The sequence below is a fragment of the Malaclemys terrapin genome, chromosome 2 (assembly GCF_027887155.1).
Source record: "Malaclemys terrapin pileata isolate rMalTer1 chromosome 2, rMalTer1.hap1, whole genome shotgun sequence".
NCBI classification, from domain to species: domain Eukaryota; kingdom Metazoa; phylum Chordata; order Testudines; family Emydidae; genus Malaclemys; species Malaclemys terrapin.
Window position 1 is genome coordinate 103,817,023 of NC_071506.1, and position 143,266 is coordinate 103,960,288.

The 143,266-nt window shown below is 44.0% G+C and overlaps 5 protein-coding genes across 14 annotated transcripts in view; 4 read left to right on the plus strand and 1 right to left on the minus strand.

Moving 5' to 3' along the window:
* The first annotated feature begins 2,953 nt into the window (after positions 1–2,953).
* LOC128833170 (probable 2-ketogluconate reductase) lies at positions 2,954–18,695 on the plus strand. Of its 4 annotated transcripts, none has more exons than XM_054021161.1 (7): positions 3,033–3,119; positions 5,484–5,569; positions 11,788–12,172; positions 13,702–13,873; positions 16,587–16,765; positions 17,955–18,051; positions 18,476–18,695. In XM_054021161.1, the coding sequence occupies exons 3-7, from the start codon at positions 11,791–11,793 to the stop codon at positions 18,627–18,629; spliced, it is 984 nt and encodes a 327-aa protein (XP_053877136.1). In that variant the 5' UTR covers positions 3,033–3,119; positions 5,484–5,569; positions 11,788–11,790; the 3' UTR covers positions 18,630–18,695. The 4 variants fall into 4 exon arrangements, with proteins under 4 accessions (XP_053877134.1, XP_053877136.1, XP_053877135.1 ...); XM_054021160.1 differs by having other exon boundaries at positions 3,037–3,119; positions 5,412–5,569; XM_054021159.1 differs by lacking the exon at positions 5,484–5,569 and having other exon boundaries at positions 2,954–3,119.
* Positions 18,696–19,877: 1,182 nt separating this feature from the next.
* On the plus strand, positions 19,878–43,754 carry RBFA (ribosome binding factor A). Of its 3 annotated transcripts, none has more exons than XM_054018836.1 (7): positions 19,878–20,203; positions 25,479–25,521; positions 28,712–28,888; positions 34,942–35,054; positions 36,046–36,130; positions 38,487–38,560; positions 42,829–43,754. In XM_054018836.1, the coding sequence occupies exons 1-7, from the start codon at positions 19,902–19,904 to the stop codon at positions 43,223–43,225; spliced, it is 1,191 nt and encodes a 396-aa protein (XP_053874811.1). In that variant the 5' UTR covers positions 19,878–19,901; the 3' UTR covers positions 43,226–43,754. The 3 variants fall into 3 exon arrangements, with proteins under 3 accessions (XP_053874811.1, XP_053874812.1, XP_053874813.1); XM_054018837.1 differs by having other exon boundaries at positions 19,923–20,203; positions 25,483–25,521; XM_054018838.1 differs by lacking the exon at positions 25,479–25,521 and having other exon boundaries at positions 19,923–20,203.
* Positions 43,755–47,495: 3,741 nt separating this feature from the next.
* On the plus strand, positions 47,496–63,183 carry LOC128831924 (nuclear transport factor 2-like). Of its 3 annotated transcripts, none has more exons than XM_054018841.1 (5): positions 47,496–48,958; positions 59,869–59,986; positions 60,925–60,996; positions 62,580–62,678; positions 62,989–63,183. In XM_054018841.1, exons 2-5 carry the CDS (start codon positions 59,888–59,890, stop codon positions 63,100–63,102), a joined length of 384 nt encoding a protein of 127 aa, XP_053874816.1. In that variant the 5' UTR covers positions 47,496–48,958; positions 59,869–59,887; the 3' UTR covers positions 63,103–63,183. The 3 variants fall into 3 exon arrangements, with proteins under 3 accessions (XP_053874816.1, XP_053874815.1, XP_053874814.1); XM_054018840.1 differs by lacking the exon at positions 47,496–48,958 and adding an exon at positions 56,962–57,024; XM_054018839.1 differs by lacking the exon at positions 47,496–48,958 and adding an exon at positions 57,343–57,430.
* A 36,378-nt stretch (positions 63,184–99,561) lies between these two features.
* On the plus strand, positions 99,562–131,073 carry ADNP2 (ADNP homeobox 2). 2 transcript variants are annotated; one of them, XM_054017437.1, is made up of 5 exons: positions 99,638–99,728; positions 100,825–100,970; positions 106,469–106,588; positions 112,298–112,387; positions 125,635–131,073. In XM_054017437.1, the coding sequence occupies exons 3-5, from the start codon at positions 106,481–106,483 to the stop codon at positions 128,581–128,583; spliced, it is 3,147 nt and encodes a 1,048-aa protein (XP_053873412.1). In that variant the 5' UTR covers positions 99,638–99,728; positions 100,825–100,970; positions 106,469–106,480; the 3' UTR covers positions 128,584–131,073. The 2 variants fall into 2 exon arrangements, with proteins under 2 accessions (XP_053873413.1, XP_053873412.1); XM_054017438.1 differs by lacking the exon at positions 100,825–100,970 and having other exon boundaries at positions 99,562–99,728.
* Positions 131,074–140,954: 9,881 nt separating this feature from the next.
* The window catches only part of BLOC1S4 (biogenesis of lysosomal organelles complex 1 subunit 4), an 18,171-nt gene continuing 15,859 nt past the window's right edge, over positions 140,955–143,266 (minus strand). For both annotated transcript variants that reach the window (XM_054017442.1, XM_054017441.1), the window contains one exon: positions 140,955–141,784. In XM_054017442.1, coding sequence (XP_053873417.1) covers positions 141,683–141,784 — 102 coding nt within the window. In that variant the 3' untranslated portion in view covers positions 140,955–141,682. The remainder of the gene's footprint in view (positions 141,785–143,266) is intronic.

A 143,266-nucleotide genomic window follows, 5' to 3' on the forward strand; every position in this document is an offset into this window, starting at 1 on the left:
CGGCCCCCGGCCCAGCACCGCCCCCGGCCCCACCGGCCCCGCACCGCCAGCCCCAGCAGCCCCTGCCGAGCACTGCCGGCCCCCGGCCCCAGCACCGCGCCGGCCCCCGGCCCCAGCACCGAGCACCACGCCCCCAGCCCCAGCACCGAGCACCACGCCCCCAGCCCCGCACCACCAGCCCCAGCCCCAGCAGCCCCTGCCGAGCACTGCTGGCCCCGCACCGCTGGCCCCAGCCCCAGCGGCCCCGGCCGAGCACCGCCGGGCCCTCCCTCCCTATTTTCCCGGACATGTCCGGCTTTTTGGGATTTCCCCCTGGACGGGGATTTGAGGCCCAAAAAGCCGGACATGTCCGGGAAAATCCGGACGAATAGTAACCCTAAGTAACAAGGGCAAGGCGAGTGAGGCACTTGCCTCGGGCGCACAAAGCCGAGGGGCGCAAAAAGTGGTGGAGAAAAAAAAAGCCGCTGGCAGGCACAGAGATATTTATAACCGGGGTGATCTCCTGCTGCCCCCCCCCACCCACGCGCCTCCCCCGAGTGTCCCCCGGCCCTGACTTGCTTCTCCCCCCTTCCCTGATCCAGAGCAGAGCAGCTCCATGCTGCCTCCCTGCAGCAACTGCTGCCGCAGGGTCCTAGTGCCTCCCATCTCACTGCCAGGGCAGACTGACTGAGCCTGCCCTTCCCCTTTCATTTTAAAATGGGACCCTCCAGCAGCACAGGGGACCCCCCTGCCCGCAGTTACTGCTCCTGCCCCATGCTGGACAAAGAGGCAGCCCCATCCCTCATCCCCAGTGAGACTATAGTCAGGGGCAACAGCAGGGCAGGAGGCGCACGCAGCACCCCCGGCACCCACCACGGGGGAGGCGAGGGAGATTCCTGGACCTGAGAGAGGCCCTAGGAGCACATGCAGTGACAGTGGTGGGGGTGAGTGTGCTGCTGGGGGGGCAGGAAAGGAGGGCTCCTCCCCTAGAGCTTGCTGCTGCCGGCAGGGAAAGGGCTAGGGGGGAGTCCTCCTCTCTGTCCCCTGTCCCGGAGCAGCCTGCCTGCACCCCAAACTCATCCCCAGCCCTGCCCCACCCCAGAGCCCACACCCCCAGCCAGAGCTTTCACCCCCCCACCGCACCCTCAATCCTCTGCCTTAGCCCTGAGCCCCTCCAGCACCCCAAACACCTTATCCCCGTCCCACTCAGAGCCCTCACCCCCCACACTCCTATCCTCCCTGAGCACCTCCTACACTCCAAACCCCTCATCCCCAGCCCGAGCCCTCATCCCCCCACACCCCAAACCTCCCATTCCCAGCCCCAGACAGAGTCCTCACCCCGACTCTCACCCTGAGCCCCCCACACTCCAAACCCCTCATCTGCAGCCACAACCCACAGCCCTCACCCCTGCACCCCATCCCTCCGCACCTCTCCCATCCCCAAACTCCCTCCCAGAACCTGCACCCCAATCCCCTGCCCCAGCCTAGGGCCTGCACCCCAGACCTCCTCCCTCACAAACTCCCTCCCAGAGCCTTGGGCGGGTGGGGTGGCAGAGTTTGGGTTGGGACGGATTCTGGGCACCACCAAAATTTCTACAAACCTGCCACCCCTGATCCTGCCCTGCAAACCTGAACTCCCAGCATTCTCAGGACACACGCTGATTCCTAGTGGCCACTGCTGATATCCAGCACCTCCCTCCTCTCTTAACCTGTGAGTCCCTCTCTGGATTGGAACTGGACTGGAACCAAAGACCATCTTGGAAGCAACATTACCAGCCCAAGCAGTCAAAAATCATGAGTTGACCCCCCCAAATCACAGGCTCTACCACCGCCCCTTCATTCATTCTTCGGCGGCAGGCCCTTCCCTCCGAGAGGAACTGAGGGACCCGCCACTGAATTGCTGCCGAAGAGCCGGCCCTGGGGGAGGGTGCAATTTTATATTCTTACCTCAGGCACAAAAATACCTAGTTACAGCTCTGCTTCAATGGGTATAGGAAGTGTGGTAACAACCTGTTTACTTGCAAAAGTTGCAAGTGTTTGAGGATCTAGGATCCTTAACATGGATAATACTAATTGTTGCCCCAGTATCTATAATAAAATTTCTGTGGCAGCCCCCTACCACTGCAGATACTGTGGGTCTTCCGCTTGCATCCCTGCCTAAAGGGGCTATGATTACACTCGAGGCCGATTGGCATCATGCAAAGTAATTTGTAGAGTATACAGACAAATAATCTATGGGATCTCTTTCTTTGTCTCCGGAGGTTGTCCACCAGAGAGAAGGAAACGAGTTAACAAAGGCCATTGGACAGTTTGAGGGTGCCGGGCCTTGGTCTTCCATTATCAATCAGCTCATTCATGTGGGCTCAGAGTTTCCAGATATCCCATCGTGGAGCCTCAAGTGTCTGCTTAAACATCATTACAACTGAGTCCTCATCTTTCTACAGGCGTGAATTGTTCTGTGCGGCATCTGAAAAGAAAGGAACATGATCCCAGGGTCCTACATGGGATTCAAATGCATAACCCTGTCGAGGGGCATGCCCACTCGAAGGTCTAGGGTTACTACGTGGGTTAGGGTTATTTTGCCAACGCTGATACCTAGGCAGTTTAGGAACACCTTGGCCTAACCCTGGGGGTTCCTCAATCCTCACAGTGGGATTAGCTCATGGTTCCTGAAGTACAACAACAGGAATACCCTGGGGGTGTAGAGCGTCCATGAAATTCTAGGGACCTAGGCAATGTGGATGATTGCCTAATTGCAATACCAGATTTATAGTGGCGCCATGGCGCTGGGCCCACAGTCGAAAGGGGCCCCAGCGCGCTTTCCTCCGCCCCCCCTCTCCTGTGGGGTCAGAGCTTGATGCTGCGGGCGGCTGCAGCTCCGTGGCAGCCTCTGCCGGCCTCTTTCCCCAGCGTGCTACATACGTCTTGCCGGGGGGAGGAGGGAGCCGCAGCACGCCGCTCCGAGTCCGGGGGGAGGAGGAGAAGAAGAGGCGGGGATGAGGCCTCTCCCCCGCCTCTTTCCTCCGTATGCTATGTTCCTCCCACCCACGCTGGTCAGTTGGATCTGCCTTGCAGGCAAGAGGGGGGCAAGGAGCGAGCCGCAGCACACTACTCCGGGGAGGAGGAGAAGACAAGCCGGGGTGAGGCCTAGGGGAAGGAGCTGGAATTGGGGCATACTCCCTCCAGCCCCCTGCCCACCTTAATCCCTGCACCCCCCAGCCCCTGCCCTGACCCTGCACTCCCCTCACACCTCCTCAGCACCCCCACACACCCCTGGGAGCACGGGGGGCAGTGACAGCGGGACTTGTCAGTGCTGGCTGCCACAACCCCTGCCAGTGGGAATGCCCAGAAACTACCTCCCTGCACTCCAGGGAGGGGGCACAGCCCAGTTTTGGGGGAAAGGGGCCGTTGTGGGGCAAGTCCGGGTGCGATGGGGGAGCTGGTGGTGACTCCGTGTGGGGGGTGTAGGAGAAGCTGGGTGTTAAGGTGGGGGTTGGTGTGGCAGGGGGAGGGAGGGGAGAGTCTGGGTTGAAGGGGGGGTTGGCTCAGTGTGTGTGTGTGTGTGTGTGTGTGTGTGTGTGGGGAGGGGGTAGTAGAAGAGAGGGAGGTGACAGCCCTGGGGTGAAAGTGTGTAGGGAGTGGGTGGTAGCAGGGAGATTGAGGAGAGCCTTTGTTAGGGGGTTAGTTGTGTGGGATGGGGACAGTAGGAGGGATGGGAGGAGAGCCCAGGTGTGAAGATTGGGGTAGGAATTTGAGGCTGGATTGTGGTAGCCTTTGTGGTAAAGTGTGTGTGTTTCAGTGTCCCTTTCTCCCTGCAAAAAATGGGCACCAGCAATTTTTCTCCCCACACCCCGGCCCAAAGTTTTGTAAACATTATTGCACCAAAGTAGAAAATGCAGCTTTCAAAAAATGTATTTAAGAAACATAACTTTGGGTGGAGGAAGTGGTGGTGGGGAGATGCAGGTGCGACACCACTGACTGCTGCAGCCGGGCTTAATATGGCTCATAAGTGTGCTAATTAAGCACTTGTGTTCAGGGCCCTAAGCAGGCCCTGAGTGCAGGGCCAGCTTTAAGCTGATTCGGCTGAATTGGGCCCCGCAGCTGTCCACTCCGCCCCAAGCTCACTTCCCCCTCCTCCCCTCCCCTGAATGCTCCGCCCCCTGTTCCTCCCCCTCCCCTGCTTCCCGCGAATCAGATATTCGCAGGAAGTCTGAAAAGGGGCAGGCGGCAGCAGCAACAGGTAAGGGGGGGGCGCGAGGAGGGCTCCCGGGAGGCACGGCGCGGCCCAGTCCAGCCCTGGCCGAGCGGCCCCGGCAGCTCTGGCTCCAGCCCGGCACGGGCCCCAGGGCAACAGCCCCAGCCGAGCACGCCGGCCCGGCCCACGGCTCCGGCCCGCCCTGGCGCCGGCCGAGCACCGGCGGCCCCGGCCGAGCGGCTCTGGCTCCGGCCCGGCTCGGGCCCCGGGGCAGCAGCCTGAGTTCCGGCCGAGCACCCCCAGCACGGCCCCACGGCTCCGGCCGAGCACCCCCGGCCCCAGCCCGAACACCTCAGGCCCCAGCCCTGGCAGCTCTGGTTCAGGCCCTGGGGCCCCGGCCCCAGCCAAGCGGTGCCGGCCAAGCACCCCGGCCTGGCTCGGGCCCTGGCCCGAGCGACCCTGGCCCGAGCCCCTCGGGCCCCAGCGGCTCTGGCTTGGGCCCCGGCGCGCTGGCTCGGGCTCCTGCCGAGTGGCTCCAGCCCGGACCCAAACCCCGCGACCCCAGCCCAAGCGGGGCCCGATTCCTGGGGGCGGGGCTTGCCACCGGCAAGCCCCGCCCCCAGGAATCGGGCCCCACTCTTGCTAAGGCCGGCCCTGCCTGAGTGTTTAAAGAAAAAAGACAAAACTAACAACCCCCCTCCCACACAAACCAAATTCAGTGTTCTGAGTACATTGATGTTAGCCCAGTTTGTTCTCTATGGGCTGAGTGGAGGTCGCAGTTTTATTCAAAAACAAAATAAGATATTTGAAGCCAATGTTTTCATCCACATCCCAGCAATACCACATTTACTATGGCATCAATGGTGCGGTCACTCTAGGACCATATCTGGAAGGGGTTCATCACAACCACATGGGGGCCCACCAATATGTTTGGCGCTGGGCCCACAAAGTTAATCCGACCCTGCCCAAATGCCAATAAATGTCCACGCAAAGGGGCTGGATCTCCTGATCTATATGGTGCCAATGCATCCCTTGGTTGTTGCATCTCTGTCGTAACCTAGAGATTACTACATCACAGGCACTAGCTACTTGTGTCACTTGTGACACTGCATCTTTTAGTCCCTGAACAATTACATTTTCTAAAGGCACTCCGTTTTTACTATCAGGGCGGACACTAACAGAGGGGAGGATATTTCCTCCCCCTTTGCTCTGCTCATGTTATCCTTTACATCACTAGTCACTTCCTCTATGATGACACTCAACTCCGCCTTCTGTGGTGACACCCTGAGACTTCCTTTCCTACCTGCAGGCTGCTGGTAGCTTCTGCACTGACAACTTCCTCTTCTGACTCTCCTCGTGACTCTTCAGACTCAATCTCCAACTCTGCTCCTAAAGGTACTGAATCAGCCTGAGCTAATTCTCTTGCCCTACTTCTAGTAATTGGCCCTGCAGATTTTTCTGTCTCCGTTGGTTCCACCATGCCAATAGGGATGGGAACCGATTCTTTATCCTCCTCTAACACATCTTTTTCAACTCTAATTCCTTTTAACAGCCGACCATGGTCTGATTTATAGCCATCCAGCGATTTTAAGCTGGCATCCAAAGTTTGCTGGGCTTTCCTGAGTAAATAATTTTTTATTCAATTTCTTTCCCAGCGAACTACAAGCTATGAGCAGATATTTAACAGCTATTTTCTTCATCAGTTTAGCCCAGGGGTGGGTAAACTACGGCCTGCGGGCTAGATCTGGCCCCTCATGGCTTTGGATCCAGCCCATGGCGCCACGTCTCTGCGACTCCTGGGCGGGGGGCGCAGAGGGCTCCATGCACTTGCCTTTGCTTCCGGGCACCACTCCCCACAGCTCCCATTGGCCAGGAATGGGGAACCACGGCCAATGGGAGCTTCGGGGGAGGTACCTGGAGGTGTGGCAAGGGCAGAGTGCAGAGCCCTGTGCGCCCCCACCTTCCCCAGGGGCTGTGCAGGGACGTGGTTCCAGCTGCTTCCTGGAGCGGCGCGCACCGGGGCCAGGGCAGGCATGCAGGCAGGGCTGGCTCTAGGCACCAGCAAAGCAAGCAGGTGCTTGGGGCGGCACATTTGCAGGGGCAGCATTCGGGCCATCCTTTTTTTTTTTTTTTTTTTTTTTTTTGCGCTTGAGGGCTGGCCATAGTGCTCCATAACACTCACTTCCTCCCCTCTCACAAGGCTGCAGAAGCGGAGCCACCGAGCAGCAGGGATCCAGCATGGGAGCTGAGAACCCATGGGACCCTTGGAGCTGTAGTTTCTTGGTTAGCTCCCTGCCTATAGAGCCAGTCCTGGAGCAGGGAAAGAACTACATTTCCCAGCAATCCCTTGGCAGTTATCAACAGGAAAGGGAGGGGACAGGGGAGGAAGTGAGGTAGCTGAGACCTCATGCTACAGCTTGCTGTGAATAGAGAGCTGCCGGCTAGACGTGGTGGCCCTGTTAATGGGGGACAAGTATGCCCCAGATATCCCCTTCAGAAGACTTCCCCAGACTTGATTAGGGATACTGGTGTGACCTTTGGTAGGGTTACCATATTCAAACATTTAAAAAAGAGGACACTCCATGGGGCCCCGGTCCCGCCCCCGGCCCTGCCCCAACTCCGCCCCTGGCCCTGCCCCAACCCCGCCCCTTCTCCAACCCCTTCCCCAAAGTCCCTGCCCCAACTCTGCCCCCTCCTCTGAGCACCCCGCATTCCCCCTCTTCCCTCCCGCTCTGATCTTGGTTGGGGGTTGCTAAGTGTTTCCCTGCTCCCCACTCGCCCTGCAGTCCCTGCACCCCCCTGCCCCTGCAGCCTCTGTGACCCCTACTCCCCACTCACCCTGCAGTCCCTGCACCCCCCCGCCTGCCCTGCACCTCCCTGCAGCCTCTGCGCCTCCTGCCTGCCCTGCCCCTGCAGCCTCTATGCCCCTGCCTGCCCTGCTCCTCCTCGCCCTGCAGCCTCTGCTCCCCCACTCACCTGGCAGAAGGAGAGCTGGGGGCTCCACATGGACTCAAACACTGTTCTGTGCTGCTCTGCGGGGGAGGAGGGAGCGGGGGGGACTGTGTCTGCTAGAGGCCCCAGTGGCTGCGAGCGGCTTTCAATCAGGCCGCACCATCCAGTCAGCCGAGCCGCACTCTGCATGAGGGGAAGGGGGAAATCCCGGACATTTCTACTTGATTAGAAATCCCCCCCGGATGGCCATTTAATGCTGAAAAAGCCAGACATGTCCGGGGAAACCCGGACGGATGGTAACCCTATATAAATTTATAAACCTATTACAATATACCAAATACTTAAACTATAAGAAAAGATATATATATACACACACACACGTAAGCAAACAGGTTAGTCCTATAGGCTACACTTTGTGGTCCCTGTTGTTGACTCCCTTCAACCAATGAGATTGTAGTATACAAATATCACAATCCCATTCCATTTTAAAGGGAAAAAAATCAATTCCTCCACCCACCTACTAAGCCAGAGGTGGGCAAACTACGGCCTTCAGGCTACATCCAACCCACGGGACCATCCTGCCCGGCCCTTGAGCTCTCGGCCAGGGAGGCTACCCTCGGACCTTCCCCTGCTGTTCCCCCTCCCCCACAGCTTCAGCTCACCATGCTGCCAGCACTCTGGGCAGCAGGGCTGTGAGCTTCTGCCAGGCAGCACAGCTGCGAGAGCTGCCGGCCTGTCCCGATGCTCTAGACTGCATGGTTGCGTGGCTGGCTGTGGCTGGGTGGTGGGCTGCCAGCCCTGGTGCATGTTTAGGGGGTGGATGGGGGTTGTATAAGGGGCAGGGGGTTCTGGGCAGCAGCCAGGGGACAGGGGGCCTGTAGTAGTTCCGGGGTGGGGCTTGTCCCTTCCTGGGGCACCTGGGAGCCAGGCCGCCCCGCTACACAGCTAATAACAGTTCAGGGCTCAGGCCCTTAGGCAGGGCGGGGCAGCAAACCAATAGTCAGTCAGCGGCCCAGGCCCCGTAGCAGGGGCTGGGTCAGTCTGGGTTAGCCCAGGCCCTAGGTCGGGGGCAGCAGCAAACAAATAGTCTGTCAGCGGCCCAGGCCCCTTGGACAAGGAGGAGGAGAGACTGCCACCCGGCGCGGGATGGCAGGGGGAACACAGGCCCACCCACTCCACTGTGTTCCAGCCCAGGGCCCTATCCGCAGCAGTCCGTCTGCCGCGCAGTCAGTGGGGATCCTGACCGCAACACACTGACATGGGTTCGGGGTCTGCTATTCCCGGGCCACTTCCCAACTCCTCCTCCATGGGTACCTGTTGCTCCTGAGTTTCGTCTGCCGTGTCCCAGATCATGGGCTCCTCCAGGCCCCGAGCACCAGGTAGGTTTGTCACTCCCTCTGGGCCCTCAGTGGGGGAAAGCTCAGACCGCTCCTCAGGATACCGGGCCCTCGGCAGACTCGGCCAGTCCTCCTCAGGGTACCGGGCTCTCGGCAGGCTCGGCCAGTCCTCCTCAGGATACCGGGCTCTCGGCAGGCTCGGCCAGTCCTCCTCAGGATACCGGGCCCTCGGCAGGCTCAGGCCCGCAGGAGCTCGGGCACCAGCATCTGTCCTCTCCCGCTGCCGGCCAGCTACTGAGCACTGTGGCTTGGCCTTTATACTTCCTGTCCCGCCCCTTGACTTCCAGGGGGCGGGGACAGGCGGCGGTGGCTTCTCCCACTCTGGCAGCTGTTCTGGCTCGTCCCTTCCAGGGGCGCCTGGGAGCCAGGCCGCCCCGCTACAGGGCCATTGGATGGGGTGGAGGTTCTGGGGGGGCAGTCGGGACGGGGGGGTTAGATAGGCATGAGAGTCCTGGGGGGCCTGTCAGGCGTGTGTGGATAGGGGTCAGGGGAGCAGGGGGGCTGGATAGGAGGTTGGGTCCCAGGGGGCGGTTAGGGGCAGGGGACCCCAGGAGGGCAGCAGTCAGGGGACAAGGAGCAGGGGGGGTTGGATGGGTGGGGGGTTCTGAGGTGGGCAGTAAGTGGGAGGGGGCGGATAGGGGCCGGAGGCCAGGCTGTTTGGAGAGGCACAGCCTTCCCTACCCAACCCTCCATACAGTTTTGGAACCCCAATGTGGCCCGCAGGCCAAAAAGTTTGCCCACCCCTGTACTAAGTACTAGTCCTCCCAATTTCTCCCAAATAATCTTGTCTCCCTCCTCAGGAGTGCTGAAATAATTTAACAAGAGTTGGAGGAGTGAATAAAGCCCTTGTAGTGGGGATCTAGGGTATTGAATGGGGAACATTTCTGGAGAATACTAGAGAGAGGACTCCATCCGGTGAAGTTCACATATCCCAGTACTGGGCATGAGAGGGTTCACATTCTGAGTTCTTGGTGTGAGCTCATCTCTAGAAAATACCTGCCACCTGGTGCATTCCTGAGCAAAAATATTACTGGCAGAAATAGTTCATCAGGCCCTCCCCCACCTCAAGATCTACTTCCTAATCTCTCCCTCCTCTGAGCCCAATGAGACTCCTTTCTGACCCCAGTGAACATTAAAAGACCATCTCTGAATCTGAACTGGCCAGCTCTCAGTGTTAGCACTTACCCCTGGCCCCAGTTTCCAACTGCTATGGACTCCATGCAGTGTTGTCTGCACTTGGCCCACAAAAAGCCTGAGATCAGTTTTGCATAAACACGTGTATTCTTGCAAACTTCTTGAAAACCAAAGTACTGTTTAATTTCCCCATAGTCAAGTCCAGACTGGGTTAATTAAAGAAAACAAGTAGAGCACCAAACTTCACTGTGATTCTATGGGTCATTGGTTTTGGCATACTCCTTTGGAGAAATGGCAGAGCCTTTGGCCAGAAATTAAATTCATTAAGTCAAAAAGACTTGGGCAATTATAGTAATAGAGGCACTTGTGGAGATAACTGTGCAAGAAACAGATAAATAACTCCTGGGGCCTGATCCAAAGCTCAGTGACATCAACGGGAGTTTCCCCATTGATTTCAATGGGTTTTGGATCAGGCCCCTATAGAAATGGCCATTTTTCAACTGGCTAAAACCTGGGAAGTGGCTGTTTACTAATAGTTCCGGAATGAAGAAGAGGGTGGCTTGGGACTTCTGCCAGGAGTGAGACTCAGCTCCCATTTTCCAACTGCTGGAAACCATTCCCAAACCCCAGACTGCGTCCAGACATAACCTGCCACCGCTGTTCGGTCACAATTTTCTCCTTAAACCCGGGACTGGTAAGGGTAGATGGGTCACTTCAGGAGCCTGGTGGTTGGCAGGAGGAGAGGAGTCAGTTAAGGAACTAGCATGAATCAGAGAGGCCTGAGGGAATCTGCTCGAGCAGGCAAGTGACCGAGGCATTGCAGGAAGAGTGGGGCAGAGTAAGGCAGGATTTTTGGGACTGAGCTCCAGAAGATCTGTGGAATTTGGGGGATGCAAGTTTTTGTTCTCTAAGGGGCAAATCAGTCAGCACTCCTTCCCACACAGTGTACACCCACACACTCCTGTTGAAACAAAATAAAAGGAAGGGAGTTTGTTGGTATTTATTCCCAACCTCAAAGGAATAAAAAGTGTGAACTAAGGGAAGTTCTATACTTTGTGTGTTTTAATCTCTCCAGCCCTACCTACTGGCTGGTTGGGAAAATTCAAGTGCTTTTAAAATTCATTTTCCAAAGTGATAAAACTACCCATGCCAGAAAAAGCTAGTAATTAAAGCTTGAAGTATACTTTTCAGGAAGCTATGGGTTTTGGGTGGAGATGGTTGGGTTTTTGGTGTTTGTTTCATGTTTTGTTTGTTGCAGCAGTTGTAAATGCAAGATACTTTTGTTTTGAAATGCTCAGGAGCAGTTATTCTTATTTATGTGTTTCACCAACCTGGAATTTTTTTTAAACTAATCTCAGTAAAAATATATGAAGTCTACAAAATGTTAAGTGAATATGGTGGTGGGTTTTGTTTTTTTCCTGGAACATAATCCCTTTTTACTCCCTATATCAGCAGGGGTTAAATTCTGTTCTCTTTCTTTAATAAGATAGTAATTGGGCTTAAAGTTCAAATGATGGATCTGATTTTTCTAAAGTCAGCAGAGTGCATGAACATCAAAATCTTGCAATTTTTTTCCCATTCAGCAAACAAAGTTAGTGAACTAAGTTACAAAGTAAATTAGAGACAGCAGTGCACCTAGTCCATAAATAACTCTCATTGTGTTAGATGAAATCATGTCCTCAAATACCCTCATGAAAATTCACTGACTTCAGTGGGGCTGCGTAAATGGAAGTGAATGCAGAATTTGGGCCCGTGAGCATGGAGATGTCCTTTGGCCCACAAAGCTTTGAACTGTATAGACTTTGACCCTTGAATTTATATTGTTTTACTTAATTATTTCTGTTAAATTTTATTTTGTATCTTTTCACCTATAGGTGTTAGGACAACTATGCCATGCTATAACAATGCATTCTTGCCAAAGTAACAATTGCTTCCAAACTGGACTATTCTCTGAATAGCGCAGCAGCAGTTTTTCAAAATAAATAAGACAGGGAAACTTTGGACATGAGTTTACTGTCTCTTTCTGCCGTAACAGGGCAAGTGAAGTAAAGCCCTGCTGAACTGTTTAAAACATGGAGGGAAGGGGAAATGTTACTCAGGGAAACACTTTGGTTTTGTTCCCTTTTGTAGGGCATGGAAGAGCAAGAGCTTCCTTATGTGTTAATAGACACTATAGGAGGGACATACGGAGTGTATGAGGATCATGTCGAGTTTCTGAAGAAACATTTTAACCTTATCACCATGAAGGAATTTCTTGAAAACAAAAACCGTCTTAATGAAAAGATCAAAGCTATTTATATGTGGTGGCACAAACCAGCTGCTAACCAAGAGCTTCTCCATAGTCTGCCTAACTTAAAGGTGATTGCAACCTCTGGGGCAGGAGTAGATCATTTGGACTTGAAACTGATCTCCAGCTTTGGAGTGAAAGTCGCCAACACTCCCTTTGCTGTTTGCAATGTCACTGCAGATCTGGGGATGGCTTTAATGTTGGCATCTGCCAGGAGACTAGTGGAAGGTAACCATTTAATTTTTTTCAGGATCTGCATTTCAAAATATGCTATGTTAAAATGTATGTGGATGCATAGTTAAAAATATAAATACATGACAATAAATGTCTCATGGTAACATTAGTTTGCCCACAGGGCACATATAATTTCCAAACAAAAATGTCAGTAAAATAGATATGTCTCCCCAGATACCTCTAGTGTTAGAGCTTCCCTCCCTTACCCCAGCTCATAACCACCACCCCATACTGCTTGTTCCCTCTGCCCCTGCTTTTCCAGGCCCAACAAGAGGGAGCACTGTGCTCTGCCTTTTTGAGGCTGATTTGAATTAGCCCCATAAAAACCTTTATTCACACTTCTGTGCCTCATCTCTCTGCCTGCAACATATGTGCAGGAAATACAATGGCAACCAGGTATCCTGCAGCCTCCTGGGGCTGGCGTAGATCTAGCCCCACTGAAAGTCACCTGGTGATGGTACTGCAACCTGTAGCACATCAGCTACATTATCCAGAGTCTAGAGTGTAGGTGATACAGCTATGGCATTGTTGGTGGGACTTAGCTCCATTAGCTCCTAATGACTAGCCACCCCAAGACAGAAGGCTCAGACACTGGTTGAAGAGCTGACAATTTCTACTGCTTCCAGAGCCAAAGACAAGAGCAGGTTTGTGATGGAAATAAAACTGAGGTTAAGAGTCTCATCCCACTCTCCCCCAAAGAGAGTTGGGGGGGGGGAAGGGGAGGGTGAAAGGAGACATTTACTGCTATGAGCAAGAAATCAAATCAAGAGCTCTGGTTGCCAGTGTCAACATTACCCATCATGTGTTTGATTAAAAGGTAAAAGTAAATATTGATGCTCCATTGTCATGTTGGCTTGTGAGCCAAAGGAAAAAGATGGTGTGACAGTTTATGCCCTGAGGTGCAGGGCAGCATGGCCTAGCAGCCAGAGCCTACTGAGATTGGGGTGGGGCACCCACCAAGAGGTGTGGTGGCCCCGGTAGGGGGGCCTAGGCCCACCCAACTCCACCAGGCCCCAACCCAGGGCCCTAACAGTGGCATAGCAACTGGCCACTGACTCAGCAGGGGGGATCCTACCAAAACACGTTGAGGTTTCCCAGGCGGGAGGTAACACTCCATCACCCTCCCTGGGCCACTTCCTACCAGCGTCTGTGTTGGGGACTCCCATGAGACATTGGATTCGCTGTGGTTAGCTGGGCCGGTCACCTCCAGTGGCTACTCCAGTCACTGGGGTTCAGGCAGGCCCAAGGGGGCTCTGATTCCCAGTGTGGACTGGGGCCTGCAGGCACTTCCCAGACAGGTCATTCCCTTGCAGCCTTCAGCTCAGAATGAGCTGGGCTTCCTCCCTTTATACTACTAGAGCATCTGGAGCATGCCCAGTCCCACTGGGGAGGCGGGACTTCCGCTGTCAATAATATGGGCTTAACCCTGGCTGGGCTGATGTGGGGGTAAACAGACCCTGTCACAGATGGGTATCTGAATGCCTGGCATCATTCCATTCCTCATGCTATTTTTCTTTTTTCAGGTTGTCAGATTGCCATTTCCCCAAACACTGAGCATTTTGCTGATGACTTGCTGGGAGATGAAGTCACCGGGGCTACCCTTGGTATCATTGGAATGGGCAGTATTGGATATATGGTAGCCAAGAGGGCCAAAGCTTTTGAAATGAAAATTCTTTATCACAACAGGAACCAGAGGTAAAAGTATGTCTGATCCCAGTTAGAAAATCAATTTTGTAACTGCTTGTAAAGATTACTTGTAGCTGTCATTGTCTCAAACATGTCATATTTGTTTATTCAGCTCAGAGATTCATAGACTCTAGGACTGGAAGGGACCTCGAGAGGTCATCGAGTCCAGTTCCCTGCCCTCATGGTAGGGCCAAATACTGTCTAGACCATCCCTGATAGACATTTATCTAACCTACTCTTAAATATCTCCAGAGATGGAGAATCCACAACCTCCCTAGGCAATTTAACCACCCTGACAGGAACTTTTTCCTAACGTCCAACCTAAACCTTCCTTGCTGCAGTTTAAGCCCATTACTTCTTGTTCTATCCTTAGAGCCTAAGATGAACAAGTTTTCTCCCACCTCCTTATGACACCCTTTTAGATACCTGAAGACTGCTATCATGTCCCCTCTTAGTCTTCATTTTTCCAAACTAAATAAACCCAATTCTTTCAGCCTTCCTTCATAGGTCATGTTCTCTAGACCTTTAATCATTCTTATTGCTCTTCTCTGGACCCTCTCCAATTTCTCCACATCTTTCTTGAAATGCGGTGCCCAGAACTGGACACAATACTCCAGTTGAGGCCTAACCAGTGCAGAGTAGAGCGGAAGAATGACTTCTCGTGTCTTGCTCACAACACACCTGTTAATGCATCCCAGAATCACGTTTGCTTTTTTTGCAACAGCATCATACTTTTGACTCATATTTAGCTTGTGGTCCACTATAACCCCTAGATCCCTTTCTGCCATACTCCTTCCTAGACAGTCTCTTCCCATTCTGTATGTATGAAACTGATTGTTCCTTCCTAAGTGAAGTACTTTGCATTTGTCTTTATTAAACTTCATCTGTTTACCTCAGACCATTTCTCCAATTTGTCCAGATCATTTTGAATTTTGACCCTATCCTCCAAAGCAGGTGCAATCCCTCCCAGTTTGGTATCATCTGCAAACTTAATAAGCGTACTTTCTATGCCAATATCTAAGTCGTTGATGAAGATATTGAACAGAGCCAGTCCCAAAACAGACCCCTGCAGAACCCCACTCGTTATACCTTTCCAGCAGGATTGGGAACCATTAATAACTACCCTCTGAGTACGGTTATCCAGCCAGTTATACACCCACCTTATAGTAGCCCCATCTAAGTTATATTTGTCTAGTTTATCGATAAGAATATCATGCAAGACCGTATCAAATGCCTTACTGAAGTCTAGGTATACCACATCCACCGCTTCTACCTTATCCACAAGACTCGTCATCCTATCAAAGAAAGCTATCAGATTGGTTTGACATGATTTGTTCTTTACAAATCCATGCTGGCTATTCCCTATCACCTTACCACCTTCCAAGTGTCATCTCAATTTCAGGATGAGGCATAGGGACATAATGGTGTGATACCTGCAGCCATATTCTTAAGTGCCTTTTTTATTATTGCTATTCTATTTTTAAATGATGAAATACATAGAACTGTTGTGAGGTTTGTTCAAAAATGTGCAGGAAGGATTAGAAATTTGCCTGCCATGTCGGTGGTCTTAGACATCAGTAGTCATCCTCCAACCTTTTGATAGTATGGACCACATCTTAATAGATAGTGGAAATAAAAGATAGTCCAATCAAACAATATTACTGTAGCAATTATGTAGCAGTGGCCTCAAACAGAAGTAGCTAGTCTGGCTCCTTCACCTCCTCTTAGAAGCAGTGGAATATAAAGAGAGTTACACCATGTGAACTGCCAGCTCTCTGTGGACCAACACTAGTCCACAGAATAATTTCTCTCCTTGCATCATGTCTGCTGCCATGTTGCAGACACAGAAAGCAAGTGAAAATCATGTGGGTTAGGAGGGAATCCATGTTAGGACCAGAAAGCATGATCATCAACATCATTATTTTTACATTTTAATATTGTGGCATTGGGGCCCCATTGGGCTAGGCCCTATACAAACATATAGTAAATATATCCTAGCTGAGAAACTTTACCAAGAAGATGGGACCATAAGACCTCAGACAGACCAACTATTGATGGTCTGAGAACAGCATCACTTGCTATGGATCAAGCACAAATTCCACTGATTGACAAATGCAGGAGCCTTAAGAGATATTTGTAACTGAGCTTAGTTATAGAACATCCCAATAGGAGGAAAAACAGTCCAATAAATATATTTAATATTTGTTCTCATTTATATTTGTTCTTTCTGCTCTTGCTCCCCTGACTCCTTTGGCACTTGAGTCTGCATTATTCTGCTTCATGACACCAACTTTCTCATTAAAGAGCCCTCCAATAGGTTTCCCTCGGTTCTTCTTTCTGTGCCACTGTTTCCTGTGGTGTATGTCTGAACCTCTTTCCCTCCTGTTATTTAAATGGCAGCTGTCCCTATTTCCAGCTTGATGTAAGAAGGAAAGTAAACAGTCTCCTCCAAAACAGGCAGCAATGCTATTCCCTAAATAGGCTAGCAGTAAGACTCTTGCAGACTTGACATTCCACTCTGCAGTGGATGCCAAACTAATCATCTCTGCATGGTGTACCTGATGCTTCCTCCTGGGAAGCAGATACCCTGCATAGTCATACACTGAGCTGCAAATGGATGGGGCAGCAGGGGGAGTGAGAGGGTGAAATCCATTTCTGTAATAGAGATTTGAACCTCCAATATTTTCTACTTACAAGAGCAGCTGAACTTTTTTTCCTTCAGAAAAGAGGAAGAGGAACGGGCTGTCGGTGCCATTTATTGTAAAAAGATAGAAGACTTGCTCCAGCAGTCAGATTTTGTGATGCTGGTTGTGAAGCTGACGCCTCAGACAGACAAACTGTTTGGGAAGAAGGAGTTAGAACTGATGAAACCCACTGCTACTCTCATTAACATCAGCAGAGGTAGGGTACAGAATGACTGCTTACCAACCACAATGCAATTTACCTTCAATGCAAGGGTCTCTGGAAAAAAAAAATCAACTCCTGATACTAGTGCCCACACTGAAATTTTCTGTGGGAACTGTGATAGCAGGGTTGTCAAGATTCTAAATGTCTGTGGACCTGTTTCAGCAAAACTCTTAAACACATGCATAACTTTAAAAATGTGAGTAGTCCTATTAAACTTCAATGGACACTCACATGCTTAAAATTAAGTACATGTGTAAATGCTTTGCTGAATAGATATGGGATTAACCCAAGTGTCTAAAGTTCTGCAGGTACTCAAGTGCTCTGTTGAATCAGGGACAATAGCAGGAGATTGTCTCCTGTGAGTTTAGATTTAACTCTCCTGTTGCCTTTGCACAAACATAAAAAATTTGACCCCTCACAACCTAATCTTCTAAGGGCAGGAAATTTAAAACAAAATTTGCCTATAGCTCAAGGGTGGCCAAGCTGTGGCTCCGGAGGCACATGTGGCTCTTCAGAAGTTAATATGTGGCTCCTTGTATAGGCACCGACTCCGGGGCTTGAGCTACAGGCGCCAACTTTCCAATGTGCCAGGGGGTGCTCACTGCTCAACCCCTGGCTCTGCCACAGGCCCTGCCCCCACTCCTCTCCATCCCTTCCCGCTCCCTCCCCTGCAGTGCCCTCGCTTCTCCCCTCTCCCCCCCAGAGCCTCCTGCATGCCACAAAACAACTGATCGGGAGGTGCGAGGGGAGGAGGGAGGGGGAGGTGCTGATTGGCGGGGCTGCCAGTGGGTGAGATGCGCTGGGAGCAGGGTTGGGGAGCTGATGGGGGGCTGCCAATGTATTACTGTGGCTCTTTGGCAATGTACATTGTTAAATTCTGTCTCCTTCTCAGGCTCAGGTTGGCCACCCCTGCTATAGCCCATGTAGATTGTCTAGCATTCTGGCACCAAATTCATCAAACAGGCAAAACTTTGAATATAGCATCAATACAATGCACATTTTAAAAATCTAGATCAGTAATACTTTATAATAAAACCCTTGCTGGTAAATTTGCTGTTAAACACCAGAATCAGCATTCATGTTTAGAGTTGGAAATCCATTTCCACTTTAAAATTATAGCACAGAGACAAGTTTTTCTTGATTTAGTGGGGATGGCAATAAGAATATTGTTGTTCTAACCCAGGTCCAGTGGTTGATCAAGATGCATTGGTGGAAGCACTTCAAAATGGGGTTATTAAGGCTGCTGCTTTAGATGTGACATACCCTGAACCTCTGCCAAGGTAAAAAATGGTTAAAAGTTAAATATAAAAGAGAGGGAGTGTGTGTGTACATATATAGCGTAAACTAAGTGTGTGTGTGTGTGTGAATATATGAATGAGAATAGTTGCATTATGTTTTATGTATATTCCTATTGAAATCAATGGGGCTACTAAGGTGTGTAAATATTAAGCAGGACAGAGGCCTTAGAACCCAATCATGCAGTCCTTAGACAAATAAAACTCACACTGACTTCTTGGGGAGTTTTGCTGTATAAAAACTGCATGCAGCAGCTTTAATTCCACTCCGTATATGCTTGACTCAAGCAATTATTTCAAATCCATATTAACACTCTTGTTTCCCCTTAGATCTTTATAATAAAAAGAATCAATAAAATAGCTCTGAACCTCATCTCTACTTTTTCTGTTTTTTCTGCCCTGCCTCCAGGCACCATCCTTTGTTAAAATTAAAGAACATTATTATAACTCCTCACATTGGAAGTGCTACTACAAGTTCTCGTCGCCTCATGATGAAGAATATGGTTGAAAGCATATTGGCTGCTCTTAATGGTCTCCCTATCCCTAATGAAGTGATTCCCTAAAATGACTTGCATTTGGCAAAACTTTAATGTTTATGATAACAAGAATAAACTGTCATTTGACACCTATTTACGCTATGTAATTATTTCAAATCTGTCACATAGACACGATGTAGAAGTAACATGTTTGGTTTACATTTATTTTGACTTAATCACAACAGAAATTCTGCTTGAAAAATTATGGAGTATTTCATCCTGAGCCCTAAAGCAAAAATGAGTAATTTCAGAAGTAGGCACAGGCTGAGTCTAGCTTTGGGTGTGCTTTATTTTGATTGCGTCCTTAAAGTTGTTCTACAGCGCCGTGCCCCAGCAGAGAAATGAAAACTTCAATAAAGTGACACTGTATTCTAGTGTCTTTTACAAGACAAACTACACTCCAAAGCAAAATGTAGACAATATATGTTTAATAAAGGGCCAGACTGAATGTTGCCTGTAGGTCATAATAAGGGACAGCACTTGTGATGTGCCACCCCAGGAGCAGCGCACAGGAGGTATGACAGAGGCAGGGCTTCTTCCCAACCAATTTCTCCCTTGCTACAGTAACATTTTGTTTCCTCTCTGCATTGGCTGAGCTCCACTGGTTGATGAGTTTAGGGAAGTCCAGGAAAGGCTTTACTATTTCACATGCCTCCCTGTCCATCATCAGCACAGCAGTCAAGGAGTAGCAGACTTTCAGTGCCTACTGTCCCTGACCCACAGAGTGCCTGCATAGGCAGGGGCATAAGGGGCACCTGATGCCCTTATCCCCCTTTATTCCCATGCATGTGTGTGTGTAGGGAAAGGGACAGATGGATAGGTACATTTTTAGCACTTTATAAATCTAATTAGATATAAGGATGATTCCTCCATCGCCTACAGAAATGCATCCAGCTCTGGGGTGGAATTCAGTGCAGTGTGACCAGTGAACAGATTGCTCAGCAGTCCAGCTCTCTCCAGGGTCATCTTTTGTTTTGAACTCTACTGACTGGGCCAAAGTGGAGCATGGGCTGAGCCCGCCAGTCCCTGGGCCCCTTTCTGAGGGGTGGAGAGTAGCTGGGGCAGAGGCCAGGCCCGCTGGGGGAACTCGGGACCCGCCTCGGGGTGACGACTCCTGCGAGGAGAGGCACGTCCCGCACTAAGGGCCCTGGGCGAGTGCAGCTGAATCTCTAGCAGCGGCAGTAGGTGGCCTAAGCGGTAAGCGCCTCCCCCGGCGGCTTTCCCACAGCGGCTAACGCGGGGGAGCGCGCAGCTCCCCGGCTCCAGCGTCTCAGAGGCAGGGCCCGTGCGGTGCCGCCCATGCCCGCTAGGGGCGCGGCGCAGCGCAGGGAGGCCCGGCTGCTGCTCCCTCCCCCGGGCCCGGAGCGGCGCGCGGCTCGCTGCAGCATGTGGGGCTCGCGGGCCGGCCGGGGGCCCCGATGGCGCCAGCTCCGAGCGATCGCACCCGGCGGGGCCCAGCGGTGGAGCGCTGCGAGCGGCGGCGGGGTGGAGGCCGGCGCGGGCGCTCTGCTGCCGGGCGGCTCCCGGGGCCGGGCCCTGCACGGGTCCGCCGCCCTCTGCGGCTCCAAGAACCTGCTCAAGAAATTCGCCTCGAAAACCAAGTAAGTGCCCGGCCCGGGCTGGCCACCTCCCGGGAGCTCCCTTCCCCCAGGGCCGCAGAGCACGGGCCTCCCCGGGCAGCAACCTCCCCGCGGCTGGGGAGCGCCTGCCTTGCCCCGAAAACTGCTGCCACGGTTTGCAGCAACAGCAGCCTCCGAGCCTATGGCTGAGCGCTGGTGTCTACACTGGCGCCCCCTTCCAGCTGTGTGGAGAGACGCTTCTTGGTTAATATGAAGCCGTTTTATGAATTATCTCCCCTCTGCTGCGGAAGAAACCGCTTTATGTTGTTTACACTTGAGCCGTTTTGCAATGAAACTTAAAAGAAAATCTTCCTCGTGCAGATTGTCCTGGCTTGAGCACACTGCCCCAGGGGGCTGGCTGGTTCCTGTATGTTGTGTCTTTCAAAACTTCAATAGAGAATGAAGTGCTGACTTCCTCCTAGCCCTAGGTATTTGCAGTAAAAGTCACTTAATCTATAGTATGTATACTGCTAAACTCCCAGACTATAAGTATTCTCCAAAAACGATATTAAAGGGGAGTAAAGATTGAGGCGATTGGTAATTTAGGGCAAAATACATTATAGGGATGTTTTGTAATTATCCCCAAACGAAGTGCATGGAAATGCACATGGAGGTAAGTCAAACCACCTTAAATCTAACGATCCTGCAGGAGCCATAATAAGACATTTTAATAGTTGTGGTCCCAGATTAAATTTATTTGTAAAGATACTTTAGGTTCCTTCCGTTCCCCTCTCCTTCCTGCCCCACCTCCCCCCCCGGGTCTCTACATATATTGTTGCTATTTGCTTGCCTCACTAAGGGTATGTCTACTCTACGAAATTAGGTTGATTTTATAGAAGTCGAACTTTACAAATGGATTTTATACAGTCGACTGCGTATGTCCCCACTAAGCGCATTAAGTCGGCGGAATGCGTCCTCACTACCGTGGCAAGCATCGACTCACGGAGCGGTAGGGTGACCAGATGTCCCGATTTTATTGGGACAGTCCTGATTTTTGGGTCTTTTTCTTATATAGGCTCCTGTTACCCCCACCCCCGTCCCGATTTTTCATACTTGCTGTCTGGTCACCCTGTGGAGCAGTGCACTGTGGGCAGCTTTCCCGCAGTCTCCGCTGCCCATTGGAATTCTGGGTTAAGCTCCCAGTGCCTGATGGGGCAAAAACATTGTCGTGGGTGGTTTTGGGTACATGTCGTCAGTCGCCCCTCCCTCTGTGAAAGCAACGGCAGGCAATCATTTTGTGCCTTGTTTCCTGGGCTACCCGTGCAGACGCCATACCACAGCAAGCATGGAGCCCGCTCAGCTCACCATCACCGCTGCTGTTGTGAGCATTGTAAACACCCTCTTACATTATCCTGGAGTATATGCAGAACTGGGCTAAGAGATGCCAGCATGAGGAGGTTTTTGATGAGGACATGGACACAGACGTTTCTGAAAGCACGGGATGTGGCAATTGGGACATCATGGCGGCAGTGGGGCTGATTGATACAGCGGAACGCCGATTATGGGCCTGGCAAACAAGCACAGACTGGTGGGACCGCATAGTGTTGCAGGTATGGGATGATTCCCAGTGGCTGCGAAACTTTCGCATGCGTAAGGCCACTTTCCTGGAACTCTGTGAGTTGCTTTCCCCTGCCCTGAAGCACGGGAATACCAAGATGAGAGCTGCCCTGACAGTTGAGAAGCGAATGGCAATAGCCCTGTGGAAGCTTGCAACGCCTGACTGCTACTGGTCAGTCGGGAATCAATGTAGAGTGGGCAAATCTACTGTGGGGACTGCTGTGGTTCAAGTAGCCAATGCAATCACTGACGTTCTGCTATCAAGGGTAGTGACTCTGGGAAATGTGCAGGTCATAGTGGATGGCTTTGCTGCAAAGGGGTTCCCTAACTGTGGTGGGGCGATAGACGGAACGCGTATCCCTGTCTTGGCACTGGACCACCTTGCCAACCAGTATGTAAACCACAAAGGGTACTTCTCAATGGTGCTGCAAGCACTGGTGGATCACAAGGGACGTTTCACCGACATCAACGTGGAATGGCCGGGAAAAGTGCATGAAGCACGCATCTTAAGGAACTCTGGGCTGTTTGAACAGCTGAAAGAAGGGACTTACTTCCCAGACAAGAAAATTACTGTGGGGGATGTTGAAATGCCAATAGTTATCCTTGGAGACCCAGCCTACCCTTTTCTCCCATGGCTCATGAAGCCAGACACAGGCAGCCTGGACAGTAGTAAGGAGCAGTTCAATATAGGCTGAGCAAGTGCAGAATGGTGGTAGAATGTGCCTTTGGACGTTTAAAAGCTTGCTGGCGCTGTTTGCTGACTAAGTTAGACCTCAGCACAACCAATATTCCCATTGTTATTTCTGCTTGCTGTGTGCTCCATAATATCTGAGAGAGTAAGGGGGAGACATTTATGGCAGGGTGGGAGGTTGAGGCAAATCGCCTGGTGGCCGATTTTGAGCAGCTAGACACCAGAGCGATTAGAAGAGAACAGCGGGGCGCGCTGCACATCAGAGAGGCTTTGAAAACCAGTTTCATGACTGGCCAGGCTACCGTGTGAGAGTTGTGTGTGTTTCTCCATGATGCAAACCTGCCCCCTTTGTTGATTTTAATTCCCTGTAAGCCAACCACCCTCCCCCCTTCGATCACAGCTGGCAAAGGAAATAAAGTCACTATTGTTTTGAAACCATGCATTCTTTCTTTATTAATTACAAAAAAAAGTGAGATAACTGACAAGGTAGCCCGGGTGGGGGAGGTGGGAAGGACAAGGCCACATTGCTTATTGTAGTGACACTACAAATCAAAACTGTTCGAATGATAGCCTTCTGTTGCTTAGCCATCCTCGGGAGTGGAGTGGCTGAGTGCCCGGGGCCTCCTCCGCGGACCCCCCCCCCTGCATGTTTTTGGGCATCTGGGTGAGGAGGATCTGGAACTTGGGGAGGAGGGCAGGCGGTTATACAGTGGATGCAGTGACGGTGTGTGCTCTTGTTGGCTTTCCTGCAGCTCCACCAGACGCCTGAGCATGTCCGTTTGCTCCCCCATTAGCCTCAGCATCGCATCCCGCCTCTTCTCATCGCGCTTACTTAATGCTTTCCTGGACTCTGCCACTGAATGCCTCCATGCATTCAGCTGTGCCCTATCAGTGCAGGAGGACTGCATGAGCTCGGAAAATATGTCATCGCGAGTGCAGTTTTTTCACCTTCTAATCTTCAATAACCTCAGGGATGGAGATGATACGGGGAGCATAGAAACATTTGCACCTGCAGGGTGATAAAAAGGGAGAGAAAAATTTAAGATGATACATTTCTGAGAACAAAAGGGAGACTCTTTCACAGTGAATCAGGCAATTCACAGCAGACAGCACGTGGGCTTTAGGTACAAGGTCGTATTTTGCCTTTTATATTGAGCGCCTTTCGGTATGGTGATACATCACACGCGGCTGGGCAACAGAATTCGGTTTTCAGGCAGCCATGGTAAGCCAAAGGGTACATGGGATTGGCTTCTAATGCCTTCATAACATGTGGGAATGGTTTCAAACTGCAGTGCCCTCCTTTCCCATAGCAAGCAATGCCGGTTGGGTTTGCCATTTAAAAAGAGGGGCTGCGGTTTTCGGGTGGATGTGCAGCACCCACCTCCCCCCCACCCCACCACATGGCTATTCTCTGGGACGATCCCTTCACCCCTCCCCCTGACGCATGGCTATTCTCCGGGATGATCCTTTTTAGCCAAGTGCAAACAGCCCAGCATGACCTTTTACTGTTCTCTTACAAAAATTCCCCTATTTCAACCAGGTGACCATGAATGATATCATTCTCCTGAGGCTAATACAGAAAGATATAAACCGAATGTTGCTTGAATGCAACCAAAATCCAGGACCATTCACTGCCATGCTTTGTACTGTAATGATTCCAGACTACTTGCTACTGGCTTGACGTGGGGAAGTGTCCTACCGTGGAGGACGAAATAAGGCAGCCCTCCCCAGAAACCTTCTGCAAAGGCTTTCAGAGTATCTCCAGGAGAGCTTTATGGAGATATCCCTGGAGGATTCCCCCTCCATCCCCAGACCCGTTAACAGACTTTTCCAGTAGCTGTACTGGCCACGAATGCATCCCAAGTCTTATGGGCAAATCAAACATTAAACACTATGCTTTTAAACCCTGTACTGTAGTTACAAATGTGCACCAGAGGGGCCTTCTCCACCTTCAGGGTTGGGGATCCCGCCTTGGGAGGATATTGGCTCCAGGGTGATGAAAAGTTCCTGGCTGCTGGGGAGAACGGATTCACCGCTTGCCTGCTGCGCATTCTCCTCCTCCTCCACAAAATCCTCCTCCCTGTTGCATGAAACTCTCCCCTTGCAGGTGTCCACGGACAATGGCGGGGTAGTGGTAGGGTCCCGTCCCCCCCAGAATGCCATGCAGCTGATCATAGAAGCGGCATTATGGGGCTCTGACCCGGAGCGACCGTTTGCCTCCTTTTGTCTTTTGGTAGGCTTGCCTTGAGCTCCTTAACTTTCATGCAGCACTGCTGTGTGTCCCTGTTGTAGCCTCTGTCCATCATGCCCTGTGTGATTTTGGCATATATATTAGCATTTCTTCTTTTTGATCGGAGTTCTGCCTGCACAGATTCTTCTCCCCATACAGCAAGCAGATCCAGTGTCTCCCGTTTGCTCCATGCCGGAGTTCATTTGCGATTCTTGGGGGACTGCATGGTCACCTGTGCTGCTGAGCTCGCCACGCTGACCGAACAGGAAATGAAATTCAAAAGTTCCTGGGGCTTTTCCTGTGTACCTGGCTAGTGCATCGGAATTGAAAGTGCTGTCCAGAACGGTCACATTGGAGCACTCTGGGATAGCTCCTGGAGGCCAATAACGTTGAATTGCGTCTGCACTACCCCAAATTCAACCCAGCAAGGTTGATTTTAGCGCTATTCCCCTTGCTGGAAAGAAGTACAGAAGTTGATTTTAAGAGCCCTTTAGGTCGATGGAATAGGGTTGCTTGTGTAGACACATTCATTATAAAATCGACCTAACGTGGCTAAATTCAACCTAACCCCATAGAGTAGACCAGGGCTTTCTAAAGTAAAACAATTTGTACACTGAGCACACTTGATGCAATGTCATTGAGAAACTAAGATTCCTTTAATGCCATTTTACTTATGAAGGTGATTTTTCAGAGTAGAATGGCACTTTCATACACACGTATGCCTAATATTTCTCTATAGTTTTTAAAAAGTAATTTTTTTTCTTTTCTCTTTTGAAAAGAAAGAAGTTTTGGTATGACAGTCCTACAGTGGGGTCTCATCTGGTAAGTGCAAATTTTCAGTGCATTTATTTACTACCAAGAAATATCAGAATTTTAAAAATGAAGACTAGCAATCTAGTTATCTATAGAATACATAGAGCAGTATTGTTTTAACACCGTAAATGTGCCTGATCCTCTACAGACCTAGGAAGACAAATTTCTGTCCTAAGGAGTTTAGTCTTAGGTTCCGATCCTGCAAACACTTATGCACATGAGTAATTTTACACACACAAATAATGCCATTGAATTGCAGCTCTGACAGCAGAAACTGGGACCTAAATTAGGCATAATATAAGAATAGAGGAAAGGATGCTGCAGTAAAAGTTGGTTTGGTTTAAGTTTAGCACACTTTTTGTTAGTTTCAAGTTTTTGGTGTTTATCGTCCTGTTTGTTTTGTTTTTTATAATGCTAACCACAGTATCTGCAAGCATTTTCACCAAGTTGCTTGGTGAGTGAGGCTCACTGAAAAATTTCACTTTTTAGCCTGGTAGTCACTAAAAGTTTTGTTGTATGTAACTGTTATACTAATAAAATAATACCAACAGGATCTTCTAAGAGGGATAAGGCAAAATGCCGCGTTTATTATAAATACAAAGAAAGAGCCGGAAATCAGGATATGCAATTCAATATTATTTCATTACCATTCCTTATTCATTCACACACTCATTCATACAAGTTCTGCAGAGTTGTTATAGTTACCAGCCTAGAGGTTGCTCATGGCAGAGTACTGGCCAGGTAGCCTGCACACGAGGGTGGAGCCAAGTCCTTGTCAGATGCGCATCTGATGCTCCTGGAGGGTGGTTGCAGAACGAGACTCAAAGTCCCTGAGTACTTGGTTCTGTTCTTATAGGATTTTGTCCTTATACAAGTCTATGGGAATCGCTTCATCATGCTGATGTTTGTTTGAAGTGATAATCAATCAGCAGATGGCACATCCCTGACGGCTGAGTGTTATCTTGTTCTTCGAGTCTTCAGCCCTCCATCTGGGGGGGCGCTTGGGTGGATTCTGGCTTGCCCTGTGGGGTCATCTGGTTATCTCTGTGCTATGCATTCTTCGGCCATGGGATATCACAGTTATAATTCTTAGGCTGGCACCTTTGATTTGCTAATTATTTATTTGCATCACATGCATTCATTCACATTCATTCTGTATCTTTAAGTCACATCTTGCACTTATGTTGTACTACCTCCTCTTCCTGACATCCTTATTTTACAATTCTCTTCTCCAGATATGACAGACTTCCATCAATCTATTTAACTTCTTTGATACAATAGTAGAAAACAAGCAGGATAATAAACAAAGGGGGTAAGGGATTTCTGCAAGACCAATTCCAGAGCACAGTTGTTTTTACAACAACTCTTATCACCTCCTCGAACAGACTCTTTGTCCATGGATGTGCTAGTACAATTAGCAAGTTTCAGAGTAACAGCCGTGTTAGTCTGTATCCGCAAAAAGAAGAACAGGAGTACTTGTGGCACCTTAGAGACTAACTAATTTATTAGAGCATAAGCTTTCGTGGACTACAGCCCACTTCTTCGGATGCATATAGAATGGAACATATAATGAGGAGATATATATACACACATACAGAGAGCATAAACAGGTGGGAGTTGTCGTACTCGGCTAGCTTGATTATCACTTCAAAAGGTTTTTTTTTTTTTTTTTTTTTTTTTTTTTTTTCCCCTCTTAATTAATTGGCCTCTCAGAGTTGGTAAGACTACTCCCACCTGTTTATGCTCTCTGTATGTGTGTATATATATCTCCTCATTATATGTTCCATTCTATATGCATCCGAAGAAGTGGGCTGTAGTCCACGAAAGCTTATGCTCTAATAAATTAGTTAGTCTCTAAGGTGCCACAAGTACTCCTGTTCTTCTTTTTACAATTAGCAAGTTGTCCTTGTAACTTTTTACATAGAGATACAGGGAGGATAGTTTTAATTAGCTTGTCCTTGGTGCTCAAGCTTCTATATTCCTTTCTGTTGGCTTGATTTGGTTTGGGGCCTAAAAGGGGATATATCTATACCTATGAAATTACAAAACCATATATATAAAACTATCAATATCTCAACATAACCTCCTGTTCTGCCTGTAAGGTGGAGCTATCCTCACTAGACTTTCCTGCCTTATCTCCAGACATATTCAGTCCTGGGCTGTAATCTTGCAAATGTGTATGAGTAGTCTTATTTAAATCAGTGGGGACTTTTCAAATTGCATAAAGTTAAGCATGTGAAGAGTTTGCTGGATTTGTGGCCCTGGTCTTCAGCGCATAGGCTTATAAACGTAGTTCAAACACTCCACTCTTCTTCAGGTCTGGGTAAGGAAGCACTGTGTAGCTCAAAAGCTTCCACCAACAGAAGTTGGTCCAATAAAAGATATTACCTCACCTACCCTGTCTCCCTTACAAACAAGGACGAGTTTGCCATCTGGGCTCTTGATATCCACAAGAAAGTGACCTGTGATATTCATTCTGTAGCAGCCTTCAGATTGTAATTACCGTATATACTCGTTCATTAGCCCATTTGTTTATAAGCCGACCCCCTAAAATGGATAGGTAAAAATAGCAAAAACTGTATGACCCTTTCATAAGCCGACCCTATATTTCAGGGGTTGGAAAACTTTGGCTTCTGGCCCGTCAGGGTAAGCCACTGGCAGGTTGGGACGTTTGTTTACTTGGAGCGTCAGCAGGCATGAAGCCCCTCAGCTCCCTGTGGCCACGGTTCACCATTCCCAGCCAATGGGAGCTGCAGGAAGTGATGTCTTTGTCCCTGTCCCTCCCCCACCCCCCTGTTCAAAATACTCTACTTTTGATTTTTCATAATCTAGTTCTGTTTACATTTAAAGTTCATAGACAGCATGTTCCATGCTTAAAGTTTTCCTAAGGCATGCCATATTGCAAAATCTGACCCTTTAGGTTTTATCCAAAGTACAATTTGAAAAGCAAACTAAAATAAATTAGTTTTTGTTAAAAATAATTTTCCTGATTATGTCCACTCCATTTTAGAACGCAGATTTACTGAGCTTTATAGACGGCTAAATTAAAGATGCTACAAAATAAATGAGAAAATAAATCTTGAATATAATACTTTAAGATCACACTTCTTTGCTGATAAAATTGAAAAGTAGTAGAATTACAAAAAACTGTTGTACATTTGTCTAGACTATTTCTTAGTTAATGTTTTTGTTTTTAAAGGTGTACAAGCCATCCAAGTTGGCCACTATACTAAAGGCTACTCAGCAGAAAACTAGGAAAGAAGACAGCATACGCAAAAAGGTCCTAAATATCCTCTTGTATAAAGCTGTGACAGACTTGATGTGCACCTGTGAAGTAAGTCAAGAGGTTTGTGACCTCAAGCTGGAACTCACCAAGGCAAGTACAAAAGCCATAGTTCATGTGAAGTCACTTTGACTAAGTTGTGGAACAAGATAATGCGATATTCAAAAACAACTTTTAGGCGCCAGCCTTCTATTCTGATCTATGCAGGTGGACTGCTGTACCATGCAGCACCTCACAGTCTTCCATGGGGCTCAGTGGGGGCACAGCAGTTTGCCTGCAAAGATCACAATGCACGATCAGGGCCTTAGGCCATGTCTATATTAGGAATACTTGCCAGTGTAGCTATGCCCATGTATGATGCCTGTCCCAGTAGGACACAGTTTATACCGGCTGTGACTGGGGTTCCAGGGGGGCCCACACTGAGGTTACTCAATTAGGGCAAACTGCAAAGAATGGGGCAGACAATCCCCAAAGCTGGTGGATATTCCAATACTTAGATTTACCAAGCCAGCACAAAACAGCTTCTACAATACCTTATTGGTTGCACAGAAGCCAAAACACAGTTCCCTTATAGCAACCCAGCCTTGGGCTTCCACACAGACACCCAAGTCAAATATGATGAGGATTACTTAAAATCTTAATCATATAAGAAAGTTCTACCAATCCCAAAGGATCAGACACATTACCTCCCAAGTTAATGAATATTTCAGATCTTATCCAAATACACGCTTACAGCTGATTCTTAACTAAACTAAAATGTATTTTTAAAAAAAGAGAGAGAATTGGTTAAAAGATCAATGTACATACAGACATGAGTACAGTTCTGAGATCAGTTTCATAGTAGAGATGGCGAGCTTTGGAGTTGCAAAGAGTACTTAGAATTAGTCCATAGATTCAGTCCAATGTTCTTATCCAGGGTGATCCAAGTGGGACTGGAGATCTCAGTCTTATGACTTAAGCTTCCCCTGCATAAAGCATCAAGCAGATCTGAGATGAAAGGATCAGGTCCCAAGGGTTTTTATACAGTTTTCTGGCAGCCTTTTGACCATACAGTCCTGGGTGAACAATAGGCATTTGAAGTAACCTTCTATTTCCTAAGCATCACCGGTAATTAGCTACATGGATTAACATAAGGTAATTATCCATTGAGCAGTTCATGTACAATTTTTGACAAACTTCAAAGAGACATAGACAATGACATTATTTCACCCAAGATCCATCTAACTGTTAATATTCCCTTTTGATCTCTAAATCAGTAGCTATAGTAATAGACAGGAATTGTCTGTTTACATGGCTAACATCTAACAAGATATAAGTAAACATATACAATTAGTATCTCCTCTAATTCTCTAACAATATAGGTTTTCTAATGACCATTTATCTACTTTTCTAACATGTTTCTAAGGGTTAAATCTGGGTCATTTATCCTGCGAGTTGCTTAACCCTTTCTGGCCATGTCACACCAGCAAAAGCAGAGTTTTGTTGGTATAACTGCATGTATACTAGAGGCTTTTGTTGTCACAGATGTGTCAATCAGGGATCACACCTCTTCACGCCCCTGACTGACATAGAATTCTGTAATGTAGACACGGCCCTAGTTCAAAAAGGCCAAGCTAATAACATTACTTTGATGCTAAGCAAGATTAAAAAAGGGGTTGGACCTGTATACGGAGAACAACAATATAGTTGTCATAATTAATGATCAAAACTAATTTGGAAGGGGATTGAACCTCATGTGTCAGGGCTTAAACCAACCTCTAACTATTAGAGATCAGGATGAGACCTAGTGGGGACTATCCCACATCTGTGTATTCTGCGATTTTTTTAATACACCTTTCTCTGAAGCATCTCATACTGGCCAGTGTCGGAGACAAGATACTAGACTAGATCGGCCTTAGGTCTGCTCTAGTGTGGGAATTTCTGTGTTCCTAAATGGTTTTCTGAATCTCTGGGGGGTTTTGCAGTTAGTCTTTAACACAATACAAAATTTGAGAGAGAGGCTCTCATAACATGCTTCTTCTCCTGATATAACTATAAGTAATTACTGATATTAGCACATTACAGCAAGTCTCATGCTGATTCTGTCTTCCTCAGGGATGGGGCGGGGTGTGTGTGTAAAAGAGTGATCTCTGAAAAATCTTAACATTTGCCCTTGATTCATATTTGAGGGTTCTGTGTTTATCACCACGCTTCATTGCAGCTCTCGTGGTTCTGTACTATGGCCATCAGATTTCTAGTTAGGAAAACAGGATGGATCCTATCAGTACTAGTCCATAATTCACTATAGGCAGTTGAGCTCTCTGACACTGCACCCCATAGTCTTTATTGTGGTATTATTATGATATGATTGACATAATTATGATGTATTTTATGCAAGATAAGTCATGTGAAGTGTCACTGGAAAAGTTATGATTTTCTGAATATGATTATCCTGTTTGTATGCATAGATAATTTTTGTATCTGAAGTTATGAATATTCACTATAACTATTTCAAAAGTAGTTACACCTGGGTAACGCCCACTAGACAAGATGCTTTCAGTCTAGATAGTGAGTGGGGAAGGGCCTATTCAGGGCAATGGGCTATTAGGAAAAATCTATAGGCCGTAGGAGAAGCTGATCTCTCACTGGTGATGAGCCTTCCTGAGAAACTCCAAAGGCCTGTGAGTAATGGCTGCTATGACTCTACAAGGACACGTGATCAGGCCACATGATGCTGGACTCCATCTTGGGATGTCAGTATTTTTCCACAGACTGGTCTGGAAACCAAGCTTTGAAACAAAGGGTTTCTATCATATGCAAAAGCTATATAAGGCAGGGAGAGACATCATCTGGTGTTCTTCACTCCCCACATAAAAAGACTCATGGAAACACCTGAGGCACAAAGACTGAACAGGGAGAAGTGCTGGATCTAGGCTAAAGGGATTTCTACCCTGTGAATGAAACACCTGGGGATCCCAAGCTGTAAAGCAAGTGCAGCTTGCCCCTTAAGAATCTGCAGCCTGCTTGTATCATCTCTTAGGGTGAGAATCAGCTAATTCATATCCAATCTAATCTAGTATATTAGGCTTAGTTTGCGTTTTTTGTTTATTTGCTAATCTGCACTGATCTCTTTGCTATCCCTTATAATCACATAAAATCTATCTTTTGTAGTTAATAAATGTGATTTTGCTTTTTCTAAACCAGTGAGTTGGAGTAAGTATGGGAATCTTAGCTCAAGGGGCAAAGGCTGTTGCATATTGAGGGAGGGGGCAAACTTTAAGAGCTTACTCTATACAGTTCCCTGTGCAGCGCAAGACAATATAACTTTGGATTTATACTCCAGAGGGGGGTGCGGGCCTGGGGAGCTGCCTTAGCTGTAGCCTTTCTATTGTTGGTTCATTGCAGGGGCTGGACAGAGAGCCTGCATGTAACTGCAGCTGGGTGTGGCCTTATCTGTATGAAGGCTGGTGAAAGTACAGGCTGAAGGGCTTTGCAGCTTGTCATAGCAATACAGTGTTACAGGGAGCCCATGCTGGTGGGTCAGAGGGCTCAGTGATACCCCAGTTCCAGGTGGCACCCCAGGGGGGGAACCCATCACACTCTCCCTTTCCTTAAGAGATTTATGCAGAGACTAAAAACACTCACCCCCAGCCCACAAATACATTCTTTATAGTGCTTGCCCAGTAAAACGTCATAATATCTTAGAAGCTTAAGGTTTGTGTGTGCAGTCTTTATTTATTTATTTTTTTAAAGAGAACTACACTTAAGTTGGCCACAATAGTGCTTCCTAGTGCCAGATGAAGAATTGGAGTTTGACTCTTGAACTCATGTTTTGTTCCCCGAGTCAGCTGAAGATGTGTGCACATTGCAGAGATACCATCCGCTGTGGACTTGATGAAATGTATTGTGGTTCCTTCTGGCCAGTTTGGATGGGCCTTCTCTTTCCTGGAGGATGCTCCCCCTGCTCTTGTGTAATGAAGGAAGAGACCATTGTGCTCTTATTGCCGACTGGGCTCTCACACAGATAGGAACTGTAGGGGAGAGACTTCAATATTGATATAATAATTTTATTTTGCAAGTTTTTTTTATTAGGCCATTACAAACTTGTGTTATTGAATATTAAGATATAACTACAAATGTGTTGTAGTCAGGATGCTTGGAAATGCAACAATTAGAGCTGTTGAGCGATTTAAAAAATTGCAATTAATCAAGTGATTAATCCCTGTTAAATAATAATAAAATACCATTTTAAAAAATTTGGATGTTTTTCATATTTTCAAATATTGATTTCAATACAACACAGAATACGGTGTACGGTGCTCACTTTATATTTTTATTACAAATATTTGCACTGTAAAATAAATAAAAGAAATAGAATTTGCTCGTACGTTTATTGAATGATTTTGTTCCTAGATCTTTGGGGTCACCGTCTTCCTCTACCCTTGCTCTCAGTTTTGGATCATTGAATAATTGCTTTTTCCTCAAGTCTGAATGCTTTACTACATGCATTTATAAAAATTAGGGCTGTCAAGCGATTAAACAGATTAACCGCGCGGTTAAACAGTAAGAGAATATCATCTATTTAAATATTTTTGGATGTTTTCTATATTTTCAAATATATTGATTTCAATTACAACACAGAATACAAACTGTACAATGCTCACTTTATATTTATTTTTGATTACAAGTATTTGCACTGTAAAAAAAGAAGAAATAGTATTTTTCAGTTCACCTAATACAAGTACTGTAGTGCAATCTCTTTATCATGGAAGTTGCACTTAGGTACAAAAAACTGCATTAAAAAATAAAACAATGTAAAATTTTAGAGCCTGCAAGTCCACTCAGTCCTACTTCTTGTTCAGCCAATTGCTCAGGTAAACAAACTTGTTTGTATTTGCAGGAGATAATGCTGCCCACTTCTTTTTTACAATGTCACCTGAAAGAGAGAACAAGAGTTCTCATGGCACTGCTGTAGCCAGTGTTGCAAGATATTTACAGGCCAGATGCGCTAAAGATTCATATGTCCCTTTATGCTTCAACCACCATTCCAGGGGACATGTGTCCAGGCTGATGACGAGTTCTGCTCAATAACAATCCAAAGCAGTGCGGACCAACGCATGTTCATTTTCATTATCTGAGTCAGAGGCCACCAGCAGAAGGCTGATGTTCTTTTTTGGTGGTTCGGGTTTTGTAGTTTACGCGCTGGAGTGTTGCTCTTTTAAGACTTCGGAAAGCATGCTCCACACCTCGTCCCTCTCAGATTTTGGAAGGCACTTCAGATTCTTAGACCTTGGGTTGAGTGCTATAGCTATCTTTAGAAATTTCACATTGGTACCTCCTTTGCGTTTGTCAAATCTGCAGTGAAAGTGTTCTTAAAATAAACAACATGTGCTGGGTCATCATCCGAGATGGCTATAACATGAAATATATGGCAGAATGCAGATAAAACAGAGCAGGGGAAATACAATTCTCCCCCAAGGAGTTCAGTCATGAATTTAATTAATGCATTATTTTTTTAATGAGTGTCATCAGCATGAAAGCATGTCCTGTGGAATGGTGGCTGAAGCATGAAGGGGCATATGAATGTCTAGCATATCTAGCATGTAAATACCGTGCAATGCCGGCTACAAAAGTGCCATGCAAATGCCTGTTCTTGCTTTCTGGTGACATTGTAAATAAGAAGCAGGCAGCATTATCTCCAGTAAATGTAAACAAACTTGTTTGTCTTAGTGATTGGCTGAACATGAAGTAGGACTGAGTGGACTTGTAGGCTCTGAAGTTTTACATTGTTTTGTTTTTGAGGGCAGTTATGCAACAACAACAAAATCTACATTTGTAAGTTGCACTTTTACAACAAAGATTGCACTACAGTACTTGTATGAGGTCAATTGAAAAATACTATTTCTTTTATTTTTACAATGCAAATATTTGTAATAAAAAATAATATACACTGATTTCAATTACAACACAGACTACAATATATTTGAAAATGTAGAAAAACATCCAAGATACTTAATAAATTTCAATTGGTATTCTATTGTTTAACAGTGCAATTAAACCTGCGATTAATCACGATTAATTTTTTAATCACGATTTTTTTTTTAGTTAATCACATAAGTTAACTGCAGTTAATCGACAGCCCTAATAAAAATCTTTGCATTTTACAGGTATCCCTGTCACCAGACTTTTCAGCATGTCGTGTGTACTGGAACCCTGCTGAAAGTGCAGAGGAGGATGATCGTATTGAAAGTATTTTACAGAAAAGTGCCCCACGTATAAGGTACTGTTGTGTGCTGTAAAGTTTTGTAAACAATCACTCTGCTTCATAAATAGTCACTTTGTCTATTAAGAATTTCTGAAGGGAAATTTCTAAGGTATTTTTACAAATCATGAATGTGACTTTCATTAAAATACTTTGGATCAGGATGTTGGACATCTGCACTTCTAGATATTTTGGGCCAGATTATCTCCCTTGATGAGGCACACAGATGGGCCGCATACTAGCCATATCTGGCAGCTGAAAATTCCCCTCGTGGGGTGCTTTCAACCCATGTATAGCTAGCATATGCAGCTCTACCACCCAGGTCTGCTGAGTAGGGTGTGGCTGGAGTGCCATTTCACTTTGCTAATTGTTAGCTTGTAAAAGGTAGTAGCTTGGGGCTGCTATAAACTACAGTGCAGCCAGAGCTGGAATTGTGCAAGACAGAAAATCAGGGAGCTGCAACTGCCTGCCTGTCCTTTTCTCATTCACTGAGTGTTTTCTGTAAGTCAAATGTATTATTTCTGTATATTCCTGTAAACCTTTTAGCTGTAAAGAAAGGGATTAATTTTCTCAAGTTTAAAAAAAGTAATTTAGACTGCGTAACTTTTTTGTATATAGAGAAAATCCTATGTATGTAGGAGCCCTAGAAAATACTGCAGCTGCCCTACTATGTCACATCTTCGTGTACACACACACACTTCACTGAGTTATTCATAACATCACTGTAGTCTTTGCTTCAGTAGATGTCCTATAGTTTACATCCTTATCCAACAAACTAGACCTAACTTGGACTTGAGAAATTCCTAGTAGCAGAATGCTACAGAGCATTAATCTATAGTATAGGCCTTTGAAATACTAGAATTTGTCATCTGAACTGATACCATATAAACTTTGCAAACAGTACCCATGCTTCACAATGTGTTTGTTGCATTTTTATTTAACAAATATTGCATCTGTCTTAAAGATGCTGTACGATTACTCATAGCTGGGGACATTTTATTTTTTCCAGACATCTTTTGATTACCAATCAGGTCCTGAGAACTGTTCCTCCAGTCGTGTTTGTTAAAGACAAAGAAGCTGCAGCTATAAAAGAGGTAAGATACAATCGCTGACTCAGCGTGTAAATAACATATGTTCCAGTATGTTTTGGAACAGACATGTAAGAAGAACATGGAAGGCTTAATAGGTGTAATGTTTAAGTAGACACATAGTTGCTCACTAGATCTGGAAAACAATTTAAATTGAAAACCAATTCCTCGTCTCTGACAACAAGCTTTTCAATGTTTTGATAAGGGTCCCCAATTATTTTGATACTTTGGGGACAGTGGAAAGTAGAGCTATCTTTTTAATTAGTTTTGTTGACTTCATCTATAAAAACTTCTGAAGAGAAGAACACTGTCTAAAGATGCTTCCGGAAGATAGATAGGTTAATCCAGGAGAGAGATACATTAAATAACCTCAAATGAAAGACAGGAAACTACGGTCTTTATAACCTTATGCCAAAAAGGAAGCAGAGCAGTGATGATGGTGACCAGCTGGCTAACTGCATTGCAGCTGGTTCAACTGTTATTTTTTTGTAAAAGGCGCTGGAATCTAATGGAGAGAAACAGGGATATTGTATATGGAGGATAATATCTAGCTAAAGGTAGCAGGCTTGCATACTAGTGGAAGTACTTTTAGAATAGTAATGTCTTCTAGGAATTCATTATTATTGAGCATGAGGAGGTAATATTAGGATTGTGAGATTCCCACGAATTAGAGAGCACAGTGATACTCTGGAGTCCTTTGAAGAATGAATTGAACTAGAGGATAACAACATTAAAAATTGAGCTAATTCATGAGGTCCTGTGACCTAAATTAGCAGACTGTTAGACAAAGACCTGTTACTATCCGGTTACATAATTATGAGTATCAGAGTCACAAGAGCATCCACTGCACAACTAGCAACCTTGGAAGAGGCAGCGAGTGTTTCATTTCTCACCAATGCACTAGAAATACGAAGTGAACAGCTGAATTTCCTTTGGTCAGTGAGGCGATCTACATTGCAACTGCAATTGTGCCTCCCAGCCCAGGTAGACAGACTTGCACTAGCTTAACTTGAGCTAGCACGCTAAAAATAAATGTGAACATGGCTGCATAGGCAGCAGCTCGGACTAGCCACCTGAGCTCAGACCCAATGGGCTGGGTAGGCTTGGTGGACTCAGGTGGCTAGCCTGACCCACCACCCATGGCACAACTTCCACACTGCTGTTTTTAGCATTCTCACTTGAGTCTGTCTACCTGAACTGGAAGGACAAAGCCAGCTGCAGTGCAGACATACCCAAAGGTAGTGATAAATCCAGAAAATGTTTTTTGTTAGCATACGCCACCACAGTGAAAGTGCCTTTCTACCCCACCACCAACAGGCAAAGTTTAGGCACATTAATACTCAATTTAGGGTTGCTTAGTCCTCTGTCCCAGCCTGCAGATATAATTCCTTCATCTTTCCAGAAGTAACACAAGGATTTCTCAGAAACCTAACAGTGATTATCAGAACACCCAGAAGAAGCTTTAAATCTCTACTACAGGACCCAACTTTCAAGTCAATTTTTATATGCAATCTGTACTTCAAATAAACTAAAAACCAGACACCAACCCCCAGTAGAGGAAACTTTAAATCTTATAAGAGGGGAGAGAGACTGTTACTTTCACCTCCTAATACAAGGAAAAAACAAAAGGAATAAAAGACTGATGAGGAAAAAAATTCACAGAAAAGGATTATTACAAAACCTTACATTTGGTAAAACTTTCACAACTATAACACATTAGAGATTTACAGTCCTGGACAGACTGATCTCTTTTAAGTAGTTGTGGGGTGGTGGTGGTGGTATTTTTTTCTTTTTAAATTAAATCTCTTACATACAAGATTGGGACAGAAAATTTGAAGTATATGTACATTGGTAAAGGAAAAAATGTACAAGAATAAAATGAAATCTAACCTAAAATGAGGAATTATTAATTAACCAAAAACTAAATTCTCTCTCCAGTCCACATCAAATGTATGCCAAACCCTTGAAAGTCACAGTAGTCCACTAATTAATTATTCAATTTGGTGTAAAGATCCCAATAAGGTATGTACTTCCTGGCAATTCCATAGACTGATAAGTTAGTTCTTCACTATCTCTGTTAGAACATCTACTCCATTCCAAGTCTAGTGGCAGATTATTACCTACAGTACATTCCATAGTATTTATTGAGAAGCCTTGTAAATTAAGTGGATGACTTTTATTGAAAATACAGACTATTTTGAAATGGATACTTTCCAGAAACCCAGAGGGAAGCAGCTATGTTACTCATATGTAAAAGAAACAGACCTGTTCACTGTCTCATTCTGACTTGTTTCCTTTATGAATGTAAACAGAATAGATTTAATAGTGGATATATGTTTTCTATTTTTTCAATTGTTTACAGATTGATAGGTTATTGGCAATTGCTGATTTTGGACCTGAGGGAGAAAAAGACACTTTGGCTGAAAACGACTTTAGGTAGGTTTTTTGTTTTTTGTTGTTTATTAAATGAAATTTTGCAACAAGTATTTTCATTTATGGATATCTGATTAAAAATGGAAAGAATATTTATTTAAAGATACAGAAAATAATTATGCTGTGTGTCTATTTTGTATTTATCTCTAGCCCCTATTGTGGTATATAATTGTTAGCATCTTAAGAATTTAGTATAATGGAGTTATGAAAAAAGACAAAGGAAAAGTTAGCGCAGTTTAAAGAAGTCCTTATGTAGACATCTTGCCTTTCAAAAGAGTGACTGACTACCATATATAAAGGTAAAGGGATATTGAGTAGTCAGTTATAACAAAAACCCACCCATAAGACAAACAAAATGTAGGGGACAGTGTTTTACTGTGTATTTACAGTGTCTAGCACAATGAGCCCCACCTACTGATTGGAGCCGCCACGTGATACCAAAATACCACAGATATTCTGTAAAGAGCCATCCTTACCTCTCTTACCCCTTAGATTGTTAACACCGAAAACAATTTAAAAATTTACATTTACATCTTGCTCTTTATGTTTTGGATTCCTTGTGCATTTCACTCCATGTGGACATTTATTTCAAAGTCTCTTTTGCCTTCTGGTTCTTGTGTGCTAGCACGGTGCTCCAGTGCATAGGTCACAAGTACTGCAAGGGAAAATGTATTTAATTTAGATGTATGGACCTTAGTGTGGCAGTGGAAAATGATTGGAGTAGTATATGGGACAGAGTCACATGTAGGACCATGAAGAGCAACATGCAGCTCACTATTTTGGGGTTAACTGCGTGGATTTAAAAACCAGCAACTTTCTGCTCAGTTGGTGATCTCGGCATTTTCTGTTATCCCAATCTACAATATGCTCTTCTGCAGAGCATGGTGCTTCTGAAGGCAATATCTATGTGCAGAAAGTCAGTAACCATAAGTCAAATGTTTTTGTTTCAGTAATTTACAGGCTGTAGGTTCGAGCCATAGGTGCTGACTTGCCCTCTGCTCTATGGGTGCTTGACCCTGGCCCCGTTCCAATTCCACCTTCTTTCCCCAAGTCCCCACCCCTGTCCTGCCTCTTTACTGCCTCCTCTCCTAAGCGTGCCACATTCCCACTCCTTCCCCTCCCTCCTGGAAAGTCCTAAATGCCACCAAACAGCTCTTAGGTGGCTGTCCAGAAGTGCTGGGAGGGGGAGGAGTGGGGACACAACGCGCTCGGGGGAGGAGGAGGCTAGGAGGGGGTGGAGGCCGGGGAAGCTTGGCTGCTAGTGGGTGCAGAGCACCCGCTAATTTTTCCCCGTGGGTGCTCCAGCCCCGCAGCACCCACGGAGTCTGCGCCTATGCTTCGAGTTTCCTGGATGATAGTTTCTATGGAAGTGCAGTCTTAGCCCATTGGCTCATGACCTATGTCTTAGACTAGGGCAGGGGTCGGCAACCTTTCAGAAGTGGTGTGCTGAGTCTTCATTTATTCATTTTAATTTTAGGTTTCACATGCCAGTAATACATTTTAACGTTTTTTAGAAGGGGTCTCTCTATAAGTCTATATATAATATAACTAAACTACTGTTGTACGTAAAGTAAACAAGGTTTTCAAAATGTTTAAGAAGCTTCATTTAAAATTAAATTAAAATGCTGATCTTAAGCCGCCAGCCCACTCAGCCCATTGCCAGCCTGGGGTTCTGTTCACCTAGGCCGGCAGCGGGGTCCCAGCCGCCGGCCCCGCTCAGCCCACTGCCAACCTGGTGCTCGGGGTGGGGATGTGGGAGGTGCAAGAGTCAGGGTAGGGAGTGTGGGGAGTGCAGGAGTCAGGGCAGGGGATATGGGAAGTGCAGGAGTCAGGGCAGGAGTGTGGGGGGGCTGGATATGTGTGGAGGGTGCAGGAGTCAGGGCAGAGGGCTGGGAGTGTGTGAGGGGGTGCAGGAATCAGGGATGGGGTTGTGGGGGGGATGCTGGGATGCAAGGGGGTGCAGGGATCAGGGCAGAGGGCTGGGGGTGGGTGGGCTGGGATCAGGGGGGTGCTCCGAGCCCCCTGAGCGGCTCACGGCAGGGGGCTGGAGGGATACACCCCGCTCCTACCCTCCTTTCCCCAGCCTCTTCTCCGCCTCCTTACTGGTCTGAGGAGCGAGGGCGCTGGGGCTGCTCTTCTCCCCTCCCTCGCAAGGGCCATCGGTGGCAGGGAGAGAGAGGAGGCGGGGCTCGACGCAGCACGTTGGGGGAAGAGGCGGGGGAGGGGGAAGCTTGGCTGCTGGCGGAGCCTGCCCTACAGCAGCAGCCAGCAGGACCAAACTTGCTTCTGCCCCTGCCAGAGAGAGCAGAAGGCAGGTAGTGGAGAAGAGCAGGCTGGGTCGGGCAGGATTTTTAATGCCACGCTGCTGCCTGCTGGGGTCCGGCTCAGCCCGCTGCCGGGGTTCGGCAGCGGGCTGAGTGGGACCCCAGCAGGCAGCAGCGTGCCATTAAAAATCAGCTCACGTGCCATCTTTGGCACGCGTGCCATAGGTTGCCGACCCCTGGACTAGGGAGACTTCTGTACTAAATTTTACAGTATATTGAAGGACATGTCACTTTAGATCCCAAAATTTTAAGTATTTATAACATGCTAATTTCCATAATACTTGAAGCCCTAAAAAGTTCTAAAGTAAGTGATATCTGCATCACTCTTTCCCCTTCACAGTAGGATTTGTTTTATATAGCGGTAATGCTAAGTCAGAGGGCTCATCTACCAAGTTTACTGATATAATTATATTGCTCTAGTTATACCAGTATAACTGCCCCTGTGGACAGTCTTATTCTGGAATAAGCAGTATAGTTGTACCAGTATATTTCCTCATGTAGACAAGCCCTGAGTCTTGAATCTTTCTCTGAAGATGGTAAAAATATAAATAAATTCTAATCCCTTGAGGAACTGAACTGAACAAACTGTTTAGAATGATGGTGATACCAGGCTGAGTGCTATTGAAACCGTATTTTCAGACTGGAAATAAGGTGTAAATTTTTAATGATGAGAGCAATTAACCATTGAACAATTAACCAAGGGTCATGGTGGATTCTCTATAACTAGGGCCTTATCAAATTCACAGTCCATTTTGGTCAATTTCATGGTCATAGGAATTTTAAAATCATCAATTTCATGATTTCAGCTATTTAAAGCTGCAATTTCATGGTGTTGTAATTGTAGGGGTTCTGACCCAAAATGGGGTGGAGGGGGTCGTAAGGGGGGTTGTGGTACTTCTACCCATACTTCTGCGATGCTGCTGGCAGCGGCACTGCCTTCAGAGTGGCTGCTGGCCAGGAACCCAGCTCTGAAGGCAGAGCCACGACCAACAGCAGCACAGAAGTAAGGATGGCATGGTATGGTATGGCCACCCTTACTTCTGTGCTGCTGCTGGTGGGTTGCTGCCTTCAGAGATGTTGCTCAGCCAATAGCTGCCACTGTCTGGCTGCTCAACTCTGAAGTCAGCACAGAATAAGGGTGGCAATATTGTGATCCCCCCTAAAATAACCTTGTAACCTCCCTGCAATTCCCTTTTGGGTCAGGACCCCCATTTGAGAAACACTGATCTCGCCTGTGAAATCTAAAAGTGCACAAAAGACCAGCTTTCACAGTCCATGATGTATTTTTCATGGCCATGAATTTGGTAAAGCCCTATCTATAACTGACAATTTTCAGATCAAGTTTGGATGTTTTTCTAAAAGATCTGCTCTAGGAATTATTTTGGGGAAGTCCTGTGGCCTGTATTATACAGGTCAGACTAGATCAGGGTTCTCAAACTATGGTTTGGGACCCCAAAGTGGGTTGCGACCCCATTTTAATGGGTTTGCCAAGACTGGTGTTAGACTTGCTGGGACCCAGGGCTGAAGCCAAAGCCTGAGCCCAACTGCTTGGGGCTTAAGCTAAAGCCAGAGGGCTTGAGCCCTGGGCAGCGGGGCTCAGGTTACAGGCCCCCCACCCAGAGCTGAAGCCCTTGGGCTTTGGCCTCCACTGCCCGGTGCGGCAGGGCTTGAGTGGGCTCAGGCTTCGGTCCCCCCTCCTGGGGTAGTGTAGTAATTTTTGTTATCAGAAGGGGGTCGTGGTGTACTGATGTTTGAGAACTGCTGGACAAGATAATCACAATGGTCCCTTTTGGGCTTGGAATCTGAGAGTTTAAAAAGGCTTCTCTGTTTCCCTCTGATTTCACACGATGATCTCTTGATAAAGAAGCTTAGTAAAGGTCATTGTGCCTTAAAGTTTTATAGTACAGTTTACCATGTGCCTCTTAAAACATACTTTTTTTTTCGCAGTGAATCAAAGCCTTCTGCATCATCTTCTGACATGGCAGCTTCGTCCATCCCAGCTAATCTTTTTGGGATCGATCATGAAGTGCTCAATAAGCAAATAATGGAGTACAAAAAAATGAAAAAGGTGAAGGACACAGAAGGCATTGGGTGGGCAGAACAGCAGCAGATACAGCTGGCTGAGATACAAAAGCAAAAGAAAATGAAAAAGAAGAAAATAAGGAATCCCTTTGAGAATGATATCACACCACAGAAATATCTGCTGGACAAATATAGTGAAGATTCTTTGGATGGTGACATTGCACCTTCTCAAGATAGTGACCTGGAGTATGAATTACAGGAAGTGGTAGATGAACTAGAGGTAGATGATGACAGAAATCCATCTACTACCAAACTTAAGTGAAATTAAAAAGCTTTTACCAAAAAAAAAAAAAAACTGTTGGTAATGAATTATATTAGAGTAACCACTGAATTACAACTTCTGTGCTGCTTATTTACCACCTCCTTTCCATCTTCTCCAAAATATGTGGAAATGAATCAAGTACTACAAGTTTTCATGGGAAAATAATTTTTAAAATCCTGTTTATAATAAATCTGAGAAGATGAGCTCTTCTGAACTAAAATAATTAAGAAATATTATGGTTGTCAAAAGAAAAATACCCTTATCAGCTTTAGACTGAGATGAAACTTCTTGTAAATACATTATGTACCACCCAAAAAGCTTATTACCTATGCCTTTATATAAGTGCAAGGAACTGTCAAAAATGAAAATATTTCAAAAAACTTGATTATAGTAGAAACATGCTAAACTACATTTCAGTATCCTGCAAACTTTGTATATGCACAAAAATGTGCTTTCCTTACTTCTCAAAGATTTAATAGAGTGCTTTGTGCTGTGATCTCATATTACTAAAGCTTATTTTTACAAACTATGTATAAGTATTGAAGTATTACATCTAAAACTACTAAAATAGACAAATTACCATAATAGTATGACTTCCATGCAGTCAGGCAAGATTCAGGCTCCAAGAGAGACATTTTTTTGCTGGGAGTAGAATGAGTGGTCATGGCCTATGTACTTATTTCCTTGGCTACATTTTTTTACAATATGCACATGTTTCCTGTTTCTACCTTTGAGCAGGGGCAGACACTAAACAGCTCACAATTTGCAGAACTTTAGAAAGCAACTGATATTCAAACCTTCAGCTAACCAGCAGTTTCTCTTGTAACTCTCCTTCCCCTTGGAGCCTTGTTTTCACTGAGAAAAAGGGTGTGTTTTGATAAGTGGTACTAGCCCTGGTCTACATTACAAACTTATGTCGTATAATTACATTGCTCAGGAGTGACACAGTCATACCAACCTAACTCATAGTTTAGACAGCACTATGTTGAAGGGTGGGCGTCTCCCATCAATGTACCTACTGCCTCTCGGGTAGGTGGAGTGCCTACATCAAAGAGGAAGTTCTCCCATCTGCATAGGTAGCATCTTCATTAAGGGCTACAGCTGCAGCTAACGGATTAGCTGGTGAAGGTAAACCCTAGGCTTCCCCAGGGATGACCTTAGCCATCTAACATGTTAAAACTACAACCTGCCTTGTCTCCACTAGGATATTAACACATTACAGTAGGAAAAAAGGTAGAGTAGTTAGATATGGTCTGTATCTCTAACTCCTCTCCAAAACATTAAAAATTCTTTAAGGGCATGTAACTTGAATGACAGTTGAGGCATCTCTTTACTAGGGAAAAAATGGTGTGCTCTTAACTTGAGTTAGCTAACACAACAGCCTAATCCTGAGAGATGCTCAGCACTTACCAATTTTACAGAATTCAATGGGTGCGCCCCAAATCAGTAAAGGTCCGAATCAGCTCCCATTGACTCCAAAAGGAGCTAAGATCAAAATCTAAATGCCCAAGACTTCACCTATGCAATGCCAGCATTAAGATTTTAAACACACAAAGGACAAGAATTGCAGAGTTAAGGTTCCCAGAACAATTTTACTTCTACTCCCTTACCTGAACGTCTTGATGGTCTTTCATTAGGTTAGCAAGTAACATAAAACACAGCAAGGTGCTCAGCAAATAGTTCGCTCATTTTATCATGTCCACCAATCCAAACCAATGGATTTTTACTCTGAATTTCTGGCTTTAGAAATAAAAATGTTTTTTTATGCGTGACTAGGATTCTGTGGCAGATATGCCTTTCCTAAAAATAAATCCAACTGCTGTGAAGCCCATATGCCAATTCTATAACTTCCACTAGTGTAACTCCAATAATGTAAATGGAGTTATTCCTTATATACACCAGTGTAAGTGAGTGGAGAATATAGCCCTCTAGTTGGTTGTAATGTCTTGAGTGGAGTGAGTAATATTCTTGCTGGATCAGGTTCTTTCAAACACAGATCCCCTATTCAGCAGGGCAGCCACTTACAATTCTATAGGGAAATATTTAACGATAGCAGAAGCACAAATGCTTTATGCCAAAAATAAAAGAGAGCAAGTTAGAGCAGCAGGGCTAATGCTGAGCACTCTCATCTTCGATTCAAGTTAGCTACTCAAAGGATCAGGTCTTTATGCTCATATGACAATTCTTCACTTTTGAGGAATCTCCCCCATCTTAGATTTGATCCAAAAACTTATAGGATCTCAAAGTGCTATGGTAACAACACCTATCAGACCAAAGAAAAATCTTCATTGGCTGTAAAAAATAGTTGCAATTATGTCTTCTACGCTTTCAACTACTATTGGTATATGACATACCTCTATACCGCTCTGCAGGGACAACCTCTATATTTTACTGCAATATTAATTCTATCACCAAGAAATAGCCTTCATTCCCATCTCCACACAAACATGCAGAACTATGGTAAATAGGTGAAGATACTCACGGATGTAAAATTCATTAATGATTATTTTTGACAGTGATTTTTGAGATTTTCCCCTGTAATCCATGTTCTCTGGATGGCCCAGATCCACAGCCAGGATTTTGGCTCTTGTGATGTTGTCTTGTTTGACACAAAAAGAACAGGAGTTCTTGTGGCACCTTAGAGACTAACAAATTTATTTGAGCATAAGCTTTTGTGGGCTACAGCCTACTTCATCGGATGCATGTAGTAAAAATACAGTAGGAAGATATATATATATATATATATATATACACACACACATATATACACACACAGATAACATGAAACAATGGATGTTACTAGAGTGCTTCCGCTGACGTGCACGGGCTGAAATTGTGGAAAACCAGCATCACCTGCCCCATAACCTCAGCCGTGCAGAACACACGAATACAGACTAACTCGGCTGCTACTCTGAAACTTGTATGACACAGACTCTCCTTTAACTCAAGCATGGCAACGAAGGGGAGAGCTTGTAATTGGCTTCAGTGGGTGGCTAATCAGCTCTCTCTCTCTCTGGCTCCTGGATCCCCCTGCTACCTGGTTCCAAGGAGCTTGCACTGTAATCCAATTAACTTCTCCTTGAAGATCCTTGCAGGGCAGAAGATATCAAACAAAATGTGGGGAACCTGGCAAAAGGAGCAAAATGGTGAATTCCAGGGAAAAGCTGCTGAACTCCACCGCACCTTGGAAAGATGGCAAATTCTGCAGCCATGATATGGGTCCACAGAGTCCTGGATGAGATGAATGGAGCACTTCACGCTTTTTAGAACCATTGTTTCAGGCTGTCTGCAAACTCAAGTAGCCATCACAATATTTGTTTACACTTGGTTCAAACGTCTAAGGTTAACTCTGAATCGTAAGAGCTTGAAGCAATTTTTTTTTTTAAATGAAAGCAGATTCTGGATTACAATTCTGCAGCAAGATGCACATTCCACAACAATTTCCACTGTTATGGGATATACGGGACCCTGCTAACATTGTTTATTTTGCTTGAGTAAAGGCCTGCCAACCAGCAAGCACCATATGAAGACCCTCAGGACAGGACTCAAAAGTGGAAAAAGCAAAACACCACAAGAAGTGGAAGGATCCACTAGAAGAGTTCTTCCATCCTGAACAATAGATAGTGTCTGATTGACAGAGGTGGGTTGGGAATGTGCTTGATAAACTTGTAGGGAATCAACCACTGAAAGAGAAATTCATGGATCCTCAAACCAGCTAACTCTTTCAAATACCCAAGTTTCAGAGTAGCAGCCCTGTGTATATATGTGTATATCTGTATGTGTGTATATATATCTCCTCAATATATGTTCCATTCTATATGCATCTGAAGAAGTGGGCTGTAGTCCACGAAAGCTTATGCTCTAATAAATTTGTTAGTCTCTAAGGTGCCACAAGTACTCCTGTTCTTCTTTTTTCAAATACCCAAGTGAGGATAATCAGTATGAATGCAAGGGGCACACCCTCACATTACTATATCTATAAGGAAACTCTAGCAGAGATCTAAAAGAGCTTTGCCTCTAAGACATGGCAAGTATTACAGATATTAACTTTATTTGTGCTATAGGATATTAAGTGCTAGTTTGAATAGCATGGCAAGTGCTGTATTAGACAAAGCTAACATTCATCAAAATGTTTTTCAGGTGAAGAACCAGAATGATAAAAAAGAGGTTGTGTGTTGAGGTTAACAATTGTACTCTGAACATTGCCTCTGCAGGTCCATACTGTGAGTTTTCATGCCCAGCTAGGCAACTACAAACCCTACTGCAAAGTAATTACTTCTTGGGAGAGCATTTGCATAGTGGTGCTCCCTCCCAGCATTCTAGAACCAAAGGTGTAAAAGTCCCCTCTTCCCAAATGTCCCTCAGATACCTTCTATCTCCAGGTACATCCCATAACTCTCCAAAGTAGAGGGGAAGAGCACCTGCTTTCTGAATATATTGATTCCACCAGGACAAAGTTATTTTGCTCAGTAACATTATTCTCTTTCATGAGGTTGCCTTCATAGATCCTTACTGTTGGAGACTAGCTAGCAGTGACAATCCTCAGAAGAAAGGCCGAGGAGTTCTTTTAACACAAGTGTTATTGACACACCAGTCTCTAAGGTGCCACAAGTACTCCTGTTCTTCTTTTTCCCAAATGGAGCATTCAATCTATATTGAAAGAATAATGCTTCATAAAGGTATAATTCAAGTTCCATACTGCAGATCTAATCTATCTTCCCATATAAATAAAGGTTGCAGAAACGGCTTCTCCTTCAGTAGAAAGAGCTTTATGTTTTCCTGTTACAGGAACTTCAGCAAACAATTAACCTGTCTGAATACAGAATTTGATCAATTTAGATCATCTCTCTACTGAAAGTTATTAGCCCTTAGCTTTTTCATCGGAAGCCACAATCTTGTCTTGCTGGTTTCTGACTCCTAAGATCTGACACAAGGATCTGAACATCTTAGATCCAATGAGGCCCTATCATCCTTGAACTTCTAGGATCCAACAAATAACCATATGTCCTTAGATTAGAGAAGGCCACTTGCACTGGGGCATAATCAGAACCAACCTTTGCCTGAGTCTCTAATAGATCCATGCAGGATATAGGATGCCTGTTGCCCCTTTGTTTTCTGTCCTTCTTAAAAATAGAAGCAGGTGGAATTAAGTACTGCTCAAACGTTTAGAGACCCAGTTGGTCTACACACAGGGAAAGGATCCGAAGACCTCCTGTTGTGATGGACATGTCTTCTGCAACTAGGTTCAGATCATAAGAACCTCCAGCAACACAGAGCTTGATCCTGATGGACCATAGAACTAAATGGGCAGAGGCCTAAAGAATCTCATGGCACCATGGTGACTGGGATCCTTCCCCAGTGAATCAGATGACTCCTTAGGCAAAGACTCAGAAGCACCTTCGGGAACTATGATTCAATCCTGGAGCGGCTCAGCAGGGATATTTTGTCAGTCCTGAGCGCCAACACCTTTCCCCATATGCCATAGTAGAGGGAACCGAACAGTTAGACAAAGTCTAAACATGCAAATAGCTAATTACAAACCTCCTGCTAGACAATACTTTGAACCAAACCAATAGAGTGATTATATAGCACAAATTCCAATGCAAGGAAAAGATGGGGTTCCTCACCTGCTCAGGCCAGTGACAAGAGAAGAACCGAGTGACAGTGTTGCGGTTGGGAAGTAGGAGAGCTGTCATACCTTTCGATTCTAGAATGCTGGACCAGACTGCTTTGGTGAGCTATTAGAAACAGAATGCCTGTATTTGAAGACATCCCTGTCCTGGGCTTGAGTTTGTGAAACAATTAATGAAAAAGAGTTGCAATGCTCTTGTGTTTGTCTGGCATGGATAAGAGCTGTTCTGTAGTCATCGTAAATCTGCCTTGCCTGGGTGTTTTTGTGGGGCTCACAAAGTACCTTTTGAATGTAAAAGCAGTTGAAATGTCTAGATAATCAAGGCAGATTTTAATGACTAGCTTCAAAACAGGAACATGGAACTTGGCAGTCAGTGTAGTTAAAAAAAAAAAAAAAGCACCAGTGTGATGGACAATTTTGCTGGAACACAAATCTATTTCTCATGCTGAAGTCTGCATTTCTCCCTATAAACCTAAAGTTGATACAGTCCCTATATCAGCGAATAATACAAACATCCAACAAACACTAACTTTGTTCCCTCTGCAGCAAAAAGGAACTGATTCAGGTGACACTCTGCCATGGAGGTTGTAAGACATGTTAATATGCTAGATACCATTCACATGATTATTGCTGTGTAGGGAGCTGTCTCTCAGACCTGCACTGTTCACTGTTTCCTTAACTGTGGGTTTTATAGCTGAGCTGAAAACAATGATGAATAGTGGTGTATATGATAACATCTCTCCATCAACAAGAGTGACACCCAAAATATTTAATATACGTGCTGACCTGGGACACAGTCATCTGCCAATGAGCTCATGGATTCAGACATCGTAATAGAAATGAGACCAGAAACAGAGGGTGAAAAACAGCTGATGAGACTATAGAATAAGAAGATGAAACAGTTATGCCAATTCACAAAAAAATGCAGATGTGCCACTCAATCTTATTTTCCCCATGTCCATGATGCAAAATCAATACAAGATTCCAACTAGCACTCATTTAATCACTTGCAGTCTCATGCTCTGCCCTGCAGAAGCCACTAATAAGAGGAAAGTGGTTAATTTTTTCAGTGCTGGTTTATCTTTTTGGGGCTTTGAATATAATGACTGTACCATACAGTACACTGAGCAATGTTTTTATCTTTATACTTTTTACTTCCGACATATTGAAGGTAATTTTCAGGGGCCTGGAACTGTATTGTTTTCTGTGCTAGCAAATAAGTATGCTGATAGGAGAGGAATCAGCTGTGGACTCTATATGCTTTGTTACATAGTTGAGTGTAGCAATCAACCAAATGCAAGGATTAGATAGAAAACTGCCTAAATCTATCCTTTTAGCTAAATTTTATTGCAAACCAATTTTAAAAACAGAACAGCTGCAAACTAGGCTCTTCTTTACTCCTCTTCCACTAACCAGAATTCTGCACTTATGGTATGTCTACACTATGGGATTAATCCGAATGTATATAATTCGAATTTGGGAAACAGATTGTATAAAGTCGAATGTATGCGGCCACACTAAGCACATTAATTCGGCAGTGTGCATCCATGTACCGGGGCTAGCGTCGATTTCTGGAGCGTTGCACTGTGGGTAGCTATCCCATAGCTATCCCATAGTTCCCGCAGTCTCCCCCGCCCATTGGAATTCTGGGTTGAGATCCCAGTGCCTGATGGGACAAAAAACATTGTCGCAGGTGGTTCTGGGTACAGCCTCACCCCTCCCTCCCTCCCTCCCTCCCTGCATGAAAGCAACGGACGGCAGACAACCATTTCGTGCCTTTTTTCCTGGGTGAACACTGCAGACTCCATACCACGGCAAGCATGGAGCCCGCTCAGCTCAAGACAGCAGTCATGAACATTGTAAACACCTCGCGCGTTCTCGTGGAGTTTATGCTGAGCCAGGACCAGAAAAACGAGGTGAGGAGGCGGAGCGGCGGCAGCGCAGCGACAAGCGTGATGAGGACATGGACATGGACATGGACACAGAATTCTCTCAAACCGCGGGCCCCGGTGCTTTGGAGATCATGTTGTTAATGGGGCAGGTTCTATCCATGGAACGCCGATTCTGGGCAAGGGAAACAAGCACAGACTGGTGGGACCGCATAGTGTTGCAGGTGTGGGATGATTCCCAGTGGCTGCGGAACTTTCGCATGCGTAAGGGCACTTTCATGGAACTTTGACTTGCTGTCTCCTGCCCTGAAACGCCAGAATACCAGGATGAGAGCAGCCCTCACAGTTGAGAAGCGAGTGGCGATAGCCCTGTGGAAGCTTGCAATGCCAGACAGCTACCGGTCAGTCAGGAATCAATTTGGAATGGGCAAATCTACTGTGGGGGCTGCTGTGATGCAAGTAGCCAAAGCAATCACTCAGGTGCTACTACGAAAGGTAGTGACTCTGGGAAATGTGCAGGTCATAGTGGATGGCTTTGCTGCAATGAGATTCCCTAACTGTGGTGGGGTGATAGATGGAACCCATATCCCTATCTTGGCACCGGAGCACCAGGGTACCCAGTACATAAACCGCAAGGGATACTTTTCAATGGTGCTGCAAGCACTTGTGGATCACAAGGGACATTTCACCAACATCAACGTGGGCTGGCCGGGAAGGGTTCATGACACTCACGTCTTCAGGAACACTACTCTGTTTAAAGGGCTGCAGCAAGGGACTTACTTTCCGGACCAGAAAATAACTGTTGGGGATGTTGAAATGCCAATAGTTATTCTTGGGGACCCAGCCTACCCCTTAATGCCATGGCTCATGAAGCCATACACAGGCAGCCTGGACAGGAGTCAGGAGCTGTTCAACTACAGGCTGAGCAAGTGCAGAATGGTGGTAGAATGTGCATTTGGCCGTTTAAAAGGTCGCTGGCGTTCGTTACTGACTCGCTCAGACCTCAGCCAAACCAATCTCCCCATTGTTATTTCTGCTTGCTGTGTGCTCCACAATCTCTGTGAAAGTAAGGGGGAGACCTTTATGGCGGGGTGGGAGGCTGAGGCAAATCGCCTGGCTGCTGATTACGCGCAGCCAGACACCAGGGCGATTAGAAGAGCACAGCAGGAAGCACTGTGCATCAGAGAAGCTTTGAAAACCAGTTTCATGACTGGCCAGGCTACAGTGTGAAATATCTGTTTGTTTCTCCTTCATGAAAACCCGCCCCCTTTATTGACTCATTTTCTGGAAGGAACCCACCCTCCCTCTTCCCCCAGCTTGCTTTCAAACCAAATAAAGTCACTAACATTTAAAAATCATTTATTCTTTATTAATAGATTATAAAAAGAGGGAGGAAACATGGGTGGGATTTGGGAGGAGGATCGGCGGGAAGGAAAAGGCCACTAAAAAAAGGTTAAAAAAAATGACAGCCTTTTGCTTGGGCTGTCCACTGGGGTGGAATGGGAAGGTGTACGGAGCCTCCCCCCCCTCCCGCATTCTTACACGTCTGGGTGAGGAGGCTATGGAACATGGTGAGGGGGGAGGAGGGTTATACAGGGGCTGTAGCGGCACTCTGTTATCCTGCTGCCGTTCCTGAAGCTCCACCAGACGCCGGAGCATGTCTGTTTGCTCACGCAGCAGCTCCAGCATTGCATCCTGCCTCCTCTGATCTTCTTGCCGCCACCTCTCATCTCGAGCGTCTCTCCTGTCCTCACATTGGTCCCTCCTGTCCTCACGTTCACTGGCTTCTTTCCTATACTTTGAAACCGTGTCCTTCCACTCATTCAGATGAGCTCTGTCACTGTGGGTGGATTCCATGATTTCTGCGAACATATCGTCTCGCGTCTTCTTTTTCCAACGCCTTATCTGTGATAGCCTTCAGGATGGAGGAGGGAGGCTTGAAGAATTTGCAGCTGCTGGAGGGAGGGAAAAAAGGAGAGAATTTTTTAAAAAGATACATTTTGCAGAACAATGCTTATACTCTTTCACGGTGACCAACACTATTCACATTACATAGCACATGTGATTTCTGTGCAAGGTCGCATTTTGCCTCTTAATATTGAGTGCCTGTGGCTTTGCTGCTAGAGATCACAGACGCAGGTCCGGGCAACAGAATTCGGCTTGCATGCAGCCATGGTAAGCCATTGTCTTTCGGCTTCTGCACCCTCCTTTCCCACATACCAAGCAAAGCCCGTTGAGTGCTGTGGTTTTCCTGTTAACCTTCAGCAGCAGAAAACAAACTAACCACCCCCCCGATCCAATTCTCTGGATGATCGCTTTATCCCTCCCCCCACCACGTGGCTGGTATCAGGGAAGATCCCTGCTAGCCAAACGCGAAAAGCTCTGGGCCAATCCCCCCCCCCCCGCTTGGCTAACTGCAGGGAAGGATTTCTTTTCAGCCACAGGCAAACAGCCCAGTAGGAACGGCCACCTCTGTCCCCTTAATTAAATTCCCGTATTTCAACCAGGTTACCATGAGCGATATCACTCTCCTGAGGATTACACAGCAAGATAAAGAACGGATGTTGCTTGAATGCCAGCAAACACCGGGACCATACGCTGCCAGGCTTTGTCATGCAATGATACCAGATTACTTGCTGCAAGCATGGCGCGGTCAAGTGTCCTATCATGGAGGACGGAATAAGGCTGCACTGCCCAGAAACCTTGTGGCAAGGCTTTTGGAGTACCTCCAGGAGAGTTTCATGGAGATGTCCCTGGAGGATTTCCACTCCATCCCCAGACACGTTAACAGACTTTTCCAGTAGCTGTACTGGCTGCGAATGCATCCCAAGTCCTCAGGGCAAAGTAATCATTAAAAACCCTTGCTTTTAAAACAAGTTTTATATTTTAAATGGTAAACTCACCTGAGGTCCCTTCCATAGGGTCGTGGTCTTGAATACTGGGTTAGGAGGGTACTTCAGTCAGGCTGAGAAAAAGATCCTGGCTGTTGGGTGCTCTCTGCAAGCTCGTCCTCCTCCTCCTCCTCGTCAGCAGAATCCTCAGGTGTAGCTGATGAGATTATCCCTGCCTCTGAATCCACGGTCAGAGGTGGGGTAGTGGTGGCGGCCCCCCGTAGAACTGCATGCAGCTCGGCGTAGAAGCGGCATGTCCGCGGCTCTGACCCGGAGCGACCGTTTGCCTCCTTTGTTTTTTGATAGGCTTGTCTGAGCTCCTTGACTTTCACGCTGCACTGATCTGAGTCCCTATTGTGGCCTCTCTCCATCATGCCCTTGGAGATTTTTTCAAAAGTTTTGGCATTTTGTCTTTTTGAACTAAGTTCTGCTAGCACTGAATCCTCTCCCCATATAGTGATCAGATCCAGTACCTCCCGTACGGTCCATGCTGGTGCTCTTTTTCGATTATCGGCCTGCATGGTTACCTGTGCTGATGAGCTATCTGTGGTCACCTGTGCTCTCCACGCTGGGCAAACAGGAAATGAAATTCAAATGTTCGCGGGGCTTTTCCTGGCTACCTGGCCAGTGCATCCGAGTTCAGATTGCTGTCCAGAGTGGTCACAATGGTGCACTGTGGGATAACTCCCGGAGGCCAATACCATCGAATTGCGGCCACACTAACCCTAATTCGAAATGACAAAATTGATTTTGGCGCTACTCCGCTCGTCGGGGTGGAGTACAGAAATCGATTTTAAGAGCCCTTTATTTCAAAATAAATGGCTTCGTTGTGGGGACGGGTGCAGGGTTAATTCAATTTAACGCTGCTAAATCCAAATTAAAGTCAGAGTGTAGACCAGGCCTTAGTTTACCTCTACAACAGCAGGTGACAACAACACCTAAAACTGTACAGGGAACGTACCTATCATCAGTCTTCACAGAGAAACAAAGAACTCTAAACTCAGATCTTAGCTAATAAAGACAAGCTGAAAAGCCTTTTAATACGAAGTTTTGTTTGTAATTACAGATAAATCTATAACTTTCTTTTAAGACAAACAAAATAGTGTTTTATGTAGTCACAGTTATGTATCCATAAGAAGCCATCTTTCAACCTTATCTACATAAGAGCTATGCTTTTTTAATGTGTCATGAGGTTTTAAAAACATCCCTCTATTTTTGGCCTAACATTTCTCATGGTTAGTCTCAGACATTGAGAACATTTTAGAAGTTAGATAAAACTGGGAAAGCAATTTCTGCATTATGCAACTGTAAAAAATGCTACTTTTTTCTCTTTATATTAATGAGTTTGAGTTAATGGTTTTTAAATAAGTTTCTCTTTTACATACAAGGAATATTTTTCTGCGTAATTAGAATAATCTATATAGGGCAATATGTGTATCTTAAAGATGTATCAGAAAAGCACAAATATATAAAAAGTTTGTGGATTGAAAACATTAACAGAATAAAAATAAATGCTAACATTTTCAAGTGGGCCTCTAAAATTGTACCCACAAATGTTGATTAGGTCCATGCATAAATCCTGCATATGCAAGAACAAACGTATTTTGTATGCATAAGTAGGGTAATTCAGCATCTAACTACCCAAATGGACTAGGCAAACAAGTTTGCATGTGAAAATGTGAGTTTTAGTTATGGAAAAAATTATAGGGGCAATTTCAGAGGCCTGTTTCAAAACTGTACTCAAAATATTTTAAATACCATTTTTCCTTTTCTTCTCCAAGAGTGAAATCTTTACATGCACAAGCATATCACTGAAAGCGTAAGAGTTGAACTTATGATTTTGTAGTTTTCTAGCAAAAATTAATTACATCAAATTTACATAAAGGTGCATCCTATATTTTTACATAATACCTTTGATCCTTGAGAATCCGAAAGCACACCATTGAAAAGCAGCAGTTTTTTTAACAGTGCCCAGCAGAACTATAAGAGTTTTGGAATAAATAAATAAATAAACAAAAATAACAAAATGACTGAATATTGATATCCAATTGAAAATGCAGAAGCAATTTACCTAGTATAAATTTCAGATGAATAATTATATGCAATCAGGTCATAGGGATTGACACCTTTATTCTTGTAAAGAGTGCTATTGGATCTTTAACAACAAAACTGGTCAGGGTCAGTTTTAGATCTAATACAAAAGATGGCATGTCAACAGCACAACACAGGAGACAGATTCAATAGTGACTCAGAGAGAGAAGTTTCAGAGTGATAGTCGTGTTAGTCTGTATCAGCAGACAGAAAAAGGAATACTTGTGGCACCTTAGAGACTAACAAATTTATTTGGGCATAAGCTTTTGTGGGCTAAAACCCACTTAATTGGATGCATGCAGTGGAAAATACAGTAGGAAGATATATATACACAGAGAATATGAAAAAAAAAGTAAAAACTATTTCCCCATGCTAATTTCCCCTTACTGTTACTCACACCTTCTTGTCAACCGTTTGAAATGGCCCATCCTGATTTAAAAATTATTTAAAAAAATTTTTCTGTCTGCTGATACAGACTAACACGACTATCACTCTGAAACTTCTCTCTCTGAGTCACTATTGAATCTGTCTCCTGTGTTGTGCTGTTGACATGCCATCTTTTGTATTAGATCTAAAACTGACCCTGACCAGTTTTGTTGTTAAAGATCCAATAGCACTCTTTACAAGAATAAAGGTGTCAATCCCTATGACCTGATTGCATATAATTATTCATCACTACAAACCTTTTTTTTCTCCTGCTGATAATAGCCCACTTTAATTGATTAGTCTTGTTAGAGTTGGTATGGCAACACCCATTTTTTCATGTTCTCTGTGTATAATATATCTTCCTACCACTGCATGCATCGGCGGAAGTGGTTTTAGCCCACAAAAGCTTATGCCCAAATAAATTTGTTATTAGTCTCTAAGGACGGTGCCACAAGTACTCCTCGTTCAGAGTGCCACCTACTCAGCAGACAACCCCACATAACGAAGCATGCTGAATTATCCGTGTCAGTATCCCATTCACGTACTGATCCCATTCCGCATGCGGTAACTGATGAGATCAGCGCCCGGGTGGTATCAGTTTCACTTCTAACATGGATTAGTTTGCTTTGCCCGCGTACCACATGCACCCACCTCTAGAAGCGTTTGAGAAAGGGGGAAAAGCGCAGAGTGCGGTCCCTATTTCCAGTATGCGGGGCTAATCCCCGCGGACTGGCAAAGAAACGCCATACAGCTATCAGCAGGGACTGGGCGTCTGTCCTCACCCCAAGAGCCTACAGCAGCACATGCCTCAGGGTTTGCATTCCGGAGCCAGCGCTGAGCCTCCCTGGTAGCACAGAGACGGCCTCTCTCGTAGGTGTCTCCAGTGCTCTCATATGGGAGCAGTTCTCTTGCAGGAACCACAACAGGTTTCCTGCTGACCTCGCAGCCTACCAGTCACAACAAAGCCCTCAGTGGCCGAGTAACTGCAAATGCAATTACTCGTGTCGATCATAGCTGCACCCCGGGGGACGCCCCCCTCCCAACAGCTGCAGCGCTTAGTCTCCCGGCCTCGCAAGAGGGGGCAGAAGCGGAGCTTGCCCAGCAGCGGCGCTAGAGACAGGAGCGGTTCACGGTGCCGCCGCTGGGCACCGGGGGGGGGCACTTTGATTGCAACTCAAACCCGGCCCCGGGGCGCCACCTACCGGCCCGCGAGCCCGGCCACAAATACCACGTGCGCCGCAGCCGCCTGAGCCGGGCTCCCAGGCAGCGGCGGCCGGTAAGACAGCGCGTGGCGCCGCAGTAGAAAGCGCGCGCGCCGGGTTCAGAGCGGCCGCCGCTGGCTGCGCTGAGCGGAGTCTGGGGACGAGTCGCGTTAGCACCAGCAGCGCAATTTCGTCCGCAGGCTAGTCGTGTGGCGAGGGGACCCGCTGGGGGCGGGATGGCTGGTGCAGGGAGCGTGCCCCTTGCGCTTTCCTTCCTCGGGTCTCTGGTTGCACGTGCGCTCGGCTGCCCCGCGCCAACCACCGACTGGTTGCTGGGGGGGATTTAGGCACCTGTGCCTTGAGTCTGAGTGCACCTATCGGGAGGCAGGCAGTCTGTGCGCCCAGCTCTGGAGTGGGACTGGAGGCTGCCCCTGAGCGCGGGGGGGGGGGTTATTGCCTTAAAGGAGGCTTTGCCAAATTCCCAGGTGCTGCACAGCGCTTGGCTTGGCAAACTGCCGCCAGCTCGACTCCCTTTCCCCTGTTGGGAAGGCGTTTACACACAGCAGCGCGGGGAGACCCCATTTTCTTAAACCCACGCAGTGTCTGAAGGGTTCCAGGAGAGTAAGACCTGAAATCTCTTTCGCTAAGTTAGTGGTGTCCCCTGGAGCACGGAGCATTGAAGAGGGACCTTAAAAAAAACAAACAAAAAAAACCTCTGCATAGTGAGAATTTCGATCTCTAGCATATTCAGGTTACAGGTGAACAACTGCTAGCCCTGATGCTCTTCAAGTCATTGCCATTACTAAAGATCCTGTGGACCAAACTGCTCCCAGTGACACCTATGCAACCTCCTTGTGGTTATTGGGGTTGCACACATGACACTGTCTGTACCTTTTAAAAAATAGGGGGGGATTGTTCACAAAAATGGGAGAGAATCTGCTTCTCACTCAGTCTTAGGCTTTGTCTATACTAAAAAATTAGGTTGGTTTAACAACATTGGTCAGGGGTGTGAAAAATCAATGTTCCTGAGCAGTGTTGTTCAACTGACCCAAGTTCCCATGTAGACAGTGCTAGGTCTTCCATCCACCTAGCTACTGCCTCTTGGGGAGGTGGATTACCTATGACAATGAGAGAACCCATTGTAGTGTTTTAAGTGTAAACAAGCCCTTCTGAGTTGGTGGATCTGCAGGGCCAACTGTTAAAGGGCAGCACAAATTTAAGTCACTCCCATCAACAGATGTTCTTTCCACACATTTTCTACCTGTAAGAAGAATTATGCTTTTCACAGTAGAACTGAACTTTAAGAGCTTAAACCTATGGAGTCTTTATTTCTGTAAAGTCTTTCATATTTCAAATCAGAGCCTCAAGTTTAGCCACACCTTCAGTTATCCAACTTTCATATCCTCTATCTTATGCAGGTGGTGGGTCCCTTAAGGTTTCTAGTTTGGGGGAGGGGGACATTTTGGGTAATAGGCAATGCGTGTTGGTGTAATGGGGTATCCATGAACAGCAGCAAGAGAAAATTAGGAGTTTTGTTTTGTTTAAACTCACAAAAATGCCCCACTTGAACTGAGATCCATTAGTCAGTTGTGGTGTACTTTTCATTTAGATATCTGTGTAATACATGCAAAACCCTCTACTTAAGTTTATTTTTTTAAATTATGATAGACCATGTGAAGCTTTTAGCTTTCTTTTTAAAACTTAGATGTGAGCTAAGAACTTGAAATAAAGTTATTAAAGAATGAAAGGGTCTGAGATGGGCTTGTGGGTGAGTAAGAGGGATGTTTCCCAATACTGAAGTTAAATAAACTTGTGAATATGTTTACAAGATCACAACAAAAGAATGGAAAGCATTAAGGCCTCAATCCTGCAATGAGCTCTGTGCAACCAGATGCCCATTGAAGTTAATGGAGCGCTACACTTGCACAGGGGGGGCACCCACAAGCAACTTGCTGCAGAATTGGGACTTAAGCTGGCAGTTGAATTGCCTTAAAGAATCTTTATGATGGGATTCTACTTCAAATAATAAGTAAGAAGTAAAATTATACATAATGTTGTGCCTCCTCAACCAAGTGTACTGCAGAAAAGGCGATGTTCTCTTCTATTTCCTCTTTTCTCTGCAGTTTCCACTGACCTTGGTAATTTAGGATTATTGTAGACCAGTGATACTCAGACCTCAGTGGCTCTGGAGCCAAATTAGAGATCAACATTACCCAAAGAGCCACAGTAGTGTGAATTCATTGTTTCATTTACTGTAGTACTAGATATTCATATTTAAACAGTATGGCAGGGGAAATATATATATTGTGTGTGTAGATATAGATATATATCTTACCTACAATTGGTTAATAACATAGTAAAAACATCCTGATTGGTTAGTTAAATCAGTGTTTTAATATGTGCTGCAGAGAGTTGCAGGACACACATTAAAGAGTGACTTGCGGCTTGTGAGCCTCAGTCTGAGTATCACTGTTTTAGACTTAAAACTTCTAAATATTTGCCTTCTTGACAGTCTTAGACAAAGAGCAAGAATGGCAGAGAGACCTATGTGGGAGCAAGTTGGAACAAGTTTTGTGCATCTCTATTACCAGCGTTTTGATTCCAGTAGAGTAGAGCTAAGTGCTCTCTATGTAAGTATCAGTTTGACTTTGCTTAAACTTTTAACTTCCTCATTGATCATTTTGAATGATGAGTTATGGGCTTGATGTATTCTGCACTTCCACTATAAAGACAGTAGCTTGTATGAGGCAATGATTCGGTCTTGGATAGAAATGAAGCAAGTACATATACCCCACCAATTCTAATTCCTTAAACTGTCATTTTAGCCTATAAATTATGAGCTTTGGTAACTATTCCTCTCTTCTGTCAGCAATTGTGGGATTGATTTTTTTTTTTAATCCATTTTTCTGAGTAGCAGAAATGTCAGGGTTGAGGGAGTAGGAGTTGTTGTTTCACTTGCTGGAGAACTTGAACTATGAGAAATCTGTCACTGTGAAGAAGCATCAAAAACTAAAAGAGGAAGTGGAGAAATTTGCTCTTTTTAATTTTCTTAACTACTTGATTCTGCCATTCTTCCATATGAACTGTAGGCCCACTTAAGACCTCTGTGGGAAAACAGGAGGAAGTTCTAAAATGGGGTGAGGATTGAATATGAAAACCCTACAGCTCTAGTGTAAGTGATGGCACAAGCTAGGCCAAAAATAGAATGGGTGGGTCTACTTCATGAAAGCTTGCTTGACTCTGCCAATATCTCCCTTTCTGATCACAAGCTGTACTATTTTTGATAACTTATTAGTCATGTTTTGCATAACTTCCAGTTGTAACAAATACTCATTTGCTAGTGACTAAATTAGATTACCAAATGCTTCACATGTATCTCTCAATTTCTTTAAGCCAGTGTTTCTCATGGACCAGTGCTGGTCCCGGAGATCTCCCTGACACAGTTTAGGAAGGCAGCAAACTGGCACCTAGTATCAAAAAGGTTAAGAAACATTGCCTCAGACCTTTCAATCTTACCTCATTTCTGTAACATTGATATGAATGACAGACACTTTGTTCTCTTTTTCAGACAGATGCTTCTTGCTTGTCGTGGGAAGGACAGCAATTCCAAGGAAAAACAGCCATCATGGAAAAGTTGATGGTACGCTTCTGTATATATTAAAAGTGGTTTAAAAAAAAAAAAAATCTCTGAACTGCTTTGTCTCAGGATTTAAAAACAATTAAACCCCGCATGCTTCCACGTGATTACAGGTAGTAGAGAGAACACCTGTGCCTGAGTTGCAGAACTTTTCAGAGTTCAAAAAAATCTGATTGCTGCAATGAAACTGATGTTAAAATTGCATCATAAGAGTCCATGTTTGTTCAACAACATCTGCTTAATTTACAAGTCAAATATGTTTTTTCAAAGTGCCAGCACCTCAAAGTTAAGCGGTGTTCTTTACTCTTCATCACAAATAAGATGTTCGGCAGACTGAATTCAGCCCTCTGTTATGCCTGTGAAACCTTATTGTTACTGTAGTTGAGGGCTGAATTTGGCCCTGTAGTTGAAACTTAATGAACATTTCTGTTGATGGATGAGGCAGTATAAAATCCAACTCTTAGGCTACGTCTTCATAGCGTAGCTGAATTTGACGTATCCAAGCCGACTTACCCCGCTGTGAGGACGGCAGCAAATCAACCGCCGCGGCTCCCCCGTCAACGGCGCTTACTCCTACCTGCACTGGTAGAGTACAACCGTCGATTCGGGGATCGATTGTCGCATCCCAACGAGACGCGATAATTGGATCCCCGAGAGATCGATTTCTACCCGCCGATTCAGGCGGGTAGTGAAGACGTAGCCTTAGCTATGTGTGCTCTGCTAACAGGAATCAAACATAGTAAACTTTGTCAGTAAGTTTCAGCAGATAGGGTTCTGAATACATATGGGAAATAAGAGTAACTGAGTAAGAAGGTGCCATTTCTTACAGTAGTCCCTTTTTAGTTTCAGAGAACATGGTACAAAAGTGTTACTCTGAAGCATATTTAAACACCCACTTATTAAGACTTTCTTAATATCGAATGCTTTTTGTTTTTGTTGTTAAAGAACCACATACTGTACATAGATCTCTATGCCAGCTGACTTTATGGAAATTGGTCGTCTTGTGATATGAGGAAAGAAAATATTTATATTCCCTGCAAGATCATTGAGCAGGATTATTGTACAGTGTTAGAGGTGTGGGGAATTTCCATTGCCTCACTTGACACAATAATACACTTTTCTAAAACACAATATTATAGTTAACTATACTAAATGTTGACTTTTTTCCATCAGATTTGCTTTTGTTTTGCACTATTAAGATCTGACATTCATACGGCCAATTAGTATTTTGTGTATTAGCTGCATTGTATGTCTAACTCTCTTGGATCAGGGACCATGCTATTAGCCAGGATGGGTAAGGAGTGGTGTCCCTAGCCTCTGTTTGTCAGAGGGTGGAGATAGATGGCAGGAGAGAGATCACTTGATCATTACCTGTTAGGTTCACTCCCTCTGGGGCACCTGGCATTGGCCACTGTTGGTAGACAGGATACTGGGCTGGATGGACCTTTGGTCTGTCCCAGTACGGCCGTTCTTATGTTCATGTAGAGTATCAAGTACACTGCTGGAGCAGAAATATTAATGGAGTGAAATACTTAAATTAATACGTTTAGTTTATGTGAGTTTCTTTTTTAATCCCTCCTAAACAGAGCCTTCCATTCCAAAAAATCCAACACAGCATAACATCTCAAGATCACCAACCAGCGCCTGATAACTGTATACTTAGTATGGTGGTTGGTCAGCTGAAGGTGAGACTAGCAAACTGTAATGCTTTGACTAGTATATAAGGAGAAGCTTGTTGGTTTTAGAAATATTCCATTTAGAAATACTGCATTCTGCTACTGCATTTAAATCAATTCTTTTTTTTAATTAAAAAGAATTCCTGTTTGAGTCTGAGGTAATACAACTAATGCTGTATCTAGATGTCAGTTGAATAGACTTGAAAGAAAGGCTGTGGATATTTAATTGATACATGCTATGCTAATAGACTTGAGTAGTTTGAGGGGGTTTGGCTTGGCCTTCCTACTTCTAACTTACTTTTTTATTTTATTTGTTTAGGTGGATAATGACCCAGTGATGGGGTTCCACCAGCTGTTTGTTCTCAAGAATATTAGTGACAATTGGGTTTGCACCAATGACATATTTAGACTGGCCCTGTACAACTTCGCTTGAATTTTTTTCTGTTCTCAAATGTCTGTTTCTACTGCCACTTTCAAATCTGACACAAAAATAAATAAATTGTTGTTTAACTTGTTCTGTGGTGGTTTATGCAGTCTGTTGATCAAAAGACCATGCACTTGCTAGCCTGTGCTTCTCTTCCCTTCTCCTAACCATATCTTGGTGTAAATTGGCTTGTAAACCGTAGATAGCAGAAATGTGAATTGTTTCTAGATTATCATAATGATAGTAAATTGTAGCCTCTGGAAACTTGCTGTATATGAACTATAGCTTTCTAGAAAAGAGTTGACAGCACAAACTGCATGTAAGTACTTTGTGGCTATGGGATGATTAGTGGTTGTGTCTCATGAAATGCACTTTTCAAATCTGGTACTTTCGGAAAATGTGAAAGCAGTGCAACTTGCTATAAAATTTGTATATAAACATGTGAAGTAGCGGTTAGTATTCCCATTACAAACTTTGGGCCATATTCTCCCTTCTCGTCATATGGATATGCATAAGGGGGAGAAGAGAGCACCTAAAGCACTTTCACAGATTAAAGTCAGTCCTCCATTTTCTGCTCCCTGATTTAATTATTCAGCATACAGGAGCATTCACAGTATGCTAGACACTCTCCAAACACAGAAGAAGACATTTATGCACTTGGGAGCAGCGACCTATATAAAACAGAGGAAAGGAATGGCAATGGGACACACTATTCAAGCAGACTGATAAGGCTGACAGGCACAAGTCTTATTAAAATTTTGGTTGTGTCCTTTTTCCTTAAATACTAGGGCCTGGATCCAGATCCACAAAAGTACTTAAGCACCTAAGTCCCAGTTTTTAGGCACCATTGTGATTTGCAAAACCCCCACTCAGGAGCCACTCAACCACATAGTCACCAAAATTCACTCGGTGTCTAAATTTGCACTGTACATGTTCTCTAGCTGCCTATGTAGTTGCCTCTGGGCATGCACACTGCTGCCTCACTTTAGGTATCTAGACACCTAAGCTCCACAAACCAGGGAAAGATAGATGAAGGAGCACATATCTCACCCCCGGGGCCTGATCTGGTCAGAGGCTCTTGTGTTCCACTGTGGATAAATACTTTTTGTCAGAGAGATTCCCTAACCCGGAGTTTAGGGCACCAGCATGGGAGGTGGGAGATCCAGGGGCTAGTTACCCTGCTCCAGTGACTACTTACACACGGCAGCACAGATTCCTCAGGAGAGGTTGAGGGAGCTCTATATCAGCATATCCTGTAGCTCAGTGGTTAGAGCTCCCTCAAAGAGAGAGAGGATTTGAACAGGGTCTTCTATTCTGATGCGGGGCGGGGGGGGGGGGGGAATAGAACCCAAGTCTCTCACATCCCAGGTGATTGTGCTAAACCATTGGGCTAAAAGTTAAAGGGAGCATTGCTTCCTCTGGTGGTTTTGCAGGGAGAGAAGTGTTTGCCTCACTCTCTTAAAAGAAGACAGCTGTGTAAACCGCCTGACTCCAAGAGGGATTGCTGATAACAGGCACCTATTACTGCTAATCTCCCGGGGGGGGGGGCAGGCCTTAGAGCACACTCCTCTTGTCAACATCTTCCATTGGCTAGTTTAGGCAGCTCCCTTTGCAGCTGCTTACTTGGGTAAATCCCATTCAGAGCCACCTACTTTTCTCCATTAATTGTATAGGGAGCCTACATGCCTAACTCAGGTTTTGAGAATCCCATTGTTCCTTTGATTCTCCTGATGTCTAAAAGTTAGGTGTGGATTCAGGTCCTGATTTCTCATATTGCGTTAGTAATTCTCTCTGCTAGTAGCCCCATTGGTTTCAGTGGAACTACTTGGCAGACTAGGTCTACACTACCCGCCTGAATCGGCGGGTAGAAATCGACCTCTCGGGGATCGATTTATCGCGTCCCATCGGGACGCGACAATCGATCCCCGAATCGACGCTCTTACTCCACCAGCGGAGGTGGGAGTAAGCGCCGTCGACAGGAAGCTGCAGAGGTCGATTTTGCCGCCGTCCTCACAGCGGGGTAAGTCGGCTGCGATACGTCGAATTCAGCTACGCTATTCACATAGCTGAATTTGCGTATCTTAAATCGACTCCCCCCTGTAGTGTAGATGTAGCCTAAGATACTATGTAACATGAGTAAAGATTAGAGAACCATACTCAGCAAGGAGCACAAGTGAGTACTACTTACTGTAAAAAGCAACAGAGGGTCCTGTGGCACCTTTAAGACTAACAGAAGTATTGGGAGCATGAGCTTAAGCTTTCATGGGTAAGAACCTCACTTCTTCAGATGCAAGAAGTGAGGTTCTTACCCACAAAAGCTTATGCTCCCAATACTTCTGTTAGTCTTAAAGGTGCCACAGGACCCTCTGTTGCTTTTTACAGATTCAGACTAACACGGCTACCCCTCTGATACTTACTGTAAGTAAGCCTGGCTGAATCTAGCCCCATATCAGAGGGCATCTTTTAACACAGAGCACTACCATAGGTATGTGGCAGTAGTAGCCTACCATATTCTGACTTCTGAGAGCCTGGTTATAGGACAACAAATTGTAGTTGGATATTGAGAGGGTATACCAGTTCCAGGAAAGAGACCTAGCCATGACTTTTCTTATTCTCCCTTCTAGAGCAAATCTTAAGGATATGCGAATCATCTGCTTGTATCTACTCCCCTTACGTGCATGCTAAATCAGTGGGACCAGGAATTGTGACAACAAAAGTCGTTTTTTGTTTTTAAAATCGGAAGAAAATAGTGAGGCCAAAAGTCACTTCATAGGATGGAGATGAGTAACTAGGAGTCCCAGGATGGGGAGATGGAATGTAGTAGGGCTCATAATAATACCACCTAGCTCTTACAGAGTGCTTTTCATCAGTAGGTGACAAAGGGCTTCACAACACAAGTCAGTAGTCTCTCCATTTTACAGATGGGGGTAAAATGGACAGAGAGGTGAAGTGACTTTCCCAAACTCACCCAACAGTCTAGGGGCAGAGCTGGGAATAGAACCTAGGTCTCAGGAGTTAAGCCCATGTTCTATCCCCTAGGGCACATTCCCTCCTTCATTGGATATAAGGGAAATGGGACTGAAGAAACTGATTCTTTTGTTGTACTATATATTTCTCATTGAGTAATGCCAACATTATCCTGCCCTAGAATCCCTTAACAGAATATCTGCTAGTTAATTACAGCCATGGCCTTGTGCATAACTCCCCCCCCCCCCCCCCCTTTTTTTTTTTTTTAAATTGCACTCCAGAATCTAAGTTTTAACTTAAAAATGTCTCTAGACATTGTTCTTTTGAAGGTAACTTTAAAAATGTGTCTAAAATGTAAACCAATGTGGTAATGTCTCCCTTAGAGCTTTTGTTCCATGCTGGCTGAACACTAAAAGAGTCATGTCAATGGAGCATTAACTCTGACAGCTAGTGAATTTAACATGTCACTTCATTAGCTATTTCACTTATTACCATTTTAACAGAAAGATTAGACTAATGTGATGGATGTAGTGGCATTTGCTGGGGTGGGCTGCAATCGGGTAACTAGTTGCTATCACAACCTACTTGCAATGGAGATAGAAGAGAGGAGGTACATCCACTCTTCAATGGCAGTAGGTTTGAAGGAGGTGGAGGAGGAAACTCTGTTTGCAGCAAAGTGAGCAGCATGAAGAATTCCCCCCCTTATCCATCAGAGGAACTCAACATGGCAAACTGCAGGGGACCCTGGAGTGGAGGCGGGGGCGAATAGGACTTCTGAAGTGCCACATTCTCCTCCCACTCTTTATTCTCACCATTCTCTGCCATTTTTATGCACTTAAGCAATCAAAGCATCAGAGGACTGGACTAGCCATGCATTGAGGGGAAGAAGGGCTTGTGGAGAGGGATACCAACCACGTAACGTACGACTAATTGTTACATGGGGTCTCAATCATATTGAGTTTCACTATATACTCCATGCACTCCTACACTGTAGTTTAGAACCCTAATATATTGGATCAGTAGTAGGGCAATGGATATTTATACATATAAAATACATAAGTACAATAAAAATGTATATTTAGAAATGTTCTGATATCAGATGGAGCATAATAATCATTTATCAAGAAAACCAACCGCACAAAGTGAGGTCATAGGCATCCTCACACTTAAAAAAAAAAAAAAAAACACGTAGGAAATTTAAATTGGCTTTTAGCACCTGCAAGCTAACTATTATTTGCACTATAAGAGGAAACTTTACCCTCTTCGCATTATATATAGGACAATCCTGAACATGAATGGAAACAAAACAAAACACCACACCCTAATTGACAACCTCCAAGAATGCTCTATTTTATTATTCCCAGATAGTAACCAGAGGCTCTCTTATGACCTTTTGTCATATTAAAAAAGACTGTCAAACTGGAATTGTCTTTCTTCAATATCACTAGCACAGAAGCTATGAATCAGACAAAAATAATTTCTCTCTTCTAACAAGAAAACATACAGCAATAGAAACTATAGAATATGAAGCCAACGCACCTAGGAAAGTTTACAGAGCTCTGTTGGAGCTATATGCCCAACTAAACAAGTGGTCATTACAATTAGGTCAACCCTTGGATGAGGCTACCTGTAAGAAAGGGATTGTAAAAACATCTTGTGCACCACCTCACATGGTTGTAATAAATTGGTAATTCCTAATCCCAATGAAACTTGTCCTCACACCAGAAACAAGTCTCAGTCTTTAATGTACACAGCTCAGACAAATACTGACAGAGACACACTGCTCCATGTCTTAGGATCATAGATGGTTGAATTAATTCTGATCTGAAGTATAACAAGGATTGCTGAAAAGCAAGTACTGTATAAATAACCTGCTAATTACAGCTATACATTTCTGACATTCATACTGCAGAATTGATTGTGCTGTTACTTCTAGCAATCCAACATGCTAAATCACAACAGGATATATGCTATCAGCCCTTTGTTTAGGAAGAGATGTTGGGGCTTTGAGGTCAAATGCCAAGCTCAGGAGAGCAGTGCTGCAATCACTGTGCGACTGATGCAGCTGAAATTCCTCATTCCCACCATCCTGAGGGGATACTGCTTGCCAGTCACCTACAGTGGGATCCACACTGACACATACTCAAAAAAGAAAGAACAGTTACTTACCCTACAGTAACTGTGATTCTTTGAGATGTTGTAGTCTGTGTGGATCCCATGACCCGCCCTATGTCCCTGTTGAGTTTTGTCACTGACTTCAGTGACAACAGAGAGACAAGATGAGCAAGGTAAATATCCTGGGACTGAGATGGCTACAACTTCAGTGACAATAGGACAGTTTTCATGTAGAGCAGGGGTAGGCAACCTATGGCATGTGTGCCGAAGGTGGCACACAAGCTGATTTTCAGTGGCACTCACACTGCCCGGATCATGGCCACCGGTCCAGGGGGCTCTGCATTTTAATTTAATTTTAAATGAAGCTTCTTAAACATTTTAAAAATCTTATTTACTTTACATACAACAATACTTTAGTTATATATTATAGACTTATAGAAAGAGACCTTCTAAAAACGTTAAAATGTATTACTGGCACGCGAAACCTTAAATCAGAGTGGATAAATGAAGACTTGGGACACCACTTCTGAAAGGTTGCTGACCCCTGATATAGAGAATAAAAGTCATCTTTTTACCGCTTTCATCCAGTTAGGGTTGGCCCTCTTTAAGTAATTTCATAAGCCTCTGATTTGACAGCTCGTTTCTGTGGTCTTAACTGTTCACATCAGTTGACGTTTATGATTGTACATTTCTACTTTTGGTTACTAGTTTTGGCTCTTCCATTTGAAGGTCTTAAGTTACTCAGTTCAAAGACTGAGTTGCCAGATAAAAAGAAATGTTACTATTTTTGTGTCTATGACCACCCTGCCTAAGTTAAAATAGGTGCTACAGATTATGTATGGTGGCAGCCATACTCTCACTGTCATAAGGAGAGATATGCTCTGATTTCTGAATTCTTCAGGAGTCACAAGCAATGACAGTGACCGTTTGGGGGATAGGTTAGAGACCTCGGATCTAGATTTTGCTGCTTGGTGGTTACCTTTTGAGTTTTGCCTACAACATATAGGGATCATTTTTGACTCCTCAGTGCTATATATTATTACTCAATAAGAGTTTTATCATGCAATTCTGCTTCAGCAGGTTGTTGATTCATTCATTGTTGCAGAAGTAATGGAACCCATTCCATCTGATCTGCAAAGAACTGGCTTCTATTCCAACTGCTTCTTGATTCTTAAGAGGTTGTTCTCACAAAACTTGGTTTTCTTAAGGAACTGTATTTTAGAAAATATTCAGGGTAAACAACTTCTTTCCTTTACCAGGAATGAGTCCAGGATCTTGTTTTGAAGAACAGACTTTCATTTAACAATCCAACATTTCACATCCAATCCAACAGTCTCTCACAAATGATCTCTGTTTCATGATAGGGAAGAGTTACTATTTATTTCAGATGCTCTTTGTGGACTAGCTATAGTTCTGAGGATATACAAATCTCTGTCAGTGCTCACTACTTTGCCACCGGAGACTTCAGGCCTCTCCTTAGCTGGGTGACTGGCTACCAGAGACCAAGCTTGCTCTGTAATTCTGGCATAGTGTTTTATCTCAAAAGGGGGAAGGGGAGGAGAAAAAAAGCAGAAATCGATCAACTGCTCTCGGCCCTCCTCCCCCACAGCAAAGAGGTGGCAGAGTCCAAACCCTCAGAGTTTAAACGCTGACACCCTGTGATGGGGTAAAAGGGAAAGCCTGCCCTATAGCACTCCCTGCTAGCCAGGCATGGCTTTGCAGTACACTACCTTAGTGCCTGCTCAGGTTCTTTCAGTCAATTATCCAGACCAGATTAGTTCAAACATATAGCCCCTTTTGTGGGTATGGTTTATTAATTTTTTTTACGGAGTGTAACTCACTTTTTTAGTCACTCAAGCTCACACCCACTCAGCATCCATATAAGAGTCCTGGTCAGTTTAATTCCCCCTGTTCAGGAAGCCCCAGCCCTCCTCCTGGAGCAGGCTTATACTTTGAACAGTCCCTCCATCCCCAGCTCTCCTCTTTAGAGCTGGAGTTGTAATTTAGACCAGCTGCAGAGCCTCAGCCCACTTCTCCTCCAGCTGGCACTATTCCCCAGTAAGTCCTTTCGGCCCCAGACTAGGAAGGCTCATCAGGCAGACCCTCTCCTACTGCTGCCTCCCATTCTGAGGGAAGGCACAGAGTATATTCATTCTTTTTCCCCATAGTTTGTCCCAATTGATTGGGAGAGAAGGGACCTCTGCCCCACCCATGCTGCAGGCCCTTAAAGAAACCATAGTCTATGTCTTAACTGTTCTCCTGGGACCATCTTCCTGTCTCCCAACACCTAACTCTGCCTTCCCTCCACTCTAAAAAATCCCAGAATGTATAGAGACACACCACAGACAAGGTGTTGACTGACCACTAGTCATTACTACTCTTAAGGGGACAGTCACCTTGTGATACATGGGCTAATCTACATCAAGAATGGACACCTCACTCCAAAGATGATCTTCCTAGTGTCTAGCACTTCAGCCAGAAGAATAAGTGAGCTTCAGGCACATATGGACAAACCTTCCTACACGACATTCCATGGGGATAATGTGGTGTTAAGACCTCACAAAGTTAATTTTTAAGATGGTCTTAGAATTTTATCTAAACCAATCAATCAGCCTGCCTGTCTTCTTCCCGAAGCCACACTTGGCATTAGGAGAAAATAAATTATATACACTACATGTATCCAGGACGCTTCTTTATTACATTGACAGAACCAAACTTTGTTCAGAGTGATGCTCTTTTTATTTTGAGCCATATCTGGGCATTCTAAAGGTCAGGCCATCTCTTCACAGACTCTTTTAAAATAGCACTATTAGTTCCCATCTTTGATACATACAGATGGGTAATTCTGAAAGTCTATTAATTCCTTCTCATTACCTACCCTTAATACTAAGTGTTATTTGAAATGGTAAATCCTTTATACGATGTGATCCTAATTCCCATGACCCAATGGTCTCTCTTTTTTTTTTATACAGGGGTAATTTAAAGACAATATTAGCCTTTAATCTATCTTTCTTGGGAAAAAAATGTCTTGATAAATGTTATTTTCCATAGCAAGGAAGCTGACACTGGTATATCTGACACATACAATTAATAGTGATCAATATAGGTTTTTTTATGGAAAACTTTACATTATGCTGAAGTAATACAAGCTTAAGAAAGATAAAGGTATTTGATTTTCTTATATATAACATTATAAGAGGTAACATGAATGAAATAAAAGATTGTCACAAGATAATGGTCTCTTAGTAATGCATAAATGCAGAGGCAATGTCAAGATATTTCCAAAGCTAGAACAATTGATCCAGGGATAAATATAATGGGTGAGTTAATTTGGCCTAATGACTTTATTTCTAATATACCAAATTAATTGTTTAGATTTACTAATATTAACTGATAAATACTGGCACTGTAGGTTGACAGATGCTCACTATACCATTATTTATCTGCTTTATTCTGATTGACTTAGACAAAAAGTTCCATTGTGCACTTCAGCCAATTAGGCCTGGTCTACACTAGGCGTTTATGTCGAAGTTAGCGCCGTTACATCGAATTAACCCTGCACCCGTCCACACCGCGAAGGTATTTAGTTCGACATAGAGGTCTCTTTAATTCGACTTCTGTACTCCTCCCCGACGAGGGGAGTAGCGCTAAATTCGACATGGCCATGTCGAATTAGGCTAGGTGTGGATGGAAATCGACGCTAATAGCTCCGGGAGCTATCCCACAGTGCACCACTCTGTTGACGCTCTGGACAGCAGTACGAGCTCGGATGCTCTGAACTGCCACACAGGAAAAGCCCCGGGAAAATTTGAATTTGAATTCCTTTTCCTGTCTGGCCAGTTTGAATCTCATTTCCTGTCTGGACATCGTGGCGAGCTCAGCAGCACTGGCAACGATGCAGAGCTCTCCAGCAGTGATGGCCGTGCAATCTCAGAATAGAAAGAGGGCCCCAGCATGGACTGATCGGGAAGTCTTGGATCTCATCGCTGTGTGGGGCGATGAGTCCGTGCTTTCCGAGCTGCGATCCAAAAGACGGAATGCAAAGATCTACGAGAAGATCTCTAAAGACATGGCAGAGAGAGGATACAGCCGGGATGTAACGCAGTGCCGCGTGAAAATCAAGGAGCTGAGACAAGGCTACCAGAAGACCAAAGAGGCAAACGGACGCTCCGGATCCCATCCCCAGACATCCCGTTTCTACGAGGCACTGCATTCCATCCTCGGTGCGGCCGCCACCACTACCCCACCAGTGACCGTGGACTCTGAGGATGGGATAGTGTCCACGGCTGGATCCTCGGACATGTTAGCGGACGGGGAAGATGAGGAAGGAGATGAGGAGGACGAGGCAGTCGACAGCGCTCACAACGCTGATTTCCCCGACAGCCAGGATCTCTTCATCACCCTTACAGAGATCCCCTACCAACCCTCCCCAGCCGTTACCCCGGACACAGAATCTGGGGAAGGATCAGCCAGTAAGTGTTGTAAAAATCTAAACATTTATTTGTAACAGAACAGGAATATTAACAATTTAAAAAATGGGTTTCTCATGATTAGTTTGATTAGCTTAACGGTTCAGTCATGGGCAGTGCAACTATTGAAAAAAAATCTAGCAATGTCCGGTTTTGCATGATTGTCCTGCCCAAGCCGCTCTACTGGTTAGTCACTGCTACAGCAGCTACAGTAAAATGCGGTCTATATGTCCGGGGATGGAGCAGAAATCCTCCTGTGACATCTCGAGGAAGCTCTCCTGGAGGTAATTGGAAATCCGCTGCATTAGGTTCTTGGGGAGAGCGGCCTTATTGGGTCCTCCGTAGTAGGACACGTTGCCACGCCACGAGACTATCAAGTACTCTGGAATCATTGCTCTGCACAGCATGGCGGCATACGGCCCTGGTCTTTGCAGGCTTTCCCGGAGCATTCTCTCTTTCTCGCTGTCAGAGATCCTCATGAGGGTGATGTCGCTCATGATGACCTGCTTTGAATGAGGTAGGGGAATGTTAGTGTTGGGACTGCTTTGCCGTTCCTTTACAGAACTGTAACCGCTGGTTTGCAGCCACGCGGTGGAGGCGGGAGAGGGGCAGCCGAAAGGGATCGTTCCCGGGGACAGCCGCGAGGGTGTGGGACAGGAGCAGACTTCCTGCTTGCCGAATTGCTGGCAGCAGGGACCGACATTGATTTCAATGTGAAATGAGGCCATTGCTAATATTAAAGTTTTAAGCTGCCACAAGTCTACGGCTTACCATGTCTGCCTGCAACAGAAATTCCGTTCTCCTGAGAGGCTTCTCAAATGTGCTGTAGAAGACCCCAGGCACTGAATGCGAAGGCCGAGAATTCGACCTTGTGCTGAGTGCGCATGTGATAGGTGCTGTGCATGGTCTTGTTAACAGAGAAAGACTATGTTCTTTGTTCACAACTACATTTATCTTTCTGAGGAATTCACTCCCTTTTTCCCATTCCCACAGCCCCATCTGCGACTGTCTCACAACCTAGCCTGTCATCACACTCCCAGAGGCTAGCGCGGATTAGGCATAAGAAGAAGAGGACACGGGAGGGCATGTTCTCGGAGCTTATAGCCTGCTCCAGAGCCCAGGCAGCACAGCAGACCCAGTGGCGGGAGAACTTGACCCGAATGCACCAAGCCAACATGGATCGGGAGGAGAGGTGGCGTCAGGAAGACCAGCAGGCGACTCAAACCCTGCTTGGACTAATGAGGGAGCAAACGGACACGCTCCGGCGCCTTGTGGATGTTCTGCAGGAACGGAGGCAGGAGGACAGAGCCCCGCTGCAGTCCATCTCTAACCGTCCTCCCCCGCCACCAAGTCCCATACTCCCCTCACCCAAAGTGCACAGAAGGAGAGGCGGCAGAGTCCCTGCTAACTCTCACTCCACCCCTGCAGAGAGCTCGAGCAGCAGAAGGCTCTCATTCCCCAAAATTTGACAAGTTCTTTCCTTCCCGCCTGACACAAGCCCCCGTCCAAGTTTCACTTTCCCAGTTCCATGTTTAGTTGATAATAAAAAATACGTTTCTGTTAACTACTGTTTCCATCATGTTCTTTTGGAGGAGGGGGGGATAGGGGGTTGGTAATTCGACAGGACAGTCACCTTTGGCAGGGTATATAGTCGGGGGCAGGCACAGCAGCAGGGCACATACATAGTGCAGTGATGCAGTGACTAGTTACCCTGGTTAGTCTGGGCGGTTGTTTTCATGTTATGTGGTGGGGGGTGGGTTGCTCTGTGACTTTGTGGCAGGGGAGGGCAGTTACAGATCTTAAGCGGCGGTCCTTAGGCAGGATCACAGAGCCACACAGCAGGGGATCTGTAACCGTCCTCCCCCTGCCACAAAGTCACATAGACCCCCCCCATACACACAGTCCCTATCAGGAGGGGTGACAGGCTCCGTTGAAACAACCATCCCACCGCAGCAGAGCCTGTCAATCCTTGAGTTTAGAAGCTGCATTCGCGCCACTACAGTACACCCGCTCCGCACCACAGTCTGCGTCCCAGTTTTAAAAAATTCCCGCGAATACAGTATTAAAGAAAACGGTGTGCTTTAACAAAGTAGAACTATTTTTATTTTGAAACGTGTGTTGGAAGTGGGGTGAAGGGGGTATGTAACTGGATAGGATAGTCAACATTAACTGGGTAAAGAAACGGGGGCAGGTTTAGCTTCTCAATACACAAACTTTAAAGTCACAGGTTACCCTGCTCACTCAGGAACTTTGCTTTCAAAGCCTTCCGGATGCACAGCGCTTCCCGCTGGTCTCTTCTAATCGCCCGGCTGTCTGGCTGTGAGTAATCAGCAGCCAGGCTATTTTCCTCAACCTCCCACCCTGCCATAAAGGTCTCCCCCTTGCTCTCACAGAGATTGTGGAGCACACAGCAAGCTGCAATAACAATGGGGATATTGGTTTCGCTGAGATCACAGCGAGTCAGTAAGCTTCTCCATCTCCCCTTGAGACGTCCAAAAGCACACTCCACCACCATTCTGCACTTGCTCAGCCGGTAGTTGAAGAGTTCTTTTTCAGTGTCCAGGGCGCCAGTATAGGGCTTCATGAGCCAGGGCATTAGCGGGTAGGCTGGGTCCCCGAGGATGACTATAGGCATCTCCACATCCCCAAGAGTTATTTTGTGGTCCGGGAAGTAAATACCTTGCTGCAGCCGTCTAAACAGACCAGAGTTCCTGAAAACACGAGCGTCATGAACCTTGCCCGGCCATCCCACGTAGATGTTGGTAAAACGTCCCCTGTGGTCCACCAGTGCTTGCAGCACCATGGAAAAGTAGCCCTTTCTGTTAATGTACTGGCTGGCCTGGTGTTCCGGTGCCAGGATAGGGATGTGAGTTCCATCTATGGCCCCACCGCAGTTTGGGAATCCCATCGCTGCGAAGCCATCTATGATCGCCTCCACGTTTCCCAGGGTCACTACCTTTGGCAGCAGTACATCAACGATTGCCTTGGCTACTTGCATCACAACAACCCCCACGGTAGATTTGCCCACCCCAAACTGGTTCGCGACTGACCGGTAGCTGTCTGGCGTTGCAAGCTTCCACAGGGCTATGGCCACTCGCTTCTGGACAGTCAGGGCTGCTCGCATCCGGGTGTCATTGCGCTTCAGGGCAGGGGACAGCAACTCACAAAGTTCCAGGAAAGTTCCCTTCCGCATGCGAAAGTTTCGCAGCCACTGGGATTCATCCCAGACCTGCAGCACTATGCGGTCCCAGTGCTTGTTTCCCGTGCCCAGAATCGCCGTTCCACGGCATCAACATGACCCATTGCCACCGTGATGTTCTCGGCGCTGGGTCCCCTGCTTTCTGAGAGGTCTGTGCTACTCTCAGACTTCAGGCCATCACCGCGTTGACGTAGCCTCCTCGCCTGACTTTTCTGCATCTGCCTCAGGGAAAGGTGTATGATAAGTTGCGAGGCGTTGAGAGCGGCCACAACTGCAGTGATGGTTGCAGCAGGCTCCATGCTCGCAGTGCTGTGGCGTCCGCGCTGTCACTGACTAGAAAAGTGCGCGAACTGATTTCCCGCCGGCGCTTTCAGGGAGGGAGGGCGGGAGTGATGGACGGATGACGACAGTTACCCAAAAGCACCCTGGACACATTTTTTTTACCCAGAAGGCATTTGCGGCTCCACCCAGAATTCCAATGGGCAGCGGGGACTCCGGGAACTGTGGGATAGCTGACCACAGTGCACCACTTCCAATGTCGACGCTTTCCCCGTTAGTGTGGACTCACAAAGTCGAATTACTGTCCTTAGTGTGGACACACACGTTCGACTTTGCAATATCGATTCCAAAAATTCGATTTAAGTAAAATCGAACTACTCTCATAGTGTAGACAAGGCCTTAGAGTCTACATTTTAATGAGTTCTCAATTAAAGATTTAATAAAGACAAGGAAATAAAATCTAAACTGAAACTCAGGCTATCTAGAAATAATAATGTTTCACAGCAGAGTGTTAAAACAGAAAAAAATTATGATGAAATGGATATACCAACTATGTTAAATTTATGTTAAACAAGAAAGAAAAGCCTTCCGGAAAAGAGCTTCTCTGTTGCAAAATGATATTTTGATTTTACAAGGTGAATTGTCTACACAAACATTTAGTTTGTGGCAAGTCTATGTGTAGTAGCTAGCCATGAACTGTCTGCGTGGCTCCTGCTGATATGCACAAATAATTCTTTAGTGAGCTTTGATCTACCTTGTTTTGATAACTAAATGTTTGTAAACAACACTAAGTTGTCTAAGTCTGTCATTAATACGACCCTGAAAGGTCCTGTTTATCACCACACTATACCAATACAAAGTTGGTAATGTATATGAAACCAGTGGTTCTCAACCAGGGATACATGTACCCAGGGATATTCAGAGGTCTTCTAGGAGGTACATCAACTCATCTAGATATTTGCGTAGTTTTACAACAAGCTACATAAAAAGCATCAGCAAAGTTAGTACAAACTAAAATTTCATACAGACAATGACTTGTTTATACTGCTCTATATACTATAGACTGAAATGTAAGTACAATATTTATATTCCAATTGATTTATTTTACAATTATATGGTAGAAAGGAAGCAATTTTTCAGCAATAGTGTGCTGTGACACTTTTGTATTTTTATGTCTGATTTTGTAAGCAAGAAATTTTTAAGTGAGGTGAAACTTGGGGGTATCCCAGACAAATCAGTCTCCTGAAAGGGGTACAGTAGTCTGGAAAGGTTGAGAGCCACTGCATTAAAAAATTGGAGTTTACGCATATATACTATTCCAGCAGTTCTCAAACAGTGGGTCGAGACCTCAAAGAGGGTCATGACCCTATTTTAATGGGGTCACCAGGGCTGGCTTAGACTTGCTGGGATCTGGGGCCAAAGCTCGAGCCTCATTGCCCAGGGCCAAAGCTGAAGCCCGAGCCCAAATGCCTGGGGAGGTGGGTCTCTGGCTTTGTCTTTGTCTCCCCCACCTGGGGCAGCAGGGCTTGGATGAGCTCAGACCCCCTCCTGGGATCATGTAGTAATTTTTATTATCAGAAGGGGGTCGCGGTGCAATGAAGTTTGAAGAACCCTTTGCTATCCCAAAGCTCCAAATAACTTGCTTCAGTCTATCAGGCCTGGTCTACACTACGGGTTTAGGTCGACTTTAGCAGCGTTAAATCGAATTAAGCCTGGACACGTCCACACGACGAAGCCCTTTCTTTTGACTTAAAGGGTCCTTTAAACCGGTTTCTTTACACCACCTCCGACAAGGGGATTAGCTATAAAACCGGCCTTTGCGGGTCGGAATTGGGGTAGTGTGGACGGAATTCGACGTTATTGGCCTCCGGGAGCTATCCCACAGTGCTTCATTGTGACCACTCTGGACAGCACTCTCAACTCAGATGCACTGACCAGGTAGACAGGAAAAGACCCGCGAATGTTTGAATTTCATTTCCTGTTTGCTCAGCGTGGAGAGCACAGGTGACCACGCAGAGCTCATCAGCACAGGTAACCGTGATGGAGTCCCAGGATCGCAAAAGAGCTCCAGCATGGACCGAACGGGAGGTACGGGATCTGCTCGCCATATGGGGAGATGAAGCAGTGCTAGCTGAACTCCGTAGCAGTAAAAGAAATGGCAAAGTATTAGAAAAGGTCTCCAAGGCCATGAAGGACCGAGGCCATAACAGGGACACACAGCAGTACCGCGTGAAAATTAAGGAGCTACGGCAAGCTTACCACAAAGCCAGAGAAGCAAACGGAAGGTCCGGGGCAGAGCCGCAAACTTGCCGCTTCTACGCGGAGCTGCATGCCATTCTAGGGGGTGCAGCCACCACTACCCCAACCGTGTGCTATGACTCCGTCAATGGAGAAACACACAGGGAAGACGGTTCGGGGAACGAGGAAGATGAGGATGGAGGTACTGTAGGTAGCTCACAGCAGCAAGGAAGCGGAGAAACCGGTTTCCACAACAGCCAGGATATGTTTGTTACCCTGGACCTGGAACTAGTAACCCCCGAACTCACCCAAGACCCTCAGGGCACACAGGAGACCTCTGGTGAGTGTACCTTTGTAAATGTTTGTAAACATTACACATGGTTTAAAAGCAAGCGTGTTTAATGATTAATTTGCCCTGGCAATCGCGGCCAGTACATCTACTGGAAAAGTCTGTTAACGTGTATGGGGATGGAGCGGAAATCCTCCAGGGACATCTCCAGAAAGCTCTCCTTTATGTACTCCCAAAGCGTTTGCAAAAGGTTTCTGGGGAGGGCTGCCTTATCCTGTCCGCCATGGTAGGACACTTTACCACGCCAGGCCAGTAGCACGTAGTCTGGAATCATTGCATAACAAAGCATGGTAGCGTATGGTCCCGGTGTTTGCTGGAATGCAGACAATATCCATTCCTTATCTCTCTTTGTTATCCTCAGGAGAGTGATATCATTCACGGTCACCTGGTTGAAATGGGGTGATTTTATTAAGGGGACATTCAGAGGCGCCCATTCCTGCTCTTCTGAACAGAAATGTTCCCCGCTGTTAACCACGCGGTGGGGGGGAGGGGTGAAGTGATCATCCCAGAGAATCGTGTGTGTGTGTGTAGGGGGTGGTTTACTTGGGTTTGTGCCGCATGTTAACCGGGAAACCGCAGCCCCTCCTTTTACATAGAAAACCCATTTTAAATGGACAACTCAATTCATCCTTGATATGGGAAATGCGCTGCTGTTTGAAACCTTTCCCGCATGTTAAGAAGGTTAAAAAAGCCAAAACACTGTGGCCTACCATGGCTGCCTGCAAGCCGAAATATGCGACCTTGTAATGAAAGAGTGTACCCATTGTTCTCTAAAATGTATCTTTTTTAACCACCTCTCCCTTCTCCTCCACCAGCTGCAAATGTTTCTCCTTTGCAGAGGCTAGTGAACATTAGAAAGAGAAAACGTAGGACGAGGGACGATATGTTCACGGAGCTGCAGATGTCCTCCCACGCTGATAGAGCACAGCAGAATGCGTGGAGGCAGTCAATGTCGGACATGAGAAAAGCACAATATGAACGAGAGGAGAGGTGGCGGGCTGAATGGCGGGATGAAAAGAGCAAGTGGCGGGCTGAAGACGATAGGTGGCGTCAGCTTGCAGACAGACGGCAAGAGTCAATGCTCCGTCTGCTGGAGCATCAAACTGATATGCTCGAGCGTATGGTTGAGCTGCAGGAAAGGCAGCAGGAGCAGAGACCGCCGCTACAGCCCCTGTTTAACCAACAGCCCTCCTCCCCAAGTTCCATAGCCTCCTCACCAAGACGCCCAAGAACACGGTGGGGGGGCCTCCGTCCACCCAGTCACTCCACCCCAGATGATCGCCCAAGCATCAGAAGGCTGGCCTTCAATAAGAGTTAAAGTTTTAAAATGCAGTGTGTCCTTTTCCATCCCTCCTCCCCCACCCATCCCAGGCTACCTTGGCAATTATCCCCCTACTTCTGTGAGGAACTAATAAAGAATGCATGAATGTGAAAAAACAATGACTTTATTGCCTCTGCAAGCGGTGCTCGAATTGGGGAGGGGAGGGTGGGGTGGGGTGGTTGGTTTACAGGGAAGTAGAGTGAACCGGGTCGGGGGGGGGTTTGGAGGGTTCATCAAGGAGAAACAAACAGAAGTTTCACACAGTAGCCTGGCCAGTCACAAAACTCATTTTCAAAGCTTCTCTGATGCGCACCGCGCCCTGCTGTGCTCCTCTAACCGCCCTGGTGTCTGGCTGCATGTAATCAGCGGCCAGGCGAGTTGCCTCAACCTCCCACCCCGCCATAAAGGTCTCCCCCTTACTCTCACAGATATTGTGGAGCGCACAGCAAGCAGCAATAACAATGGGGATATTCTTTTCGCTGAGGTCTGAGCGAGTCAGTAAGCTGCGCCAGTGCGCTTTTAAACGTCCAAATGCACATTCCACCACCATTCGGCACTTGCTCAGCCTGTAGTTGAACAGGTCCTGACTCCTGTCCAGGCTGCCTGTGTACGGCTTCATGAGCCATGGCATTAAGGGGTAGGCTGGGTCCCCAAGGATCACGAAAGGCATTTCAACATCCCCAACGGTTACTTTCTGGTCCGGGAAGAAAGTCCCTTCCTCCAGCTTTCGAAACAGAGCAGAGTTCCTGAAGACGCGAGCATCATGTACCTTTCCCGGCCATCCCACGTTGATGTTGGTGAAACGTCCCTTGTGATCCACCAGGGCTTGCAGCAGCATTGAAAAGTACCCCTTGCGGTTTACGTAGTCGGTGGCTTGGTGCTCCGGTGACAAGATAGGGATATGGGTTCCGTCTATGGCCCCGCCACAGTTTGGGAATCCCATTTCAGCAAAACCATCCACTATTGACTGCACGTTGCCCAGAGTCACTACCCTTGATATCACCAGGTCTTTCATTGCCCTGGCAAATTGGATCACAGCAGCCCCCACCGTAGATTTGCCCACTCCAAATTGATTCCCGACTGACCGGTAGCTGTCTGGCATTGCAAGTTCCACAGGGCTATCGCCACTCGCTTCTCAACTGTGAGGGCTGCTCTCATCTTGGTATCCTGGCGTTTCAGGGCAGGGAAAAGCAAATCACAAAGTTCCATGAAAGTGGCCTTACGCATGCGAAAGTTTCGCAGCCACTGGGAATCGTCCCATACCTGCAGCACGATGCGGTCCCACCAGTCTGTGCTTGTTTCCCGGGCCCAGAATCGGCGTTCCACGGCATGAATCTGCCCCAGTAACACCATGATTTCCACATTGCTGGGGCCTGTGCCTTGTGAGAGGTCTATGTCCATGTCAATTTCCTCATCACTCTCTTCGCCGCGCTGCAATCGCCTCCTCGGCTGGTCCGGGTTTCGCCTTGGCATGTCCTGGCTCTGCATATACTCCAGGACAATGCACGTGGTGTTCATAGTGCTCATAATTGCCGCGGTGATCTGAGCGGGCTCCATGATCCCAGTGCTAGCTATGGCGCCTGGTCAGAAAAAAGGCGCGAAAGTAGTATCTGATGGACCAGGAGAAGGAGGGAGGGCGGGAGGGAGGGAGGGCCAAGTGACAACATGGCGTATAGGTACAGGTACAGGGAAATAAAATCAAGAAAGGTGGCTGTGCATCAGGGAGAAACACAAACAACTGTCACACAGAATGGTCCCCCCAAAGATTAAACTGAAAACCCTGGGCTTAGCAGGCCGTTGATTTCACGGAGGAAGGGGAAGCAAATGAAAACAAAACAAATCTATTTTTTACATCTTAAGCTGGCAGCCGACGGTGCAGCATGAGTGATAGCCTCTGCAGTACGATGACGACGGTTACCAATCGTAATATACCATTGTCTACCAAAAGGCAAGGGGCTGCTGCTGTGTAGCAATGCAGCCCCACGTCTGCCAGCCCCACGTCCGCCAGCACCCAGATCGCCCTCGGCCTCTTCTGGGTGATTAGCAGACAATACTGGGCAATTGGCAGAAAATAGTATACTACGACTGGTAGCCATCATCATCGAGACAGTAGCATGTCTGCCCAGGTGCCCATGATTGACAGCCACTACAGTACGACGACGACGGATACCAGTCATAATATACCATCGCCTACCAAAGGGCAAGGGGCTGGTGCAATGCAGCCCTACGGCTGCCAGCCCCACGGCTATTCCTCATGCTACACCGTCTACCGCCAAAAGGCAGTTAGCAGCTGCTGCTGTGTAGCAATGCAGTCCCACGTCTGCCGGCACCCAGAGGACATATGGTGACGGTGAGCTCAGCTGAGCTGAGCGGGCTCCATGCTTGCCGTGGTATGTTGTCTGCACAGGTAACCCAGGTAAAAAGACGCGAATCTATTGTCTGCTGTTGCTGTGACGTGGGGGGAGGGGCCTGACGACATGTACCCAGAACCTCCCGCGACACTGTTTTGCATCATCCAGGCATTGGGATCTCAACCCAGAATTCCAAGGGGCGGCGGAGACTGCGGGAACTGTGGGATAGCTGTGGGATAGCTACCCATAGTGCAATGCTCCGGAAGTCGACGCTAGCCTCGTACTGTGGACGCGGTCCGCCGACTAGAGCACTTAGAGCATTTTATGTGGGGACACACACAATCGGCTGTATACAACCGATTTCTATAAAACCGGCTTCTATAAATTCGAACTAATTTCGTAGTGTAGACATACCCTGAAGAACAAGTCAGAAGAGAAATTGGCTTACAAAGGGCAAACTCTTTTCTTCTCTTTATTTAACTGTATATTTAACAAGTTTTAACAAGTTTACAAATCCTTGCCATTTAAATATCAAAAATAAAACAATCATTACAACAGTTAGCTTTTGTTTCAAGAGACATAATACAGGATTATAGTCATCAGATCTTTCTATTTAACAGGGTTTTAACATACTATATAGTGAACATCATTACAATACCTATGTCATTTCTAGTGATTTTATTAAATTGAGTGAAATCTCTATATACACATATTTAATAAACCAAGTATATCTATTAAATGGTAATAGTAAAAAACAAAAAAAATTGGACAGGTATGCTGGTTTCTTTGTATGTACTTTGTCTGATTTCTGAATAATAAGTAACCAAATATCAAAGTGTATCTCTGTCCTCTGTCTATGTTGTTGCGTACATAATTCGTGTGTTTATTTATCACAATAACCTCCATATTTTTTGAACCATTCCTCAATGGTTGCGCACTTTGAGTGCAGAAGGTGGGGACCTGCAAGGATTCTAAAAATTAATGCTGGCCACTCCAGGCTTGTATTAAACTCCCAAGATTACAGCTTTTCTCTGAGCTTGGATTGGGAGTCCATGCATTTTGCAATGTCATCCTGTAATCATTAGTCCTTAAGTGGTGTTATCATTTGATGGTTATTGTCAGGCTTCCCATTGTTATCTCCTATTTGTTGTCTCGCCTTCGGGGGGTGCCTGCCTCACCTCTGAGGTCGTCAATGCTGCTAACATGTTTAGCATCAGATACAATGGATGTTTTCCGATTGTCTCCTGGTCTTTCCAAGTGTCTCACTTCTTCTTGACCATCTGGACATTTGTGATGGCTTTCACACCTTATCTTTTCCTGATGTATGCATTCCTCATTCACACAAACAATCTCTTACAGAAACCTTCAAAGGTGTACAGACAGCAGTATTGTATATTCAGCAGAATACATTGTAAATCAAGCCTTGGCAAATCTTATAACTAAAACAAGTCACATTGGGGCTTCAGGCCCTCAACATTCCTCTAATCTCCTTAACATAGATACAATACAAGATCCTGTCTCTTACTTACTAAAACCTTAAAACAAAGAAATGTATATTTAACTAGAGTGCCTAATAATACATATAGGAAACCATAGTAGACAGTATAACTTATCCTAAAACAAAAGGGTGACCATAATCAGTCATAAGGATTGTTCTGGTCTGTCATTCCTTTCTGCTATTTAAAAAGGGTGGTGGACAGGATGAAATCAAATCATACATTAATTCTCATAGTACATTATAAAATCCAGCTCCTACACAGAACCCCTTTGAGAGCCCAGGAAGGCACACTTGGGAATTCCTTCCTGTGGGGTACCCTCGAGCCCTTTCACACACACACACACACACACACACACACACACACACACACACACACACACACACACACACACGAAAAGCTGAGAAAGAAAAAAAAAAGGGAAAACAGCTGTTGCTACCAGCTAATTAAATAACGTGCACAAACCTCTTAAGACACAAAAATCCAATTCTGTTCTTAAAAAAGGTAAATTTTATTAATTAAAAAAAAAAGAAAGAAAATACAGCTGGGAACTCAGGCTACTGCTAGATTTTAAAAGAGCAACTACAAGAATTAAGCACCAAGAATAGCTTTCTTGAGGTCCAGCTTAAAGGTTACAAGCAAAACAAAAGCACCTGGGGTTAGCACAGAGGAATCCACAAGCCATAACAAAATAAAAGAGATAAACCTAATCAGGTCTTCCTAGACATTTCCTGATCTACTTACATATCTGGGGTTGAAGATGAGTAGTTTCTAGGTATGATACTGATGATTTTTTCATACCTGGCCCAAGCTGCTTACAGCGTAGCTGCTGCCCTGTCCACCTGTCCCTGGGAGAACAACCACAGATAGACAAAGGGGGAGTCTTTTTTCAATTTTAAAAAGTTCTAGCCTTCCCATTGGCTCTTTTGGCCAGGTGCCCACTCACTTCCTTTTACCTATGCATAGCAGTGAGACTTTTTAACCCTTTATGGGTAGAGCAATTAGAAAACAGCTACTAAGAGGGATTTTATAGCTACTGTCTAGCTGGGTGTCCATAAAAGGGAGCTTACCCCCACCCTTCATTTATCACACCCCCTCCCCAAATCACAGACGGTGTTGGCCAGCCTGGTTCAGGTCGGGTCCGCACCGGCTGGCATTTCTTCCTGGAGGTTTAGGAAAACAGAGTTAATAGGATACATGCACCTCTAATTTTACTACTAATTACATGAAGAACTAAACAGTATTTTCCACATTTTAAGGACTACAATGACTTAGAATACAGTGACATTTTTACCCAGCTGATTCTGGGCAACCTTCCCGAGAGAGTGCATCACCCTCTTTGCTAGAGGCTCCTGAAATGTGCTGTATTTCAAAATCAAAGTCTTGAAGAGCTAAACTCCACCAAAGAAGTTTTTTGTTAGTCTCTTTGACAGTGTGAAGCCACTTCAGTGCAGCATGGTCAGCCTGCAGGTGGAAACGCCGTCCCCAAATGTATGGGCGTAGCTTCTCCAGAGCATACACAATGGCGTAACATTCTTTTTCTGAGACTGACCTGTGGCTTTCCCTCTCAGAAAGTTTTTTGCTGAGAAACACGATAGGATGGAATTGTTGATCTGATCCTTCCTACATTAAAACTGCTCCTACACTACGCTCGGACGCATCTGTGGTTACGACAGAAGGTTGGTCAAAGTCCAGGGCCCTTAGTACAGGGTCAGGCGTAAGGGCTGCCTTAAGCTGGCTAAAGGCTTTCTGACACTTCTCGTTCCACTGAACTGCATTTGGCTGTTTTTTTCTTGGTTAGGTCAGTCAGTAGGGTGGCAATTTGGCTGTAGTGTGGTATAAATCGTCTGTAATACCCGGCCAAGCTCAAGAAGGATTGGACCAGCTTGTTTGACTTAGGGACAGGCCAATTTTGGATAGCATTTACTTTAGCCTGTAGGGGGTTGATATTTCCTTGACCCACCTGGTGTCCAAGGTACGTTACCCTGTTTAGGCCTATTTGACATTTTTTGGCCTTAATGGTTAACCCTGCCTCCCTTATGCGCTGGAAGACAGCTTGGAGGTGTTCCAGGTGTTCTGTCCATGGATCTGAGAATATAGCCACATCATCAAGATAGGCGACTGCAAATTCCCCAAATCCAGCCAGAAGGTTATCTACCAGTCTCTGGGAAGTGGCGGGTGCATTTCGCAGTCCGAAAGGGAGCTCATTAAATTCAACCTCAGCCTAGATCAATCCACACAAGCGGTCCATTTCCTGGACACTACTGTGCTAATAAGCGATGGTCACATAAATACCACCCTATACCGGAAACCTACTGACCGCTACACTTACCTACATGCCTCCAGCTTCCATCCAGGACACACCACACGATCCATTGTCTACAGCCAAGCTCTAAGATATAACCGCATTTGCTCCAATCCCTCGGATAGAGACAAGCACCTACAAGATCTCTATCAAGCATTCTTAAAACTACAATACCCACCTGCTGAAGTGAAAAAACAGATTGACAGAGCCAGATGAGTACCCAGAAGTCACCTCCTACAAGACAGGCCCAACAAAGAAAATAACAGAACACCACTAGCTGTCACCTTCAGCCCCCAACTAAAACCTCTCCAGCGCATCATCAGAGATCTACAACCTATCCTGAAAGATGATCCTTTACTCTCACAGATCTTGGGAGACAGACCTGTCCTCGCTTACAGACAACTCCCCAACCTAAAGCAAATACTCACCAGCAACCACACATCACTGAACAAAACCACTAACCCAGGAACCTATCCTTGTAACAAACCCCGATGCCAACTCTGTCCACATATCTATTCAAGTGACATCATCATAGGACCTAATCACATCAGCCATACCATCAGGGGCTCATTCACCTGCACATCTACCAATGTGATATATGCCATCATGTGCCAGCAATGACCCTCTGCCATGTACATTGGCCAAACCGGACAGTCTCTACGCAAAAGAATTAATGGACACAAATCTGACATCAGGAATCAAAATACTCAAAAACCAGTGGGAGAACACTTTAACCTGTCTGGTCATTCAGTGACAGACCTGCGGGTGGCTATATTACAACAGAAAAACTTCAAAAACAGACTCCAACGAGAGACTGCTGAGCTGGAATTGATATGCAAACTAGACACAATCAACTCCGGTTTGAATAAGGACTGGGAATGGCTGAGCCATTACAAACATTGAATCTATCTCCCCTTGTAAGTATGCTCACACTTCTTATCAAACTGTCTGTACTGGGCTAGCTTGATTATCACTTCAAAAGTTTTTTTTCTCTTAATTAATTGGCCTCTCAGAGTTGGTAAGACAACTCCCACCTGTTTATGCTCTTTGTATGTGTGTATATATATCTCCTCAATATATGTTCCATTCTATATGCATCCGAAGAAGTGGGCTGTAGTCCACGAAAGCTTATGCTCTAATAAATTTGTTAGTCTCTAAGGTGCCACATGTACTCCTGTTCTTCTTTTTTCATTAAATTCCTACAGCCCTACATGGGTGATGAAGGCTGACCTTTCATTGTCTGGGTCATCTAGCGGCACTTGCCAGTACCACTTAGTTAAGTCTAAGGTGAAGATGAATTGGGCACATCCCAGTTTCTCCAATAGCTCATCTGTGCATGGCATTGGATAGTTCTCTGGGTGAGTTACAGCATTTAGCTTAGGGTAGTCCATGCAAAAGTGGATTTCCCCATCTGATTTGGGAACCAGAACCACTGGAGAGGCCCATGCACTCTCCGAGGGGTGGATTACCCCCATCTGTAACATGTCTTTGATCTCCCTTTCTATCGCAGTTTTGGCTTGAGGAGCCATCTGGTAGGGTTGGCCTCTAATTGGGTGAACATCACCTATGTCAATGGAGTGGTACGCCCGTTCTGTCCGTCCTGGGGTGGCTGAAAACACTGGTGTGAAACTGGTGAACAGATCCTGGATTTGCTGACACTGCTTACGCCCAAGGGTTATGGAAAGGCTCACCTCTTCTACGCCACCATTACTTTTCCCTATATAGTAGACTCCTTCAGGCCACTCAGCGTTGTCTCTGTCCTGGTCTGTAAACTATAGAACCTTAATTTCCCGGGAATAAAAGGGTTTTAGAGAATTAACATTGTATACTTTAGGTTTTAGGGTAGAGTCTGGGAATGCTATGAGGTAATTAACAGCTCCCAGGCGCTCTCGGACCATAAATGACCCCTCCCATAACACTTCCATCTTATTGGCCTGGAGCGCTTTCAGGACCATGACTTGGTCACCTACTCTGAAGGAACGTTCTCTGACATGTTTATCATACCAGGCCTTTTGCTCTTGTTGAGCATCCTGTAGGTCTTCTCAAGCAAGGGTTAGAGAGTCTTTGAGGGTGTTTTGCAGGTTGGTTACAAAGTCCAAAATGTTAGTTCCTGGAGAAGATGTAACCCCCTCCCATTGCTGCTTCACCAGCTGTAATGGCCCCTTAACTCTGTGGCCATAAACAAGTTCAAAGGGTAAAAACCCCAAACTGGGATGTGGTACAGCCCTGTAGGCAAAGAGCAACTGCTGCAACACTAGGTCCCAATCATTGGAGTGCTTATTCACGAATTTACGTGTCATGATCCCCAAAGTTCCATTAAACTTCTTCACTAGGCCATTCGTTTGATGGTGGTAAGGGGTGGCAACCAAGTGGTTCACCCCATGAGCTTCCCAAAGACGTTTCATGGTCCCTGCCAGGAAGTTATTCCCGAATCCGTAAGGATGTCAGAGGGCCAACCTACCCTGCAAAAATGTCTGCCAATGCCTGGTTCACGCTTTTAGCCCTGGTGTTGCTTACAGCTACTGCTTCCGGCCATCGGGTGGCAAAATCCATGAAGGTCAGTATGTTCAGCTTTCCTCTGGGTATCTTCTTTGGGAAAGGACCCAGAATATCCACAGCTACACGCTGAAATGGAACCTCAATTATGGGGAGTGGCTGGAGAGGGGCCTTGACCTGGTCTTAGGGCATTCCCATCCTCACGAGACCGGACATAGGTAGAAACGTCCTTGTCCATTCCCTCCCTGTGGAATGACCTCCCCAAACGGTCTTTGGTCATATTCATTCCAGCATGGCCACCAGGGTGATCATGGACTAAGATCAAGAGCTTTTCCCTATACTTAGTTGGAACTACCAACTGTCTCTGAGGATGCCAGTCCTCCTTGTGCCCACCAGAAAGGGTTTCCTGGTATAAGATTCCTCTGTCTACAACAAACCTGAACCTATTAGAAGAGCTGAGAGGCGGTGGGTCGTTCCATGCCACCGTCCAAATTCCCTTGAGGCTTTCATCCACTTCCTGCTCTGCCTAGAACTGCTCCCTTTATGCTGGAGACATTAGTTCCTCGCTGGGTTGTGGACTTGGGCTTGGTCCCACTGGAAGCAATGCAGGTGATGGGGGTGTCTCCGTCAACCACTCTCCGTTGGTGCACTAGGTTGTATTTCAGGCTCCGGTTGAGCTTCCTGTGCCGGTTTAGCTGCTACTGCAGGTGCAGGCTCTGTGGCACCCTCTCGTGCTGGCTCCCCTGACTTGGGGGGTGGGGGGCGTTGCAACCATGGGGTGGTGCTGACTGCTCTGCCAGTTCCGGTCCTTGGGCTGATTCTGGCTGGGTTCCAGGAACTGTATCTACAACTGCTGCCATAGACTCTGGTCTGGGGTCTGGTTCCACCACCTCTGGCTGGGTCCTCGGGCCTGTGTTATCAGGGGACACAGACTGGATCCTTGTAGGAGGCTCAGGAATGGAGTTAAGTGTGGAGGCCTGTTTAGCCTGTCTGTGGATGACCATCCACACCCTTTTTGTTAGCCTCACATGGTTGGCTAAGTCTTCTCACAGCAACATGGGAATGGGATAATCGTCTTAGACTTCAAAAGTCCATATTTCTGACCAGCCCTTGTACTGGACAGGCAACTTGCTGTAGGCAAGTTAAAAGAGTTGGTCTTAAAGGGTTGCACTGTCACTTGGGCCTCTGGGTTGATAAATTTGCGGTCCACCAGGGATTGGTGGATAGCTGACACCTGTGCTCCAGTGTCTCTCCACGCAGTAATCTTCCTTCCGGACACACTCACAGTTTCCCTTCACTCTGGGGGTATTTGCGAGGCATCTGGGACTGAAGGCTCTCAGTGGCATCCCGGGGTAATGAGTTGCAGTTGGCTGGTGCTGTTGGGGCAGTTGGCCTTCACATGCCCCAGCTCATTAAATTTAAAGCATCGCCCAGCTGACTGTGGGCTGCAGTGAGGTGGTTGGTTGGAGAGTAGGGTGGTTGGATGAGAGGGCATCTGGGGTCTCCCTGGCTGTGCAGAGGGCTCCTCCTTGTGAGGTGGGGCCTTGGGATGACTCCGATGGTGGGGTGTTGTCTTGGGTTGCCCCTTCTGGTATCCCCACCAACTGCTACTAGCTTTCTTCTTCTCCACCATCTCCACCCATTTGGCTCCGATCTCCCCCGCCTCGATTACAATTTTGGGCTTCCCATCTAGGATATACCTTTCTATTTCCTCAGGAACACCCTCTAAGAACTGCTCCATTTGTATTAGGAGAGACAGATCTTCCAGAGATTTAACATTTGCTCCTGATATCCAGGCATCCCAATTTTTTACAATGTGGTAGGTGTGACGGGAAAATGCCACATCTGGTTTCACCTTAAAGGGCTCTGAACCGCCGATGAGCATGCTTGGGTGTTAGCCCAATCCTAATTCTGGCCTTTTGTTTAAAAAGGTCGTACCTGATCATGTGTTCTTTAGACATTTCAGCTGCCACCTCTGCTAAGGGTCCATTGAGTTGTGGTCTCAGCTCCACCATATACTGGTGTGTAGGGATGTTGTACCCAAGGCAGGCACTTTCAAAATTTCCTAAGAAGGCCTCTGTATCATCGCCTACCTTGTATGTGGGGAATTTCTTGGAATCGAGAACGGTACCTGGAGGAGGAGTGTTAGGGCTACCTGGCTGACCCAGCTTAGCCCTTTCCAGCTCTATGCACTTCAGCTCTGTCTCTGCTTCTAAGCGCTTCACCTCCATTTCCACCGCCAAGTGCTTCGCCTCTCTTTCAAGAGCTTCTCCTCCGATCCAAGCACCTTCCAAGTGCTTCATCTGTAGGAAGAAATTCCTGTCTTCCGCAGTTAGAACTCAGTCTGGGTTAAGGGCATCCCTCCATCTTGGCACCTGGATCTCAGGTTGGGGAGGGCTGACCATTCCCTCTGGGAAATCTCCGGTCCCCCATCCCCTCCCTGCATTTCTGTCATGGAGCTGCATGTCTGGGCTTGATCTGGGTCTGCCTTCTCTGTGGCGTGCCGCTTTGGGAAGACTGGTTGCTCTAGGGTTTCGGTGCCCGACCACAACCTCATGCACATGGCTGCCTTACTCTAGCCTAGCTATTTCGTTGCCACAAAGCTAGAAAAAATAAATAAATATATAAATAAACTGCTTGTTGGACTCCCTGGCTTTGCAGACTGAACCCTTTGCATGCCTGTTCCCCCTCAGGCGGAAAAGAAAAGAAAAGAAAAGAAAAGAAAAGAAAAGAAAAGAAAAGAAAAGAAAAGAAACGAAACCTCCCTGGCTTTGCAGGCTGCCAAAAAGAAAAATGTGTCCTGAGGTCTGTGCCTCTGGTTCAAAATGATCCCACCGCTCTGCCACGTTGTCAAGGCTAATTCCCCACTCTGGCACTTTGAGTGCAGAAGTTGGGGGCCCGCAAGGATTCTAAAAATTAATACTGGCCACTCCAGGCTTGTATTATACTCCCACGGTTACAGATTTTCTCTGACCTTGGATTGGTATATACTGCCACCACCCAAGTGCAGAACCCCTTTGAGAGCCCAGGGAGGCGCACTTGGGAATTCCTTCCTGTGGGGTACCCTCAAGGCCTTTCACTCCCCCTCTGGGGAAGAGCTGAGGGGGGAAAAAAAGGAAATCAGCTGTTGTCACAAGCTAATTAAACATGTGCACACACCTCTTAAGACACAAAAATCCAATTCTGTTCTTAAAAAAGGTAAATTTTATTAATTAAAAAAAAAGAAAGAAAATACAGCTGGGAACTCAGGCTACTGCTAGATTTTAAAAGAGCAACTGCAAGGATTAAGCATCAAGAATAGCTTTCTTGAGGTCCACCTTAAAGGTTACAAGTGAAACAAAAGTACCTGGGGTTAGCACAGAGGAATCCACAAGCCATAACGAAATAAAACGGATAAATCTAATCGGGTCTTCCTAGACATTTCCTGATCTACTTATATATCTGGGGTTGAAAATGAGTAGTTTCTAGGTATGATACTGATGATTTTTTCATGCCTGGTCCAAGCTTCTTACAGCATAGCTGCTGCCCTCTCCACCTTTCTCTGGGAGAGCAACCATAGACAGACAAAAGGGGAGTCTTTTTTCAATTTTAAAAAGTTCTAGCCTTCCCATTGGCTCTTTTGGCCAGGTGCCCACTCACTTCCTGTTACCTATGCATAGAGTGAGACTTTTTAACTCTTTATAGGTAGAGCAATTAGAGAACAGCAACTAAGAGGGATTTTATAGCTACTGGCTAGCTGGGTGTCCATAAAAGGGACTAGCTGGGTGTCCACCTTCATTTATCACAGTCCTCTGTCGATATTGTTGCATACGTAATTAGTGTGTTAATTTTTCCACAATAACCTCCATATTTTTTGAACCATTCCTCAATGGTTGGGCTATTTTTCTTTTTCCAATGAGAGGCTACCAATACCAAGTGACTACTAGCAGGAGAGAGTTTAATTCTTCATTTCCTTTTGTGTGACCATTTCCACTAGGAAGTCCCAGAGGGATTACCAAAGGATCATTTGGTAATAAATATCCAACAATTTGTGATATTTGGTTACAGATTGCATCCCAATATTCTCTAATGACAGGACATGCCCACTATATATGCATAAAATCTCATTTTTCATCAGAATTTCTCCAACATTTATACCCATTCCATCTATAGATAGATTTTTAATCTGACTGGTGCGGGGTACCATTGAAACAGTATCTTAAAGACATTTTATTTTATTGTGCTACAGACTGAGGTTGCCGGTCCCCTTTTCCAGATCAAACCCATAATTCTGGTGGTAATTTGTCTATCCACATTCTTTTCCCAATGTGCCACATATGGACACTTTTTTGTTAGAAAAGCTGTGTGCAAAGATTGATATAAATTAGTTATAATTTTTTTGTCTCCTAATTGACCACTCATTGCTTCTATTAAAGTTAGCTTTCTGTATAAAACAGGTTTTACTAGAAATTGAGAAACATATAACCTGCCTTGAAAGTACTGGTACCAGGGAAGATTGGGCCAGTTAAAGACAGTTTTGATCTCTAAATCAGTTAGAAAAGTTTATTTACAGAATAGCTGGCCAACCATGTGTATTCCCTGACTTTCCCCAGTCTTTGATGCTCTCTGGTTCATGATTTGGGTTAAGATCTGGCTTATTTGCTCTGGGTCTCATTGGTGAGGGAAGAGAACAGAACTTATCTCTAATTTTATCTCAAACCCAGTGTGGCCTTTATTAATGGATGTGTTAAATTTCTGGAGGGCATGACTTTTTCTTAGTCCATGATAGCCTAGCAATGTTTACACTGTCTCAATATATTCTTGCTCAATAGAGACCCAGTGTCTGGCTGGGTTAGAGCACAAACTCTTTCTGAAGATCAAATATCTTTGGTAATTAGGCAAAAGGGATCCTAGAAACGTCAAAAAAGACATAAAATGTTAATAGATTAATGACATAAGTTACAATTATTGGTAAGAGTGAAAAATAATTCTTTAGATATTAAAATGTTCAATACTGGCTTGTGCAATTTTTGTAATGTTTAATTACACACCTTTAACTTTATACATATATTGAACTGCTTACTGTTAAATTAAATAATATAACAATGGGCCAGAACTTCCCCTGGTGCAAGTTGATGTAGTTCTACTGAATAGAGCTACAATGATTTATATTAGCTGAAGATGTGGCCAATTATTATTTTTTGTTAAGTATGCTACCGTTCTCTGTGGGTTGTGTGGTACTTTAAGATTTGTGTGGCTAAAGCACCTTTAAGGTCTGGAACACTATGGGCTGGCATTGTTCTAAACAATTGGCAGTTGGAAGCAGTTGTGGGTGGAGCTGGGTTGGAGAGTGAATTCAAGAATGACGTGGGGCTGGATGTAACTTGTGAAGAAGACCCCCTCTCACTGTGCTAATTTGACTCAGTTTGGGTGTTAACTTATTTTTCTTGTTTCTGTTGCTCTGATTCAGTTAAACTCGTTAGAGATTATTTAAGTCATATTTGGCTTATTGGATTTTGGGACCCACTACAAGAAAATCCCAGTGGATTTCTTTGACGGGGTCCAATTTGAAACAGCCAGGTGAGCTGTGCAGCAGCAATGACGAAGAGCTCTCTGGTTTAAATGGAAGAAAAAGAAAGATAAAAATGGCATGTATGGAAAAACGGAGAATTTCCAATTGGATAAAAACAGGTGAGGATTTTGAATGCTGTTTGCAAAGGCTGCAGCAGTATTTTTATGCCAACAACTTTGAAAATATTTTGTTTTTTAAAAAGATAGATATTCCAACCATAGTTAGCTGAAAAGAGAAATTTGAAGTCCTGAAAGACTTACGTTTCACTCATGGCCTGAGTGATATAAATTATGACTACTTGATGTATTTGGGGTAAATTGGGCTTTTAAAATACACTTCCTGGCTGAGAGGTGTCAGTTTCACTTAGTAAACAAGAGAGAAGGAGAAAATATAACTGACATCCCAGCTAGTCTCAAAAAACTGCCAGCAATCTGTTGTTTTGTTAACTCCGCAAGAATCACAAATCCAGATGTCAGCAACTGAGCACATACTACCTGGGAATTCCTACAGAAGAATGAAGCTTCACTCTGCCCCAACATGCTTCTCCAACACACATCCTATGCCAAGACTGGGGAGGTTTGTGTAAGAATGATTCTGCTGGCTTTACACCACCTGACAATTTCCCTCTACTGAGAGAATTCTCTGCTAGACAATTGTGGCCAAATTATGTTCCCTTTGCACTGCTCAAGTAGAGGAAAAGGGACAGAACTGGGGCTGAGAATCTGGCCCATAATCAAGAGGAATAAAAGCTTTAGGATGCCTCCAAATTGATGTAAAATAAACCTGTTTGTTGTTACCATCAGTTATTATAAAAGTAAGTGGTCCTTCATTAGTAAAGAAAAATGGTCTTACTCCTATTTCATTCAGGTGATCAAAACAGTAGTTTGTATCTATGAAAAATCCATAATTGATGAAGTTGGAGCCTTCCTCCCGCTTTTCTTCCTCTCTTCTTCATTTGTCTGCAACTTTTCCCCTTACTCCCTCCTCTGCTGCTGTCCTAAAAGCAGTTTACTTTTGAGAAGGGTAATTGTGACATCACTGGTGATTTGTGGAAAATGACCTCATAACTAAACAACTTCTCCCTTCTTCTAATCTCTGCTTTTACTCTTCCTCGTCATTCTCTTTATTTAATTGCTATTCTATTTTTTAAAGTCAAATTAATTTTAGGGCTGGGGCAGAGAAGAAAACACACAGACTTAGGCCACAATCCTGCAAAGTCTTAAGCATGTGCTAAAAGTCAATGGGATTACTCAAAGTGCATGAAGTTAAGCACATGCTTACAATCTTTACAGAATCCAAACCTTAGTGCTGATCCTACAAGGTGCTAAGCTAAGCACTTCCTGAAAGGTAATGAGTGCTAACTCCCACTATTTTAAATGGGAGTTGAGGGTGCTCAGAACACTGCAGGATTCCACATGAAAAGACAAACACACTATAAGGATGTACCAAATAGCTATTTTATAGATAATTTTAATTAGATTCTTCGTAAATAGTCCAATTTTTAGTGCAATAACTATAAAATATTGTCTGAAGGTTAGACAAACTCAGCAATTCAATTATAATGCCTAAAGGTGAATTTAGAAGACAACTGGGGTAATTTTTCTAATTCATTTTATAATTTAGCACAACAATTATTTGGAAAACCAGATACTATTTGTTCTATTATGCTTTGTTACAACAAAATGTATGAATATTAATTATGTGGGATGTTTTGGCCATTGTGCTTTTGGAAAAGTTTGTGCTTCTAAGCAGCTACAATGTTTTACTATTGACTTTTATGGATTATTAGACTATAGTCAGTGATTTGATTATAAATATATAATGTAAATCAATTACAAAATTTCATCTTTTCTGGTATTGGCAATAACAGATTTTCTTATGCGGAATATGGTATAACTTTATCAAGTGTGATACATTTTCCTTTTGTTGTTAGCTTGTCTCCTTTACACGTAAATGATTGTTGATCTCTTTTTGTTTCTACACCATTATCGAATACATACATAATAGATGATCAATCAAAATTGCAATGTGGTAGAAATTATTAGTCTAAAAATGTTATATCAATAAGTTTTAAAACTAATAAAGTGATAGTGTACTTATTGGAACATTGAATATGAAGATCAGAAATTTCCTTTACCTGTTGTTTTTTTTATAAAAGTGACTGATAACAATTTTGGTAAATAACTGAATATTTTATTAGTATTTACTTTTTAACATGAATACATTGTCTAGTTCTGTTAGACTTTGACAGCTTTTTATAGGACTTGCTCAACTGATAGATTTGTATATGGTCTGTCTATAGCTGTACTGAGTGAAAGTCCAGCCCCACTGAAATTAATGGCAGAACTCCAGTTGACCTAAATGAGGCCATAATTTCATCCATTTGGGTATATTTAAAAAAAAACCCTAATTATATTAATTCATTTGTAAAGCAGTTGAAGATGAAAGTGATACACAGTGAGTCAAAGTGTTGTTATTTCTAATAGAATAAAATCATCTTTATAATTTTTTTCTTTGAGTATTCCTTGCCTTTGTTTGCTATTATCTATTTGCGCATTGATGTCTTCTCTTGTGTGTAGATATCAGAGCGCGATGTCCAAGTTCCATAACCAGAGGATGTCTTCTGTATGTGGAGAGGATAGTCATTGTAAACCGCCCTCCAGCTGTGGGTGGTGCACTCTTCTTCCACATGAGTTATTGTTTGCAACGGTGTTCCTTGGTCACAATGTGGGGAAGGAAACCACGCCAAGCAAGAGCATAGTTGCAGCAACTCTGGATGAAATAGAGGGTGGCCTATTGAGCCTGGTCCAGGATCTACAATCAAATGAAAAAGGAGGCAGATGCAATGACAAACTCTTCAGTTTACTTGGTGTGTTACTCTCTTTTCCACGGAAGCTTCCTCTCTGTACAGACATAGTTTTCAGCTGCTGGCAGTGCTGATCACCCATGCATGCATCTAAAAGTGCGTGAGCTACCATAGCAAAGGGGTGTCAAGAGATCAGCCATGCTATCACACCTGGTCCACCGGAGTGGGATTCCTCCCTTGAATATCAACAGACCTTAGAGTTGGTACTGTGTGTTGTTTCCTATCTGAGAATGTGGCATCTGTTAGCTGGAGATATAATCAGCTAGTTCCATCTGTTACAGCCCTCCAAGCAACTTTAAAGTAATGACATCTCATTGAAGGTCTGGCAGAGCTATCTGCACTAGCACATACAGACTGGAGGTTAGTTTATTCTTTTGTTAGCCACTAATAATACAAATGGCTGAGTTTAGCCCCCTGTGGACAAGCTGAGTGTGACGGCACCCCTAGCCTCAGAGCAGTATTCAGCTGGAGCAAACATGAGGGCCAAAATAGATGTATGAAGGAATTAAGGGTCTGTTCCCCAGGAAGTTCCCGATAGTTTTTGTATCAAGGCAGTATAGGCAGAGATCTTTATTATCAGGTGTTTCAGGTGGGGCTGGTATGTCAGTCTAGGTCGAATTATACTCCCAAATATGTGACAACTGGAGGGAATAGCCGACCTGGGGCATAGGTCAAAATAGATTGGCAAAACAATTGTTTTGACAGAAAGTAGTTGCCATTTTCTTGATTTCACTGAGACTTATGGCTTGTCTTCACTACCATGCTAAATCAGCGCCGCTGTGATTGATGCAGCGGTGTCAATTTAGCGCATCTGGTGAAGACGCACTACATTGATGGGAGCACGCTCTCCTGTCGATGTAATGAATCCACCTCAACAAGAGGCGGAAGCTATGTCGGCGGTAGAGCATCTCCAGGCAACATGCGCGGTGTAGACACCACATTAAGTCGATAAGTTATGTCGCTCGGGAGAGTGTTTTTTTCACACTCCTGAGCGACATAATTTACATCAACTTCAGAGACAGTGAAGACAAGCCCTTAGTCTCCATTGCTAAAAGTCACTAGGCAGAGTATCCAGGTCTTTGCTAAGATTCCCTTCAAACCTCTGGAAGTCATTTCCAATGTCAGCAATATAGGTGACATCTGTACTGTTGATGGTGATGTAAATTCTATGTTTCAACTTCATTTAAAAAAAATCTCTTGTAATAGCAGGAAACTATAATAGTGTCTTCATAAATGTATGTCTGTATCTTATAAATAGATACTGTATATCTCTACCTCAAAAGAGATATCTATGAAGAAGATATCTTTTTCTTATAGGTCACATATTCTTCAAAAAACAAGCTTGATCATAGACTTGAGAGAAGACCATAGCTGATTCAAGAGCATACATGGACATGGGCAGGGAAAATCACCTATTTGGTTAAAATTGTTAAGTATACAAACCATCAAAGAGTAAGAATGCTGAAAATCAGCTTCCTGGCCAATTGATCTACACAATAATAGATCCCCATCTGTGCTGCCATTCACCTCTGATCACTGTATTACTACATAGTTTGATGTCTTCATCACATTGTATTTCTTAATGTCTCCCATTAGTTTAGAATAGCCTCTTGTGAACTTTCCTTTTAATTTGCTGCAGACTTTTTATCCTGAAGTGGACTCAGCCAATCAACTTTATCCATGCTTTTTTTGGGAGAAGAAGATGTCACATTATGAATTAGTTACATAGTATTTGCACAATGAGTTGTACTGGGGAACCACATTTTTGGGTTCCTGGTTACTAGTTCAGGCAGAGTGTAAACCATGTGTGTGGAAACATTTTCTGCTTAAAGAGCTTGGACCACTAGTTTTCTCCTCCAATGGGAAACACTGTCACTTGACATGGCATAATCCTATTGGCTGCTGGATGTGGGTGGGCATCTGATAATCCTGCAGATGCAAATAAGGCTTTACCCAACATCCCATGCAAATGAAGTCAGGGTTGCTGGGTGACCACGTGGTGTTATTGATGGAGTGAAATCAGACCCCGCCCTCTTCAGGATGACGTCACATGATCATCTCAAAACCTAGTGATAGCCACCCCTTGTGCCCACTCAGAAGGACCAGAACAGGATGGGAAGGTAAGGGAGGTAACAGGTGAGTTAGGGGGACCCATGGGGGGTTCAGCCCCCCAACATTTTGCACCTTTAGTACCTAGCCTCTCCCTAGGGAGCTGATGGAGGGAGCCAATAGGAGCCTTGGACAAACCCTCTCCCTATTGGTCTGCTGCCTGGTATGCAAATGAGTACAACGTCACTTCCTGGGATAAATCGAGCGCCATTTTCTCTTTCTGGTTTGGGCTGGATAAGGAGCCAGCGGAGGCGGATGGATGGGAGCGGGGCCCTGGGGGCTCCGCGCAGAGGCTGAGCCTGAGGCGGGCCAGGACGCTGGCGCTGCTGCTGCTGCCGCCGTTCTGTGACTGAGAGCGGGGCGCAGCGGGCGGCCCCGGGGTCGGGAGGAGGAGCCGGCGAGGCGGGCGGCGCAGCGCGGTGCGGGGCTGGCTTTGTGAGGAGCGGGAGGCGGAGGCTGCCGCGCGGACCCACGCACCGGGGAGGCGGAGAGGAGCGGGCGAGCTCCCCCTACAGCCTGGCCGGGTAGGTACAGGGAGCGCCCGCCCCCAGCGCGGCAGGGCTAGTCCAAGCGCCCGAGACGGACCGCGCGGCACAACGACTGTATCCTCGGGCAGGCTGGGCGTGCTCCCCTAGGCGCGCCGGGGCACGGGCTGGCCATGCCCTCCCAGCTGGGAGCGGCAGGCGCCCAGGAGGCGGATCGGCCCAGGCAACCTAGAGCGACCCGAGTGTCTCTATGTATATACCCCCCTCCCAGCACAGAGCATCCTGCCCCAGCGTACATTGTACCTGCTCCATTTACTCGTCAGCCCTCCCCCCCAAAACCATACAGTGAGGAGCCCCCCCCCGCACAAAGGCACCCCTCTTCGCTCCAGGGCTGGGGTTGGGCAGTGGGGTGGGGGTGTGCCCTGGTCCCAGCTCCCCTGGGGGCACAAAAGGTTTAAACTCCTTGGGACTTGCAGCGTGGGATACATCCTCCACATACTGAGTATCTGGTACCCACTGGATACCCCGCATGGAGTTGATACCAGAGAAATTCCCTAGATTCCATTGTGCATTCTTGACCTCCATTTTGAATAAGCAAGAGTCACAGCATCATTGGAAGCTGCAGGTCACGTGATATTTCTGAGCATGTGTAGTACAAAAGTAGGGAAAAGGTCAGCTGAGGTAAATAACCAAAGTAGGGGAAAGGTCAGGAGGTTGTAACTCTGAGGCAAAGAAGGACAGTGAGCATGCCTGGAATGTTGATGTGTTTGAATGTTGGTACTGAGCATGTGTGAGCATGTGCAGTAGATCTGATAGTCTAGAAAGTTCTGGAAGGTGAGGTGGAGGATGCTTCCTGGGTACCCTACCCTGCATGGAGTTAGAGTGATACAGAGGGCAGTGCGCTCTTCTTCCTGCTTCTCTCCTGCCTGTCCCCCTCCCCCGCTTTCCTGCTATGTTGCACTATAGAAAAGTGCATGGGGTGTGTAACTGTAACAAGGTAATAGAAGGGATACACAGTACCTCTAAACTCAGGGAGTGTGCAGTACTGAAAAACACTCCTGCAGGCAGTGGCAGGGTTGAGCCTCAACATACACTTGTCGCCTGATCTGTTTTTGTTTTTGTTTTAAACTCACAGTAGTTAAAACCCACATCATCCAGAGAAGGAAGAGAGGTTAAAGGGAAGATGAAAGGATTGAGTTAGTTGGCTGCCTTGTTCAGAGTGTACTGCCTCTTGTGCACCTTCCATAATGACTGTGAAGTCCTCTGGCCGTCAGACTTCAGGTAACACAGATGGGAAGGACAACATCCTCATTCCAAAACCAAATCTCTTCTTTAACCAGAATACTGAGGGAGTATAGGCCATGCAGATGTAGTTCCCCAACCCTAACCTGTACTTTGGTTTGGGACCGCTCTAGAATAGTGGAAGGGAGTAGGCAGAGCCCTTCTGTAAGTTGGATGGTTTCAGATACATTCTAATGACATAGTGTTGTAATGTGAAAATGAGTGGTAGCTAATGTGTAAATAAATCAGGGTTGTCTTAGGGCCTATCTATGTGGGAAATTGATAGGCATATCTGTAGTAAAATAAATATGATTTTATCTTTGGGGCTTCTCTACACAGGGAACTTGACCAGCACTGCTGTAGTGGAATAACTATCACGCTGAAGATATTCTAGAATAACTCCCCATATGGACACTCAATGGAGTGTCGATATGGCAAGTTATTCTGGAATAGTTATTCCACTATAGCAATACTGGTTGTGTAGAGAAGCCCTAAAAGTTTGTTTTTAGAACAGTCTCCTCCTCCTCCTCCTCCTCTTATCTGGATAGCTGCATTTTGAGCTAGGGAGAGACTTCCGTGTTTAGAATATGGCAGGAAACCAGAGTTAGTGTAATGAAACTCGTGTTGTTCTCTTTAGTTTATTATACAGAGAGTAACCCTAAGGGAATATACACTCCAGAATAACAAAGCTATAATTTTAAATAGCAGTTGTTTTGCAGGAAATTTTTAATTTGATTTCCTTTCCATGCTTCAGAACTAAAGGAACAGTTTCCAATGAATCGATTTCTTAGACTGATATGTATTCCAATAAAACATTCATCACTTACTGCTTGAGAATATAGTATAAACTGTCTTAAATTATGACTAGTTTCCAATAAAACAGCTGTTGGTATTTAAATTGTTTGCTGTTTTCCTTAGCTAAGGAAAACTGTTTTGCTCACTTGAGGGGTGTGCTTGTGAAATTACAAGTTAACTTATTTTAGCTCCTTTTTAATATTTTTATGTATTGCTTAAGTACTAAGTTAATGCTTAATTTCTTTTTTCTTCAGCTGAATAACATGCAGCTGGATAAAATTGAAGCTCAAATGTGAACTGAATCTCATGTAATTTTTAAAAAGTGCCTAATAAAGTGAAAATATATAAAATCAACTGAAAATTTCAAGTACTCTTGCATTCTAAAGCAAGAGATCGGAAAAATCTCTTTTCTTTATTTACAAATCAGGACCAAAATGCAAAGTTCTACATTTTCCTTGTGACAATTGAGTACAACAAACATGAACGTTTGACATTGTGATAGCAGTTTCAGGGTAAATGCAAAATCTTGATCTGAAGTCCTCACATGTAAAGAGAATGAGTTCTTCCCCTGATATCTTGCTTTAGAATTCAAATGTGTGTGTTAAACTCTGTAGAGTTGACATATATTCTTTCAGGTTCTAAAAAGAATGATTGAACCTTCCTTCCCCCCATTTTTTTTATTTTTCCAAAAGTCTGCTAGTTCACTCTTAGAAAATGTAGTTCATTGAAGTAATCAGACTTTGCAAACTTCAGTTATAGTTTTTGATTATCTGCTTTTACTTTAAATGTGAAGGGGGGAGGTTATACAGAATAGTATTTTCTTTTGCAATTGTCACCTATACAGTAGGTGTGCTCTATCTTATTTGAGAGTCTTTATATTAGTCTGTGTAAACTGGAATGGAACTTGCCACATCTATATCTCCAACAGCTCATGCTCACTTTAAAGTTGACCTGCAAAAGGACTTTTTTTGTACAGTTGTGCATATGCCCTTTTTTGCTGTTGCTATGTTTCCCTTCTTCTGTCTTACCTTTAGAAATAAGAGGACTATCAATTCTGGTCTGTCCTGATTTTGGTGGAGGACTTGTAGAGAGTCTGAAGATGAATATTGTTAGCTAACATATTAATTGAAGGGTTGAGATGTTGAATTGTTGAAACACACTTTCTTTTTCAATATGTATGTATGTTGAAAATTTTAAATAGGTGGGGAATCTTTTAAAAAAAAAAAAAAAAAAAAAAAAGCATCCCCATACCTTCTTTAACTGTCTGACTAAAAATTCCTTCCTCAATTTCTCAGCTCTTAGCTCTGTATACCTTCTAGGCTAGTCAGAACTCGAATTTCCAATGTAAATGTCAAGCAGGGGGGGAAAATTGCTTAAACCATTCAGCCTTTCTCATAAATCAGAAGTGCAATTTGTTTTTTATTCTCAGGTCACCTTTTTCTTTCACGGGGTGAAATTGTTAATTTTAGCTAATTTTTTGGATTCACAGATATGGTCTTCAAGCACACTAATTTTAGTTAAGTGATTCTCTGATTCATAATGTAATATTTGAACTATGTTGCTTGGAACAGTGTTCAATAGTAAACATTGTACTGGTAGGAGGAGTCTGCAGTCTTGGTGGTGTCTTCGCTTGGTTGAAAAGCAGATCATGTTTGCATGATTTAATATGGAGAATATTACTGTTCATATGCTATAAAATAGTGGAGAAAACCTCATGCTGTACTCAGGTCCAATACAATACTGTTATGGAAGTGTTACCCTAGTCAGACAATATTTAAAGGAAAAAAAGTTAATGGACAAAATACCACTAAGGGCTATGTGAATGATCTAAGGACAATTCATGTGTCAAGACTGCAAGATCAGCAATAAAGATAGCAAGTCCTGTAATCTCTTATTTAATAAGATTTGTTTGGATTTTGCACTTAATAATGGAATGCTTTTGGAAACTTATGTGAATTATTAATTTTTTGGGAGCTGTTTACATCCAGAAGTAACTAAAATAAACTTTGCTTAGTAATAGTTTTTGTCACTCTGCTCCCAAACATCCAGTAGCCAAGATGGTAAAACAAACTGTCATTTTCATACAGCGTATGTTACTGAATTTGCTTTGTTGACCCAGTGTTGGCTTTGGTTGGCAAGAAACTGGTAGTTGTTAGCAAAAGATTGGCAGTAGTTCAGGATGTAACATACGGAATGTTTTGGTTAAAGATTGAAGGCTAAAAAACCAAAACAACTAATGACATGGAAATAAAAATGGATGGATAATACACTATTCTAGCTGTGAAATACTGAATATTGTGAACTGAGAAAATGAAACTGAGGACTTAGAAAAACAAGCTCAGAAAATTGGAATTCCTGATTTATGATAGAAGAAAATGTGTTGTATATTTTAAATGGATTATCGAAGTGTAGTAGATTGATAATTTGAAATCTTGCTTCCAAGCATTGTGTTAAGACCAGTGGCATATTTAGTACTTGTGGAATGTACGTCTCTTGGATTGAAGAACTGCATCTTGAAAATTGGAATATATAAAGCCAGCTATGTTCAAGAATATTGTTTTTTCTGGATTAATAATCCCAACCTTCAGTTTTAGAAGACATTTGATTTGTTAAAACAGGACTGAAAAGTATGGACATGGGTTATTAGTGCTGTCTTAGTAAACTGATGGTTCTATCTTGGTAGATAGTTTGCTTCTTATGGAAAGTCTTTCTTCATCTAATTGATACATTGATGCTTCTGAATGAGAAGGAAGATCACCCAAATAGTGGAAGAAATATTTCCAGTGGACTTGGAACCCGTATCTTCTTGTGGCTGAATTGATCATCGTGACATCTTATCAACTGTGTTCTTGTATAGTAGACCATGGAGTCTGGTGCATATAACCTGATACAATAGTAGCATTGGTTATAAACTAGAACTTTAAAGTGTCCAAATTTCCATTTGATCTTAATTTTGAATAAGGATTTATCTATTCCCATGGTATCCGAATGCCTTCCAGAGTTTGTTTAAAAACAAAAAACCCAAGGAGACTAGCATCTGACAAATGGGGCTCCCTTTCCGTGGGGGACGAGGAGAAGAAAATAGCAGGTGGTTTTGTGTACATAAGTTACGATGCTTATTTGTTGGAAGGATTTTAAAGGTTGAAGAAATGTGTTTTCCATCTGGACTGGGATGTAGATTGGGTTTGTGTTAGCTCATAGTTTCTGTGGGAGAGAATTCCGGTCTGGGGGTCAGACCCCAAGAAAAATCCTGCCTTCTGTAGAGGTAAGCTTTATTCTGGTAAGGGACAGCTCTCTTGTTTTGAGAAATGGAGCTGTTGAGGGCACTCGAGATTCTGAAAGGTGAAGCAGGTGGCTTTTTTTTTTTTTTTTTTTTTTGGGTGATCTGCTCCTGGACGACTTAGATTTTGGAAATAAGGACTGAGACCTTCTCTGGATCCTCACAGAACTGCGTGTGTAAGCATATCACCCAGTTCTCTGTTCTTTTAGTAACATGTTACTGAGTAGGCATGCTGCTGTATTCTGCACCAGTTTCAGTTTCTCGGGGCTGATGCTTTGAAGCCCAAATAAGTAGCATTGTTGGAATTCAAATAGGAGTTGATGAAGGTGTGTTTTATCAAAGCTAGGCCATCAGAGATGGGATTCGGTCTTCTGGCCAGCTGGAGATGGTAGAGTTTCTCCTGGATGCGGCTGTACAAGAGGCTAGAGTTAATGGGAAGCACAGAAGAAGTCCTAAAGTGCATACTTGTCTTGATGATCAGTGGGCATGTTTCTTCAAACAGAGGGGCTTGCGGTGGTCTCTAAGAAGTAATTCCCTCTGCCTACAGCAGAACTTCTATTTTGCTGGGATTTAACTTCAGCCAGCTTTTCCTCATCCATAGGTTTACCCTTGTCTGGCTTGGGTAACTGGGTGATAGTGAGATATAGTCATCCCATAAATCTATACAATGTTAGAAATCCACACAGATTTCTGCTGAGAAGCACTACTATAGCCATACCATTATTTACAAATATTTTTAAAATTCAGCTTACATTTGCGGCTTCAGCTGTCCACCGTGGTTTTGAAGTGGTGGAGTTTTGCAGGTTGGAAAACTGCATTAGTCTTGTATTACAATGTCTGGTTCCATGTCACTTAAGCAAGGTAGTGGTTGATAGGAGCAGTTGCAGGAAATCCTGATTTCATTAACAACTGTACTTAAAAGATATCTGAGCATATACATGGCAAAAAGTACTCCCCTACACACACACACACAATGCGGTTTCCTTGGAGGCAGAAATAGCATCACATTTTCACTTGCATGTTATATCTCCACTAGGTAAAGTGGTTGTTTTCTAAATATAGTCAGAAGTTAGCACAATTGAAGTATTCAGGCTTCCATGCTGAAGATCACAATATAGCTATCAAACAGGAATGAAGAATAGAAATTTGGCTACTTTTTAGTCAGGGTGGGAGGAATTTGAATTTTTTTGAAATCTTGGGTTAACATAAGAACATGCATGTTTGTTTTAGAATAAGGAAGTGATCTCATAAGATCATATACTAATGAAGAACAGTTTCTTGTTCAAAGCATTTTGCTTTTCATGCTGGAAAGTAGACTTCTGAGGGAAGCATTCCCATGATATTAATTATTGGTATAACACTACAAAGCATAAGTGTGCATGTACAAATGTTCCATCACATTATTTTTGTCTTTCTCTTTCAGGAAAAGTGCAAAATGTTTCAAATTCCTGTTCAAAATCTTGATAATATCAGGAAGTCTCGAAAAAAGGTGAAGGGCATTCTTGTGGATATTGGGCTTGACAGCTGCAGGGAGTTATTGCAGGTAAAGAATTGAAGTAACATAACACAAACTGCTGAAACTTGAATTTAAAATTTTTGAAAAGTCTTTCACAGTTTAGTGTATATATACTATTCATCTGTCTTAGAAATTTATAATGTGGGTGGGTCAATAAAGAACTGCATCCTTACTTGGATGATTGCCTGAATCTGGCAATCAATCTATTATAGGCCTGGAATTAGGAGTTTCCCGCAACATAAATTATTGAAACATTTTGATTTTTAGAAAGGCATGAAATGAAGGGTGCTGCATACTCTTTACTGGTAGTATTGTGTCAAAGGAAAGCACTGTTACTTAAGGAAATGTTGCTTGTTTACTACATGAGTGCTTTCCTGTATAGGACTCTTTAATTAAAAAAAAAAAAAAAAAAAAAATCAACAACCAAACCACAAACCATGAACAAATGAAGAGAAGATGTGAGCAAACACAAAGGGACTAACTGCTCTGCCTTGGCATATCAAGAAGAAATCTCTAAAGGATGTACAAACTGTCAACATTTATAAACCAAGCAAAGAGAGACAGTAATCTGTTGTAGGGTTTTAGAAACTTGACTCAAGATCACTTTGGGCGGGGGGGCGGAATCAAACCGTTGTGTGGCAATTCAGTATTGCATCTCCACAAATTCAAGCAGTCCATCTAGTGCACTGAGGCTATGAAGACAAATGTGACATCATTTTGTTGAGCAGAGACTGTCATTTTCTAGGGAAAGCACTTGCATGCAACAAGCAAAGAGAATCTGCACCAACAGATTAGAAAACTTAATATCAAAAAGCTGCAAATGCAATCACTTTTCAGGAACTAAATAAACTACTAAATGGTAGCCTTGACTTGACCGGTTGTTAAATATGATCTTTCATTGCCTTTTCAGTATATTTATGACTTTACTTTGTCACCAGCTGAGGACTTACATTACGTCTGTAGGCGTGACATGCTCATAGGAGAAAGAGGACTAAAGCATGATTTTGTAGGGAATCTTGCTATGTTTTTACAATGACTGCTATTTGAAATTGGTCATTTAAGACTTGCACGCAAAAGAAACATGCTTTGGATCACTATGCATCACTAACCCTGGAACAGTGTTGACATTTGGTTATTCTAATTAAATCTTGTCTGAGGGACTTTAGCATTTGAATAAACTTGACAAGAGAGAACACTTATGTATTTGTCCAGTAATTTACATATTCCCTCTATTCTGATACTATATTTTAATCAGAGCATTTCTCATTCCTAAATTCTTACACCTAGATCCTTTGAAGTCCAAATCTTGGTTTGATATCAATTTCTTGCTATGGAAATTATTGTAAAGTCAACTTTTGATTGCGCTATAGAATAAATTGAGAGAGGATTCATGACTAAGACCCTCTTCAAAGCATAAATAGGTTTTTGGGAACATGGTAATCATGGGGGGGGAGATATGGTGAGTGTGGGTAGAAAAGGGGCACAGCAAATTGAGTTATCGGATATAAAGTCCCTTGTCAAGTTCAGTTACTGATGTTTGGCTTTCTAGATAAGCTACAGCTGTTTCTGTTAAGTATGGAAGGACTTCATCAACTGGGATGATGGTTTTTAGACTTCTTGGGTTCAGTATTCTTCCATTGCAGCATAGTGTGACTTTTAGCAATCGCTAAAGCATTTTGACCAGTGTTGATATTTAATAGGTGAGAAGTAGCTTAGTTTCTCCGTATCTAGATGAAATTTTGGAAAATCCAGTAATCCATTACCGTGATAATGTTATAGAACTAACCCGCCATGTTGAGGGAACTATGAAACAGGCCTCCTAAAAAGGAAGTTTCTAATAAGATATAATAATTGGCATTTGTCTCTGGAGGCAAGGTACGTCTGAAGGTTGGTCTCTCTTTGTAACCGGAGACCAAAAGGGCCTGTTTATTGGCTAACAGCTTGCACTCTCCTTTGGGAGGAAGACATGGGCCTTCTGTTCCAGATTTATAGTTGGATCTGCTGTACAACCATATTAGGGTGGATTAAATCATCATTTTATTTTATTTTTTTTAAAGAATATCCTTTTTAAAATTTAAATTACTTCAAAAAAATCTATTTAAAATTCAACATGAAATGATGACAATATATGCTAAGACCTAAACTTAATATGTATTTTTTAAAATGTAAATGATTTTTATTAGAGTTAACAATACCTATTTGCTTCCAGAGCTTTAAAGAAAATGAAACCACTAAGCAGGGGGAGGTCCCTGGCTAAGCACATGGAACCAGAGCTTGTAGAAATGCTAAACAGGCTTTTTGACAGCAGTAGCCTCTTCTGTTGGGTGCAGAGAGAATATTTTCTTCCTTTCACTTTATTCAACTGTTCACGTCAATGGCTAGTTCATCCAAAGTTAAGGAACTAACTAAGAATAGAAAAAGCAGGGAAGCTGGCTTACTTCTTCCAATCTATGAAAAAGCTAGGTGTGAAAGGATGAGCTCTACTAGTTCTAAAATCTTGAAGGACATAGTGACCAGAAACAGACTGTTCAATTTACTAACTACAGATAACACTTTATTTGCTTAATAAATTGATTAGTTCTAAGAGCAAAACATGTTTTGATAATTTTTCCCCTTCTGTATCCATACTAAAGGTAGTTTTATTTAATTACTAGAATTCATTTAAAAAGACTTTTTTCACCCAAATAGAACTTGCCACAGATCATAACTTAAAAAAAAAAAAATCGAGTGAATGAGAAATACACCATTCACCATCTTTCTAACATAATAAATGAATGTGAAAATTAAATCTGAATAAATGTATGTTAAGATAAATAATTGCTTAAATAAATGTATATAGATGTGCTATATCCTCCTGGCTAGCAGGAAGTAGTACCAAATTTGGTATCAAGGCTATATCTAGTTTCAACTTACCATTTTTATGGTTACCAATCAATGAGAATAAGATTGGCTTTAGGAAAATAACTTAAGTACCAATGACAGGTTTCAGAGTAGCAGCCGTGTTAGTCTGTATCCGCAAAAAGAAGAACAGGAGTACTTGTGGCACCTTAGAGACTAACAAATTTATTAGAGCATAAGCTTTTGTGGACTACAGCCCACTTCTTCGGATGCATATAGAATGGAACATATATTGAGGAGATATATATACACACATACAGAGAGCATAAACAGGTGGGAGTTGTCTTACCAACTCTGAGAGGCCAATTAATTAAGAGAAAAAAAAAACTTTTGAAGTGATAATCAAGCTAGCCCAGTACAGACCGTTTGATAAGAAGTGTGAGAATACTTACAAGGGGAGATAGAGTTGGTAAGACAACTCCCACCTGTTTATGCTCTCTGTATGTGTGTATATATATATCTCCTCAATATATGTTCCATTCTATATGCATCCGAAGAAGTGGGCTGTAGTCCACGAAAGCTTATGCTCTAATAAATTTGTTAGTCTCTAAGGTGCCACAAGTACTCCTGTTCTTCTTTTTTAAATACCAATGCAAAACAAGATTAAAATCAATTATTTAAATGATTTCCTGCTTTTAATCACTTTGATTTAAATCCGTCTATTCTGAACAATACTATGTTAACTGCGCCTAGAGTGTGATGTCCTAGATGTATTGGCAACTTATTCTAACTCTTCTCCAACAGGTTAGGATCTGCAATAGGTATTAAAACAAAGCAGAAGTCAATATTCAAGATTTTTGAGCCTAAGGCCCTTCTGGTAATTGCTTTTTATAAGTGAGGGAGCGTTTTTCATTCATGAGGTACATCAGTGTAGAAAGTAAATACTGTAAAAAGTTGCACAAATTCAAGGATAACTTGACATTCCTTAGATTCTTTTCTAACTGATTACACCAGGCTATGTAGATTCCACAAATACAAGTGCTGAGCTAGCAAAATGTTAGGTCAATATGTGTCTGACAAGCTTTTCCACTTTCTTATCCATTTAACTTTTGGGAGAAAAAACTGGGGGACTATAGGATTGCTCATGCTAAGTCTTTTATCTTAAGAAGCTGTCCGCAGGGATTGTGGGCTTTGGTGGGAAGCTATTGAGGAAGTTTAAGTATCAGCTTTAGAATTTCTATAGGGATTGGTGGGGAGGGGGAGGAGAAATTTTGCAGCTTTCCCAAGTGATGGGGGAGAGTTCTTTGCTTGTCTCTTCTAGGTTGTGGGAGACATCTCTGGGTTTGAATTGCTCTTTTGAATTCTCGTGAGTTATTTCCACTATCTCTGGATTTCTTATTTTGATGCGCTGTTGTAGTTTTTCCTTTTTGAAACCTGGCTAACGAAACAGATCTTTACACCAGAAACTCTGACTGTGGTGCGAGTTTGAGTATATAATTCTAAAGATGCCTTTTGGCCTTCCTTTAACTTATAGGGCAATTGGGGTAGCTGGAGGCCTGGAAAACAGATCACCTTGAGCCCCCTTTTTATCTTTGTGTCTTTGTCCACGTTGGAAATCTTCAGCTGTAATATCTTTAATCGAGAAGAATCACTTTAGTAGCAGCTGCTTGAAATTAAGGCAGACCAAAAACTTAGGGATGGGCCCTTTTGACATCACAGAAGGGGAGAAGTATGTACAAAAATTTTCTGTGGCCATAGGCATTTGTCTGAATGTCAAAGCAGAAAACACTATTGTGAAGTGGATGCTCTGCAAAGCAGAACATAGCATATTTAAAAAAAAAAAAAAAAAACACTTTCATAAGGTAAATATTTAATACCATGGGCTTAAGCACAAATTTCTAAAACTTACTCTAGTACTAGTTTCTGGTACTTTTTGAATGTCAAACTGGCATGTGGGATTGGTGGATAACTTCCTTTGTGCCAAAGTCTAATGGTATATTAAGTATAGTTGCCATGTAGCAGAAGCTGCAAAAGGATTGGCGTACAGAGGTTGGGGTAGAAGATGGAGATGGGTGGTGAGGGGAAAGGAACAGAATTGAACCTATGGATGTAGAGAACAAGAGACAAATGTAAACTTAGAGGATGGGATGAATTAGTTTTGGGGTGGAGGATTCAAAGGGAATCAATGCCAAACACCCATTTAAATGAGGTAAGTTGGTCTTAATCTCGGCTACAATGCTCCTTTATCCTGCTGGTGAGTTATGTTTCTTGCAGACATAATAATACATGTTCTCACAACTTTTGAAGGACATATAGTGCTTTATTTCAAGAAACTAGTTCCCGAATGCATGGTCTTTGCAGTTTAAGTGATAAAGATGCTTTGCTGAAGAGTAAAAAGACTTGGGTCCCTTTGCAAAATGACTTCTGGAGCTGAGAAGATGGAAAGGAGGTCATGGAGAAGGAGAGGAGTGGAGGCATATGCTGAAGTGATGTGGATTAAAGGGAAAAGGGAGTTTGTTCCTTAAGATTCCTGAACTTGCATAGAAGCAAATGGAATGAAGAGTAGCCCCCAAATCATTCTGAACACTTAGGATTCTCTTCTTTAAATATTTTGTTTATATTAAATAACTTGAGGTGGTAGTTCAATTAAAAATAACCTAATAAGGAACAAGTAAGATCATTTTGAAATATTGGACCCAAATTTTTTGGAACTTTGAAGTTGCTTTCTTTCATCCTGATGCACAATATTGAATTTTGGCAACCTAGACCTTTTTTCTATCAGTTTATTATAATTTGAATTTTTCCCTATGTTTTAAATACATATTTTGTATATAAACTGTTCTGTAAATAAGGTGTGTGTGTGTATATATGTATATATATTTTTCCCCTCTCTTTTAGAATCTTAAAGGTTATGATCCAGGAGAAAAATATTTTTGCAACACTTCATGGAGTGATGTGTCTCCTTGGGAGTCTGTGGGCAAAAGGAAGGTATGTATGCTTGCATCAGGTGGTCTGGGCAATTAAATTGAATGTTGTTGCAAAGGATGGGATGAGGATGGGATTCAGATAAAGTCCTAATGAGAGTGTAATACTCTTACATAGGATGAAAGGAGGTGATTTCCTGGCTTCAAAGATTCCTCTTCTCCATAATAATGAAAACCTACAGAATTTTTGACAAAAAGCCTCTTTAAGGGGAGCTGTACGTTTGTAAAGACCAGATTCTGAGTGTCCCTACACTGATGCACAAAGTGGGGGCAGTACAGGAGCCTCACCCACCCCTGTTTCACTCCTTATATTACCCAAATACAAAGTCTGGTACTGGCTAATGACATTAGCCACCACAAAAGGATAGGGAGGAGGCAGAGGCCTGACCACACTGTATCCTCCTAAGGGGTATCCTAATAGGGCAGCCCCGTCTGGAGTGCCCTCCTGCATCAGGCCACACCATACCAGATGCACCAACCTCATTACCTTCCTTCAGAGTCCCCAGTATCTCTACATAAGCTTTCTTGTCTCATGACTACCCCTTCTTGGAGCTTATGTTTATTACAACAACGTGGCCAAATAGTCCATAACAGGACTCCTGAAACCTACTCCATTTATCACCCCTGTGCATGTAATCCTTAAAATCCCATGCCACCTGGTCAGTCAATGTAGCACATACCAGAGTCTAATGTTTTCTACCTCACCTAGTCTCTTCCTCCATCTTCTCCTAGGTATTGCTTCAACATCTCTCATGACTCTTCAGCCCCCTCTGGCCCTCAGGCTTTAGCTCTCTGGCTTTGAAAGCCAATAGGCATCTCCTTTCCCGTTCTCAGCTTTCAATCCTCTCCAGCCTTCTTCAGCAGACTAGCCCCTTCTCTGGCTTCCTAGCCCTCAGCCCTTTTAAGCTTCCCAACACTTGGCTCAGGAATGTCAGCAGGCTAGCCTCTCCATTGGCTTCCTGATAATTCCTCCCTCTTTTCAGAGAGGACCATTTCCTGGAGATTTCCTTCCATCTCATGATCTCTGGTAGGGGAAAGCTACCAATCTTCTGACTCCCAGGCATCTCTCATCTGGCCCTTTTCCTGACTGATTCTCTTGACTCCCAGGTGTCCTCTTTTAAGCCCTGTTTAGGTCAGCTGATGAGTCAAGGTGCACTGGCCCTGCTCGCTCTTAAAGTGTCAGTGTCCCCTGTGACAGATACCAGAGGCCATAGTCCCCCGCCCCTGCATGCCAGGAAACTCTAGATGTGTCTCCTTAATACTTCCTCCTCTCCTGCCTTTAAAGGCAGGACAGTTCTTTAAAGTCAGTTGAGCTCTTTATTGCTTGTATAAACAGAATAGTGTGATGTAACAAGAAACACAGAAGGTTATGGAGGTTGTAAAGCAGGGGTTGGCAACCTTTCAGAAGTGGTGTGCTGAGTCTTCATTTATTCACTCTAATTTAAGGTTTTGCCTGCCAGTAATACATTTTAACGTTTTTAGAAGGTCTTTCTAGAAGTCTACAATATATAGCTAAACTATTGTTGTATGTAAAGTAAATAAGGTTTTTAAAATGTGTAAGAAGCTTCATTTAAAATTAAATTAAAATGCAGACCCTCCCCGGACCGGGGGCCAGGATCCGGGCAGTGTGAGTGCCACTGAAAGTCAGCTTGTGTGCTGCCTTCGGCACGTGTGCCATAGGTTGCCTACCCCTGTTGTAAAGCAATAAAAAACATGAATGGATAGATGTAGGCAACTGAGGGAGAAGCTGAGAGAATTGTGTGTGGAATGGGCTACAGTGAAAAGCACACTGAAATAGCCCCCACCCTTTGTGTCTAGTTAGCAAGGCAAAGGGAATCCCTTGGAAAGAGAACAGTGGAAGTGTAGACAGGGGTGACACAAATAAAATCAAGTCCTGTTAGAGACTAAATAAATTCATCCCTATGCAATGTAAAACTACAGACATAGATGGATAGGAAAGTTCCTGGAAGAAAGGACAACCTCCTTTGAACCCCCTCAAAAGATCTAGGATTTCTTGCATTATTGTTTCAGCATTACTTGAACTGTGTTTTGGTATGGATTGCTCCTATGGATGACTCCCTCCATAATGAATGCTGCTCGTCTCCCCCTCAGAAATGGACTGTTAAGAATGCTTCATGTGTTACTATGTGAATTGCTTTGTGGCATGCTTTCATTATGCTTAAAGGTTATTGTACTACATAGCATCGGTGGGAGAACTCTGTAGCCACCTTTTTTGGAATGATGAACATATAGGCGTCTATGGCTATGGTGCTGATGATTTGTACTGCTTGTGATTTAATAGAAAATATAGTTGTATTGTCATCTTACAGTTTTTGTGAAGCTCTAAATCAGTTTGTAGACCACTGAATAAAAACTAATTTTAAAGAAACATAGGCTGAGCAAGGTTGTTTTTTAGTAAAAATATATTTTAAAAAAATAATGGCTTGATACTGCTGCAAGAGTTGCCAGTTGAAAATGAACAGAAACGTAATACATTTTGATTTAAATTGGAATATGTGGACTAATAATACGAACTTTATTTTAAAATCTGTTCCTCCTTCACATATTGAACAGAGAGCTGACCATCAAAAACTCCTACATACAACTTGGAGTTAGATCTGATGCAGGGAAGTGGAATTGCTGAGAAGTTCGTATTAACATGGGAGCAAGTTCTTTTCTGCATCTGACGAATCTTTGTGAGTTAGCTAGAATTTTTAAGGAGTCCAGCCCAGAAGCAGGTTCCTAGTTGTCTGACACCTCTTTTAAGTCAACAAGAGAGATATTACAGGGCCATGTGGCTGAAAGGGTTATATCCTTTTTGGTTCCTGAACTTTTTTCCTCTCTTCCTTGCCTCTCCATCCCTTTGTTGGAGACTGGTTTTGCCTCTTTGTGCAAATACCAGAGGTAGCTCAGACTTATCTGAAGCTGCTAGGGCTTGATGCCACTATTTCTGCCTGAATACTAGATTCTTTGCATCCTGCAGTGCAAACAGAGCTGTAATTCAGGGCTTCTACCTTATTTATTAGCAATGTCGCTTTTAAAGTTTTGTTTTTTGACGGCGGCAGCAAGCAAACTCTCCCTCAGGGAACCATGTTTTCTGGGCTCTGTTCACTGAATGGGATCACCTCTCTCACAACATCATGACAGGAGAAAGCTAACCTGAGTAAGCCAAAGGCCAAACAGTGATGTGATTCTATGAGGAGACCACCTTCAGGGATGTAGAAGAGAAGCTCTGCCACATCTTTTGATAGTCTCTCTGCATCTTCCTATCCCTCACACATCAGCCAGAACTTCTGGAGACACCCTCTCAAAGGTGAAGCAGTCCTCTTCAATACTGGGAGGGTGGCAAATGGGATATTTTCTTGCTGAACAGGCATCTTCAAGCATCTCCAAAAATCCTTTCTCCTGCACTCCTTTCCCCCCAAACCTATTCTTGCTCAATTCACCCCCCACCCCAAAAGGAAATATTGCTCAAGGATGGTCTTCCATGTGCAAATGTGGGTGAGTGAGTCAATGGGGACAGAATCTGGCTTGCTACTTGACTTCCCATCTTCTCAGGATGTGAATTTTTAGAGAATTATCCCTACATTACCTCCTCATGTGTATATCTGAAGATAAGGAGATACACCAAGGATCCAACCACAGGTTATTTTCTGAACTAGGAAAAGGGACAGGTCTCCTAATGGGGATGAGAATCTCCACTGTAAAAGGCCCCCCAAAAAGTCCTCTAGTTGGCCAGAAAAATGTAATGATGGAGGGCAAGAAGCAAATACATATGCCTGCTCTTTGTCCTCAGCAAGTTTCAGCTCTGATCAAAGAAGGATAACTATATTGGAACATAACCCTGGGCCAGAAAGATAGAAAATGTTCTTCCTCAGCAGACATGTTTTGAAACAACAGGGAAGAAGTGGTGGCCATCAACAAGATCCAACTAGAAAAAAGGATGAACGAACTAAATCTAAGGGAGAAAGCTCCTATCCAGAGCAAAGGTATATTTTTGCCATCCCTCTGCATTCCTCCTAAGACATTAGGGAAAATACAGCTGCCCATTCCAGTGAAATCCAAAAACTACAAACCTCTTGCAAGGGGAGGAGCTCCTTTCATTCTTACCCTCAACAAAGGTGTCGGTGAAGGGGTTAACTTTGTTCTGGGGTGTGATAGCAAGGTGTAGAAACCAAATCTCCTTCCAGTCAAAATAGTATGACTGCAGCTGTATCTACGTCTTTCCAGAAATATGGCTGGAAGTAGGATTCTCTTACTCAACTGAACAGATCCAATCAGCTTCAGCTGGGTAGATTTCCGTTCTTCAGACTAGAGATGGAGCTCTAGGGAGTGCCGCATGGATACTAAGTTCCTCCACATCTCTTTTGTTAAACTCTCTTCAACTGTGTGAGAGACACAGAAGCATTCACTTATCCTGAGATTTCACACCACCCACAGTTAAGAGCAATCATCTGTCCTTTAGGGGCTCAGGCCTTTACTCCCTAATTATCATAGTTTAGCCTTTTAAAATAATGTTTAGGCCAGCATAGACATCAAGAAGCTGAACAGGTTGATGAAGAGAATGTATCTTTATAATGGAGACTTTTTAGCTTCTACAATCACTGCAGTCTCTTCAGGAGACCTACTAACATTGGTGGAACTGGGAACTTATTTGCATATTCCCATAGGCCCTGCCCTTGATAATTTTCAAGTTTGCCTATGTAAATCGCCACTGTCAATACAAAACATTAATCTTTGGCCTCCACTCTGCTTGAGGTAGTCAGTGAAGGAATTGCTAGTGATAAGTAGGCTAAGGGGCTCTAGGAACTCATTGATTCTTGTTTCTAGGTAATATACTCATCAGAATCTCCTCCCCAAGGATCTTACAGGCAACAGTCTGGGACACTTTCAATGCTTCAGACACAAAGTTTTATCATAAATCCAAAGAGTTCACTGGTCTTCTTTTAGAGCATTGTCCTCCTAGGACAGTGATTTTCAACCTGTAGTCCGTGGACCCTGGGGGCCCACAGACTACGTCTAAGATTCACAAAGGGGATCCACACACCGCCATTTGACATATTTTAGGGGTCCACAAATGAAAAAAGGTTGAAAACCACTGCCGTGGGAGATGGGAACACAAGGAGAGCCGTAGTCTTTGTGACACACAGCAAAGACACTGATCTCCACAATACTTGTATTACCATATGAACTCCATTCATCTTTCCTTACAATTGCTGGGCCTAATGTCTCTAGTTGCCTGCATAGAGATCATCCCGTGGATGAATATACAGATGAGATTTCTCCTTCAGGTTTGAAATCATTCCCAGCAAGAAATGCACATGAAAAGGAAAACTCTCCCCCAACTAACTTACTCCCTCTGTGGAAGTAGGAAGCCCACACAGCAAGTTCCTTCACTCAGTCTGTACTTTAAGGTCTAATTGAAAACACTAGCCTGTCAGGTTTAGGAGCCCACTGGGATTGTGTGGTTGAGGTTTGCTTCAAAGCACCAATCTAGAAATAAGTGCACCAGCTTGCCTTCTGAGAATTTCAGGCTCAACTGAGGCAAGAGCATGTTGTTCCATCAGACAACACAGCCACATAAAATGATGAGGGGAACATATGGTTCAAATCAAAACATATATAAGCCTTGCAGATCCTACCGTGGGTGCGATAATACATGACCTCCATCAGGGTCAACCAAATACAGTAGAAACTTAGAGTTACGAACGTCTTGGGAATGGAGGTTGTTCATAACTCTGAAATATTCGTAACTCAACAAAACATTGTGGTTGTTCTTTCAAAAGTTTACAGCTGAATGTTGACTTAATACAGCTTTGAAACTTTACTATGCAGAAGAAAAATGCTGCTTTTAACTATCTTAATTTAAATGAATCAAGCACAGAAACAGTTTTCTTTCCTTGTCAAATCTTTATTTTTTTTTAAATTTCCCTTTATTTTTTTAGTAGTTTAACACAGTATTGTGCTGTATTTGCTTTTTTTGGGGGGTGGCGGGGGGCGAGGAGAAGGGGGCCTCTGCTGCTTCCTGATTGTGTACTTCCAGTTTCAAATGAGGTGTGTGGCTGACTTGTCAGTTCGTAATTCAGGTGTTTGTAACAGAGGTTCTATTGTAAAAGGATCCTGGAATACAAAAGCAGATTGGCTAACTCATCTGTGGATAGAAAATTCAGAGTTGGCTCTGAACCAAAAAATATTTCAGCTGATAGACTATCCCAGGTGGATTTTTTCACATGCAGACAAAATGCAAAAACCAGGCCCCCCATCAGAGATCATTGGGAGCAGATGCTATGGCCCACAGATGAGCAAACCTTTTTTTTTTTTTTAATACCTGAGCTCACTTGCCATGTTCCACGGCAGCCTGCTCTGGCAAAAAGAATGTTGACTGACACATATGTGCAAAACTGCCACCTGGTCCAAATTAAAGCCCTACAGGTTCAATCTTCACTCATTTCTGGGCCGGTGTTGGGCAGAAAGTTGCTCCAAGCGGTAGTCCCAAAACAGATTAATAGATTTTTTTCAGGCTGGAAGGGACCCCAGAACATCTAGTCTGAACTCCTGTGTACCACAGACAATATAATTTCACTCCTATATTGAGCTGAGTAACTGGTTTGACTAAAGCAAATCTTACAGAAAGGCATCCAGTCTTGATTTGAAGGCCTCAAGAGATTTTTTCCAATGATTAATCATCCTCACTTGTGTTTAATTTTTTTTTGTCTTTATTTATAATTTGAATTTGTCTGGTTCAGATTAATGTTAATTTTAGGGATGGTGAAACCACCTTCTTCTGTTTTACTTGCCCTCCTTACTAACTCTTTCCTGGTGACTTGTGTTTCCCATATATCTCTGATTAGGGGAAAGGTCAAAGTCCAGAATGGAAAAATCATTACTAAAATTTCTTTTCTGGGACCTATTCTTGTCGAGCAGGGCAGATTGGAGTTCTCCTGAATGTGTCTCTAAGGCCTCTTCAGGCTCCATGTATACAGTTAACAGTAATACTCTACCTCATTTGTTAGAGTTTTAGGAGTTTTAGATTCTAATCTACTCGTAAGAATGTTATTTCCCTACAAGTTTGGAAATACTCATCTGTGTGGGTGGAAGGAGCAAGGCCAAGCAATGGAGCCTATGAACAAGTCTGAACAGCTTTTCATATTTGCAGGAAGATGTGCTGGCCTGAACTAGGGGAGAGGTCAGCTCTACAGAGGGAATTTATCAAGTAACAAACTTTACTTTTCTATTCTGACAAATAGCAACTATTTATGGTGGGGTAGAGGAAAGAGAGTTGAAGTCCAGTTAGTTGCAAGTTACTGGGATTTAGGCTTCTAAATCACTGTTATGCACTTTTGAAAATTTTACCTTAAGTCTCCAGAACAAACAAGTGCTTAGTTAGAGGAGGCATAAAGGATTTTTCTCCCCAGTCTTACCATTGTACAGTTTGTAGTGGGGAGCATCTTGCAGGAATATGCCACTGCTATAAAGGAAGCAAAAAAGAACCTTCATTATCACAGCTTTAAAATCATGGTTAAGGGAACTATTGAGAATAATGATACAATTAATCAGCCTGGCCTGCATAATCTAAATATTGACTGCTGTGGAGAGGTTTCATCAGACTTGACAGAAAAGTTCAGGCAAGTACTAGATGAATTTGCTGGGGCAGGAAACTCAGGACCAAAATGGAGAGTAGAAATCACCTCTGAGTTTGGCCCCATCACAGGAGGAGTTGCAAGAATTTCTAAAGAGTGGTAGGACCTACCACCTGAGAAATTAATTTATTCTTTTCTCAGTTTGTGAAGGCTAGTGAAAAGCAACTAGGCCTACCATCACAGAAATGGAAGGAGGACAATGAATCTAGTGATGAAGCAGTTCTTAAAGACACAGCAGTATTTATTTCACTAGGATGTACATTCAGTTGCTTTCAGTCCCACTTCCATTACTTTTCCCATGGTCCATGTGCCCTAAGTGTGGGATGGGAAACTTCAGTCTTTGAAGAATGCTATAGTTGTCCCAATCATCACTCCTTGGTGTCTTCCCACTTCTTAGGCAAAGTTATTTAAGATAGTGACAGTCATTCCAATGAGACCTAGCCTCTGTTGACTTCTTTGATCCTTTCAGTTTTGGACTTTTCCTGAAGTGACTCTAAGGCCACTAATAATCACAATAATGAAATGTCAAAACTCAAGTAGTCTTTTTCTAGTCTGTCATGAAGTGCAGCTGACCCTTTTATACGATCTATTTGGAGCTGACAGTGCAGCACTACAGTGGCTTCAGAGGGAACTTGGGGTAGTGATTGACAGCTGCCCTTTCCCAAGAGACCTTGAGGGTGAGGTTCTACAGGTATCAATGCTCTTGACACTTTTATAGTCTTGAAGGCAAGAAGGGACCATCATGATCATCTAGTCTAACCTCCTGTACATCAAAAGCCACAGAACCTCACCCACCCACTTCTATAATAGGTCCATAACCTCTGGCTCAATTACTGAAGTCCTCAAATCTTGATTTAAAGACTTCAAGTTACAGAGAATCCACCACTTACTCCAGTTCAAATCAACAAGTGACCTGAACCTCACTCTGCAGAAGAAGGCAAAAAGCCCCCAGAGTCTCTGCCTTTCTGACCTGGTGAAAAATTTCTTACTGACCCCAAATATAGCAATCAGTTAGACCATGAGCATTTGGGCAAGACCCAGCAGTCAGATATCTGGGGAAGGATTTTTGTAGTAGCTCCATCTAGTGTCCCATTTCTTGCCATAGGAGATACTTGCTAATAACAGTCACAAATGGGCCATATGCCCTTGTAGGCAACTTCATTATACCTTCTCCTTCAAAAAATTTTCAAGCTCAGTCTTGAAACAAGTTGTTTTTTGACCCCACTTTCTCCTTGGAAAGCTGTTCCAGAACTGCATTCCTCTGATGGTTAGAAACATTTAGTTTAATTTCAAGCCAAAATTATTTGTTGCCCAGTTTATATCCATTTGCTTTTGTGCCAACATTGCCCCTTAACCTGGTGGTTATCCCTCAGATGTATGTATAGAGAGCAATCGTATCTTCCCTCAGCATTCATTTTGTTAGGCTAAACAAGTCCAGCTCCTTAAGTCTCCTCTCGTAAGGTATCATCTTCATTCCTCTGATTATCCTTGTAGCCCTTCTCTGCACCTGTTCCAGTCTGAATTCATCTTTCTTAAGCATGGGAGACCATCAGTATGAACGTGACCCCTCTTGTAGGAAACTGAGATACTATGAACTCTGCTGTCGTCAGTACACTGACGCCCCACTTTATATCTACTCTTCAGGATACATGCTCAATGTCACCAAGCCTTTGAGAAATTGGCTCCTGGATGAAAAGGAGCTGGGTCAGACTGAACCTTGGGAAGACCAAATTGAGGCTGGATAGAAGGGGGAAGTTTTCTGCAAAATTAGCCAAACCACTGACCTCTTCTTCATCAAAAACACTTGTTCCTATATCTTCGAGTAAAGTCATGGTATCCTATTGGACTCCTTGAGCTTGGGTGTCCAGGTAGCAAAAGTGGAGAGAAATGATTCTCTTTCTACCTCCTTGGCTCATTGGACTGTGCCCTTTCTTGTCAGAGGTCCTGAATGCTCCATGCATTAGCCACTTCCAGGCTGAAATACTTTCTCCATCAGTTTTCCCCTTACCTCCATGGGAGATTGTTGGTGCTAACAGTGGCAATTTTACCACCCCCCTCCCTTCCCCTTCACACACAGGTTGGTGAAAGGAATGGAGGAGGCTAGCAAATGAGACCGCTTCTGAAACATTCTACTCAGTACTTAAGAGGTGTTGAACAAGTTTAGGAAGGAGAGGATCAATGTGTAAGAGGAAAGGTGCAGTGCTTCATGAAACCCTTTGGCGATGGACGCCTCTAGCCCAAATAACATATGGCCTCTTCTGGTGAGGGGAAGAAACTGGCAAAAATCAAACCACAACAGAACAAGACTGAAAAAGGAAAAAAATACATACAAAAATGGAAAACAGAAAAAAGTGAAGCAAGAGAAAATGGAAAACTTTAACTGTTGGGAAATGCTGTTAAAGCAAAGAGTAGAGTGCCTACTTCCCAGGCCATCTTTTCGAGAAGGTAGACATCTACCAGTGGTAAAGAGGTAACCAGGGGATTCCCTAAACCCTGGTAAATTTTAATCTTTACTTTTGGTGTACACTTAAAATCCAGATTTATTGGTGCATGTTGAAAAGAGTCACTGAACTGCATTGTGTCAGGATGATCAGATAAGGGTTGGAGTTGCATCCAGCACCTTGAATTTCATCTGAAAGTGAACTAGCACCAATGCAGAGAGTAGAGCAAGGTGTCAATATATTACTGACCAGTACCTCTCAAGGGGGCAATTACATAAGATGCTTGCAAGAGTTTTTGGATGACTTTCAAAGTCAATCTCGGGCTCATCTTATTGTTGTAGTTAAGCCTATGGGAGACAAAGGCATAGATTATTGATTCCAGGTGCATATCTATGAGGGAAGGGGTCGAAGATGTTCAGATATGAGGGAGAGAAATGTAGACATAGTATGCCTAAATAAGAGCTTGGCCAGGTACAGATTAGTCTGGTTGTCAAAGTGATGCGGAAGCAGTATTTGCCAGAGATCTACAACAGGGTGGGGAGGGTAGCTTACTACTTAAGGTGGAGGCAGATACCTAACACCACTCTATCAACTGTGAGAACTTTGTCAGGTCCTCAGCCTTTAATCCTGGTCCCATACTCTGCCACATGGTTGAGGAGCCTGATGGAGACCATCTTTGGGCTTGAAGGGCTTAAAGGTTTATGATTGAAGGCTTCTTAACAAATGAAGCACTGTCATCAAAGGCTTTTTGGCCTCTCTCTGCCCTAAGAAGATTAGCAGAGGTTTTTTCCATTTTTCTGAAGTGGATGAGGGGGGACTAAGTTACTCGATGCCATCTGGCATTGATCCACCATTCACTTTACAGTGATGTACCCTAAAAAACAGAATTTTTGAGATCTGGCAATGCTTGGCAAGGCTATTAATATGAGAATCTGCTTTGTGTAAGGCAACAATTCCCTGCTCTCTGGAGATCAGCTGTCAAACCAGGGGAGGAACAGACATACAGATTAATTCATTCTAATTCCTGCTTCCTGCCCATGAGTTCATCTTCACAGGCTGCATGAGGAGCAGCTGATTGAATCTAATCCCCAACCAGGTTGTGGTGATTGTGCTATGCCCCAGCTTTTAAACAGTCCTTTGGAGGTACCCTTACGTGTGCCAGACTCTCAAGGGATTACATTCTTCCTTCAAGTAAGTAATGCAGCCTTAGTGCCTCTCAGACTCCACTCCAGCACTGCTTCTCACTGTGAGTGAGCTCCCTCCAGCAAGTCGAGCTGATACAGAGTCCTGTTCAGATTCTTTTGTCCTCTTCAGGGATCAGTGCACCTCAGCAAGTATTTGCAATCACACCAGGAAGTCTTTTCAAAACAAGGTAACAATTTATTAGCCGTCTGGGATAAAGAATCTGAAAGTCCTCAGGTTATCATAGAGAAACAGAGATTTAAAAACATAGTCTATACTGCTTTGAGCCATGCTGCTCCAGGAACTATCTTGGTTTCCTTTGTCTCTGTCTCATTGTCTGTCAGTCTCAGGTCAGAGCTGCTGTGTTTCTCCAAAAGCCAGCTCTTAAACACAGCTACCTCACATCTTTTCCCTTTGTTCTTCAGCGTGGGGTCTCTGCTCTGCTTGTCTGCAGAGAGGTGGGGGGAAATCTCCTTCCTTGTTTGCTAGGTGTGAGTTTCGCAGACATTGGGGTTCCCTTTGCCTTTCTAGCTCCTCCATCTATATGGGTCAGTTTCAGCCAGTCCTTTAACGATCCATTCATACCACCCGAGATAGTTAGTGACCAGAACACCTCATGTCTTCTGATTTGCCCGAGTATTTTAACCTTTCTGCACCCACTGGCTACAGTCTCAACTTATGTCAGTCACTGCCACAGTCGTATCATTCAGAAAAATATTACAGAAAATTCCCCTTTTCTTACATGGGGATCATCAGCATCACCTCTTGGGAGTCCAAGACTGCCTGTCCATCCTATTAGTCTTGTTGTAAAAGTTTGTGTTTTGAGGTCCCTTCCCAGAGCTGAGAAGTTACCTTAGGATGCTTTATGAATGCAAACTTATGACATTGACTCTGCCTGGAAGCTCTGTAGTTCTTGGAGAAATGAAGGCTCATTTCTTAGGAACTACAGGATAATTCACGAGTCCCAGTATCAAAGCCTAGAAAAATGGAAATATGTGACTAAAATGGCTCTTGTAGTCTTTTGGAGACTATAACAGGATTTACTCCATTTGGGAATGAAGAGTAACTTAACTAATAAACTAACAATTTTCAGCTGAAGTGCCATTGATGGAGAAAACAAATGCAATGATTCTTGTTGGAGAGGGAATGAGTTTTGAATTTTATTTTTAGTCTGTGTCAAATTAGAGAAGAATCATATAGTCCGTTTAAATGTGCATTTTTAAAGAAAGTATTTTAAAAATATTTAAAGTAAAAATATTTGGTCACCATCAATATATTTTTATTGCTCTTTCCTTGTGTTTAAAGGAGGTCTGAAAGGTTTAGCAATCTCTTCCCCCCCCCCTACCCCCCCCCCACACACACCCCCTCACCACATTTTCTTGGCTTGTTTTTACTCTTAGGAATATTAAGTGTCTGTTTTTTTTTCCTAGTTTTGCTGAAAGACTTGGTTGGATTAGGGGTTCTGAAAAGTGGTTTGAGAGCTTTTTCTCACCCATTTGTTGAAGGACAGGGTGTTGGAATCTTTTTGTTTTGTGTGTGTGTGTGTGTGTGTGTGTGGAGGGGGGGGTGCATTAGTTTAAACTTTACTTGTATGAACAGTCTGAATGAAGAATCCCTTCTCTCGATTTTCCCAGGTTTCATTTCCTGTGTATTATGTTGTCTTAATTGTTCCAGTCTCCTTGGTGGCTCAGAGTCCTTAAGGAATTGGAGTTTCTAATTTTTTTTTAAACAGAGTGAGGGAAAAAAGATCCTTTCAGGCCTTCTTTATACATTATAAAGAAGCAGAAAAGGTCACAAATCCAAATACTTTGTTTTCCCATGCATGTCATCTTTAGGTATGTCTTTGTAAAGATGTCTGAACCTGTTTCTTGGGGGTACACATCTGTTGGAGGCATTTTCTTTGGCACATGATATCAACTGGCAGTTTATAGAATCCTGGTGTATTTTTGACAAGGTGCTGTTTGAACTTTTTTTTACTTATTTTGCAGAGATACAGAACAAAGCCGTACTGCTGTAGCCTATGCAAGTTCTCCTCAAAATTTATTACTTCATTCAAGAATCATTTGCACCGTTACCATGAAGATGAAATGGACCAAGAGCTGGTGGTTCCTTGCCCAAAATGTGCATTTGCTTCTGATTCAAAAATAGTGGGAAAACACATCCGGATGTTTCACTCTTCTAATAGGAAAATACAGAACTACACAGTGAGCATTTTAGGTGGCATGAAACAATTCAGGAGTGACATTATAAACTTCACATGTCTAAAATGTCACTTTACAGACACACTGTACTACAATATGAAGAAACATGTGCTGATGAACCATTTTCAAAATTTAATAAGCACATATTTTGGCCAGAGACCAGATGATATTGAAGAGAATTTTATTGAGCACTACTGTAAGAAATGTAATGCTTCTGCAAACAGCCAAGATTCTTTAATGTATCATGTCTTAACATCTGATATGCACAGAGATCTGGAGAATAAACTTAGATCTGTGATTTCAGAACATATTAAGAAACCAGGACTTGTGAAGCAAATGCATATTGCTCCCAAGCCTCCCACAACTATAGCTGCTCCATCTTTAATGCCCACCACTGCTCCATCAAGCTCCGTTACTACTCCAACTTGCATTCAACTTGCATTTCCTCAGAATAATCAAAAGCAAACCATGGTACAGGGGAAACCAGTTCAAAACACAGTTAAACCTCTGACTGTTTCAAATGCCTCTGGTAGCCTTACACATACATCTCCTGCTCCAGTTGTTACTCCACCACATGTTACTCTTGTATCCAGTCCGCTCCCTGTAGGTCAGAATGTTAATCTTCAACCGCCAGTTCCACAACCTGTCTTTGTTTCCCATAGGGTCCCTCTTAATCAGCCTGTCAGGCCTGGGGTTCTCCCCCTTACTCAACCTGTTGGGACCATAAATAGACCTGTTGCTCCTGGGGTTCTTCCACTTAGTCAACCTGTCAGGCCTGGTCTTCTTCCTGTTAATCAGCCTATTGGGACCATAAATAGTCTGGTTGCACCTGGGGCTCTCCCAATAGCTCAGCCTGTTGGTCCTGTAAATAGTCATGTTGGACCTGGAGTTCTCCCACTAACTAGACCTATTGCACCTGGGGTTCTCCCTATAAATCGACCTGTTGGGAATATGAATCAACCCATTGGTCCTGGGGTTCTTCCTGTGCCCCAGACTGTTACCTCAGGGGTTCTCCAGCTTAATCAGCCTGTTACTTCAGGGATTCTCCCTGTAAATCAGCCCATCAGACCTGGAGTTTCTCAAAATACCACTTTCCTGACTGCAGGACCTATACTTAGACAGTTAATTCCAACTGGTAAGCAGGTTAATGGGATACCTACATATACCCTTGCACCAGTTTCAGTTACTTTGCCTGTACCACCTGGTGGCGGGGTAGCAACTGTTACACCACCGCAAATGCCCATTCAGCTAATGCAGTCTGGCACAGTAACTCAGATATCTCGCTCTCCAGCTAGTGCACCTTCTCCTCCTGTTGTTGTGACTTCTTCCCACAATATGTCTGCGCAGGCTTCTCCACCTGCTCCTGAAACAAGCCAAGCCCTCAAACAGGCTAAGCAATGGAAGACATGCCCTGTTTGCAATGAGCTCTTCCCATCAAATGTCTATCAGGTCCACATGGAAGTGGCTCATAAGCACAATGCAATAAAAACAGAGGAAACCCTTGAACCTGACAAGCTTGCAGTATGTGCACCCTTTTTGAGGTGGATGAAAGAGAAGACTGTCCGGTGTTTCTCTTGCAAATGTTTCCTGTGTGAGGAAGAACTTATAAAACATCTACTGATGCATGGTTTAGCTTGTTTGTTCTGTACGTATACTTTCCGTGATCTAAAAAGCCTTGTGGAACACAATAAGACTGTGCATAATGGAAAGAAGAAGTTACATGAAGACTACAGCAACAGAGGATTTCAGCTAGATAATGATGCTGATGGTGACCTTATATTTCCACATTTTGACTTCAGTACAATGTTACCCAAAGAAGAACTTGGTGAAAAGGAAGTACACTTGGCAGTACTTGCGGGGGTAAACTCGAGGACCCTTGTACCTGTCTACATCAAAGTGAAGCCTCAGACAGCTGAAGTGAACAATATGTGCAGCAAAAAGGTATTTACGTGCCCCTTTTGTTTTGGTACTTTCATTAGCAAAGAAGCCTATGAAATGCATTTGAAAGAGAGGCATCATATCATGCCAACTGTACACACAATTTTAAAGTCCCCTGCTTTCAAGTGCATCCATTGCTGTGGGGTCTACACTGGAAATATGACTCTGACAGCTATTGCTGTGCATTTGCTCCGCTGCAGAAGTGCTCCCAAAGACAGCAACTCAAGTATGAAAGTGCCGCTTGAGCGCAATGAGAAGAAAGAGCTATCACTTGTGAATGGGGAAAAGCATGACTCTGTCTCTCAATCTGCTAAAAGAAAACAATCTGATCTATGCTCTGTTGCAGAGGACCAAAGGAATAAAGAACAGCAGCCTCAGTCCTTAAATACTGGCACAGCTCTAGCTCCAGATAAAGACGTGAATCTAGGGGTAGTGCCTGTCAAACGACAAAAGGTTGAAAGCAGGACTGAGATGAAAGGACCTCCTTCAAGTGAGGACCTCCACATTCTAGCATTAGATCCTAAACAGTATGAACACAGTTCATATGAAGCTCGAAAGCAGTTTCTGGCAGATTACTTTCACAAGAGGCCGTATCCTACAAAAAAGGAGATGGAATTACTGTCCTCAATGCTATGTGTATGGAAAATGGATGTTGCATCATTTTTTGGAAAAAAACGACATGTGTGCCTAAAGGCGATAAAAAATCGCCAGCCCTCTGTGCTTCTGGGTTTCAGTATGTCTGAACTTAAAAATGTAAAGCACAGTTTGAGTTTAAAATATAAACCGCAAGATCTGTAAAAATGCTTTATAGTTTTAAAAAGAATCATAATTGCATACTTCTCAGTTTAGCAATTTATTACTTTGGTTTAATTTCTTTTAACTTACAAACTGACCTTTGCAGCGTTACAGTAGTACACAAAGCCTCGTTCACATTTTTCTGTGTTATTGAAGAAAGCAGCAGTGATCATAGAACTGAGGAAGGTAGATCCTTCAAATTTTCAGCTCCGGAATTTGTTTTAGCTTTATTTTTCTTTTGTGGAGTAGGTTTTTCCCTGCCTGCCCCCCTCCATTAGGCTTTTATACCACATGTATTGTCTTTCCTGATTAAAATTTATTTTTTGTCAGCAATGTCAATCTCTCCCTCAAAAAAAGAAAAAAAAGAGTGGGGGGGGGCATAATGTTGGTTTAAAATATCAAGACAAACTAAATGAGAAAACAGATCGAATTAAAAGTATTGGTTTAAATTTCTTTAAACTCCTATTTTTTTTTTCTTTTATCCTCTAAGGATTGTGGTATTTAACTTCCTCCTCGTAACCCACCCAAAAAAGCTAGGTTTATTTTAGCAATAATAAAATTTATGCAGCAATTTTTTCCTTAAAAGAAGAGTACATGTGCCAATTACAGTTTCAGTGATGCCCAGTAGCTAACCATCTATATATTTTTGGGAGGGAGGCAGGTTCCTCTTAAGCTACTGGAATTAGGTGATTTACACTGGCTGTGACTTTATCCCATTAAAAAATAACTCTCTCTATTTCAAAGGGATTGCTTACTGTCACTTCGTAGATATGGGACACTCTCCAGTTGCTAAATTGGTACAATTTCAAAGCCTGTTGACCACTTATTGCAAACGGTGAAGTAGTTTTAGAGAAGTATCAAATTACTTTGATGCATCTTGACCTCATGTGACTTTTTATTCACATATCCTTCCTTACTTGTTGAGATCTCAGTCCAAGCAATACTGAAGTCAATGGGAATGTGTCTATGCTAACTCGAATGTGTGTTGATTAGGGTATTGAGTGAATACATACCCCTTTTAATAACCAATGAGAAATTTAGCTTAAACCACTCTCCTTTCATAAACAGTCAGAAAGCAGTTGAAGCTAGGAGTGGATGGAATGGTAATATGGCACCTTTCGCCTGTATGTCATTGATTCAAATGGGACTTCCATATGTGATGAGTACACATTCTTGCCATCTGACAAATAGTTAATGGTTTCTATGAAATTAATTGGTCTCAAACTAGTTTCTAGTGAACAAGCGTCTACATCACAAAAAGTACCTCCTGAACTGCCACTCTTGGTAAGTGAAAGTCAAAGGATTGAGTGGGTTTGGTGATTAAACTACCTTTAAAGTGAATTAGGGATGTGATTTGTGGCCATTTGCATTACCACTGCTATACCTACTATTTGGATAAATGGGGGGCTTTGGTTTAATCAGATTGTCAGTTTGGCACCTTCCAAAAATCACTAAAATTACTTTGCCAAACGAGGCCAATAACAGAGGCCATCCAAAGCAAATATTACAAGTGATCTGTCCTACCACTGAACTTGTACTGATGACTTTAAACAAAGGCAAGAAGAATAATGTGCTTGGTGTGATTAATTTAGGTAATAAAAAAGTCAGCCTTTTCCTAGTCAACAAATTGTCATCCCATACCAGAGTTTTGTGTTTATTAACTTGCATGTAAATGTAACTTTACATTGAACATTTCAAGCAGTTGTATAACTGGGCATGACTTACTGTAACCATAACTATCAAAGGAAAAGCTTGCTGCCTTCCTATTTGAGCTTCTACAAACTTTAAAATATCTGTATTTTGGATTAAAAGCGTGGTATTTTCCTGTTTTTGAAAAAACGGTGAAGTGTTCTCATATACTTACCAATCCAGTAATTTTTGTTTAAATTGTAAAATACAAAAAGAAAATCCACAATAAAATTGAACCTAGTCATGTAATGCGAAGACTGAACAAAAATCCTGTAAGGGATTATTATATTTTTGAGAGTGGGAGTTGGGGGGGGGAGGATAGATCAACAGGACCTAAAAACAATAAGAAAAATGTGATGTGTCCTAAAAGATATTAGAGGATCCTAATCTGACTTATGATTTGGCTGAGTTTAATTTGTGAACCAGTCTGGAGAGTTTAGGGGGATTTAAAAAAATACTTAGAGTTCTTGACTTGGAAAAAGAAAGTCAGTAGGCTCTATACACTATGGGCAAGAATCATCTCCGGTGTGATACCATTCATGTCAATGGAGTTACACGAGGGATTTGACACTAGATCTACAAGACCACTTAAGATGAGTGGTTTAAGGTACTGTTTATATATTACAAATAATGTTTCTTATTGGGAGAGAACTAAGAAGTGATATTAAGAGTTGATTCTTGGTGGAGGAAACAATCTAGTTTTACCAGTTTTCTTTATTGTACGCTGTCCAGGGACAATGTTAAACATTTTATCTATTTGGCTTTTGATTTCACAGTTTCAAATAAACCAACTTTTTAACTTTTTTTTAGGTGTGTGCATATGGATGGTTATTTTAAAAACTAGACTTTGAGAGTTTGTAATGTCTCATTAACATTCAGCATGAGAACTTGACATGAAAAATTAATAATTTGGATTCAAAATAGTTATATGTCTAAGCAAAACAGAAATAAAGACCTAGATCTTCCAGTTCTTCAAAAGGGGGTAGGGGGAAGGGGAGGAAACCATTGCAAGAGAGTTTGTAATAAAAGTACATTCTACCTCATCTAGGAAATCTGATTTGAGTCCACATTATTTCCTATAAATCTAGTGCTCCGAAGGCTTGATCATGAGCCTTTGGGTACGTCTTCACTTACCAGAGGGTCCGGCGGCAGGCAATAGATGTTCTGGGATCGATTTATCGCGTCTGGTTAAGACGCGATAAATCGATCCCGGAAGTGCTCACCGTCGAAGCCGGTACTCTAGCTCGGCGAGAGGAGTACACGGCATCAACGGGGGAGCCTCCGTGCCGCGTCTGGACCCGCGGTAAGTTCGGACTAAGGTACTTTGAATTCAGCTACGTTATTAACGTAGCTGAATTTGCGTACCTTAGTCCGAAGTGGGGGCTTAGTGAAGATCAGGCCTTTAATAGCAGTGGAAGCAGGATTAAAGCCTAAGACTTTAAAATGACTGTTTCAGTCACAGACAAATAACCAACAATTTTTTTAAAAACCAGAAGTGATTGATCTAGGGAAGATCACAACTCTTACATGTGTATCAGTATATAGGGTAAGGCTTTTTAGGGAGTAGGGGGCTTGGTTCAGGAAAAACCCAAAAAGGTTTTATTAAAACAAAAACAATGCAGGTGAGTAAGCTACCACTTTCAGCCTAAATTAGATTGTGCTGTTGCTGTCCCAAAGTGTGAGACCAGCTGCTTAGGAAAGTGCTAGTCTATATTTGAAGTTATTGCCATGTGCTGAGTATAGTCATTGTGGCTGGCTTCTGCAGAATTTCCTATTTAAACAAGTTAGCTCCTTTAGCATCTCCTTTTGGGAAAAGAAACTGGCTGCTACATCTTAAGTCACCCTGCCAGATAAGTTGCCATCTTCTATCTGCTCACGGGAGCAATTTTTATGAGCATAAAAGGATAACTAAATAGTGACTGGCTCAGGGTGAAAATACTTCATTTACTTATGAACAGGTATCTCAATTAATTACAATATGCTTTCTTTGGGTAATAGTTTAGCGTGGTATCTGTATTTTTTTTAAGTGAAAAGACGCAGTAGTAAATCACTAAGCATAATACAACTTGTAATCAGGAAGTGCAGTATGAAAGATTATCTGTAATATAACTTGGTCACAGCGTAGGTCTTGATTTATATTAACTACTGTATGTGGAAGGATAGAAAATACTACACATATGAAATGGGTTTGTTAGTTAATGGTGCATTGGGAACTTTAACTTTTGTATTGCGTGCCTTTTTAAAAAAAACCAAGTTGTGCCAAGTTTTCATAATGTAGTTGACAATTTATTTCCTAGGGTTTTAATCCCCTCCATAAAAAAGGAAGGGAAGTAGTAGTAATAGCTTGTGTAGTGAACATTCTTCTCCTTTCTTAGCAAAGTTTTTACTAGCTAATTTAAGACTCACCAGCCAGTAGCCTGTAAATAAGATTAAAAATGTGCACTCTGAACAAATGCCTCGGCAGTATATCTCAATATGGAAGTTAAAACTCCCAAACTTAAAAATATTTTACGGTATGTGACCATGCAATTTTCAAATGTCAAAGACTTCCAACCAGTGCTTTTTCTAAGTTGGGTATAGTTCCTCTCAGGCTATGGTGACTCATGGTTATGAAGCTTGAGGAATTTCTAGCTGGGATAGCTCAATATCTTCCCATTCACTGTAACAGCCCTTCCATTGCCTTTTTCTGAATTGTACAATGGTAAGTACTTAGCGCTAGTGTTAGCTGGGTGGGGAAGCACCCCTTCCCTGTCTGACTAACCAGTACCCCACTGAGATGGAGCTGAATGCAGCACAAATTATGAGCACAGTTTTATACACAAATTCATAACCACAGTCTGTATATATTGCTCATAATGACACTAAAGTTCAGAACATTACAAGCTTGCGTATAAAACCTTACTAGATGTACTAGTTTAGTACAATAACATGGATGTTAGGGATCATTAAAAAGGGGATAGAGAATAAGACTGAGAATGTTATTGCCCTTATATAAATCGATGGTACACCCACATCTCGAATACTGCGTACAGATGTGGTCTCCTCATCTAAAAAAAGATATACTGGCACTAGAAAAGATTCAGAAAGGGGCAACTAAAATGATTAGGGGTTTGGAAGGGGTCCCATATGAGGAGAGATTAAAGAGGCTAGGACTCTTCAGCTTGGAAAAGAGGAGACTAAGGGGGGATATGATAGAGGTATATAAAATCATGAGTGATGTGGAGAAAGTGGATAAGGAAAAGTTACTTATTCCCATAATTCAAGAAGTAGGGGTCACCAAATGAAGTTAATAGGCAGCAGGTTTAAAACAAATACAAGGAAGTTCTTCACGCAACGTACAGTCAACTTGTGGAACTCCTTACCTGAGGACGTTGTGAAGGCTAGGACTATAACAGTGTTTAAAAGAGAACGGGATACATTCATGGTGGTTAAGTCCATTAATGGCTATTAGCCAGGATGGGTAAGGAATGGTGGCCCTAGCCTCTGTTTGTCAGAGAGTGGAGATGGATGCTAGGAGAGAGATCACTTGATCATTGCCTGTTGCTCCACTCCCTCTGGGGCACCTGGCATTGGCCACTGTCGGTAGACAGGATACTGGGCTAGATGGACTTTTGGTCTGACCTGGTACGGCCCTTCTTATGAACAAACAGTTAATTCAATTGCTTATTCTTTGAGGTTCAACCCCCTGTTCTCCTTTTGGGCTGTCTGGGCCCTGATTGTCACAGAAGGTATTTAAAAAATAATTTTTTGAAAGTTGGGTGGGCTGCACAGAAGAGTTTGGTCTATGATGCCTCATCAGTGTCTATTACCGTTGCCTCCCTTCTGCTTTCCTGGTAGGTAAAATGGCAACTGTGTATAGATGTCATATTTAGAAATTCTATGATTCTTTTCCTTCAGCATCTGAGTTGGAACCACATATAGCAGGTGTCTGAAAGTTCTTAGTGTACCTGAAACTGCGCTTATAACCTGCACTCTCCTAGCTCCACAAAGGCCCCCTAGGTGAGCTGATGGGTAGGAGAATCCTGAGCTAGGGGGCCATGCTCCCCAAACAATGCATGGGGAGAGTTAGCTGCCTGGGAAGGATCCACAGAAGCTAGCAGAGGAGGTGGTAACCTGTCTTAAGCTAGCCAGTAGTGAAATGCAGAGGAAAGGGGCTGCAGTTAGGGCCAGATTCCCCCAAGGTACTTAAGAACATACCTCCTTCTTAGCATATGTGCAATGTGCCTCAGGTGGCATGTGACCAGGAGTCATCACGGATGGGCTAGAGGGAAGCATGCATCTAGGCTCAGGATGCTCAGCTGTGACCCCTCTCATGGAGTTGAGTGCTGAAGCCAGGCTAGCCACCCGTTCCCGAGAAATATCAGAGCCAGACACACACCCTTTACAACCCCATCCCATTACAGCCAAGGGCCCAGCAGCTAAGGCACTTACCAGGGATGAGGGAGACCTGTTTTTAAATAGCTGCTCTTGGAGCAGGGACTTGTACCCAGATCTTCACCTCCTATGATAGCACCCTGACTGTCCACCAGGCTATTGGGTATGTCACAATCACTTCTGCTGGAGCTGGGCCATGCTGTATAAATAAACAATTGTTTTTGTAATTGTTGTTCTTTGAAATATGTTGGGTATGTCCATGCCCTTAGGTGTGTGAGCACCTGGTCCCCTAATGCCTGCATTTTTCCCTAGCAGTATCCAGAGGAGTAGCAACACCTGTGCCCTGGTGCCCCTCATACGCCAAGCTGAGGGTAAAATGAGCAGCGCCACCCCCACCCCCCTCCTTCAGTTCTTTTATACGGGAATCTTATAGGATGCATTCCACTGTGTTGGGGCAGGAGAGTGGGGTGTGTAATGGACATATGCAAAACATCTTGAAAAACAGTTACGAGCAGCGAGTAACCATTTCTGTCTTTGCCTACTTGCATAGGTCCATTAACCTTAGATGATGCCAAGCTGCTTATGAAGGAGCAGAGAGACTGCAGCCGGGCACAGCAGGGGTTAAAGAATACCTGTGGGTTCAGCTAGCCCCGCCCCATTATACTTGCAGCCAGTGCCAGGCCTTGAGGGGGGAGAAAAGAAGGGAGCCTGGCTCAGTCAAGGGCTGACTAGTGATGAGGCAGGAGCTCTCTGTATGCCTGCCGGAAGGCACAGACCAGCAACTGCCTGCTAATGCAGCCACTGGAGACAAATAAATCTTTGCCAGCCAAGGGGAATTTACAGCTAAGCCCCAACTGTGGGGCAACTGGACTAGTGGGGCTATGCCCCAAACTAAAAGGACATGCAGAGGAAGCAGGCCAGGAAATTAGGCCCTGAACACCCCCTCACGTCTGGGAGAAAGATCCATCTCCCCTGTTTAGAGGTTGAGCAACACAGGACCCTGGGCCAGGACCTCAAGGAGAAGGAGGGGGTCAAGTCCCCCTTCAGCCACCCTAACCAATGATCTAGCAGCTAGACTCCCTGGCTACTGAGGGCCCTATGACAGTGTTTTTGATGGTGGTAGGGTTAGGTGTAGCATTAGAAGGAGGAGTGCAGGACTGTTTGCCCACATTTTCATCATCCCTTCATGTGGTAATAAGTGTGTAAAGGCTAGAAAATGTGACAACTGAAGCCCACATCGCTGCTCTGCAGATGGCCATCATAGGGGCACTTCCCACAAATGCTGTGGGTGCTGTCTGTATGCTGGGTTAATGGGCACACACTATCTCTGGGGGAGGCATAACACCCTTAGCCTCATAGCACGTGTCCATACAACTGGTGAACCATTTGGAAAGCTGGTGCACTGTGACAGGCTGCCCTGTCATTCATACTGCATAGGAGATGAAGAAACCCCAAAGCGCTTTGTTCTACCAGCTAAAAAGCCAGAGCTTGGTGAACATCCACATCATGGAGCTTTTGGTCATCTGTGAAAGCATGCATCTTTGGAAAGAGGCTCAGTTAAATATATTGACTGATTAAGATGGAAATCAAATACTATTTTGGTGGGAAACTGGCTGTGGCTTAAATCCCACCAATGACCACCAATCCCAGCTAGACTATATTGTTTATATACCTCTGCAGTCATGTTCATATTTTACAGACAGAGGCCTGAAGAAGGATAATCCAGGTGTCAGGATACTCAGATGTGGATGTGGGAGATAAGGGTTCAATTCCCTGCTCCACTGGACTTAGACCCAATTTTCAAAGATATTTAGGTGCCTTGTCCACATGAAATCCTGTGTGCAGCAGCTCCTTTACCAGGGCATGTAGCTCCCCCAATCTCCTTGTTGAGCTGCTAGCCAGCTGCTCTTTATTATACCTCTTGATAGAAGTGACTTTTGTAATAATGCTAGAGGGAGTTCTATAAAGGCTGATTATACTAGATTCACATCTCTGTGTGGAGTCAGGGCTCTGATAAGTGGGATGATGCTTTCTAGGCCTTTTTATGAACCTGGCCAGGGTCGTGTAGTATAAGATGGCATCATCTGAGATCAGGATGGTGATCTATGAAGGGACTGCGGAATCGATGACAACAGTGGGAGCTTCCTTGCTAACGCGCACTGAGGTGGTGCAGTTATTGGTAGTCTGGCGCTCACACTGAGGCGATCAAGGAAAGAAGTACCAGCCCTGAGGTCACCAGCGCCTTAACAGAACCCAACATGGGTACCAACGTGTGCGCCATGTACAATAGCCTTGTCAAGAGAGCTGCTGGTCTGGATGCATGGTGAATGTATTATCAAGTGGCTCAGCAGATTTTTTTTGCAGCGGTATAAGCCCCTGGATTGGTTGGTACTGCAATGGGCCTTTGCCCTGCCATGAGCAGGGGTGATGGCTCCACTGTTGTCCCCCAATGAAATAACTGGTCACACCATTCCTTGCCTGGGTAGCAGAGTTCAAGGGTTGTTTTCCATGAGAGTCACTAAATGGCTGTACCGGGGAGCAGCAGGCCAAAGGGTGCACTCTACTTCAAATACCAGAACGGCTAATCTCTCAGCACAGGAGTCCTATAGCAAGGACTTTGAGGAAGTTGAAACCTTTCTGTTCTTAGGTTTTGGAGTCCAAGTGTGTTTTGAGTGCTTATGCTTCTTCAAGACTGTGCCATTGAGGGGACTCTTGCTCTGTCTGCCAATAAAGCCAGTGAGACCACGTGGAAAGAGTGGTTGACAAATGATCTCAATCCAACTGAGCCCATGTCAAGGCTGGGCAAAGAGCAACCTCCTTTTAGATGTAGCTTGAGAGGCTTTTCTCTTTGCTTCTGTGTCCTAGTCTTTAAGGCCCAGCAAATCAGACACCTGTCCCACACATTGGTCACTGGGAGAGGGAGGCTCATTTATTGGCATTGGCCTGTGACATCCAGAACAGGGCTTGAAGCCAGGAGACTTTGGCAAAAGCTCTCCGGATACTGGGCACAGCCCAGAGTCTGCTATTGGCAATAAAAATAAAAGAAAGACAAGGACTTCCAAGGGACCAAAACAAGTACCACTAACTACAAACTAGGCTAACAACTTGCTATAAGGACAAGTTCATAGGAAGAATAAGATGAAGCACAGTATGGGCTGACCACTGATGGAAAGAAGGAACTGATGGATGTGTGGGTTGGCTCTGCCCTTTCTTCCCTTGGTTTGAGGCATGAGATGCCAGGGCACAGGCATGGTCACCCCTACAAGTACTGCTAGGGAAAACTCTCCAGCACTGGTGCACAAGGCATGCACTTAGTGTAACTGACATATGCAGTTACTCAAAATAATTAAATATTCATTGGCACAGGAATGCAAACTTGGGCTACCCACATGAGCAACATAACCACAGCATCATAGACACTCTTGTGCAATGATCAGTTCATTATTTATATAAAATGGAACAGCTTCAACAGGAGAGATTGAGAGACCCACCCCAGAATACCCCATAGCCTGGTGGTTAGGACACTCCTGGGAAGTGGGAGATCTGTGTTTTGAGTCTCTGCTCCAAATTAGGCAGAGCAGGGATTTGAAATTGGGTCCACTTCCCAGCTGAGTGCCCTAACTACAGAGCTATTGAGTATTCTGGGGGTGGATACATCTGCCAATCATGCTCTCAGAACACCTACAGGATCAGGCAAGATAGATGGGGGAATGCCCTAGAGGTTCTCAAACTGGGGGCTGGGGTGGGGAGGGAGGAGCAGAGAATATATTCTAGGGTGAGAAGCTTTAGGAAAAACCACCTTCCTGCACACATTTTACTCACAACAATTAATAACTAGCAAAGCTGATTCCTCCAGCCACAATCAGTTTTGCTTTTATTACACTGGATCGTAGGTGCTGTGTGAAGCACTACTTTACTGTTTTTAATATTTAGCAAGAGTTGCATGTTGGGTTTTTTATGGGTATATGTATGTGTGTGGCAGGAGGGGGAGCACAAATTACTACAGACATAAAGAAGGCAGCACGATCAAATAAGTTTGAGAATCACTGCCCTAGAGAACACTGTTGGGACTGGGGTGTGAGCAAGGGCTCCACGCAATGAGCTTGCTGCGGGGTGATGTAAGTGGCTTTGCACATGCCCACCAACAGACATATAGGTGCCTATGGGGATCTAGCAACTTACAGCCGTAGGTGGCAGCTGAGTGGTGATTTTGAGAACATCAGTGTGATAGTCAGCAGTGACCCCCCCTTCCTTAACAATCTAGAGGCCATTATGGCTACCAACTGCCATTAGGAGTAGCAGGCACCTCACGTACACAGCTAGTCTGCCTTGAGGCAGAGGAGACCGGCTCCAAACCGGCAACCACCACTCAAGTGTTAACACGGCAGGAGTCTTTGTCTGAGTGTGTATAAAAGTTCTGTGAAATTTGTATGACAGAGTTCTCGTACCAAGGTGCAAGGCTCTCCTTTTTTCTGCAGAATAAAGCAACCCTTCCTTATCGCTGTCTGGCTGTTATTTGCTCTCAGCTAGGTAGACCCGATATTTCAGTAACATCAGTGATACCTAGATGTTGGATGTAAGCACCTAAGGAGACAGCAAGGTGCCTAAGTATATTTGTGGATGCAGGCCCAGGTTTAGACCACCAATCCCAGATAGACAGTATTGTTTATAGACCTTTGCAGTCATGGTCATATTTTACAGACAAAAGCCTGATAATCCAGGTGTCAGGATACTCAGATGGGGATGTGGGAGACCAGGGTTCAATTCCTTGCTCCACTGAACTTAGACCCAATCTTCAAAGATAGGTAGGTGCCTAATTAGGATCTATGGCTAGATCCACAAAGGTAGATTGAGCTGAGGTGTCAATTGCATGCTTTCCAGAGCTTCAGTATCAGCTCCCCATCTCTCCCTGTCCCCTCCAAACCTAACAGCAGGAGGTGAGCTAGCAGTAAGGGACTCCTAGCTCAGCTCCTGCTGCAGCAGTACTAGACAGTCCTGCATCTATGCTGGGGAAGGTATATGGGGAACAGAAAAATGTACCGTCTGCAGAGAAATACCCTCTTGCTGGCTGTCCCCATTTTCCCACATTCCAGGGAAGGAGAGCCAAACAGAGCTACTACAGTGGTGTGTGTGCGTAGCAGGCAGAGTTGCCTTTCACCTACTCCTAGCTGCATAAACAAAGAACAGTAATCGCCCAGCTACCTGAGGCGCACCTGCTCCCCCAACACTCCCTCCTACCCTTATCAGAGTTGAGGACTTCAAGGGATGCTGGGGCATTGGAGAGTCAGGGGTTAGGGGAGCTGATGACCTGGTTGAAATCAAAGCATGCAATGACTATCCTTGTAAGAGGCATTCAGTATTGAAAGAGACAAAATAGTGTAAACTGGAGATAACTGTAAGTGGGTAGTTAGAAAAGGAACACAAAAACATGACCAGATTCAATATACAGGAAGGGGGGAATGCCAAACCATATTTAACTTAGTTAAACCAACACAGCAAAGGCGGCTGAGTTTTCCTATGTGTAGGGGTAGACTGTGCCCTGGCCCTGGCCTGGTGAGATAAGGGACAGAGAAGACAGGTGATGCATCCATGATTCTGCTGAGCAGTTGTCCTTGCATTCCCCAAAGTACAAAGACATGGTGAGGCTAGCAACAAGAATTAGTCACTGTTGTCCCTTCCTTCCCTTTTGGGAAGGGCTACAGGTACAGCTATTCTTTCCCTTCACACCAGACTAAATGGAAAGGCTCCTTTAGCCTCACTGGAGTTGTAGAAATGCATCTATGGATGACTTTTGATTTAAATATTCTTACTGGAGATTATGATAAGGAAGAAGGAACACACCTTGACTTTTCAGTTCCTGGGGTGCGTTTCAAGGATAACTGCTAGGAATAAAAAATCCTATTTGAAAATTTGATCTGAAAGTCAATGAGGTACAAATATGGTAACACATCCTATGTATACAATTCACCTTCCATACCAGAACTGCACTTTAACCGAGCATATGGTGGGTTAGGACCTCTGCTTTGTCTCATCTGAAAGATAGGACCTCCAATGAGACAGTGGGGCATTATCAGCTTAGAGAGAGGCATATCACCTACTATATCACATGCAGCACTTAAGTTTTCTTAGATTTCTCCAATCCCCACATACCAATGAGGTCTCACTAGCTTAACTTTGGAGATCCGACGTGATTACAGCTCAAAGCCTTAATAGGTGGAAAATTCATAGAAATGTACACAACATAGGCAATTTTTAAGCCTCATTTGATCACAAATCACAATCACTTAGAAAAATCCATACAAATAAACTACTTCAACTTTAATTACATCATTTTAATTACAAGAGCTTTGGTAATCATACAGATATAATTTTGGCATTATTTACAAAAGTCAAGGCTGTATACATGTATCAAACAGAACTTCCAAGATTAGACTTTTACCCTTGAAATTCTACAGCAGTCATCACATTCCTGTTCTCACGCTGCAGAGTTTGGTAGAGTTAGCAGTTCATAGAACTGTGGAGATCTTACTCCTATGTATTTTTATTACATGCTCTCAGGTGTTGGAGCCATTCCTTGGGGACATTAATGTAGAGAGCTTTGTCCTTCTCTCATCTCAGTTACCACAGGGCTACTTAAAAAAATAGAAACATTGTGGTATAGATGTTAATACTGGTAGCAGCACAGAAATTAAAGTTTCACAATACAAAAAAAAAAAAAAAAAAAAAAAGGACATTTCCTATTTATCCCTTTTCCTACTAGAGTGTAATTAAAGATGAAAAATCAATTGCAGGAGTGCCCTTACCAATTTCTCTCTCTCTTAACCTGAAAGTTTATAGCTTTGTTTTAGGAAGACTTCTGTAATCATATATTATACACAAATAATTGAAGACTGCTTATAATACTGTCTGAAGACAGACGGTGGCACACAGTCAGGATGGCAATCTGCCATTGAGATGCATAGAAATGCAGCAATGCTGAGCACTGCTTTTGTTCACTTGCCATTTTCTCTTCTGGATTCTTGTCAACCCAAAAGCAAAATCATGAATAAGGTCGCTCACTGAGACACGGAAAGTAGTCTTCAGTCTTGAAAAGGGCTGGAGGCTCATACAGGGTCTGATGTTGCCGTGAGGAAGATGATTTCTGTGATTAAGAAACATTTTATTTGATTTTTGCCTTGCTTTACCGCTTTTTGTTCAGTTATGTAATGAGCTACATTTGCCTAAAACATTAACCTCAAGCCTTTTGTCTCTTCATAACTGACAAGAATTCCTTCATATAAACTGCATTGTTCATATAAAAATTGCTTCCACTTTACATTGTTTCTATTCTCTGTGTCTGGAAATAGAAACACACACTTGCCAATCTAACTGGCTAAATTAAAAGGTTGCCTTACGTTAATGAAGTCACTATAATAAAACGAAATGGGAAACTTGGTTATTTTATATTCCAAAAACATATTGCCTCTCTCACTGAGTATTTTAAACTTTTTGATCAAGTATGTGAAATGTATTTTAAAGTATAATATGAAAGCACATAATTAAAGAAAAGCAGAAATAACCTGACTAGCAGACCAGAGCAACAACGCAACTTAAAGGTAACATATAAATATTTTTGAAAAATATGAACTGTAATAAAGTGATGTCCTGAATGTTCTATATATGAAGGATGATGGGGAGACACCACTGTTCATTGACTTCTTTTACTTCCTTTAGGGCAGAAATCATGATATGACAGCTAGAGTTCCACTAAGCACTGAGCCAGCTCATCTGTAGGCTTTGCAGAATATGATTTTTATTTTTTTATTTTGTATAAGTTTGATGAAAAAAACAATGTTTATTTTTAAGAATTTCAAAAATATTTTATCTATTTAAATTCACAGTTGTATGAAATTATGGGGTTTAAGAATTTGTTTTCATTTTTATATCTTTTAAATTTTCACAGTTGCAAGAAGTTATGGGGGATACCAGACAATAATTATGTAATGACAGCAGACATTGCTATTCAAAGAGTTAACGCTTTATAACCATTAAAACTCAAATTGTCAACACCACATGTCAAAATATACAAAGTAAGTATCCTTAAGTCAAACTAAGTTCTCAAGCAGTATTTTTCATATTTGCCTAAATTTACATGACCATTGATGGAAATCTTTTTTGTCAGTTTGTGTGTTTATAGTGAAACCAATGTTTACTGACATTTACTGATAAAAATCAAAGCCTTCCAAGCCTATTCATATGGCTTCCTGGTTTATATTTCCCAAAGGTTAAAAGATTAAATTGCTCATTTCTTTTTCTTTTTTCTTTTTTTTTTTTTTTAAAAAGACCATAAAATGCAAAAATGTAATAAGTGTAATGACTTTTCAATTTGCATACTCACACAAAAATAAGGAGCACTATTAAATATTGGTATTGTTAAAGTTCAAAAAAGTCGGTGCAGGTACATAAGAAGGATTTTCAAATAATTAACTTCTTTCTAAACCATTTTTAAATCAGTCAAAGGCAATTGTTTTTGCCAAAGATGAAGTCAAAGGTAAGACCGATGATGCTTTTTGTATACGCAGACAAACTTCCAAATGTTCTTAAAACATAGAAAAAAACATTTTAGTTCTGCATGTTTTGGTAC

Bases quoted from the DNA above. Each gene is read 5' to 3' on its own strand.
- ADNP2 (XM_054017438.1), top strand. From the start codon at position 106,481: ATGTTTCAAATTCCTGTTCAAAATCTTGATAATATCAGGAAGTCTCGA. The intron at 106,589-112,297 runs GTAAAGAATTGA...CCTCTCTTTTAG, and splicing joins GCTGCAGGGAGTTATTGCAG to AATCTTAAAGGTTATGATCC. The intron at 112,388-125,634 runs GTATGTATGCTT...CTTATTTTGCAG, and splicing joins AGTCTGTGGGCAAAAGGAAG to AGATACAGAACAAAGCCGTA.
- RBFA (XM_054018836.1), top strand. From the start codon at position 19,902: ATGCCCGCTAGGGGCGCGGCGCAGCGCAGGGAGGCCCGGCTGCTGCTC. The intron at 35,055-36,045 runs GTACTGTTGTGT...TATTTTTTCCAG, and splicing joins AAAAGTGCCCCACGTATAAG to ACATCTTTTGATTACCAATC. The intron at 38,561-42,828 runs GTAGGTTTTTTG...TTTTTTTCGCAG, and splicing joins TTGGCTGAAAACGACTTTAG to TGAATCAAAGCCTTCTGCAT.
- LOC128833170 (XM_054021159.1), top strand. From the start codon at position 2,976: ATGAGGCCTCTCCCCCGCCTCTTTCCTCCGTATGCTATGTTCCTCCCA. The intron at 13,874-16,586 runs GTAAAAGTATGT...TTTTTCCTTCAG, and splicing joins TATCACAACAGGAACCAGAG to AAAAGAGGAAGAGGAACGGG. The intron at 16,766-17,954 runs GTAGGGTACAGA...GTTCTAACCCAG, and splicing joins TCTCATTAACATCAGCAGAG to GTCCAGTGGTTGATCAAGAT.
- LOC128831924 (XM_054018841.1), top strand. From the start codon at position 59,888: ATGGCAGAGAGACCTATGTGGGAGCAAGTTGGAACAAGTTTTGTGCAT. The intron at 59,987-60,924 runs GTAAGTATCAGT...TCTCTTTTTCAG, and splicing joins TAGAGCTAAGTGCTCTCTAT to ACAGATGCTTCTTGCTTGTC. The intron at 60,997-62,579 runs GTACGCTTCTGT...CCTCCTAAACAG, and splicing joins CCATCATGGAAAAGTTGATG to AGCCTTCCATTCCAAAAAAT.